At 36.5% G+C, this 141363-nt stretch overlaps 1 protein-coding gene and 2 pseudogenes across 15 annotated transcripts; 1 reads left to right on the top strand and 2 right to left on the bottom strand.

Annotated features, from left to right (window-relative positions):
• Positions 1-40270: 40270 nt before the first annotated feature.
• C2CD5 (C2 calcium dependent domain containing 5) lies at positions 40271-140949 on the bottom strand. Of its 15 annotated transcripts, XM_066354510.1 has the most exons (31): positions 140694-140949; positions 140605-140639; positions 140330-140448; positions 126134-126220; positions 121135-121306; positions 118862-118957; positions 115951-116106; positions 114479-114677; positions 108680-108831; positions 105221-105409; positions 103515-103600; positions 102870-102902; positions 98815-98923; positions 96057-96122; positions 86754-86868; positions 82284-82379; positions 77898-78089; positions 73718-73904; positions 68378-68542; positions 66598-66738; positions 63865-63928; positions 63376-63437; positions 63057-63155; positions 62110-62199; positions 61555-61642; positions 59936-60022; positions 45865-45915; positions 44877-44978; positions 43398-43588; positions 42296-42442; positions 40271-41565 (listed from the first exon to the last, which is right to left on the bottom strand). In XM_066354510.1, exons 3-31 carry the CDS (start codon positions 140417-140419, stop codon positions 41434-41436), a joined length of 3444 nt encoding a protein of 1147 aa, XP_066210607.1. In that variant the 5' UTR covers positions 140420-140448; positions 140605-140639; positions 140694-140949; the 3' UTR covers positions 40271-41433. The 15 variants fall into 15 exon arrangements, with proteins under 15 accessions (XP_066210607.1, XP_066210611.1, XP_066210608.1 ...); XM_066354514.1 differs by lacking the exons at positions 105221-105409; positions 108680-108831; positions 140605-140639 and adding an exon at positions 109823-109947 and having other exon boundaries at positions 140685-140949; XM_066354511.1 differs by lacking the exons at positions 96057-96122; positions 140605-140639 and having other exon boundaries at positions 140685-140949.
• On the bottom strand, positions 117296-118081 carry LOC136399079 (leucine-rich repeat-containing protein 34-like; annotated as a pseudogene).
• On the top strand, positions 135942-136074 carry LOC136390063 (U2 spliceosomal RNA; annotated as a pseudogene).
• Positions 140950-141363: the final 414 nt, after the last annotated feature.

Raw genomic sequence — 141363 nt, 5'->3', positions numbered from 1 at the left:
TCAGCTATTTTTTGCTGTGGTTTATTCAGGTAGAAATAAAGACTAACAAAGATAAAGCTGGTATCTTACCTTCTATTGTGATTTAAGTGAGTTTTTTTTTATTTGATCTTTAGAAGATACTCTGATAACCTCAAGGCATTCATACTCCTCTTTTCACTGATTGCATTTTCTTTATAGCTGCCCACCAGCCAGTGCAGCTCCATATTATACAGCCCCATAGCTTTCTCTACTCTACTCTTGATAATTTCACATCCCTACACCCCATCATGTTTTCATAGCCAACGGTGGATTATAAAATTTATACCTCAAGTTGATAACACAAAAACTAACACTAATGACACTAGAGAACCCAGGAACTATATCACACAGCCCAAATCACCCAGTCAATAAATAATAACCAATGGAGTTAATGCTAATAGGATTAGCTTGACCACAACCTCAAAATATAAAATAATATATCTTTTACATGTCTAAACTACATAAAGTGGTTCTATTTTGAGAACTATTTATATTTTCATGTAACTAAAAAGTAACTTCTATGTGAAATGTGATGATGACCAGTTAGGCAGCATTTGAGAAAACTGGCTGTTTAAAATTCCCAACATCTTTTATCTCTAGGTGAACCCACTCTTTCAACTTGGTCAGCGCTTTTTTATTGTTGCTGTTGTTGTCATTTTGTGGTTGTTCAAGGCTCCACATGTCTCTGGTTTTCCACAGGAATGCTGAGTTGCAACCACAGAAGTAACAGCAGCTGAAAAATGAGTCTCCCCATGGAGTGTTCTGAGTCTTCAGTTCCGTCTTTCCCTAGCACATGGACCACAGGACTGGCCTTTTTGGACACAGGAAACCTTAGTTCATACACATTTGATTGGAGGATAAGAAGAACATGCATGAAGTCTTGGTGAGCAAATGGTGACTGAGAAATGTCACTGGATATGAAAGGAGGTATGTGTTATAAGAAGACAGTGCCATGGAAGCCAAGAAAAAAGAGGGCCCAAGCAAAGCGCCATGGTCAGCATTGTCCAGAGCTGCTGAGATTTGAACAAGATCGCTCAAGATGCTCTTTAGTCATCTCTTGGGTCCATGCGTTAGCTCATCAACCTTGTAAGCATAGTTTCACTGGAGAGATTGAGGTAGAAGTCAGATTTCAATAAATGAAAGGAAATGGCAAATGAGCAAATAAAGAGAGCAAAATATACTATTTTCTGAAGATGTTTGTTTGACGAAAGAAGACTCAGTAGCTAAAGACTGACATAGGGAAGAATGAGAGCATGTTTTATATTGAGAATAGGATCAAGTGGACAGGAAAGTTTGAAAATAAAAGAGATAAACTGTAATTTTGAGGAGTTTTAGGAGGAAATTGCGTAGAGGTGACTTAAAACTCAGGTTTAAAAGACAGGAACTAGAGTGTGGAAAAAGGAGGGATTCCCCTTCTTGACAGAGTAGAGGGGAATAGGTAAGGTTTGAAATCACTACTGGGAGGAAGGGGAGAGGGAGCAGACCAGAGACAGGAGGAGGTTTCCTATGAATTGCTCACTGTTTAGCTAAAATTGCTCCAGCACCAATTTGCAAGAAAAGTGTAAACAGCTGGAATGGCCCAGGGTTGGAATCTTGTCAGCTGGTATGGCAAAAAAAAAAAAATGGATTTTAGGCTTGCCCAGCCAGACCACAAACTGAGGAAATTCCTTGAAATAAATCTCTGTGTGTGTGTGTGTGTATGTGTGTGTGTGTGTGTGTGTAGAGATAGAGATAGAGATAAACATAGACACAGAGATAGGCATAGACCATAGACATTGGTATGACAGATACAAATATTATGTAGCTTACTCATGGGGACACTGCTGGTAAATGATAGAGCCATTATCTTGACCTGGGTGGTCTGAGCCTTAAACCAATGCTCTTAACTCACCATCCCACACTGCCTCTTCTGTAAGTGAATTCCTGTCATACTGAGTATTCAAAACTTAGCCCTGTGGGAAAAAGAAAAGAGAAAGAAAAACAAAACACACATGAATTAAAAATACAGCATGAAGGAATTCATTGTGCATAGGGACATGCAGAGTAAAGAGAATAACAGTAGTCCATATAAGAAAGATTTTGAATTATGTTAGGGAATAAAAATGAAGAATGTGTGTTGCTTAGAAGAGGAGAAGAGCATTCCAAGTGGCGTGTATGACACACCCAGAAGCCCTAAGCAAATTTTGTAGAATTTGGAGATGGCAAGCTTCCAAAAGGAATGCTAATGAGCAAAAAGCATGAAATCTGTATTAGTTATCAATTGCTGCTATCGCGATAAACTATTTAGTTGGTTTTAATTAAGTTGTAGCCGGGTTCATTAGGTAATTCACAATGTAAAATGAAAGTAATTAAGAATCAATTGAATAGGCAAAGACACTCAGAGCAAGCTAAATAACATAGACTTTAATTCACTCGTGGTTGAGATGAGTGGCCGGCTAAGTCTAGGTCCTCGCTTCGGTGAGGCTTTGAACAAACTTGCTTGGAGAGGCAGGGTGCTTTGCAGCAGTTGCCAAGGAGTCTTGGAAGGAGGGCGACGTGGAGTCTGTGTTGGAGTCTCAGGCGACTGACTTGATCTTCACCCAGTTACTTATATCTGGTTTGGCCACTCGTCGTGTCATAGAGTTACATTATCACACTTCAAACATAAGTCACATATGGGCTTGATAAGGCTGACAGACGGAGTTATCAGATAAGGGAGTACACCCATTACACCTTGGTAATCAGGCCTTATAGAGTGGGCTTTTACATAAAATATAGTTCATCACATTTCTTCACACATGGTACTGGTACACAGTGAGTTATACAAAAGGGTGTAAACTGGTTACACCTAAATCATTCTTGATTTTCTTTTTACATTTTATATTAATTTGATTTTATGTTTACTGTGCAGCTGCATAGCAGACTGAGGTTGGAATAAACTCAGATGTTGGCTGTCTAGGGTTGATGGTTGTCTAGGTTTGAGCATCTTCAAAACATGGTGGCTTGATTCCAAAGCTGAGTATTGAGAGAAAGAGTGGGAGTGGAAACTGACTATATCAGCTTTTCATGATGTATTTTTAGAAGTTGGGAAATATCTCCTCTATTTATTTGCTTCCTAATTTCAAGTGGAATAGAAATACTCCACTTTTGGTGAGAAAAGGTAAGGTTTTGAATAACATGTGAAACTAGAAATAATATAGTGTCAATTTTAGAAAATACAATCTGCCACACAATAACTCACAGCAGATTAGTCCCATGAGCCAAGCAAATATCTTTTCTAAAACTTGGTAAGAGAGTGAGAAGGGTGTATCACCTTCCTGCTTACAGTCCCTTCATTGAACATTTTCAAACAGCGATCTAGCTTTTAAATCAAACCATTTAATTCCACACCTCAACTTCAGAGATATGTAAAATATACAGGAGTACTTGCTGATGATGTTCTGTCCTATCACCAGTGAGGAAGGGAAAAATCTCAGCTGAGCAAGTGAGCACGCTGATGTGGTCAATACCCAGCTCACACAGTAGGGGAACTGGAGCTAGGATGAAGCAGGTCAGGTTGTTCCCATTCGACCTAGATGATTTCTATTCATGGCAAAAGCAGAAATAAATCTGCACAAATGGGTTAATTATTCTTCCTGTTGAAAGCACACCAGCCTCGGTTTTTTCATCTCACTCAGTGGCGTGGTTTAGAACATGTTATCACCACCTTCATACTAGTGAGGCTTAAAAATACCACAGTTTTCCAATCTAAGGATCTGTGAATTTTTGCTCTGGATTGAGGATGATATCAGTGATTCACAAGGTTTCCCCTAAGCTGTCTTCTTTACCTTACACAAACTGAGTCTTGGCTAACTGAGTCACTCCATTCTGCATCTTGTTACCTTGCTTCTGGAAGGACTGTGCAAGAATTCTCACTTTCAGTCTAACTGGAGCCACTGAGTTTTTCAAATCTTTTCTCACAGCAATAAACACATTTTTTTCATCTATTTTTGTACTAATTTATTTTTTTCAATGTCCCCAGCAAGCCACATGGATTGACTCCTTTATTTTATCAATTACTTCTAGCAACTGATAATGTCCTAATAATCCAATATCAAGAATATGGGAGTTTTTGGATAAAACATCAACCTGGAACACTGAGGTTGCTGGTTCAAAACCCTGGGCTTGCCTGGTCAAGGCCCATATGGGAGTTGATGCTTCCTGCTCCCACCCCCCCCTTCTCTTTCTCTTTCTCTCCTCTCTTTAAAAATGAATAAATAAAATCTAAAAAATACAAATAGAGCCTGACCTGTGTTGGCACAGTGGATAAAGTGTTGACCTGGAATGCTGAGGTCAATGGTTTGAACCCTGGGCTTGACTTGTCAGGGCACATAGGAGAGTTGATGCTTCCTGCTCCTTCCCCTCTTCTCTCTCTCTCTTTCTCTATCTCTATCTCTCTTTCCTCTCTAAAATGAATAAATAAAGCCTTAAAATTAAAAGGAAAAGAATATGAGAGTTTTTAGAAAACTGATAGAAACTGACAGAAAGTTTCTGGAAAGAATATAGAAATCAAAGGAAAAAAGAAAAGGTACTTTGAAAACTACAAAACATTGTTATTTAAATAATAACAAATATATGTGAATACAAACATATATATATAAACATATATGTGAAACTTCCTTTTTTGTAGAGTTGTAGAAATATTTATTAAATACTTATTATGTGAGGGATCTTTGGTAGTTGAAGCAGAGGAAGCTGGGAATACTGGGGAAGAGCTGTAGGAGCTGATGTCACAGGATGTCAGGGGACCATTACAGAATTTTGCAGGATTTTAGCTGCCTTCTAAATATGAGACATCAATGCAGAGTGATGGGGTTAATGCAGACAACTTAGGTAGCTCTGTATTCTAGATGTCACTATTACAATTATACCCAATTATTTGGTATTTAATTTTTTCCATATTTGTTCTGTATATGATAATATTTTAGGACTCCCCAGAGTATTTGAACACTTACATTCAAGACTAGTTTTTCCCATCTTTCCCTAAAACCTGTAGCAAAGGATAAACTTATAATGGGCAGAAGACTGATCTGGGTGACCTAAAAGCTTCCTCCAGTTATGTAATTCCATATATGGGAAGCAAGGCACTTAGCAGAAGATTAGCATCTAATCCTAAATGGTGCCTTTCATGTCTGCAATCAGGAGACACAATTCCTATGATCTCCATTTCAGGCCTGGCTTCTATACGAAATTATAAACAAAAAGACTTATATTTTAACAGTTTATCCAGCACATAAATCTTATACCCATCTTCCATTTTACTTGTTTATTATGCATCTAAGAATGAATTGTGTCAATTTCTTTGCTAGTCAAATTTCCCTAATTTATTATTTTTCTTATTTTTTAAGCTTTACCAAAAAATGTTCAGTGCCTTTACTATAAAAACAAAACAAAACCGGTTGATCAGGAGTGAAAGGTTGTAATGCTTCTAATATAAACTAGCACACATATAGTTTAAAATGTGACAGGTAATTCGTTTTCCATAATGTAAAATTCTAGAAATGTGAGAGGTAATTAGTTGTCAATAGTGTAAGATTCTAGTTTACAATGAACAATATTGCTGAAAGAGCATGGTCATTAGTCTGAACCTCTGGGCTTTGCTGTTTTAAAGGAGAAAATACATTCTTTATACAATTGCATTTTCAGTGGCTGCAAAAATAACAGTAATTCAGTACCTTTGATTATCATATTAACAAAAGTATTGGCAGGGTATTTTGAAATTTTTAGTACATGAAATGCATTAATAATTGGCAGGATATGGTAATCTTTAAGTCTTGAAGTGAACTTCTTTCTTTCTTTCTTTCTTTCTTTCTTTCTTTCTTTCTTTCTTTCTTTTTTTTATTCAATGAGAGGAAAGGAGGCAGAGAGACTCCTGCATGTGCTCCAACCAAGATCCACCCAACAAACCCACTAGGGGGCAATACTCTGCCCATCTGGGGCATTGCCCTGTTGCTCAGCAACGGAGCTCTTCTTAGTGCCTAAGGCAGAGACCATGGAGCCATCCTCAGCACCTGGGTCCAACTCTCTCCAATCGAGCCATGGCTGTAGGAGGGGAAAAGAGAGAGAGAGAGAGAACTTCTCCTGTGTGCCCTGGCTGGGAATTGAACCCAGGACATTCACACACTGGACCAACTCTCTACTACTGAGCCAACTTGCCAGGGCTGTGAACTTCTTTCTGATTCTTCTTTGATTCTTACCTAGAAGTAGAAATTCAAGTTATGCTGGGGAGACATTCGCACACCAGTGTAAAATATCAACATCATCCTCACAGAAAGAGTCTGTAAGGGAAGTTTAAGACAGCTTCTCTCTATGTCATGTAACCAAATGGAATGTTTCTTGAGGCATCAAATTGTGATAACTTATCTGATCCAGGATGGTTTTTTTTAAAGAAAGGACTGGAGTGCTTTTAGTTAATAATGTAGTCCATTGTTCTTCCTCAGTTCTCTGGGGAAATATCTCATAACTGAAGGAAAACAACAGGTAGGAAGCAAATCATTATAATATAGTCAGATACTTTCAGTAATAAAAGAAACAAAGTAGAAACCAATCTTAATTTTTCTTATTCTAGTTTAGTCCTTTCACTGATATACAGGAGGTCACTGTATCCAAGATAGGACCTCATGAAACATAGTGAGATGTACAATATAAGCCAGGCCATAGAGATTAATTGGTGTAGGTAGCCATCTTGGGGAGGGTCTACGGTTATTTTTATTTTATTTTTTTTAATTTTTTTTATAAATTTTTATTAATGTTAATGGGGTGACATCAATAAATCAGGGTACATATATTCAAAGAAAACATGTCCAGATTATCTTGTCTTTCACTTACGTTGCATACCCATCACCCAAAGTCAGATTGTCCTCCGTCACCTTTTATCTAGTTTTCTTTGTTCCCCTCCCCCTCCCCCTCCCCCTCTCCTCCTTCCCTCCGCGCCCCCCCTCCCCCCCACCCCCGGTAACCACCACACTCTTGTCCATGTCTCTTAGTTTCGTTTTACAGTTATTTTTAGCTGGAGGTGGTGCATATATTCGGGTTCTCTGGTGGATCATGAGAGTGCTTCCCAAATTTATAACCATTGACTTCAGGCTCATAAAGAAGCAATTCTTAACTTACAAAGTGACAATTCAGCTACATCGGGAAATACAGGAGACCCTGAGAGCTGTGTATAGACAGATCTCACTGACAACCAAGAAGTTTTAACTTCTGCCCATAGCGTCACCTGCAGCCAGGCCAGATATTCCCATTTTGGCTAGAGAGGTTACTATGCCTGCTAAAAGGGGCCTGGTCTCTGATTGGTGCTTCCAAATACTTTCTAACTTAGTAAAGAGTCCAGAGTCATCCCTTCTCTTGGGAATTGAGCCATATAAAAGCTAAGCATACATTCCTTCCAGTTTATAAATCCTTTCATTGATTAGTTTTTCTCTTTCTTAATGGCAGTGCTGTGTGTGATGTATACCAATCAGCTACAACCAAGGTAGGAGAGAAAGGGGCAGTTCCATGTAGCAGAAATCCCCACACTTCACATAATTTATATCTCCTGAACTGAGCTCTTGAACCTCTTATCAGTTATCTAAAAAAACAGCTGGAGGGGGATTCTTACTGCTTGACTTAGAATCCTGAACTCTTTAAGATGGAACAGCCTGACTAGGCGGTTGCACAGTGGATAGAGCATTGGCCTGAGATGCTAAAGACCCAGGTTCAAAACCCTGAGGTTGCCAGTTTGAGTGCAGGCTCATCCAACTAGAGCAGTGTTTCCCAACCTTTTTTGTGCCATGCCCCACCTTAACCTTTCTAAAATTTTTATGTCCCCCCCATGTAACATACATAATTTTTAACATTAAAAAATTGATTTGTTCACTTAATAAACATAAATGATAGGTTCTAGGAAGAAATCACTATGAAATTGTTAACAAAACACAGTAAGTAAAATTTCAAAACATATAATGAAAAACAGAAATTTAAATTCCAAATAATTTTAATACAGATTTTTCTATATTAATTTATTATTTTAATTTAGTGTGATCCTTGCGCTTGATGCTTGCTGCACAGAGATTTTATATTAGGTTCCAATTTGGTTAGCTTTAGTCTCAAGTCTCCACGTTGTGTTATATCCAGCCGATTTCTTTTTTTTACCAGTAAATCATTTACAGCAGTAAATCCACATTCAGCTAAAAATGAAGATGGAAATGGTAGCAATAGTTTTCTTGCACATTTGGTTGAATTTGGGTATTTGATTTCTGTTTCCTCACAAAGCCATGCCATCGCTCCTTTGATATTAAATAAAGCTTTAACTGACTCATCATTTTGCAATTCTGTGAGTTCTTCTTGATACTGCATATTTGATATATCAGACAAATCCACTAACATTGGCTGCATCATCCATGTTGGGAAATCAATTTGTTTTAAATCAGAAAATCTTTCTTTTAAATCAGCCGATAGAATATTCAAATGATTGACAATAAGTAAAGCGGTATCAGTTACTTCACATTTTTGGAACCAATGAAACTGTTTAAAGTTTTTGTTGTTAATATGTTTCTGACATAACTCAATATTGGTAATGAAACCAAATATCTTTGCTTTTGCATCGACAAGAGTTTTATTAATTCCTTGAAGTTGCTTATTTAATATATTTAGTTTTTCAAAGATATTGGCTAAATAACTCACAAATGCTTTACCATCTATTGTTAACAGATACTTCATTTCAGGTTTGTCGCTTAAAAAATCACTAAGAGTATCAAACAGTTCCATAAATCTTTTCAAACAGTTTCCTTTAGATAGCCATCTTACTTCAGTATGAAGTAAAAGTCTCACATGGTCTTCATTTTGTTCTTCACAAAATAGCTTGAAAAGATGCTCACATTTGGCACTAGCTTTAATAGCATTAACACACTTTATTACTGTATGTAATACTTCATTCAGAACAGGCGAGATGTTTTTAGCTACCAAGTTTTCCCTATGAATAACACAATGCACAAGAATCATTTCTGGATTTGCATCTTTCATCAATTTTAAGCAGCCATTTTTCTTGCCCATCATATTGGGAGCACCATCTGCAGCACAAGATATTATATTTTTCATTGGTATATCATTGACATCTAAGTAGTTTTTTAGCTTATTATATATATCTTTGGAGGTAGTGGTGCTTTCTAATCTTTTACAGAACAACATTTCTTCAGCAAAATGTCCTTTATCAATATATCTTATGTAAGTTATCAATACTGCCTCACTGTCTCTCAAAGTTGATTCATCCATTTGCAAGGAGAATTTTCTTGTTTTCAGCTTTTCAATAAGTTGTTTTTCAATATCTTCACTCATTTTGTCTATTCTTCTGCTAACAGTATTGTCACTGAGTGGCATAGCTTTTACATCTTTGTCATCTTTTTCAAGAACCGTTTTAAGAAATGCTAATATTGACGGTTTTATTAAATTCTCTCCTATAGTATGATTTTCTCCAGTTTTAGCGATGAATAAAGAAATTTGATAACTAGCCTCAAGAACATGATTATTAGTTGAAGTATGAGCAGTAAAGAGAGACTTTAATGTTGTTCTTTTTTCAAAATTTTTCTTTAAAGTAACTCAAATCTGAATTAATATGAGCACTATGTTTTGCCTTCAAATGCGCCTCAAGACGACCTCGTTTCATTGATTCGTTGGTCAAGCATTGCTGGCATAAAAGACAAAAGGGAATCCGCTCATCGTGAACAACGGGTATGAACCCAAATTTTAAATATTCCTCTGAATATTGACGAGTTTTTTCTTGCTTGCACCACTCATTTTACTATGGGCTATAAGAAATAAAAATAAGATCAATTAAAAACTAATATTAAAATATGTGTTAAAATATATTCAATGTGACATAGAGTAAACGTATACTAAAAATTCATATTTATTTAAATGTATATAACACATTTACTACACTACCACCACAAATCAAAAGGTATCTATATTTTTTCCACTTGACAAAATTTTCTGGAAAGTTATGCTTCTAAAATTAAAATTGTCATACATGCACTATTATAGCCCCAATAATATTTATAAAATATTAGTGCTTTCTAGCCCCGATGCAAGAAGTACTTAATAAAGAGTTTAATATTGATAAAAAATAAAATCAGGCCGTGGCTGGTTGACTCAGCAGTAGAGCGTCGGCCTGGCGTGTGGGGGACCTGGGTTCGATTCCCGGCCAGGGCACATAGGAGAAGCGCCCATTTGCTTCTCCACCCCCACCCCCTCCTTCCTCTCTGTCTCTCTCTTCCCCTCCCGCAGCCAAGGCTCCATTGGAGCAAGGATGGCCCGGGTGCTGGGGATGGCTCCTCGGCCTCTACCCCAGGCGCTAGAGTGGCTCTGGTCGCAGCAGAGTGACGCCCCAGAGGGGCAGAGCATCGCCCCCTGGTGGGCAGAGCGTCGCCCCCGGTGGGCATGCCGGGTAGATCCCGGTCGGGCGCATGCGGGAGTCTGTCTGACTGTCTCTCCCCGTTTCCAGCTTCAGAAAAATACAATAAATAAATAAATAAATAAATAAATTACCAATTATATCTATACAATATATATATATGTATATTTATTAAATCAACAAGCTTTTACAACAGTTTTGACTGACACTTATTTCAAATTAACACCAACTGAATAATGTGAAACACTACAGAAGTTGCGATGGGCTAATTAGGTGAGAATAACTGCGTTGTTTAGCGAGTTTTTAAAACGTCCGGGGTTCCCCGCGGCAGACGGCACGCTCCGCGGTGAACCCAGGACGAAGTTTACTTGACAACGCCAATCACCCAGTTGATATTTTGGTCTTGTCAAACGAAATTATACTTAATAATTATTTACCGCAATTATTTAAGAATTGCATTTTTTGTTAAATTTGGCACCGATATCTAGCATTGCATTTAAATGGCCCGGGGCGAAAGAGTTAAAGTCGTGTCGAGTCCATTTTCAAATTGCCCCCCTTAACTATCGAATTGCCCCCCTGTGGGGCATGGGCCCCACGTTGAGAAACACAGAACTAGAGCATGGGGTCGCTGGATTGAGCCCAAGGTTGCTGGCTTGGCTGGGGGAAGAGAACACCCTGGTCAAGGCATATAAATGAACAACTAAGGTGCTGCAACCAAGAATTGATGCTTCTCATCTCTCTCCCTTCCTGTCTGTCTGTCTGTCTCTCTTGCTAAAAAAAAAAAAAAAAAAAAGATAGATTGAACAGAATTTTTTGTTAACAGTTCATTCACTATAAATTTATAGTGCCTTACATTTATAAAACTTCAGCCACTTACAAAGCACCTACAATTGTTTTCTTTTAGCAAAAAAAAAAAAAAAAAAAAAAAATTTAGAGGGCTTCTAGTCTAACATCTTAATTTTCAAAAGAAAAAAAATAAGGCTCAAGGAATTAACTGGTTTGCCCAAGGATACAGAGCATTGGCAAGTCATTTATCCAATATTGAAAAATTATTTATTTACTGAGTACCTACAACCATATTCTTGTGATTTGATGATGTATAATTTTTCACATTTGACATCTCTGAAATCAGGTTGAGTCTTAAAGTTGCTGTCCGCCAGGCATTGACTGCCCATGCACATCAAAACCTGGAGAGACAATGTCACCATTCAGGGGGAAAAAAATCTCAGCGACGATAATGAGCAATCTTTTTAGAAATATTGCTTCATCAACATTCTTGATAGTACAGACAGTGCTGTTGTGCAGGAAATAGTGTTTACTGGCAACTTTTCACTGAAAATTGATACTGAAAAGTTGGACTCGTAGTGAAAAGTTGTTTCAGGAATTGCCTAACCAATTTATTTTACTTATAGTCTCATTTTTAGAGTGCACAGTAAGATATGATAAATCTATGTTCTTTCTAAAAAAATCTAAAAGAGCTCTTCCATAGATTAAAATAAAAAGTCTAAAGTGTCAAGAAGGCATTGTCCCATAGCTTAAATGGTGGCATTTTATAAATCTATACATACATAAAATGATGGGTAAATCCTACATTCATGTCAGCTTAGATTTGAAACGATATGGCACATCCTGGCTCTCTTCTCAATGCTGGATATTCAGCAATGAAAAAGAGATGGATAAGGTCTCTAAAGCTTAAATTGTAGGCAAGTAATTAAGAAAAAGAAAATATCAAGTAGTGAGTGATAAATGCTGTGTAGACAATGAGAATTAGGTAATGTGAAAGTGAGTGGCTGTGTGGCTTCTTTAAAATATCACATTTCTCACCCCGCGGAGGTGACTGGAAGCTGAGGAAGTAATAAATCTAGATGGGTACAAGCGCCAGGACTAGAAGAGTCTCCTGAATACCAGCTCTGGCCCACATGCTGCAGCAGGCAGTGATGTCATTACTGTGCCAAAGCCCATATACAGTTATTTATTTCACTCTGGTGGCATAATTTTTATTTCAAAATGAATGTAGACTTTAGAGAAAATTACTCCTTTACCTGGTCATTTTAAGTAGAAACAACTATTTTAACTGGGTGATATTTTATGCAACAAAACATATCTAATTTTTGATGCAATAAATAATATTGGGAGTATAAATCTTGAAAATTCCTGTGAAATGCAAAAAAAATAAAGTACAAGAAGAAGAAGAAGAAGAAGAAGAAGAAGAAGAAGAAGAAGAAGAAGAAGAGGAGGAGGAGGGGGAGGGGGAGGAAGAGGAAGAGGAAGAAGAAGAAGAAGAAGAAGAAGAAGAAGAAGAAGAAGAAGAAGAAGAAGAAGAAGAAGAAGAAGAAAAAGAAGAAGAAAAGGAGGAGGAAGAGGGAAGGAAGGAAGGAAGGAAGGAAGGAAGGAAGGAAGGAAGGAAGGAAGGAAGGAAGGGAGGGAGGGAGGAAGGAAGGAAGGAAGGAAGGAAGGAAGGAAGGAAGGAAGGAAGGAAGGAAGGAAGGAAGGAAGACAACATCAACTTTCTTACTCATCAAAACTGTTGCCAAAATGAATGTCAGGACTGAAGGTATCAATTTTGAGTTTGAGTAAAGGGAAAAATGACCTAATTGGCTTTTTATTCTTTTCCTGATTGATTGCTATTTAGATAGCAGGTACATAACAGGATGTTTATAAAAGAATTAACTAAGAGGTTCTTGGCCACTGACCTGAGTTTTAAAATATCAGGTTGAGATTTCAAAAACAAGCGTACAAAAGAAGAGATGTAATTTTAAAACATCCTAAAACATTGGAATCAAAGAATAATAAAATGTCAGTTAAAAACACATACAAGGTAACTCCTAAGATAAGTGAAAAGTTATGACACTAAAATGGTAACAACCTATTAGAGACACATAAGCACTAAAATAATTAACTGGTTTTTTAGCTTAAACAGTTTTATGCTTAAAAGCTTATCTTGGACCCTAAACAATCTTATCTTGATTTTTTAAAAGAAGAAATAAAAGCTTTTATTCATTTTACAGATAAATATTTACTGTGCCCTTATTATGTACCAATCACTGTGCTGCATAATAAGGTCCTTCTTAACTTGCCCCAATCAGCTGAAGCAATATAAAAGCAATGTACACAGGCTATTCATACTTTAAGACCTAAAATTTGATGGGTAAAGTGATTCCTATGTCCATCCCATTGAGTATCAGACAAAATTTATCAGACTGGTCTCTAGTTGGGACCAGTAAGAGGTAGTCCCTAAGGTCTGTGCCTCTGGAGAATGATAAGAAGAAATGCAAATTGCCTTTCTGGAAAGTGCCCAAGAGAACAAAATTGCAATCACTGTGCTGAACCCAGCTGCTTCACACCTCCCCCCAGCCATTGAGTCAATGCTTCAGCTTTTATTTCCACCATTATAACCACTTTGGTAAATGAGGTATTTGTGCCAATGCATGGAGGAAAACCTTACAGCCCAATAAGTATATCTAATACATATACTGAGAACCAATGATGGCTGAATTGGGTGACTGATCAATTTAAAGTCTAAGGGGGCCCATAAAACATAACTGAGTGTGGCCAGGCAAAAATAGAATAATTTTTCCTCAATTTCAGACAGAGAGAGAAAGAGCTGGGAATGACCTCTATAAATAGACCAGCTTCTCTAAATAAGTTTAGCAAATACCACCCCAGGCAGACAAGAATTAATTTAATGGGGTGACTTTGCTATCCATGTGTGTGCTTGTATCTTACAGAGTATGAAAGAGTTACCTTCACTTTTATGCCACAAAGAAACTTGTCTTGTTCCCTCACCTGATATCTAGCAGTTTCTCTGAACATCTTACTGGTGAGAACAAAATGTGTGTGACTGACTACAAATGCAAAAAAACTGTCTTCACTATTATAGATTCTAGGTCATTATTCATTTTAAGCTCCATCTGTCATCTTCTCTACATATCTAATCAATTCCCTTAAACAATCTCAAATAAATAATTTCCTGTCGTGAAAACATTACTGCTAGGAATATGGGATTTTCCAATTAAGCATTTATTCTTAAAGGTACTCCAAAGACCACTACAAGAAAGCACTATATTGATATATTGAAGGAGAGTGTTCAAATATACACTACTTACTTTGACCATGGCAGTATACTTCTTATTAATCTGTATAATGAAATTCAATAGGTAAGAAACAGAATAAAATTATTCGATTGTTGAGCAATGAAAAGCAAACCTTCTCCAATATCTCAAGCCACTTGCGAGACACATGATCAAACTCAATAAGTGAATGCAGATGTAAATCAGTGTCGTGGAAATGTTTCTCAATTGATAATTTTTTTTACAATAGATGATTGGTAGCTCAGAAATTATATAATTTTATAATTAAAGTATTTTCAAATGTGTTATTTCTTTACATTTTTATTTTGAAACTCACAAGGATGTTGTGAATTATGATGCAGATTATTATTCCTATTTTCAAATAAGATTATCTTAAATGGCTTTGCCAAAGCCAACCTGTAATAAATAGATCTAGCATTTAAGCCCCGTTCTTTTGACCCTGAGTCCAGGATTATTTTCACTACTCTGTCCTTCTGATACCCGTGAATCTCATTCATCCATTCATCCCTAAGTGTCTGATGCAGGGCTTGGAACTGTGGCATAAATCTGAGAAAAAAAATACTGTGAGCCAAGAATTATACAATCACCTAAACTATATTGAGAGTGAAGGTGAAATAAAAACAATTTTAGATACATACAGAACCTGAGTAAATTAACTTCTAATAAACATATTTGAGATGCGAAAATAAAAATGGACCCAGAAAAAGAAATGGTTTGCAAAAAGTAGTAAGTAGACATCAGAAAAGCATGCTGGTAATCTAATAAGTATTTACAATATAAAAACAACCACAATTTGTATATGTTTACATTTGTTAGATTGGAAAATCATAAAGAGCAACATCAAGTCTTTGTTTATTTGAGAGAAGGCTAGAGATATTCTAAATTTAGACTTGTTAGAGATATAAGATATTAAGAATATCTGGTAGTCTGAACAATGGTAGAGGTAGCCATGTTGTCATCTCCAGAACCTGTTGTCTTTTATACGGCAAAGGGACTATGAAGATGGGGAGATTATCCTGGTTTATCCAAGTAGGTTCTAACTATAATCTCGTGTCTTTTTATTTTTATTTTTTATTCAGTGAGAGGAGGGAAGACAGAGAGATACTCCCACATGTGCCCAGACCGGGATCCACCTGGCAAGCCCACTAGGGGCGATGCTCTGCCCATCTGGACATTGCTCCATTGTTCAGCAACGGAGATTTTCTTAGTGCCTGAGGCAGAGGCCATGGAGCTATCCTCAGCGCCTAGGGCCAACTCACTTTAATTGAACTGTGGCTTCGGGAGGGGGGAAGAGAAAGAGAGAGAAAGAGAGAGAGAGAGAATCGAGAGGGGGAGGGATGGAGAAGCAGATGGGTGCTTCTTCTGTGTGCCCTGACCAAGAATTGAACCTGGAACATCCATACGCTAGGCCAGTGCTCTACCACTGAGCCAAACGGCAGGGGCTAATCTCAAGTATTATTATGAGAGACTCGATCACAGCAAAGACAGAAGGCAAAGCAATGAGTGAAGAAGATGCTAAACCTCTAGCTTTGAACATGGAGGAAGGGACCAGGATCCAAGGAATGCAATGAATGCAGCTCTAGAAACTGGAAAAGAAAAGGAAACGGTTTATCATGTTGGGAAGGGTCATCAAAAAGACATGAATTCTGATTTGATCCTCAAGCTGGACTCACAATCAGAGCACTCAGAGGCTCTTTACCCCTGCCCTGTGCTTTGGAATGCGCCCTCCTCTTGCCTTTTCCATTCCCAGAGGCGGTTCCAACCATGCAGCCTTGAGATAGAAATGAGTTGAGACTACCTGGGTTGGGTGTGTAGACTGACCAAGTTAAGGCCTCTAAAAAGCTTTCAAGATTTGCCAGGTGGATGCAGAGAGCCACTACTCATCTCGCGGCTGCCCAAAATGAGCCTCCTAAGTAAATCTCCTTGTTTATGATATCTGATGCCTACTCATGTAGGGACCTCTTTCTTCCGACTCTCCCCACTATCCACTTACATAGGCCCTTTTCAGATCATTCCTGGGAAGCTCGTAAGGAGGTTGAAACCCAACAACACCCTAGAGAACCTGGAAGAACAGTCCTGCTGTCACCTTGATCTCAGCCTGGTAATATTGCTGTCAACTTGGGACCCCCAAGAACCATAAAAGAATAAATGTGTATTGTTTTAAACCACCAAATTTGTTCTAATGTTACAAAAGCTGAAGAAAACAATATATTAAAATGATGGGCTTAATCACCAAAAGAATAGATGTGGGCTATATGACTAATTTTTGTGGCATACTTACGCCTCCACTCCTCATGTCTTTAAGGATGATTTTTTATTAACACTCCTGAGAAATCAGACCACTCCTCCTCATGCTTGCCTGGCTAACTCCAACTTATGGTGGTTCAGCTTATAAATTTGCAACTTTACAATGATGTGAAGTGATATGCATTCAACAGAGACTGTCTAGGCAAAGCTATGGTGTTTAGTAGGTTAGGTGTATTGAGTGCATTTTTTACTTCATATGTTCAATTTATGGTGGGTTTATCAGGACATAACCCCATTGTAAATCCAGGAGCATCTGTAGTTCTCTGAATGTTCACTTGGAAGAGGCAATCTGTTGGTTTGCAAACTGGCACCTGTACAGGAAGGAAAAAGACAGCCAAGGAAAGAGGCAGACCACTCCAGATTGGCAGATGGTAGGTTTGCACAGCCCACAAGGCAAGTAGATCTCTGCGCCATACCTGCCAGATTCTTAAAAGATTCTATAGAGGACTTAACTGGGTTTGGTCACATATACAGTTTAGATGGTCTCAACAACTTCTTACTCTCTCAGGCTATGGCATTGCAACAGCTCCCACTTTGGAAACAACGGGCAGAGCCTACATTCCAATGACAGGGGTTCCAAACACTTAGCTTGGTTCCTTCTAATTTCCTTTCTCTCTTGGGAGCTAACTCAGCATCAGAGAACATACTCTACTTTGTTCTACTCTGCTCCTCTTTGAGGATGAGTCCGGTGGTTACTCAGCACTGCTAGGAACTAGCGAAGTCTGTCGAATTCAGGAATAATAGACTTAAAGTCACAGTCTCCAAAAGCTTTATTAGTAATAAAGGTGGCATTCGATTTCCATCTGTCTTACTCTATTGTCTATCTCTCAATTGCTTCAAAACACACATGGGGAAGAGCAGTATATTACATATTAGCTTTATGTAATCTCAATTTCCAGACTGGTAATGGAAAAAAGAGAGATGGGAGGACTTGATCAATTCAACAGAAAACAGAGAAAGAGGAAACAAAAGAAGCAAAGGGATGTTGGACCACACATATGAGACACAATCAGAGCAAATATCCACAGAGAATTTAAAAGGGTACCAGGCAAAATATAACCCAAAGAAAATGAGTATGTCAGTGTTCACTGTTCCATAAAAATTCTCTGGCTTAAAATAATTCTTTATTAATTGTGAATGTACTCATCAGTTAACTAATTCAAGTGCAGGATGGACAGAGTTAAGATAAGTTATCCTTGCTCCACAAAGTCTCTCATCTTCTAGAAGACTGGCCAAGGCATAGTTAAGTCTAGAGAGAAAGCAGAAGCACACCATACTCCATAATCTAGGCTCAGAGTTGGCACATCATTGCTTCTGGTATTTTCTATTGGGCAATGCCAGGCAGAAAGACAGCCCGAACCCAAAACATTGGGAAACAGATTCCATCTCTTGAAGGGAGGAGTTGCAAAGTCACATCGCTAAATGCATGATTGCCTGTGTATTACCTGGCCATTATTTAGGACCATCAGTGTAATCAATATATCACATTCACCTCTTTGAGAACTGTTCAAAGGAATAAAAATATTGGTAGGGCTAGAGAAGATTTAATAATGTACTTAGTAAGCTTGATTTTATAGGTACACAATGATAGATGATAGATCATACAGAGACAGATAACCTTGCATGGAACAAACAATACATTTTTTATTTTTTTAAGTTTGAAAATGTTTAAGTATTTTTTTATTAATTTTAATGGGGTGTCATTGATAAATCAGGGTACATATGTTCAGAGAAAACATCTCTAGGTTATTTTGACATTTGATTATGCTGCACTTCCATCACCCAAAATCCAATTGTCTTCCGTCATCTTCTAACTGGTTTTCTTTGTGCCGCTCCACTCCCCCAACACCCTCCATCTCCCCCCCTCAACCCTGTAACCCCCACACTCTTGTGCATGTCTCTGAGTCTCATTTTTATGTCCCATCTATGTATGGAATCATATAGTTCTTAGTTTTTTCTGATTTACTTATTTTGCTCAGTATAATGTTATCAAGGTCCATCCATGTTGTTGTAAATGATCCGATGTCATCATTTCTTATTGCTGAGTAGTATTCCATAGTATATATGTACCAAAGCTTTTTAATCCACTCGTCCACTGACGGACACTTGGGCTGTTTCCAGATCTTCGCTATTGTGGACAATGTTGCCATAAACATGGGGGTGCATGTTTTCTTTTGAAACAGTGCTATGGTGTTCTTAAGGTATATTCCTAAAGTGGTATACCTGGGTCAAAAGGCAGTTCAATTTTTAATTTTTTGAGGAATCTGCATACTGTTTTCCACAGTGGCTGCACCAGTGTGCATTCCCACCAGCAGTGCAGGAGGGTTCCCTTTTCTCCACATCCTCATCAGCACTTATTATGTGCTGTTTTGTTGATGAGCACCATTCTGACTGGTGTGAGGTGATATCTCATTGTGGTTTTAATTTGCATTTCTCTAATGATTAGTAATGTTGAGCATTTTTTCATATGCCAATTGGCCATTTGTATGTACTCTTTGGAGAAGTGTCTATTCATTTCTTTTGCCCATTTTTTGATTGAATTGTTTGTCTTCCTGGTATTGAGTTTTACAAGTTCTTTATAAATTTTAGTTATTAACCCCTTATCAGACGTATTGTCAAATATATTCTCCCATTGTGCAGTTTGTCTTTTTATTCTGTTCTTATTGTCTTTAGCTGTACAGAAGCTTTTTAGTTTGACATAGTCCCATTTGTTTATCCTGTCTTTTATTTCACTTGCCCTGCCTTTTATTTCACTTGGAGATAAATCGGCAAATATATTGCTGCAAGAGATGTCAGAGAGCTTACTGCCTATGTATTCTTCTAAGATGCTTATGGTTTTACAGCTTACATTTAAGTCTTATCCATTTTGAGTTTATTTTTGTGAATGGTGTAAGTTGGTGGTCTAGTTTTATTTTATTTTATTTTTTGGCAGGTAGCTGTCCAATTTTACCAACATCATTTGCTGAAGAGGCTGTCTTTACTCCAATGTGTGCTCTTACCTCCTTTGTTAAATATGTTGTCCATAAAAATGTGGGTTGATTTCTGGGTTCTCAGTTCTGTTCCATTGATCTATATGCCTGTTCTTATCCCAGTACCAGGCTGTTTTGAGTACAATGGCCTAATAGTATAACTTGATATCCGTAAGTGTGATATCTCCCACTTTATTCTTCCTTTTCAAGATTGCTGAGGCTATTTGTGTTCTCTTTTGGTTCCAAAAAATTTTAAGAATATGTGTTCTATATCTTTGAAGTAAGTCATTGGTATTTTAATCAGTAATGCATTGAATTTATAAATTGCTTTGGGTAATATAGACAGTATAATGATGTTTATTCTTCCTAACCATGAGCACAGTATATGCTTTCACTTGTTTGTATCTTCCCTGATTTCTTTCATCAATGTTTTATAATTTTCTGAGTACAAGTCTTAAATCTCACTGGTTAAATTTATTCTTAGGCACTTTATTTTTTTGGTTGCAATGGTAAAGGAGATTGCTTCTTTAATTTCTCTTTCTGACAGTTCATTGTTGTGTATAAAAATGAGTACTAATTTTATATCTTGCCACCTTGCTGAATTCATTTATCAGGTATAGTAGTTTTTTGACTGAGACTTTAGGGTTTTCTATGTACAATATCATATCATCTGCAAATAATAATAGTTTTACTTCTTCTTTTACAATTTGGATGCCTTTTATTTCTTTTTCTTGTCTGATTGCCGTGGCTAAGACTTCCAGAACTATGTTGAATAAGAGTGGTGAAAGGGGGCACCCCTGCCTGGTTCCTGATATTAAGGGGATTGCTTTAAATTTTGCACATTGAGTATGATGTTAGCTGTGGGTTTGTCATAGATGGCCTTTATCATGTTGAGGTATGTTCCCTGTATTCCCACTTTGCTGAAAGTTTTGATCATGAATGGGTGCTGGATTTTATCAAATGCTTTTTCTGCATCTATTGAAATTATCATGTGGTTTTTCTCCTTTCTTTTGTTTATGTAATGAATCACATTGATTGATTTGCGAATATTGCACCAGCCTTGCCTCCCAAGAATAAATCCCACTTGATCATGATGTTTGACTTTTTTCATATATTACTGGATCCAGTTTGCGAATATTTTGTTGAGGATTTTAGCATCTAAATTCATTCAGGGATATTGGCCTATAATTTTCTTTATTTGGGTTATCTTTGCCTGGTATTAGACTCAGAATTATACTCGCCCTTTAAAAGGAGCTTGGAAGTCTTCCTTCCTCTTGAATTTTTTGAAATAGCTTGAGAAGGCTAGGAGTCAGTTCTTTGAATATTTGGTAGAATTCACTTATGAAGCCATCTGACACAGGACTTTTCTTTGTTAGGAGTTTTTTGATAACTGTTTCAATCTCATTTGTTGTAATCAGTCTGTTTATGTTTTCTGATTCTTCCAGCTTAATTTTTGGAAGATTGTATGTTTCAAGGAATTTGTCCATTTCATCTAGGTTGTCTAGTTTTTTGGCATATAGTTCTTCATAGTATTTTCTTACAATATTTTGTATTTCTGTTGTGTCAGTTGTTATTTCTCCACTCTCATTTCTAATTATATTTATTTGAGTCCTCTCTTTTTTTTCTTCATGAGTCTGGTTAAAGGTTCATTGATCTTGTTTACCTTTTCAAAGAACCATCTCCTGGTTTTGTTGATCCTCTGTATTGTTTCTTTATCCTCTATGTCATTTATTTCTGCTTTGATCTTTATTATTTTCTTCCTCCTACTAGCCCTGGGCTTTACTTGCTGTTCTTTTTCTAGTTCTTTTAGATGCAGGGTCAAGTTGTTTATTTGAGCATTTTCTAGCTTCTTGAAGTATGCCTGTAATGCTGTGAAGTTCCTTCTCAGGACTGCTTTCACTGTGTCCCATAAATTTTGAGTTGACGTATGCTCATTATCGTTCATTTCAAGGAATTTTTAAATTTCTTCTTTGATCTCATTGTTAACCCATTCGTTATTTAATAACATGCTATTTAGTTTCCAAGTATTTGAGTATTTTTCAGTTTTTCTGTTGTGGTTGATTTCTAGTTTCATGCCATTGTGATCAGAGAAAGTGCTCGATATGATTTCAATCTTCTTAAATTTGTTGAGACCGCTTTTGTGCCCTAACATGTGGTCTATCCTAGAGAATGTACCATGAGCACTTGAAAAGAATGTATTTCTGCTGCTTTAGGATGAAAGCTTCTGAAGATATCTATTAAATCGAGTTGATCTAGTATGTCCTTTAAGTCTGCTGTTTCTTTGTTAATTTTCTTTCTTGATGATCTATCTAGTGATGTTAGTGGGGTATTGAAATCCCCTACTATTATAATATTGCTGTTGACCACATCCTTTATATCCATCAAAGTCTGCTTTATATATTTAGGTGCTACTATATTAGGTGTGTAGATATTTATAACAGTTATATCTTACTGTTGGATTGCTCCCTTTATCCTTATGTAGTGATCTTATTTATCTCTCACTATAGTCTTTGTTTTAAATTCCTTTTTATCTGATATAAGTATTGGTACCCCAGCTGTTTTTTCTTTTACATTTGCATGAAATATTTTTTTCCATCCTTTTGCCTTCAGTCTATGTGCATCTTTTGTTTTAAGGAGTGTCTCTTGTAGACAGCATATGTATGGGTCCTGTTTTCTTATCCACACAGCTACTCTATGTCTTTTGATTGGATCATTTAATCCATTTATATTTAAAGTTATTATTTATATGTAGTTGTTTATTGCCATTTTAACTTTAAAACTGTATTTCTCTTTTGCTATATTCTTTTTCTCCTTTGTTCTGTTTACAACAGGCCCCTTAGCATTTTTTGCAGCCTTGGTTTGGTTCTAGTGAATTCCTTGAGGGTTTTTTTGTCTAGAAAGCTTTTTATTTCTTCTTCAATTTTAAACGATAGCTTTGCTGGATAAAGTAGTCTTGGTTGAAAGCTCTTGTTCTGCATTACTTTGAATATTTCTTGCCATTCCCTTCTGGCCTCAAGTGTTTCTGTTGAGAAGTCAGAAGTCATCCTTCTGGGGGCTCCTTTGTAGGTGATAGTCTTTTTTTCTCTAGCAACTTTTAAAATTTTCTCTTTATCACTTAGCTTTGGTATTTTAATTATGATGTGTCTTGGTGTAGATTTTTTTTGGCTTCTCTTTAATGGAGTTCTCTGTGCTTCTTGAACTTGAGAGATGTTTTCCTGCCTTAATTGAGGGAAGTTTTCAGCTATGATATGTTTGAACAAAGTCTCTATCCCTTGTTCTTTCTCTTCTTCTTCAAGAACCCCTATGATGCGGATGTTATTTCTCTTCATGTTGTCACAGAGCTCTCTTAGAGTTTCCTCAGACTTTTTGAATCTCTTTTCTTTTTTCTGCTCTGCTTCCATGCCTTTATTTATCTTGTCCTCTAACTCACTGATTTGATTCTCAGCATCATCCATCCTGCTTTTAAATCCTTCCATTGTGTTCTTCATTTATCACATTGTATTTGTCATTTCTGAGTGATTTTTTATTATTCCAATGTTCTTTTTTATATTTGTTATCTCTTTATTTAGGTTTTGTAATGACCATCTATTGTTGTTCTAATATCTTTGAGCATCGTAACAATCGTTATTTTAAACTCTGCATCTGGTAATTTGGTTATATCTGACTCATTCAGGTCCTTTTTGGTGATTTCTCTTGATTCATCTGTGTTGCATTTCTCTGCATTCTCATTTTGTCTGTGTAAAAGAAGGTTTTGCCCACTGGAGTCCACTGAGTGTGGCCTCTGTGTTCCCTAAGTGTGGTCTGTCTGCAGGCCCACCACCCCCTCTGCTGTTGCTGCCTAGGGCATTTGGCTATGGGCATTGCTGGTGCCTGCCCACTGGGGCTGTTCCTGTGGTTTCTGTCTCTCCTTCATGGTACTGGCTGTGATCATGTGCTTGGGTGTACAAGCCTTGGTGGCTTTGGCCTTCATCCCGCCCCCACGGGTATTGTTATGCTCAGCCCTGAGGGCAGGGGTGAGCACCTTTGCTCAGGTGTGTCTCTCCGCCTGACTTCAGGCTTTCGCCTCGCCTTTGCAGGAGGAGCCCACTTGTGGGACAGCTGCAAGACTTGGCTCCACAGGCCAGGCAGGACTGCGTGCCCATGCTCAGTAGTGGACTCCACCTGTTCTGGGCTTTTGGCTCCACCCCTGCAGGAGGAGCCAGCTCCCAAGACAGGCCACAAGCCTTGGTTCTGTAGGCTGTGCTCCTGCGCCCTTGCTCAAGGCCACATCTCCACTCCTTCTGGGGTTCCCACCCTTCCCCCACAGGTTGGATTGCAGGCGGCCAGCAGCTGGGCCTGACCACTTTTGCACATCCCCTCCTCCCAAACTGGGCAAGACTGAGCTCACAACTGAGCCTCAGTGGTGGCCAGGTGGCTTCCGCCCTTGATGACAGAACCCCCCGCCACCTACCCTCGGGTGAGCCCTCAGCCATGTGGGTGGGGGGTGCTGCAGCTCAGATCCTAACACTCACTACTGTAGTCCTGAAAGCTCCCTCCTTCTAAGCAACTCTGCTCTGAGTGCCGTGGGAGAGCTTGTTTAGCTGGTGTCCTACTTCCCTTTGCTGGTATTGCTGTTTCCAGGGGAAATATTCACTTCAGATTTGGGGAGTGACTCATCTCAGAGGTTAGGGTGGCTGTCTCTTAAAATGTTTCTCCCTGTGCCTCCTAGATTATACTCTCTTCCTGCTACTCTGGTCCTCTCCTCTCTCCCCATCCCCTGGAGCCCTGGGTGAGTGGCTGTAAGAGAAGTTCTCTGCATGGTCCCTTTAAGAAGAATCTTGGGTCTGAGAAATCAATCTCTCTCTCACAAACAGTATCCTGTCTTGTTTCCAGCTAAATACTGTCCATACGTTTCTTCTAGGCTCTGGGGATGCAGGCTGGGCTTTGTTCCTGGGACTCAGAACCCTCCCCTCTCTGCTAAACTTTCTTCCTGACACGCGAGTCTCTCCCAGCTGCCACTCACTCCGGGGAGCTGGGCACCCCTCTCTGCGTTTCCGCTTTTCCTACTAGTCTCAGTGTGCCTTCTTCAGTGTTCCTTGGTTGAGGAGTCCTCTTAGTTTAGTCCAAAGTTGGTTTTTCCAGATAATAGTTTTTCAAATTAGTTTGTAATCCACTTTGGTCTGGGAGGTGGGAGTTGGTATGTCTGCCTACTTCATCACCATCCAATACATTTTCTTTTAAAATGCATATGAAACAGTTACACAGATTGAATGGAAAAGCAATCAGGAAATTTTCAATAATTTCCAAAGAATTTGTCATTTTGGTCACATTTTATCATAGTGCAAGTTATTGAAAAATAAACATGTGAGAGAAAAAGTACATTTGGAGACAATAAATACATTCTATATAATTCATAGATGAAGAAACCACAATGGCAATTATAAATAGTCAGATTTAAAAGAAATAAAAAACACTGCACAAAACTTGTAGGATGAAAAACAGCAATTGCAGAGGAATTTACAACTTTAGATACACTTGTTAGAAACTCAGAAAACCCTATGAAGAACAAGATAAGCATTCACCCCAGGAAGTTGATAAAGCCAGAAGGAAGAAGAATGAAAAAATAATAATAATAATAATAACATTGACTGCAATCATTCAGAGAATATTCTCCAACCACAAAGTAATTATGCTAGTTTATTTGAAGTAAGAAATATTATAATATTATTTGAAGGTAGACTGTGATAAAAGTATATATTGAAAAGTCTAGAGCAAACACTAAAACTTTTTAAAGAAGAGGCATAATTTATTTGTCAACAGTGGAGATAAAATGCAATCAGAAAGGCCTGGAGGGCATTATGCTAAGTGAGCTAAGGCAGATGAGAAAGACAAACACTGTGTAACTTCACTTATATGTAGACTCTAAAACAATGAAACTTGCATTGAATAGTCATTATAAACAACAATATTTTATTATAAACATCAACCGTTCTAACATACTAGATCTTAATTGTTCCCACCACAAAAATGAAATGAGATTATGTGATATAATAGAGGTGTTAGATAAGGCTAAGGTGGTAATCATGATACATAAATGTATCAAACCAACATGTTGTACACTTCCAAGTTACACAGTTCTCATAAAACAGAGAATAGAATAGTGGCTACCAGAGTCTGGAAATTGGAGGAATCGTCAGATGTGGGAATTGAAGGAATCGTCATATGTTTCAGAGTACAAACTTGCAAACAGTAGTTGAGTTCTGGAGAGCTAATGCACAACATAGTGATTATAGTCAACAGTAATGTTTTATAAACTACAAAGCTGCTAGGAGATCACCACAAAAAAAAATATCTGGAAAATCCATAATATTTGAAAAGTATACAACATTCTTACTCTTTAATCAAAGAGGGAGTTAAAAAAAATTATAAAATATTTTGAATTTCATGAAAATGAAAACAATATATCAGAATTTTGGGTAGCCTATTAAAGGATCCTAGTACTGTATAGAGGAAATTGCATTACATTAAATGCCTTTATTAGAAACAAAGAAAGCCCTCAAGTCAATGATCTAAGCTTTCACCTTAAGAAAACAGAAAGCCTGACCAGGTGGTGGCGCAGTGGATAGAGAATTGGCCTGGGATGCAGAAGACCCAGATTCAAAACCTCAAGGTCGCTGGCTTGACCGCAGGCTCACCAGCTTGAGTGTGGGATCAGTGGCTTGAGTGTGGGATCATAGATATGACCCCATGGTTGCTGGCTTGAGCCCAAGGTCGCTGGCTTGAGCAAGGAGTCACTGGCTCAGCTGGAGCCCTCCAGTCCAGGCACTTAAGAGAAAGCAATCAATGAACTATTAAGGTGCTGCAATGAAGAATGGATGCTTCTCATCTCTCTCCCTTCCTGTCTGTCCCTATCTATCTCTTTCTCTGTCTCTTTCTCAAAAAAAAAAAAAAAAAACCTAGAAAAATAAGAGCAAATTAAACCAAAAGCAGTATAAGGAAGGAAATAACGAGATAAAAATAGAATTTGAGTAAAATTAAAAACAGAGGCCCTGGCCGGTTGGCTCAGTGGTAGAGCATCGGCCCGGTGTGTGGAAGTCCCGGGTTCGATTCCTAGCCAGGGCACACAGCAGAAGTGCCCATTTGCTTTTCTACCCTTCCCCTTATTCTTTCTATCTCTCTCTTCCTCTCCTGCAGCCAAGGCTCCATTGGCCTCCACCTCAGGCACTAGAATGGCTCTGTTTGCAAGAGAGCAATGCCCCAGATGGGCAGAGCATCACCCGCTAGTAGGCTTGCTAGGTGGATCCTTGTACCGCCCATGCAGGAGTCTGTCTCTTTGCCTACCCACTTCTCACTTCAGAAAAATACAAACAATAACAAAAAAAAACCCACAAAACTAAAAACAGAAGGGAAAACAATGAAAAAAATCAATGAAATCAAAAGCTGGTTCTTTGAAAGGATGAGTGAATGAGATGAACTTCCAGCTAAACTGCTTTAAAAAAATGAGACCCACAAATTACCAATACCAGGAATGAAAGCAGATACATCACTATAGATCCCACAAATATTAAAAAGTAATATGAAAATAGTATGAATAAATTTATACCAATAAATTTGACAATTTAGAAAAAATGGACAAATTCTTTAGACACAAACTACCAAAGCTTACACAAAGAGAAAGAGATAACCTAAAGAGCTCTTTATATAGTAATAATATCAATTTATAGTTAAAGACATTCCAAAAAAGAAAATGCAAGGCTTAGATGGCTTTACTGGTGAATTCTATCACATTTATGGAATAAATATCAATTACAAACAAACTCTTCTGGAAAATAGAGGAGAAGGGGATGTTTGGTTAAATTCATCATATCAACAAGTTAAAGAAAATCCATATGATCATCTCAGTAGATGGAGAATAAGCTTTTGACAAAATTCAAAGAGTTTCTTTGAAAATCCCACAGAAAACATCATTCTTAATAGTGAAAGACTGAATGCTTTTCCCCTGGAGAGCTGGAGCAAAGCTAGGATGTATACCCCCACTACTCTACAGTACACTTAATCATTTCATAAGGTAATTATTGATAATGCAAATTAGTAAGGAAAAACAAAAATAAAAGCCATTCAGATTGTAAAGAATGAGACAAAACTGTCCCTACACACAATCATGACAATGATTGAACAAAGTCCTTCCAAATCACTAAAGAAAACCTACTGGAATCAATATGCAGGTTCAGGACACAAGAAAAATTATATTTGTATACACTAAAAATTAATAACTACTGGAAATTAAAAATAAAACCTATTTGTAACAGGACCAAAAAACGTGAAGAACTTAGGTATAAAGCATTCCCCCCAAATGTGTTCAAGATTTGCATACTGAAGACTACAAAATGTTGATGAGATTAATCAAACAGGAAATAGAGAAACATATTTATGGATTGGAAAACTCAATATTAAGCTATGAATGCTTCTTAAACTGACCTATCGATTCAATACAACCTCAATTTTAATAATACCAGCAGGTTTTCATATAAAATATTAACAGGCTAGTATAAAATTTGTAAGAAAAAAAACTAGAATTTTTTTTTTTTGGGGGGCCACAACTCAATTGACAGTTGGGTTGAGCACTAGGACCTGAAACTTATCAGGCTTCCTTGGACCGAGTAGGCACGGCGAAAATAAGACTACTGTACCTGCTAAATAATTCTAGAAACCTGTGTAGGAGTCTCAGCCAGTTTCGCGTCATCACTGGTGAGAACCAGTCTTCAGTTCTTTAGTGCAGAACCCATTTCAACAGCGACACCATGTGGCACTGGGAAGCAAATGCAATGGTGTTCCAAAGAGGTTCCTGTATTGTCACAGCTTGGGTATGGAAGCTGAACTTTATCTTTTGGAGATTGCATTGATTGAGCCCCTAGAGTTCTTAGACAACGTTAAGTGAAGATGAACTTAAAGGCAGGAGATTCTGGATCTCTTCTAATTAGTCACATGGATATTTCAAAAATTAACTGGAACAATAAAACAGATAAGATTGTACTTGCACCCTGAGTTTGTGAAGCATTTCATATTAGTCGTTATAATCAATAGCATAACTATATGTTAACTTTAGAGTTACCATGTCTCTAGAGTTTAAATTTATAAGAATTCTATTCATTTTCTATTGATACCATAACAAATAACCACAAATTTAGTAGCTTAAACAAGTTTATTGTCTTACAGTTTTGTAGGTTAGAGATCAGATACGGGTCTCACGAGGCTAAAATCAAGCCGTTGGCAAGGATCTGTTCCTTTCTGGAGGCTATAGGGAAGGATTTATTTCTTTTTGCCTATTTGAGTTGTTGGAAAAATTCACTTTTTTTGTGGTTCTAGAACTGAGAACCTCGTTTCCTTGTTGGGTGTCCACTGGGGGATATACCTAGCATCTAGAGGCTACCCACATTCTCCTGCTTGGAGCTCCCATCTTTCTTTAAAGCCAGCAATGCAGCTTGAGTCTCCTCTTACAAAATTTCTCTGACCTACTCTTCTCCCTGCCACTTCCACTTGTTAAGGATTGGAGTGATTAACTTGAGTGATTAGCTTGTAGGGCCCTAGCAGATAACAATAGGTAATGTCCCCATCTCAAGGTCTTTAACTTCAGTCAAATCTGCAATGTTCCTTTTGCCATGAAAGATAATATATTCACAGGTTCTGGGGTTAGAATGTGGACATCCTGAGGGAGGAAGCATTATCCTGCCTACCACAACTATAATGCATTTTTTATTGATTTTATTTTGTTGTATTTATATAGTTACAAGTGTTCCTGTGAATATTTCTCCCTTCCTCCACCGCTCCGTGTTCTCCTTAATACCCTTTTTACCCCCTCCCCCCCACCGCCGCCCCCCCCTTCCCTCCATGATTTACTATCCTGACCTCCATCTCCCTGTGTTATGTGTATATATTTTCATTAATGTCTTTCCTTTCTTTGTTCCCCTCTTCTCATCCCCTTTCCCTCTGTCCACTTTCCTTCTGGACACTTTGACCCCTTCTCTGTCTCTAATTCGTTCCTCAGTTCACACTGTTCATTGGATTCCTCATATGAGTGAAGTCATATGATATTTTTCTTTCTCTGCCTGGCTTATTTTGCTTAGCATAATAGATCCTAGGTCCATCCATGTTGTCGCAAAAGGAAAGATTCCCTTCTTTCTCATGGCCCCATAGTATTCCATTGTGTATACGTAACACTGCTTTTTATTCTACTCGTCCATTGATGAACACTTGGGCTGTTTCCAAATCTTGGCTATTGTGTACAATGCTGCACTAAACATAGGGATGCATTTCTTCTTTTGAGTCAGTGATTTGTTATTCTTAGGATATATTCCTAGAAGTGGGATAGCTGGGTCAAAAGGCAGTTTTATTTTTAATTTTTTGAGAAATCTCCATATTGTTTTCCACAGTAGCTGCACCAGTCTTCATTCCCACCAGCAGAGCAGGAGGGTTCCCTTTTCTCCACACCCTCATCAGCACTTATTATGTGCTGTTTTGTTAATGAGCACCATTTTGAGAGATGTGAGTGAGGTGGTATCTCATTGTGGTTTTAATTTGCATTTCTCTAATGATTAGTGATGTTTAACATTTTTTCATGTGCCCATTGGCCATCTGTAAGTCCTCTTTGGATAAGTGTCTATTCAGTTCTTTTTCCCAATTATTGATTGGATTGTTTACTTTCCTGATGTTAAATTTTACAAGTTCTTTATAGATTTTAGTTATTAACCCCTTATAGGATGTGTTGGCAAACATGCTCTCCCAATTGTGTGGGTTGTCCTTTTATTTTGTTTATGTTGTCTTTAGCTGTGCAAAAGCATTTTAGTTTGATATAGTCCCATTTGTTCATCCTGTCCTTTATTTCACTTGCCCATGGAGTTAAATCAACAAAAATATTGCTGTAAGAGCTGTCTGAGAGCTTACTGCCTTTTTCCTTCCAAGATGATTATAGTTTCATGACTTACTGTGAAGTCTTTTATCCATTTTGAGTTTATTTTTGTGAATGGTGTAAGTTGGTGGTCTAGTTTCATTTTTTTGCAGGTAGCTGTCCAATTTTACCAACACCATTTGTTGAAGAAGCTGCCTTTACTCCAATGTATGCTCTTACCTCCTTTGTCAAATATCAGTTGTCCATAAAAGTGTGGGTTTATTTCTGGGTTCTCAGTTCTGTTTCATTGATCTATATGCCTGTTTTCTTATGCCAGTACCAGGCTGTTTTGAGTACAATGGCCTTGTAGTATAACTTGATATCTGGAAGTGTGATACCTCCCACTTTATTTTTCCTTTTCAAGATTGCTGAGGCTTATTCGTGTTCTCTTTTGGTTCCATATAAATTATAGGAATTTGTGTTCTATATCTTTGAAGTAAGTAATTGGTATTTTAATCGATATTGCATTGAATTTATAAATTGCTTTGGGTAATATAGACATTTCAGTGATGTTTATTCTTCCTAACCATGAGCACGGTATAAGCTTCCAATTGTTTGTATCTTCCCTGATTTCTTTTATCAATGTTTTATAATTTTCTGAGTACAAGTCTTTAATCTCCCTGGTTAAATTTATTCCTAGGTCCTTTATGTTTTTGGTTATAATAGTGAAGGGGATTGCTTCCTTAATTTCTCTTTCTGACAGTTCATTGTTAGTGTATAAAAATGCCTCTGATTTCTGAGTATTAATTTTATATTCTGCCACTTTGCTGAATTCATTTATCAGGTCCATTAGTTTCTTGACTGAGACTTTAGGGTTTTCTATATACAATATCATATCATCTGCAAATAATAATAGTTTTACTTCTTCTTTTCCAATTTGGAAGCCTTTTATTTCTTTTTCTTGTCTGATAGCTGTGGCTAGGACTTCTAGAACTATGTTGAATAAGAGTGGTGAAAGGGGGAACCCCTGCTTTGTTCCTGATCTTAAGGGGATTGTTTTTAATTTTTGCCCATTGAGTATGATGTTAGCTGTGGGTTTGTCATAGATGGCCTTTATCATGTTGAGGTATATTTCCTATATTTCCACTTTGCTGAGAGTATTGATCATAAATGAGTGCTGGATTTTATCAAATGCTTTTTCTGCATCTATTGAAATAATCATGTGATTTTTCTCCTTCCTTTTGTTTATGTGATGAATTACATTGATTGATTTGCAAATATTGTACCAGCCTTGCCTCCCAAGAACACATCCCACTTGATCATGGTGTATGATTTTTTTCATATATTGCTGGATCCAGTTTGCTAATATTTTGTTGAGGATTTTAGCATCTATATTCATAAGAATATTGGCCTATAATTTTCTTTCTTTGTGTTGTCTTTGCCTGGTTTTGGAATCAGAATTATACTTGCCTCATAAAAGGAGATTGGAAGTCTTTCTTCCTCTTGAATTTTTTGAAATAGCTTGAGAAGGATAAGAGTTAGTTCTTCTTTGAATATTTGGTAGAATTCACTTGTGAAGCCATCAGGCCCAGTACTTTTTTGGGGGGAGTTTTTTGATAACTGTTTCAATCTCATTTGTTGTAATCAGTCTGTTTATGTTTTCTGATTCTTCCAGCTTAATTTTTGGAAGATTATATGTTTCAAGGAATTTGTCCATTTCATCTAGGTTGTCTAGTTTTTTGGCATATAGTTCTTCATAGTATTTTCTTACAATATTTTGTATTTCTGTTGTGTCAGTTGTTATTTCTCCACTCTCATTTCTAATTATATTTATTTGAGTCCTCTCTTTTTTTTCTTCATGAGTCTGGTTAAAGGTTCATTGATCTTGTTTACCTTTTCAAAGAACCAGCTCCTGGTTTTGTTGATCAACTGTATTGATTCTTTAGCCTCTATGTCACTTATTTCTGCTCTGATCTTTATTTTTTCCTTCGTCCTACTAGCTCTGGGCTCTACTTGCTGTTCTTTTTCTAGTTCTTTTAGATGCAGGGTCAAATTGTTTATTTGAGCTTTTTCTAGCTTCTTGCGGTATGCCTGTAATGCTGTGAACTTCCTTCTCAGGACTGCTTTCGCTGTGTCCCATAAATTTTGAGTTGACGTATGCTCGTTATCGTTCATTTCAAGGAATTTTTAAATTTCTTCTTTGATCTCATTGTTAACCCATTCGTTATTTAATAACATGCTACTTAGTTTCCAAGTATTTGAGTATTTTTCAGTTTTTCTGTTGTGGTTGATTTCTAGTTTCATGCCATTGTGATCAGAGAAAGTGCTCGATATGATTTCAATCTTCTTAAATTTGTTGAGACCGCTTTTGTGCCCTAACATGTAGTCTATCCTAGAAAATATACCATGAGCACTTGAAAAAAATGTATATTCTGCTGCTTAGGGTGAAAGGTTCTGAAGATATCTATTAAATCGAGTTGATCTAGTATGTCCTTTAAGTCTGCTGTTTCTTTGTCAATTTTCTTTCTTGAGGATCTATCTAATGATGTTAGTGGGGCATTGAAATCCCCTACTATTATAGTATTGCTGTTGATCTCGCCCTTTAAATTCATAAAAGTCTGCTTTATATATTTAGGTGCTCCTATATTAGGTGCATAGATATTTATAACGGTTATATCTTCCTGTAAGATTGCTCCCTTTATCTTTATGTAGTGACCTTCTTTATCTCTTACTATAGCCTTGGTTTTAAAGTCCATTTTGTATGATATAAGTATTGCTACCCCTGCTTTTTCTTCATTTCCATTTGCGTGAAATACTCTTTTCCATCCTTTTACCTTCAGTCTATATGCATCTTTTGTTTTAAGGTGTGTCTCTTGTAGACAGCATATGTATGGGTCCTGTTTTCTTATGCACACAGCTACTCTATGTCTTTTGATCAGATCATTTAATCCATTTACATTTAAGGTTATTATTGATATTTAGTTGTTTATTGCCATTTTATTCTTTAAAACTGTATTCCTCTTTTGCTATATTCTTTTTCTCCTTTGATCTGTTTACAACAGGCCCCTTAGCATTTCTTGCAGCCTTGGTTTGGTTGTAGTGAATTCCTTGAGTTTTTGTTTTTGTGGGTTTTTTGTCTAGAAACTTTTTATTTCTTCTTCAATTTTAAACGATAGCCTTGCTGGGTAAAGTAGTCTTGGTTCTAGGCTCTTGTTCTGCATTACTTTGAGTATTTCTTGCCATTCCCTTCTGGCCTCAAGTGCTTCTGTTGAGAAGTCAGAAGTCATCCTTCTGGGGGCTCCTTTATTGATGATAGTCTTTTTTTCTCTAGCAGCTTTTAATATTTTCTCCTTATCACTTAGCTTTGGTATTTTAATTATGATGTGTCTTGGTGTAGATTTCTTTGGGTTTCTCTTTAATTGAGTTCTCTGGGCTTTTTGAAATTGTGAGATGTTTTCCTGCCTTAATTGAGGGAAGTTTTCACCTATGATATGTTTGAACAAAGTCTCTATCCCTTGTTCTTTCTCTTCTTCTTCAAGAACCCCTATGATGCAGATGTTATTTCTCTTCATGTTATCACAGAGCTCTCTTAGAGTTTCCTCAGACTTTTTGAGTCTCTTTTCTTTTTTCTGCTCTGCTTCCATGCCTTTATTTATCTTGTCCTCTAACTCACTGATTTGATTCTCAGCTTCATCCATCCTGCTTTTAATTCCTTCCACTGTGTTCTTCATATCTGATATTGTATTTGTCATTTCTGACTGATTCTTTTTTATTATTTCAATATCCTTTTTTATATTTGCTATCTCTTTATTTAGGTGTTCGTAATGACCATCTATTGTTGTTCTAATATCTTTGAACATCCTAACAATCATTACTTTAAACTCTGCATCTGGTAATTTGGTTATATCTGACTCATTAAGGTCTTTTTCTGGGGATTTCTCTTGATTCATTTGTGTTACATTTCTCTGCCTTCTCATTTTGTTTGTGTAAAAGAAGGTTTTGGCCACTGGAGTCCACAGGGTGTGGCCTCTGTGTTCCCTAGGTGTGGTCTTTCTCCAGGACTGCCACCCCCTCTGCTGTTGCTGCCTAGGGTGTTAGAGTATGGGCATTGCCGGTGCCTGCCCACTGGGGCTGTTCCTGTGGTTTCCGCCTCTCCTTCACAGGAGTGGCTGTGATCATGTGCTTGGGTGTACAAGCCTCGGTGGCCTTGGCCTTCACCCTGCCCCTGAGGGTGGCATTATGCTCAGCCCGGAGGGCAGGGGTGAGCACCTTTGCTCAGCTGCAGGTATCTGCCTGATTCCGGACTTTCACCTGCCCTTGCAGGAGGAGCCTTCTTGTGGGATGGCTGCAAACCTTGGCTACTCTGGCCGGGCGGGACTGCGTGGTCACACTCAGTGAAACTTCACCTGTCCTGGGCTTTTGGCTCCACCCCCACAGGAGGAGCCAGCTCTCAAGTCAGGCCACAGGGTGCTCCAACGCCCTTGCTCAAGGGTGGGTCTCCGCCCCTTCTGGGGGTCCTGCCCTTCCCCCACAGGCTGGATTGCAGGTGGTCTGCTGCTGGGCTTGACCACTTTTGCACGTCTCCTCCTCCCCAGCTGGGCAAGGCTGAGCTCACACCTGGTCCTCAGTGGTGGCCAGCTGGCTTCTGCCCTTGCCAACAGAACTGTGCTTCTGCGTCCCGCTGCCAGCCCTTGGGCGAGCCCTCAGCCGTGTGGGTAGGGGTGCTGCAGCTCAAACCCTAACACTCACTACTGTAGCCCTGAAAGCTCCCTCCTTCTAAGCGACTCTGCTCTGAGTGACACGAGAGAGCTTGTTTGGATGGTGCCCTGCTTCCCTTTGCTGGTATTGCTGTTTCCAGGGGAAATATTCACTTCAGATTTGGGGAGTGACTCATTCTAGAGGTTAGGGTGGCTGTCTCTCAAAATGTTTCTCCCTGTGCCTCCTAGATTACACTCTCTTCCTGCCACTCTGGCCCTCTCTTCTCTCCCCATCCCCCGGAGCCCCGGGTGAGTGGTTGTGAGAGAAGTTTTCTGCACGGTCCATTTAAGGAGAATCTTGGGTCTGAGAAATCAGTCTCTCTCTCACAAACAGTATCCTGTCTTGTTTCCAGCTAAATACTGTCCATATGTTTCTTCTAGGCTCTGGGGCTGTAGGCTGGGGCTTTGTTCCTGGTACTCAGGACCCTCCCCTCTCTGCTAAACTCACTTCCCACCATGCGAGTCTCCCCTGGCTGCCGTTCACTCCAGGGTGCTGGGCAGCCCTCTCCATGTTTCCGCTTTTCCTAGCAGTCTCAGTGTGCTTTCTTCAGTATTCCTTGATTGTAGATTCCTCTTAGTTTTGTCCAAAGTTGGTTTTTCCAGATGATGGTTCTTAAAGTTAGTTTGTAATCCACTTTGGTTCTCAGAGGTGGAAGTTGGTATGTCCACCTACTCCATCGCCATCTTGTCTTCTCCCATATAATAAAATTTTTAACATTTAAAAATCTAATCTGAAAAGTGTCTTGACTTTCCTTCTGAAGAAAGTCTCAATTTTTTAGGATAGCATTTATTCAATCTTTTTAAAACAATATTTATTGACTGTATTAGAGTGACATTGGTTAATAACATTATATGTTTCAAGAATACAATTCTATAATATACCATCTGTATATGGTATTATATGTTCACCACCCAAAGTCAAGTCTCCTTCCATCACCACTTATCTCTCCTTTACCCTCTTCTACCTCTCAACCCCACTTTCTCCCATGATACTGTTCTCTATGTTTATGAGTTTTTTTTCTTAATCTTTTCACCTTATTCAACCCAGCTCTCCAACTCCTCTCCCCAATAGCAGCTGTCAGTCTGTTCTCTGTATCAACGAGTTGTTTCAATTTTTCTGTATTGTTATATTTTTTCATTAGGGTCCTTAAATAAGTGAAATAATATGGTATTTGTCTTTCTCTGACTGGTTTATTTCACTTAGCATAATACTTTCCAGGTCCATTGATGCTGGCTCAAAAGATAAGATTTCCTTCTTTTTTATGGCCAAGTAGTATTCCATTGTGTAAATGTGCCACCACTTATTTATCCACTCATTTATTGATGGACATTTGGGCTGCTTCCAAGCCTTGGCTATTATAAATAATGCTGCAATAAACATAGGGGTGCATATATTCTTTTGAATCAGTGAGTTGGGTGTCTTAGGATCTAATCCCAGAAGTAGGGTTGCTGGACCATAAGGCAGTCCCATTTTTAATTTTTTGAAGTAACTTTATAGTGTTTTCCACAGTGGCTGCACCAATCTGCATTTCCATCTAACAGTGCATGAGGATTCTCTTTTCCCCACACGCTTGCCAACACTTGTTATTGATTTATTGATGATAGCTATTCTGACAGGTATGAGGTGATACTTCATTGTGGTTTTAATTTTTATTTCTCTGATGATTAGTGACATTGAGCACCTCTTCATATATCTATCAACCATCTGTATGTTCTCTTTAGAGAAATGTCTATTCAGGTCCTTTGCCCATTTTTTAATTGGATTGTTTGATTTTTTGGTGCTGAGTTGTGTAAGGTTTTTTTTGTTTTTTTTTTTTTTTGTTTTTTTTTTTTGGTGAGCCATCACCTTTAATCCTAGCTTGCACCTGGTGGGCAAGTAAAAACACACTGGGCTCCAAAACTCACTCATTCCGTGCTCACAAAGCTACTGACTTATCCAAGTTTCCTAGAATCAAAGGTATCTACGTCATCAGCCTTATTCACCTCTGTTTCCCATCTCCTTCTCTCTGCACAAACTGGCTTCCCCTTCAGCACTCCACCATCTTGGCTACCTCTCCTCTCATCACGTGGCCTTTCTCCACTCTCCTCTCTAATGCTAATCTCAGGAACCAAGGGCTGTGTAAGTTCTTTATAAATTTCAGATATTAATTCCTTATCAGATGTATTATTGGCAAATATGTTCTCACATTCAGTGAATTGTCTTTTCATTTTGCTAATGGTTTCCTTTGCTGTGCAAAAACGTTTTAATGTGATGTAGTTCCATTTGTTTATTGTTTCTTTTGTTTCCCTTGCCTGAAGAAATATATCAGAATATTGCTGTGAGAAATTTCTGAGATTTTACTATCATTTCTTCTAGGATTTTTATGGTTTTGTCTTACATTTAAGTCTAATTTATTTTGTTTATTTTGTGTATAGTGTAAGAAGGTGATTGATTTCATTTTTTTTTTTGCATGTATTTATTTAATTTTTGCAACACCATTCATTGAATAGACTGTCTTTATCCCATTGTATGATCTTGTTTCAAGTTTATTCCTGGGCTCTCTCTTGTGTTCCATTGATCTATATATTTGTTTTTATGTCAGTACCATGCTGTTTTGATTACTATGGGCTTGTAGATAGTTTGATATCAGGTAGTGATATCAGGTGATTCCTCTACTTTTGTTCTCCTTTCTCAAGATTGCTGTGGCTAGCTGAGGTCTTTTGTGATTGCATACAAATTTTTGGAATATCTGTTCTAATTTTGTGAAATACACTATTGGTATCTTGATGGAAATTGCATTGGATTGCTTTGGGTAGAATGGACATTTTAATAGTTAATTTTTCCTATCCATAAATTGAGATATGTTTCCACTTATTTTTGTACCTTCTTCAATTTCTTTCTTCAGTGTCTTATAATTTTCTTAGTACAGGTCTTTTATACCCTTGCTTAAATTTATTCCTAGGTAATTTTTTTTTTTTTTTGTATTTTTCTGAAGCTGGAAATGGGGAGAGACAGTCAGACAGACTCCCGCATGAGCCCGACCGGGATCCACCCAGCATGGCGACCAGGGGTGACGCTCTGCCCACCAAGGGGCGATGCTCTGCCCCTCTGGGGCGTCGCTCTGCTGCGACCAGAGCCACTCTAGCGCCTGGGGCAGAGGCCAAGGAGCCATCCCCAGTACCTGGGCCATCTTTGCTCCAATGGAGCCTTAGCTGTGGGAGGGGAAGAGAGAGACAGAGAGGAAGAGGGGGGTGGAGAAGCAAATGGGCGGTTCTCCTATGTGCCCTGGCCGGGAATCGAACCCAGGTCCCCCGCACGCCAGGCCGACGCTCTACCGTTGAGCCAACCGGCCAGGGCCGGTATTTTAATTTTTAATGCAATTATAAATGGGATTGTTTTCTTAATTTCCCTTTCTGAGAGTTCATTATGGGTGAATAAAAATGCAACTGATTTCTGGGTATTTATTTTGTATCCGGGTACTTTACTGAATTTGTTGGTCAGTTCCAGTAGGTTTTTCAATGGAATCTTTAGTTTTCTATATACAGTATCATGTCATACGCAAATAGTGACAGTTTTACTTTTTCCTTTTTTATTTGCATGCCTTTCATTTCTTTTCTGATTGCTGGTCTAGGACTTCCATCCAGCACTATGTTGAATAAGAGTGATAAAAGCGGAAATCCCTGTCTTGTTCCTGATCTTAAGGGGATTGCCTGTAGTTTCTGGCCATTGAGTTGATGTTGGCTGTGCATTTGTCAAATATGGCCTTTATTATGTTGACGTATGTTTCCATTCTTCCTTTTTTTAAAATCATAAATAGGTGCTGGATTTTATCATGCTTTTTCTGTATCTATTGATATGATCATGTGATTTTTATCTTAATTTTGTTTTTTTGGTGTATCACAATTATTGATTTGTGGATATTCTACCAACCTTCAATTCTAGGAAGTGGAATAAATCCCACTTGATTATGATGTATATAATCTTTTTAATGTATTGCTGGATCCAGTTTGCTAATACTTTGTTGAGGATTTTAGCATCTGTGTTCATCAGGGATATTGGCCTGTAATTTTCTTTGTAGTATCTATATTTGTTTTTGGCATTAGCATGATGCTGTCCTCCTAAAATGAGCCTGGAAGTTTGCCCTCCTTTTGAATTTTCTGGAATAATTAGAGAAGGAAAGGTGTTAATTCTTTGACTGTTCAGTAGAAATCACTTGTGAAGCCATGTGGTCCAGGACTTCTGTTAGTTGGGAGTTTTTGATTACTGCTTCAAATTCATTAATTATAATCAGCTTATTCAGATTTTCTGATGAATTCAATTCTGGTGCTAGAATTCTGGCTCCAGTACTTATTGTGTCTTTGGGAAAATCACATAAGCTCTCAGCAGCCCCAACTACAAAATGGGCCTTGCCAATAGTATCTACCTCATAGGGTTTCTGTAAAGGGTTAATACAAAAATATATTTATTAGACTTCCCTGGCACATAGAAAAGTATTTGATAAACATTAGCCATTGTTTCAGTGCTATATACCATATTTTACAAATTATTTTCTTATGTAGCTCATGAAAACAAGTGCCCTGAGAGCAGGAACTTAGGTGTGTTCTGTTCACTGTCTGAAACTGTGCTCTGGGCTCTAGTAGACATTTGATGAACTACTGTTGAATGAGTACCTACCTATCAAAGACACAGAGTGCCACAATTACATGTATATATTTTCCCTATAATTAAGACCAGGGCTTTGCATATTGTAGATGCACAATAGATGTTTGTTGACCGAAGGAATGAATGGAGATGATCAAATGTAAAGTGATTCCAGACGACTGACAGAATTGTATCAAGGAGGCAAAAAAGATGTTAAGGAATAGTTCAGTTTATCTTTATAAACTTTTTATTTAAAAAATAAAATTATAAACAAAATACAGAAAAATATTGACACCTGTGATAACAAGAAAATGACTCCTAATCTTTAGGGCAGTTTGTTATCCTGGAAGAGCAGAACCATGAGTTTTATAAAGAAATTTCATTGTGCAAAGGAGGAATGTACTTTGTAAGGTTCATTTATAACAGGTATTTGGCATTGACAAAGAAAGTATTCCTATGTGTACATTCAACATTTTGTAGCATATTTACATTCAAGTGACATTTCCAAATACAGTCTAACTCATCATCAAAAGTCCCTAAGACATTACTAAAATTCTGTTTGGTAGAAGTGTATTATAATTTTATTAGAAAATAATTTTATGTTCCTATTAGATCAATTATATTTTAACTATTTCAACAAAATTCACTGATCTTATCTTCCCTGTTGAAGCCAAGCCTCTTCTAGACAAATTAAGCACCAGCGGAAATTTGGCCTCTTATGAAGTTATATAGTAATTTTTTCCTCACTCCTTAGAGATATTAAAACTTTCCATTTAAAAAAAAAAAACCGGCAATAATAAATTTGTCTTTTTTTACAGTCTCAAAGACATATTATGGATACAAGCCACAGAATTTTAACTTCTTTTAAAAAGATGGCTGAAGTACTGCTCCTTTTCAGTTGTGACCAAATTCCTCATCAAAATAAAACACATTAAGAAACCCACGTAATTTTCCGAAAACTTTTCTCCATTTTCCTATACATCCCTCAAATCAGACTTTCTTCATTAACAATCTGTGAATTTATTACTTAGCTTTTCTAGGTAGCTGGTTTCCTGATGATCTTCTCATTTTATTTTTTAAATTATGATTTCATTAAAGTCAACATAAATTATATCTTCCACCTTTGCTACAGTTCTCTGAGAAATTTATCATAACTTACTGAAGGGTCAAGAGTCCATGGGGCCTGTCTACTAGACTTGGCAAACAAAATGTCAAGATTAGAAAATTCTCATGCCTCCAAGAGAGTCTAGACAAATCAAATCTACTTGTAATGTATTAATTATTTTTTACTGATCTCAAATGAAGTTCAATTTTTAAAAAGTCTAGGAAGATAATTAATGACAAAACAATGGAGACAGATAAACTTCATTTAGCTGAGCTCTTTCTTTCTAATTTACTTCAGGTAGTAACTTCTCCCCCAGGACACGACGACTGGCAGTTGGCAGTAGGTTGCTGAGTTGACACCACTTCTAATTCAGACTCACGGACAAAAACCACTGCGTCACCACTTACATTTATAAGACACTGTGCCTATAAGGACAACAGGACATGTTCAGTCACAAATTCAATAAGGTGCTCACATTATTCTGTTATGTTAGGGGCACCACTGTCATTAGAGAAAAGAGAGACAACCCAATAAAAAAAAATGAGCAAAGGATAAGAAGGCAATTCACAGGAAACTAAAAAAACCCCAAAACAAACAAAAACACATTATAGTCATTTAAGTTTTTAAAGGAATCCTTTACAATTTTGAGTGAGTTATCTTAACAAAAATGATAAAAGATATGTATTCTAAAATTTAACCTAAGCAATACTCCTTAGCCCCCATTAACTGAATTACACTACTTATTTAAAATAAAACAACAACAACAAGAAAAACAGAGTGGTCCCATTATGATGTACACTTCACTAGCATGGCAGTTAGAATCTGATGGCATCACGGTCCAAACCAGGGGGCATTTTCAACTCTTTTCAGCCAGCCATCACTGTATGTATTCCAAAGACCCAGCAAGACTATGATGGAAAGAGTAGTAAATTGAGAGCAAAAGTTCCAGAAGAATTTAGGAATAATAACTAGTCACCTGGATGTGAAAACGGCCTCTGACCTGTGTATGACTACGGTTGTTAATATATTCACTAGAACATATCTAAGCATCGAGAATCAAAGGACTCTATAAAGAGCTCATCTCTTTTGCAGGGGAGGGTGCAAGTGGGAAGGCTGTGAGACAGATTCGGAGGCTCCCGGGCAGCCACCTCTTACCTGGTTCTTATTTGGATTCTCCATGAAGACACACTGCTTCATGATGTAGGAGACAACCGCGTTCCCTCCTAGCGCAGCAACATGCGCTCTCACCATTGCGAACACTTCAGCAATGAAAGCATGGAGAAAACCACTGACTCCTCCTTCCTAATAACACGTACAGGAAATCAAACTATACACATGTAGACGAATGTATATGATATGTCAAAGAATAGATATGAAAGCATCTTAAATGATCTTAATAAAATGGGTAATTTTAATGTCTTTCCTAAGGCTCTGTTGTATGACTGAACAAATAAATCTTTACTGAACACGTGTCCATGATAGGGATTACTATCCCTATTTAACAGATGAAACTGAAGTTCAAAGAATTTATAAGATGCCCATGGCTAGCTATGATCATGACTAGTAAGTAAATAGCAGAACAAGAATTCAAATTGTTCCTCCATCTTCAACATATCTCTACCAAACTGTTTCCATCCTCATTCAAATAAATTGATAAATATAAACGAAACCTCCCTGCTATCCATGTGTCTGCTTCTGAACCATGTTCCAGTCACGCTTGCCTTTTGTCAGTTTCTAAATGTCAAACAATCTTCCTGACTCAGGGTCTTTGCAAATGTTGTTCCTAAAGGCTCCAAGGATTATCACCCAATTTTCTACCAGGATAGCTCTTATCCAGGTCTTTAGATCCGGCTTACATGAAGCTTCCTCAAAGATACCTTCCCTGCTGATCAAATCTAAAGTGAGTTCCCCATTATAGTTTTCTGATGGTCTCTGTTATGTTTCTTTATGTTACTTACTAGCACTAGAAGTTATATAATTATTTGTTTAATGTCTATTACACTCTAGTTCCACTAGACTGTAAATTCCATCAGGTCAAGGACTCCATTTGTTTTTGTTCAAAAGTTTTGTGGTAATACAAGCTACTATATAAAATTTCTTACATCTAGTCTGGAATCAATCCAGACAGCTTATGGGGGAGGAGATATGTACATGTGTTACTTTTGGCAAAAAACAAACAAAGCTTGTTTGGTTTTATCACTAATATTTCAATCAGAGAAAATTAGCAAAAATAATGAAATAACATTTATAAAATTACCTCACGTAGAGAAGTGGTTTCTCGAATAAAAAACATGTTAATTATCCCAAGATATTTAGTTATTTTTGCTCCAGGAATGAAAGAAAGAGGAGTCATCTTAACAACCCCAACTGTGGAATTTGCACAAGATGGAGCAGAACGATTCCGGAAATTTCCTTCACTCACTGGACTTGCTTTTTCAACTGTCACAGCTAAAATTGGAGAAAGGAGAGAAAGCACCAAGATCAGATGCTAGTAATGTAGTATTCCCCGAGGCTTCCGAATAAGTGGTGACAACATTCAGCTGTCTGTGAGGCTAAGCCATGTCACGAAAGAAAAGAAATTATCATGCACCACATGCAGTTAAAAGAGAGACAGAGAAAGAAAACATAAGAGAAAATGCTGGAATGGAATTCTTTTGGAAGAAAAATGGCATTCCTGCAAAAGAAAATGTTGATGCGGTGTAGCTGCACATACAATGATCATTACAGAGTGAAGAAGAACAAGCGGCAGAGCAATTAACAATTATCTGCTGTGGGAACAAATTATTACAGAGAGAGTGTGAAAGTTGTTACAGTTCCCAGTTTTTTCCATCTTTTTCACACAACTTCATCATTGTCAACTTGTAGATAAACCTTATGTTAACAAGTTGTAATAGGTTTCTTTTCCAAACCATTTTGATCAAACTCATAATTTTAAAAACTTAAAAATGACCTTGGCTGTCCAAAAGTTGATTGTTTATAAAATATATAAAAATAATTAGCTCTCACAAAATAGCTACTATAAGCTAGACACATATATATCTAATCCTTAAAACAACATAGCAACATAGGTATTATCCCCATTTCCACACGAGGAAACTGAGGCACAGAGAAGTTAAATAACTGACCAAGGTCACACAGCTATTAAAATGGCACTTCTAGGATTCAAAACCAGATATGATTGGTTCCATATCCTGTGATCTTTCCTTTAAAAAAATTTTCTTCCCTTCTAATGTACTGTAAACTCCAACCCTCAAATATATTTACCCCCAAATCTATCAAAACGCATGGAGTATAAAGAGCATATTAATGATTTTGACTATAAGAATGAGATGAGAATTAACTACTTTCTCTCCAGAAATACCTCATTCCTTTACCCCTCTGGATATCACACTGAACACAAGCCATATGCTAGATAGCACTTGGGTCCTGGAGGATTATCTCTTCAATAAGAGAGTTGACAATTTCCTTCCACTAGAAGGATCTAATATCTATTTATATACTTTTAAAAATACCGTCACAAAGACAGAAATTTTAAAAACACAATTCTACAGTTAAAATTAAAAAATCTAAAAGGCCCTTCAATAACTTTTGCTAAATGACCATTAGTCTGCAGCTTTCACACTCCAACACATGATTGATTGGCAATGTTATTACTGGGTCGAAAAGTCTAGCCTTCACCACTGGGAAACCAGGGATATGCTTCTCAGATCATAATGTGGTAGAAACATCCGCCTACTTGTCTTAATTGATCCGCGCCTTATGGTCTGAGCTTTCAGTTTAATGAGCTCTATCCAGCTGCTGCATCTGTCTGCAAAGGAACTGTACTCAACTGATGTTGCTGGAAACACAGACAGAGAACAAAAGAAAAAAATATGTATGACGTCTCTCACTCGTCATAACACTCCTTCCGATGACGTAATTTAACTGTAATATAAAAAAAGAATGGTCCTTTTCAAGTCAGATAAGAGAAACAGTCAAGAGTCAAGCTTTAGACACTGATTTGTCCGAAACCAATTTCTCAGTTAGCTGGCTGAGCATTTTGGCGATGTCATAGTTGTGTGGTCTTAGGAAAAACGGAAGTGGGTTTTACAGAAATAGCAACGAAAGAACCATATCCTGTGTTTTGGCTAACTTTTTATCCCCTTTCTTTTACTTTATGGTGTTTTAGCTATTTGTATTTTAGGACTTTAATTTGTAATCCAAACTTTCTGAATAATTGCCTTCCCCTTCTCTACCCTAAAATCAGAACTAAAAATATTGACAGTCAGCTGTTGAAGAATACATGAAAAAAAATCACTAGTTGCTTTGTCTCTTATTTAAATACCTTTTTTCTACCATAAGTAACAGGAAAGCCAAAGGGACATTTCTGTCCATATTTTCTTTCCATGTATGATTTTGGCAATAAAAATTTTGATAACATAGGGTAGGGCGGCAGGTGGGAGCTAACAAGTTCTTCTTTTAAAAAGAATAACTTATTACTACTGAGCTAAAAAAAATTATGAAAAAGTTAAAATTTTATTTTTAGAAATAGGGAAACTGTGAAAATACTAGAAATATTTAAATATTAGTTTTAATAATATTTTGAGACACATTCTAACTACCGTAAAGCCACATCTTGGTGTCTATTCCACTGTCCAGTGCATTTTCCAATGTTGTATGGTTATGCACCACCACACTAGAATTTCACACCTTTGGTGACTATTTGCTTAATGAGACAAACTCACCTCTCTGTGCAGCTGGTATACCTGAGTTAGAACTTGCACTCTCCACGTGTTCTAATAAGACAATATGAACAACATTAGCTTGGATGCTAAATACAAGCCAGTATCTCTTCTTGCTGTTTATAAATATTCTCTTTAAGCCAGATGAATAGGAGGAACTCTTTATGGCTTCATTGTAAAAGCAAACCAAGTAGAAATATTTAGGTTTAAAATGCCATTTCTATTGATATATGAAAACCAGCTCAGTTAATAAAAACATGCCAAGGAAGACTACTTGTTATTATAACACGAAATGAGTTTCAGAAACTTCATAGATTTGAGAAAATATAAACAGAGTAACAAATGTTAATGGGATGAAAGCAGAATGTGAGAAAACTGAGCAGAGAAAAGGGTCAACGGATTGGGAAGAAAATGTGAAATGAAGCATGGAAGGGAAATATTTGTAGGGGGAAGAGCCAGTAAGATTAAAAATTACAGACAAGGCAATGACTGACGTTTGACAGATAAACACGAGCTCCTTACTAGCCATAGCCCTTCCCCCTCTCCACCAACCCATTTGGTCAAGGACCTCACTATTAACAGCTTCCTCTGGCTGTATCAAGACTTTGCAGAATGAAAAAGGGACTGCTCTACATTGAAATAACCAAGAACTCCAATCACTTCCTTTCCAGTACCTGGTAAAAGCAGCATCCAGAATTTTCTCTGACATCTTATATTTTCATTATATTTAAGGTATTGTACAAATTTAAACAGAACTATTAAAAAATCATCTATTTCTAATGTTTAGGCTCTATCTACACTAGCATATTTGAGTTTTTGTTTTAAAGAATTTTGTAAGTGAAAAAATATGTGGTCAAGTTAGAAAAAACTCATAAGAAACACTTAGAATTATTTGGTCAGCCAGTTTTTAAAAAAATGTATAAACTAAGTAAATGCATTTTTTCTTTGCCTAATGTGTTGACATTTTAGTAATATTCTTAAACTAATAAAAGTTATACTTTTCAAGAGTAAGATTTGTATAGAATGCTTCTGATAATGGAATGCAATAGAAGTATCCCCCCTCCCATTTTTATAGGTCAGGTGGCTACTAACTTATACTGAGAGTGCGCGGTGGTTGACATCCTCTCACAATGCAGAGCTGATCAATGAACAGGATCACTAGGTGGGGTACTATGCGAGGACATGCCATAACCAAGCCCTTGGACGGCCGATCTAGAAAGGACAGCCCTCGGGATAGGACCTTGAGGGGCACTGGAAGGAAGAGATGGAGCTTACAGGAAGAAGGCCGGCACAGAACGGACATTCAGAGGCTTACCAGACCTCTGGGAACAGCTCAGCACAGAAACAGACCCAGTGCTGAGATGGCAAGAGGCTGGCCCCAGGCTTACCCATACCAGGAGGGCACCAGGGCTTTCATATGCCCTTGGTGAGGGTTGAAGTCTAAGAAATACAGTCAGCATTAGGAATTTGATGAAAGGTTTTTAAATGTCGGGGTAGGAGGGGAAGCTAAAAAAAATGTGTAAATTACTAAAATGAAATTATCTACTATACTTCAAAACTACCTAGGTAATACGGGATTCCCTAGTAGCAACTATATATAATGTAATGGCAAAAGCCCCCCAAAAGAACTTAAATGTAGAAAGTATCTGTTCTGCCCTGGCCAGTTGGCTCAGTGGTAGAGCATCGGCCTGGCGTGCAGGAGTCCCGGGTTTGATTCCCGGCCAGGGCAACAGGAGAGGCGCCCATCTGCTTCTCCATCCCTCCCCCTCTCCTTTCTCTCTATCTCTCTCTTCCTCTCCTGCAGCCGAGGCTCCATTGGAGCAAAAGATGGCCCGGGCGCTAGGAATGGCTCCTTGGCCTCTGCCCCAGGCGCTAGAGTGGCTCTGGTTGCGACAGAGCGACGCCCCGGATGGGCAGAGCATCGCCCCCTGGTGGGTGGGCCGGGTGGATCCCGGTCGGGCGCATGCGGGAGTCTGTCTGACTGCCTCCCTGTTTCCAGCTTCAGAAAAATACAAAAAAAAAAAAGTATCTGTTTCCATCTCTAAATATATCATGTGGGAGAAAAAAAGGTACATAATGATGTGTAAAGTATCTGTGTTTTTTTAAAAAGGAAAAATATCTTTGCAAAGATAGATAATAAGATATTAAGAGTAGTTGCCTCTTGGGAAGGGAAATGAAGTAAAAAGAATGCTTTATTGGATTATATGATTTTTGATAGGATTTGATTTTGTCACCATGTACATTTACTACTTATCCCATAAAATTTTACAAAAGATGGGAATAGAGAAAATAGAAGCAAGGAAATGTTTCTTCCTGGCCCTCAAGTATGAATGTGTTTGAATTAAAATCTGAAAAAACAAAAACAGAAAAAGCTCCCAAAGTTTTAAAACTAAAGACATTCTTAAGGGAAAGGGTGAATGAGAGGGTTTGCTGCACGCAAGGGGAGCAGGTTCATCTTTTAATATGCTTGCTATGACCTCCATTTTCCGCTCCAAGAAAAAACCCAAGATGGGCTGGTCCTGGCAGCAGGTGAACATGAGCACCTAGGGGTGATCTGAACACCTCCAATGTCTCACGGCCTCGGCTCTCAGCTGCACTGCTCCTTCTGATCACAAAGTGCCTTCTAGGTAACAGGCTTTTCAGAAGAGAAGGTACTACAGACATGAGCTGTCTGGCTCATTTATAAACTAATAATTCTAACTAAAAAGAAAAATTATATATGCCATCTCTATGCCAATACTTTAAAAAGAACACTTTATAGGGAACGAAATCTTATTAAAACTCTCTTGGGCTTTGTTGAGGGCTAACACTTAATTGTGGGCCATTTGTGGATCTATGTGAAGAGTCCGAGACAAATATTTCTGATGCTAGGTCCCCATTCTAGCTGCAAAGACAGTCTCAGGTAAGCCACACAGCAGCCTTCTTCTCTTATAATTTCATTTCCCACTGAACACAAAAAAGACATTATTTTGCCTTTTTAAAAAGCACAAATAAGTGATAACCCTTATTCGTATCACTTATAACTTTTTAGGGAAAGTTAACATGGCAAATAGAACATGTGGTTTTATTATTCTTTTAGTACATTCCAGCAATATTTAACAAGCCCTAGTGGCATGGAGAGGAGGACTAAGTTAAAAGCAGTTTTGTAAAAATGAGCAAATTGATGACAAAAAGGAAAAACTCGCAAGGATTCTTCCTCCCTCAATTATACATGTTTCAATGCTTCTAAAGTTTGAGACTTCTTTATTATCCTAAATAATTTGTTATACCAATGACAAAGGTATTGATTAGCTACAATGAGTTTACACATTGACCACTAATTCTTCTGACCACTTACTTATTTTATATCATTAGAATTTACATGCCATCTTTGCTCTGAGTAATTAAAAAATATTTGAGACATCCTAAGAAAATTACTAGAACTGAAAATTTCCTGCAAATTATAATAAGATTCTCTGGAAGATTAAAATGCATGTGCTCTGGAGTCTTTAAAAATCATGATGTATTTCTCTAATTCAACATTTTTCATTTTAAGTTACTATGATCAAAATTTTGGTTTATGTACCTTTTTGCATTTCCATCAATCTACAATGCATTTATTAGCTAAGTCTTATATCTATAAAATATGGCTTAATGACCAAGTTAGTATATGAACATTCAATATAAACTTTGTCCATAATGATATTAAAATATTGGTGGTTCAATAATGAAATTGCCATATTATACTTAAAAATTATTAAAGCACAGAGAAAGATATAAACAGCTTCAGTTTGGACAGTACTCAAAGGGAAACAATTCTACTACAAAGTAATACATGTGTTAGAGGACAAAGACCATTATTAGCTTCTCTGAGTTGTTAAAGCTTCCAACTAAAGGTGTACAACATCATACATCACTTGTCTCTTTCCTTCCACAGCCTTCTACTGTTTTCCTGTCTCTTTTACCAGGCATCTGCTCCTCCTCTCACTACCGTTCTTTATACTGTCTCTTCAAAATAATCCCTGTTTTCTCTCAGTAACTCAATTCAATTTTCCTTTGCTTTTTACTCCCTCTCCCCCTGATTCCGGGTTTCGCTGTCCTCACACTGCCTTGAAGAAGCTAAGATTCCATAACTCTACTTCTCCATCAATTCTCTTTTCTTTCCAGTTAGTGGGTAAGTTGTCACACATCTTCCTCTCTTTAGTTTCTGTTTTCTTCTCACTCTCCTTCCTCTCAGCATTTCTCCCCCTTCATTATTTCCCATAGATGTTGCGGTCATCAAGAACATGGAGAACTTTTTATTGTTGATATCATTTGGTTACTGTGACAAAACAGATTTTAAAAAGAGAGAGAAAACAGACATGCAATGAATTCTTAACATAAAAAGATATTTTAGCTAGTATAAAGAATTATGTATACTTGTAAGAATTCAGAATCATTAGTTGGCATGGAAAAAATAAAAGCTAACTGAAATTGTTATAGATTTACATTTCTAATTGCCAGTTTAAAATAATGTGAAGAAAGTCATTAAATTTAAAAAGTTAACCTATCTTTTAAAATCAAATTTGACTTAACAAAAAGAAAAAGTAACTTTTATTAAACCTACAATAAAAAAAGACTAAAAACACTTCTGATGTGGATACCTAATTACAGATTACAACATATTAAAGAAATAAACCAACTTGTTTTCTTTTATATAGAAGTTCAGATTTTGGCCAATGCTTATCATATTAGTCAACAGCTGCTTAACCAGAAGAATAATCTTGCCAGCCTATAGCTTATGCCACTGAACATAAGGAAATTGTCACAGCATAAAGCAGGAACAAGGTGGGTATAAAAAACTTTTCTTCTATACACTTTTATCCAATAATAGTATATAAAAACTAATATTGACTTAATTAAACCCATAAAGTCTTAAAACTCTCAGGATTTTAATGAAAATGTTTATCCTATTATAGATTAGATTTATAAAGTATTTAAGAAATATTTATAGTATATAATTCATACTTTTGTCATTAATTTAAATTCTTAAACCCTACAATAATGGTATCTAATATCTCAAGATTTACATCTTTATAAATGTATCTAAAGTAATATTCTAACCTTTTACAAAAATTACATGTATAAAAGTCTAGAGATTCTTGAGATTAACTACAGTCTATAAGAAATATCTTGGGAGATAATGTCAGAGTAATGGTGGCATGAGATACTCCTGATCTCTCCTCCTGAAATTTCAACAAATTGAACAACTATAACTCAGCAAAATAACTCCAGCTGGGCTTGCAGGCACACCTGAAAAATCTCGCACTGAATGGACTAAAGGTCTGTTGAGACATGGGAAAGAGCACCCGGAAGCCTGAGATTGCCATTGCTAAAGCCATAAAGCTGGAAAGCTGAAGCCACAAAGCCCTCACAACACACCCCACCCACCAACACAACTGCAGCCTCACCTACATCACTGTGACATGAACATGTCAGCAGAGGACAGCTCAGGAACTTAACAGAGCTAAAATGTGTAATACAGTGACACCTACTGGAAGAAACTTCTCAAAACTAAAATTTATTCTTCCTTTTTTCCCCCTTTTTCCTTTTTTATTCTTTTGAATTCCTTTTTAAAATTTTTTTATATATTTTATTCTTATTTTTGTGGGTTGTTTTGTTTTTGATATTTTTGTTTGCTTTTGATCTTTTTTCTGTGGTTTTTCTTCTTGTCATAATTTTTAAAATTTTTATTGTATTTTTTTATTTTAATTTTTTTTTTTTTTAGTGTTTTGTTTTTTTTTGGTTAGGGTTATTAACAATACTACTCTCAAATGTCATCAAGAAACAGGAAATCAAATACCATGGTTACACAAGACAAAGATGTAACTCAGAAAGAAAATAAAAATATCTCTAGAAAAACATCTCAATCACATGAAAATTATGGAGTTAGATGATAGAGATTTCAAAATGGAAGTTCTAAGAACACTCAATGAGATGCAAGAGGACACCAATAGACAACTTAATGAACTTAGAAAACAAATTAATGAACAAAACAAACACCTCACCAAGGAGATTGAAACGTTAAAAACACAAATGAAGAACTCAATACATGAACTGAAGACTGAGGTAGCAAGTTTAGCTAATAGAGCAAGCCAGATAAGGAAAGAATCAGTGACATCGAAGACAGACAACAAGAGATGCTACAAAGAGAAAGGAAAGAGGCTCCCCAATTAAAAAAAAACTGAGAGAGCTCTACAAGAATTGTCTGACTCCATCAGAAAAAGCAATATAAGAACAATGGGTATATCAGAAGAAGAGAGGGAGAAGGGAATGGAGAGCGTACTCAAACAAATAATTGATGAGAACTTCCCAAGCCTATGGAAAAAGAGCCTAAAATCCAAGTAGCAAACAGAACATTGAGTTATCACAACCCAGACAGACCTACTACAAGGCACACTGTAATAAAATTGTCAAAAATAAATGACAAAGAGAGAATCCTCAAGGCAGCTAGGGAAAATAACATAACATATAAAGGAAAGCCCATTAGGTTATCATCAGACTTCTCAGCTGAAACTCTACAAGCCAGAAGAGAGTGGACTCAAATATTCAAAGTATTAAAAGAGAGGGATTACCATCCAAAAATACTATATCCATCAAAGTTATCCTTCAAATATGTATGAAAGAGAAATAAAAACTTTTACAGACATACAGAAGCTGAGGGAATTTACCACCAGAAAACCCCTCTGTAGGAAATACTCAAGGGAGTTATTCAACCAGACACAAAGAACAAAACAAATCAAAATCACAAGTAAATCTCCAACAAGGTCACAATAAAAACAAGGATAATCTGTGACAACAATAACATAAAAGGGAAAAAATAATGAAATGCAGTAGCAAATGAGGATGGAATGCAGAAACACTCATAAGACAAAGGACTCTTGTACATATGAACATTTTTCTCTTAATAACCTAATGGTAACCACCTGCAAAAATGCCACTACTGAAATACTCAGCTTAAAAATAAAGAACAGGGGAAAAATAAATAAATAAAGAACAGGGGAAAGATGTATGCATTATCACCAAACAAAAACAACAAACAGAAACAAAAAAGAACCAAACAAGACAAAGAGCTACCAGAAAACAGCTATAAAAAAATCCTCAACTGTCAATAGTTACCCTAAATGTAAATTGTCTGAACTCACCAATAAAAAGGCACAGAGTAGCAGATTGGATCAAAAAGTAAAACCCAATCATATGCTGCCTTCAAGAGACAACTAAGTTGCAAGGACAAAGTAGATTCAAAGTGAAAGGTTGGAAAATAATTCTCTGAGCAAGTAATATCCAAAGTAAAGCAGGTCATACTCATATCTGACAATGCTAACTTCAAGACAACAAAGGTAACCAGAGACAAAGATAGACATTATTAATAACAAGGAGAACACTGTATCAAGAAGACATAACACTTCTTAATATATATACATCAAATCAGGGAACACCAAAATATACTGCTCACAAAAATCAGGGGATATATCAAAATTAATATGAAAAATAAAAAAAAACCTTTGATTTTTTTTTTTTATTAAAGAAGAACATCACAGAAAAGCAAACAACAAGTCAAAGAAAGTTGGTCAATTATGCAAATGAGTTACAAAACCCACTTTTCTTTCATTGGTGAAAATGCACTATTTACAAAAGGCTAAAAGTACTGGAGTATCTGCACATTCCCTAATCCCCTAATTTTTGTGAGCATTATATATAAGACACCACCAAAAATCTATTAGAAACAACACACCAATACAGTGAAGTCACAGGATATAAAATCAATATACAGACATCCAGTGCTTTCCTATACACCAACAATGAAACACTGGAAAACAAACTAAAAAAAACAATTATTTTTACAATTGCAACAAAAAATAAAATACTTAGGAATAAACAAAGGATATGAAGGCTCTATTTATTGAAAACTACAAAACACTATTGGAAAAAATTGAAAAAGACAAAATGAAATGGAAAAATATTCCATGTTCATGGATTGGATAGTTAAAATGGTCATATTACCCAAAGCAATATATAAATTTAATTCAATCCCTATCAAAATCCCAATGTAATTTTTTAAACAAATAGAACAAAAACTTACCAGGCTTGTATGGAACCATAAAAAATACCCAAATAGCCAAAGCAATCCTGAGGAAAAAGAATGAAGCTGGAGGTACCACACTACCTGACTTCATATTATACTACAGAGACAAGATTATCAAAACAGCATGGTATTGGCAGAAAAACAGACATACAGACCAATGGAACCAATGGAACAGAATCAAGAGCCCAGAAATAAAACCACATATATAGGGTCAAATCATCTTCAAGAAAGGAGCCAAAAACACACAAAAAACCTCTTCAATAATTGGTTCTGGGAAAATTAAAAGCCACATGCAAAAGAATAAACGACTACAGTTTGTCCCCCTGCACAAAAATTAATTCAAAATGGATCAAAGACCTAAATATAGGATCCAAAACAATAAATTACATAGAAGAAAACAAATACTAATCTCATGGACCTTGGCCATAGAGAACAATTTATAAATTTGACCCCAAAGGCAAGGGAAGTAAAGGCAAAGATAAATGAATAGAACTATATCAAACTAAAAAGCTTCTGCACAGCAAAAGAACAACAAAACAAATAGGCAGCCAACTAAATAGGAGATGATATTTGCTAACAACAGCTCTGATAAGGGGTTAATATCCAAAATAGATAAAGAACAGAGCTAAGCAACAAACAGGTACAAAATCCAGTTTAAAAATAAGGAGAGGACCTGAACAGATACTTCTCCCAAGAGGACATACAAATGGCAAACAGATATATGAAGAGATGCTCATCTTCACTAGCTATTTGAGAAATGCAAATCAAAATTACAATGAGATACCACCTCACACCTGTTAGACTGGCTATTATCAACAAGACAGGTAATAAGAAGTGTTGGAGAGATTGTGGAGAAAAAGAAACCCTTATTCACTGCTGGTGGGAATGCAAATTAGTACAACCATTATGCAAAAAAGTATAGTGGTTCCTCAAAAATTAACAGAATGACCATATGACCCAGCAATCCCTCTACAGGGTATCTAGCCAAAAAACTAAAAAACACTGGTACATAAAGACACATGCAGCCCCATGTTCATTGCAGCATTGTTCACGGTGGCCAAGACATGGAAACAACCAAAGTATCCTTCAATAGAAGACTGGATAAAGAAGATGTGGTACCTATAATGGAATGCTACTCAGCCATAAGAAATGATGACATAGGATCATTTACAACAACATGGATGGACCTTGAAATCATTACACTGAAGAAAATAAGTAATCAGGAAAAGTTAAGAACTGCATGATTTCACACAAAGGTGGGACATAAAACTGAGACTCATAGACACAGATAAAAAAAAGTAAAGTGGTTACCAGGGAAAGGGGACGTGAGAGAGGGGAATGGAGGAGAGGGTGGGGTGAAGGGTGTAAAGAGGGACAAATACAAGGTTACAGAAAATGATCTGATTTTGGGTGATGGGTATACAACATAATCAACAGTTCAAATGCTATAGAAACATTTACCTGAAACCTGTGTACTCTTACTAATCAATGTCACCCTGTTAAAGTCAATTTTCTAAATAAAATTTTAAAATGTTTTCTAAATAAATAAATATCTTACTGATTTTTTTTACTTTTCACTCATTTAATATTCACTCAGATTCCCCATTTTTACTATTTTTTATCTTTTTCTATATATATCATTTTAAAGCCTCAAACTATTTCAGAGAAACTGAAGTGTAGATATTAATAGTCAGAAAAAACATTAAGAAAGTGGTACAAAAATTTGCTCTACCTTTTTTCCTTCATAACACAGCCTCATGTGAAAATAAGTGACTTATGTAAATGCCACATCATCTATGATCCCCAGTGTTCATCAAAATATTTTTGATGACCTTCATATGATAATATCCTTTAAGAAATTATTTCAGCTCAGCACCTTTTAATATTTCAAATCAGAAAAATCAAGATAACTAGCAAGGTAACACCAAGTCAACCACAAATTTGAGACATGCCTCAAACTATTTTGTTACCTTGAGGAACAAAATCAAATATAACAAAAGATGGAAGGGAAAAATTGAAATGGATGGACAATTCAGGCCCAGGCTTACTCTACACACAGAATGAGGATACTTGTACTTGAAGCATTTTTTCTTTACATAATATTCATTCATTTTCAATAAACATGAAAAGATAAAAAAAGGTTTATCTACAAGTGAAAAGATGGAAGTACTAATAAACATACTGTGCTTAGCTCTTGGAACTACTCTGTCAACATAAAAGGAAACGAAAATGTTAACAAATCATCCTATTTGTGATAAGAACATTTAAAATAAATTAGAATCCAAAGTTTTCAGAATTAAAAAAAGAAAAAGTTCTATCAGCTCAGCTAACTGAACTAACAAAACTATAAAAACTATATATTCATTTACTTCTCGGTATTAGTGGCTGACTTTTAAGCCTCTTTGGTTGCATATAAGTAGAGACGTTTTGAGCATTTATTCCTAGCACTTCTTACCTTTCTCTCTCCTGCCTGCTTCCTGTAAATTATTATGCTTATTCCAGGTATTTCCATTCTGTAGTCAAAGCATTTCTTCATGCTATAATGCCCAGTTCCTACATTCATGTTATAACATTCTATTATAACATTCCTCAGACCTTCTCAAAACTCATCCTATCCTCAAATCTTTAAAAATACTTTCTTTATGATAACTTTTTCAAATATATTTGGTAGAGCCCACGTTCTCGTGAAAAGACTCTGAGAGAACAAAGACAATAAATGAACATGCAACATACACCATAATTTACACAACTATTCACAACAGGTACAGATAAACTTTTTAGTGTCTAATAATGATTCTGAAATGTAATATCCTAGGAAAAGCACATAGGTTTTTCAGTTTGGCACTTAGTATAAAATGTTTTATACACATTAGTATTAGTTGTGATGATATTGATCATTATGAAGATGATGATGGTGATGATGATAATAAAGGTGAAATGATTTAATTCAGCTGTTTTACAACTTTTAAACACTTTCTTCAAACAAAATCAGATATAGAAAACATTTACGTACGAAAAAGCACTGAATAGAAGCTGTTCTAGCTCAGAGGTCGGGTTGGGGAAACAGTGCCTATCTGCTCACTCTCCCACCCTCCTCAGTTCCCCCCCCACTCACTCTGCCTCCTGGGAAGTCATGAGGCTCCTCTGAATAAACTCCATGATTCAAAAATTATTGGTTTAACTGATTAGAAGCAATCTGGGAAACTTTAAGCTCAGTGTGACTTTAGACATAACTTAGCTATTGATTTGTTTTTAATGGGAGAGTATGTTAATAATCAAAGAACCATAAACTAACCCCAAGGAAGCTGAGAATTTTAAATGCTAGAGGGACTTCAATCCTGTCACATCTTGCGGATGAACTGAGGTTTCAGTTGGCCGGAGTTCTCACACTTATTAGTAGCAGAACTGAAAAGCGACCCTGGGTGGGTTGCTTTACTAATCCACCTCAAGGTCCCTTCTGAATTGCAAATATTTTAGGTATTGTTCAAGTATTACTTACTCCACTCAAATTCTTCTTTCCTTGTTCTTCAGTCCACACAGTATCATTTGTACAAATTATACTAATGGCAAGAAATACTAATTACAATTACCTTTGGAAACATTTTGAAAGTTACTGCAGAGACTAAAAATGATCAATACAGATAAGGCAAACTTACAGTTTAAATCTACCTATAGAATTCAGTAGCTATGGGCCCTGGCTGGTTGGTGCAGTGGTTGAACGTTGGCCCCAGTGTGTGGATGTCCCAGGTTCGATTCCAGTCAGGGCACACAGGAAAAGAGCCCATGTGCTTCTTCACTGTTTCCCCTCTTGCTTCTCTCCCCCTACCCCCTGCAGCCATGGCTTGATTGGACAAGTTGGCCCCGGCACTGAGGATGGCTCCATGGCCTCTGCCTCAGGCCTAAGAAGAGCTCCATTGCTGAGCAGATGAGCAGCAGAGCAACGCTCAAGATGGGCAGAGCATCGCCCTCTAGTGGGCTTGCAAGGTGGATACTGGTTCCAGGGCATGCAAGAGTCTGTCTCTGCCCCACCCCCTCCTCTCACAGAGTTAAAAAAAAAAAAGTCCATAGCTATGAACATGGTAAAATAGAGCTAACAGGGACCCCAAATACACATATATATTCCCACAGTTTAGCAATTAATCAAAATGTTTTTGTTGATTGCTTTCCCCCCACATTTTAGGGTAAGGATAAATAAAATGATACCTAAACCCTTGGAACTCTTTCTTAAAGACAAGTTTCTGTATAAATTAAGTATTTTCTTTTTAAATTCTATCTAGTCAGTTCAAGAGAGATTTTTGACAGATCTACATTTTATTCAGGAAGCTGTATTTAATTTATAAATTTGAACTCAGATTATCTTTGGATTTGACTTTTCCTCACTATTCTTTCAAGGAAGTTTAGGTATGCAAAAATTCTCCATGGACTTTTAAATCAGAATTTTAATTTAGACAGAAAGGAAAAAGGACCACAGTTACTCATGTTAGGAAGTTCAGAATCTGAAAGCAGCTCTTCCTTGCATCTTCAAAATAAGGGACAGGATCTAGTTATCTACTTGGCCAGGCTTTGCACTGATTCATACTCTACTGAGAAACATGCAGTGTGAATATAAAATTACTCTGCGTTACATCTAATTTGGTATCAGATAACATAACTGACAGTAGAAATCATAAAATTTCATTTGTATTATAAAATATAAAAATTAGAAAAGCCAATATGGTTTTAAATAATAAATTTATCATTTCTCAGAATAAAATATTTAGGAAAAAACACAAACTACATTAATTATACATGTAACATTATAACATCAGGTACAATACTATAAATTTTATAAGAAAAATTACACTGAAATCAGAAGAGAGATGGGGAAAAAACTACCTTTTTCTCCAAAAGTGTACAGCTCTAAGTAGATTTACTATTATTAAGTTAAGGAACAATCATTTTGTATTTGAAAAAATGGCAGCACCTTGTAAGTACCTAAAAATGTTCCTCAATTGTACACAAGGCACCTAAAAGGCAGAAAGCACATCCCTTTCTCACATTACTACTAAATTGAGAAAGCAATCAATGAACAACTAAGGTGCCGCAACAAAGAATTGATGCTTCTCATCTCTCTCCCTTCCTGTCTGTTCTTATCTGTCCTTCTCTCTGTCTCTCTCTCTGATTCTCTGTCACATACACACAAAAAATAATAAAATAAGTAGTTTGTTGTCATTTTCAAAATGAAAAATTTTATTTTATTTATTTATTTTTTTGTATTTTTCCGAAGCTGGAAACGGGGAGGCAGATAGACTCCCACATGTGCCCGACCGGGATCCACCCGGCATGCCCACCAGGGGGCGATGCTCTGCCCATCTGGGGTGTCGCTCTGTTGCAACCAGAGCCATTCTAGCGTCTGAGGCAGAGGTCATAGAGCCATCCTCAGCTCCCGGGCCAACTTTGCTCCAATGGAGCCTTGGCTGCGGGAGGGGAAGAGAGAGAGGAAGGAGAGGGGGGAGGGGGGAGAAGCAGATGGGCACTTCTCATGTGTGCCCTGGACGGGAATCAAACTCGGGACTCCCGCACGCCAGGCCGATGCTCTACCACTGAGCCAACCGGCCAGGGCCTAAAATGAAAAATTTTATAAAGGTTCCATTATTGCTAAAACAAAAATTCACCAAATATAACATAAATTTCAAATATATTGTGTAAATAATTACTTTGGAAAATCCAAACCTCTAAAAATAAACTTTAATGAATTTAATATATATTAATGGTGTGTCATATGAAAAATTATCTTAATAATATATGCTGAGATTACTTGAGAAGTGAAATAAAAGAACATTACTTTCTCCCCCTATGAACATGAAGATACAATGAGGGAATGAAGAATAAGGTCCATTTTAAGATTAAGTAGGACTACCTACAATAACAAAGCAAGTGAAAGACACTAGAAACCAGGATGTGTGTTTACATTTTCCTTATTTAACCAACCTTTAGCAGGTGGAAAAGGATGAGAAGGTAGTGAATCTGAACAGAGTTCCAGTGGAAACTGTAGGAGTTCTTCATTATCTGTAGAGGCTTAAGAAGTAATAAAAACACTAGTTATTTAGTAATAATCTATTATTAATTTTTAAAAATTAAGAATCTAAGATAATATATATATTCCCCCTCCCAATTTAGTTTGGTTCTTTTCATCTTGGTTGCTCCCATGGGGACCCTTCACCTCCCTGATGCTGAGAGTGGTGCTGCCTTCCCTGAGATAGGTTTATTGTGTGATTAGAAAAAGATAATGTTGCCTGACCAGGCCGTGGCACAGTAAATAGAGTGTCAGCCTGGGATGCTGAGGATCGAGGTTCAAAACCCCAAGGTTTCCGGCTTCAGGGCAGGCTCAGCACCTTGAGCACGAGCTCATCCGGCTTGAGCGTGGGATCATAGACATGACTCCAAGGTCACTGGCTTGAGCAAGGGGTCAATGGAGCCCCCAATCAAGGCACATATGAGAAAGCAATCAATGAACAACTAAGGTGCCACAACAAAGAAGTGATGCTTCTAATCTCTCTCCTTTCCTATCTGTTCTGTCTCTCTCGCCCTCTCTTTCTCTAAATAAGAAAAAAAAAAAAAAAAAAAAAAAAGATAATACTGGTAAATCTCTTAGCACAGAGCCTTGCAAATACACTGTTTACAAAAATTAGGGGACATTTCAAAATGAATATGAAGAGATAAAAAGAAGCATTTGATTTTTTTTAACTGAACAAGAACATCAGAAAAGCAAACAAGTCAAAGAAAGTTGTTCGATTATGCAAATGAGATGCAAAACCAACTTTTATTTCATTGGTGAAAATGCACTATACAAAAGGCTGCAAGTACTGGGGTATCTGCACATTCCCTGGTCCCCTAATTTTTATTAGTATCCTACTCTTTATACCTTTCTAGTCCTATGATTTAACTTATCTTCTTTGATAAATATCTGAACACATACTTGTTCATAATTAATGCAATACTATATATGTAGAATGCAAGCAACTTAAAAAAATTTTAGATGAATCATGAGTTTTCATTCAGCCAATGAGTCACTAAACTTTAGAAAGTATAGTACTTCCTTGCCCTTTTTTTCAGAACACATAAATGGTTTTTAATAACTTGAATTTCTTTGAAATATATCAAGAATGGTACTTGCTAAGTTTTACTGGATAAACAATTCTAAGCATCTGTTGAATACTATTAGACCTTTCCTGAGAAAAACACATGATGCTTAACTATATCAGTAGTTTCTCATGTCTTGAGGACCTCCTTTGAAATGCTACAACAGGAGCCTCTAAATTACTGCAGAATTAATACGCTACAATTTAAGTCTATAAAACAGCACTATCGCTATGTAAATGTAGTCAACCATCTACTCATGTGAGAAAAGCATCAACCCAGCCATGTGCTTATTATGCACACAGTTACCTTAATAAAGATAAACAAAATGGCAGATTCTCTTCAAGAAACAATTCATCTATTTAACCAACCTATCCTCTGAATTTTATCATTGAACTATAACGTTTATCACCGAACTATAAAGTAGACAAATATGAACTACAATCCCATTCATCACACTGTAGATTTACCTCTTTGTAGTGACTTTTCAACATGTGGTTTTGCGGTCTGTAAGGCCTGATTTTTGTCAAAAGTTATTGCAACTGCTGTGACTGTAACCTAGAATCACAGAAATAATTAAGTTAGCAAAATAATCACTGCCGAAACAAGTTTCTTACACGTTATTCAGTACCACAGAACAACTTCTACTAATTAGTTAATTTGCCTTTCCTAGTCAAGATTGTACATCAGCTCAGATATTCATACTATAACTAAGCCCAACATGTACACTGAAACTCTGATATTCCAGAAAGCGCTCAAGCACCTTGTGTAAAGGAAAGGGACTGCAGAAATCCCAGGTAAGTACAAATCCTACTATTTGTATGCAGGAACACAAACGTGAGTCCACCTTCAGATAACCAGAGTTCAGAAAAATGAAATATACACATTCTGACTCATACTAATATGTTTAAAATATTTTGAATTAAAGCAGTGTATACTGACTTAATTATGGCAAATTCATACTATTAAAACTGATCAGATAAGAGATAGAAATCTTCTTTAATAATAGACTGAATCTTAATTACCTGAATTAATTCATCTTCAGGCAGAGACACTGTAAAATTTACATGGCAAAGGCAGCAGGGAATCATAGACCGTAGTTTGAAATACAGGCTCTATATAATAGAAAATATTAGTAATATCACTTTTAATTTAACAGTTCACAAAAACTGACGTTTTAATGCACAGTATATTATGGCAAATGGAAAGTTTAAAGGATTAAACAAAGCTGGTCCACTTCTATTTTGTCTGTCCTTACATTAAGAATACATTTTTTTGCCTGACCAGGCAGTGGTGCAGTGGATAGAGCATTGGACTGGGATGCAGGGGTCCAGGTTCAAAACCTTGAGGTCGCCAGCTTGAACATGGGCTCATCTGGCTTGAGCGCAGGGCCGCTGGCTTGAAGCCCAAGGTCACTGGCTTGAACCCAAGGTTGCTGGCTTGAGCAAGGGTTCACTCGCTCTGCTGCAGCCCCCCCCCCATTAAGGCACATATGAAAAAGCAATCAATTAATAACTAAAGAGACTAAGGAGCTGCAATGAGGAACTGATGCTTCTCATCTCTCTCCTTCCTGTCTGTCTGTCCCTATCTGCCCCCTCTCTGTCTCTGTCACACACACACACAAAAAGAATACATTTTTAGTATTTAAGCAGATAATAAGGTTTAATCACATTTATTGGTCATAGAAACTAATATAAGAAAAAGGTATTTTAAATTTACACATACACAATTAATTTTTATAAAGTATAAAGCCATAAAATAACTTAAAATATATTTCTTTTAAAGGACAGGATATTAAGATAGGACAACTTTAACATTTTGCCTGATGGCAGAGTAATGATTGACATGTAAATAAAAATAACTTAGCCCATAACTGTGTAAGGTATTCCAGACAATCTATACACTTTTTCATTTTAAATTTCATGATTCTTAGGAGTTTTGACTAAAATATAGTTAGTCAGAAGGCTCCTACCTTGAGCAAATTTTCACAGAGATCATTAAAGTTCTTGTTCAGGGCTTGATTAGTTAGGTTAAGGCTGCTTAATCGAATTACTCTTACTGATGTGAACATCTAAATATAGAGAGATACGATTGCATGTCATTCTATTATTTTTACCAGTAAATTCAACAGTTAATAGAACTGCCAGATAATGAACAATAATAACTAATGTGCTATAAAAAAGGGGAACATTTTAATTGCAATAAGGATGTTAAAAAAAAACATACATTAAGAAGAATTTACTGAAATTACTTAAGCTGTATTTGCTTAAAATTAAAAATGAAAGGTTCACCTGTATCTCAGATGTCCAATTATTTATACCAGGCATAATTTCTGTATTGCAACTATAAAAGCCTGTCAAAATAAATTATAGTTAAAACATATGACAATATATCATTTATTTTTGTGTTAAAAATAACATTTTTTCAATTTTTATAAAAAGTTAATTGTAAGAACCATTCATTCCTTTTCTAAAACTATATAAATTCAGAAAACTTTATACTATCTAAACTTTATACCATCTTAATAAATTATTAGTTTTTTAAAAACGCATAATCAGAAAAGGATTAAAGTTCTAACACCTAAGTTCTGACTTATGTATACTTTAAAACTATGTTTTTAGCAGCAAAGCACATGACAGGATGTGATATCAATAAAGCCTTTAAAATAAAGTTAGTTCCAAAAAAAGAAAAAAAGTTAGTTCCATAATAATTATCAACCAAAATACTGATGGGCAAAAAAAAAAGACAGTCTCATCTCAAAGGTATTTTTTTCTGTTTACCAGAAGGAGGAGGAACATCAGTAAGCAGAGAATGTACATCTTCCATAGCGTCTGTGTCATCAACCTGAAAATAGAAAGATTGAAACTATTACATAAGTAGATATTTACTACTCATTTCACATTTTAGAAAATATTACTTACTAAATAGAAAACATGAGTCAAAAGAATAGAGAAATTTTCCTTAAATTAAAATATAAAACTTGAGCCTGACCAGGCGGTGGCGCAGTGGATAGAGCGTCAGATTGGGATGCGGAAGGACCCAGGTTCGAGACCCCAGGATAGCCAGCTTGAGCGTGGGCTCATCTGGTTTGAGCAAAAAAGCTCACTAGCATGGACCCAAGGTCACTGGTTCTGGAGCAGGGGCATTACTCAGTCTGCTGAAGGGCCACGGTCATGGCACATATGAGAAAGCAATCAATGAACAACTAAGGTGTCGCAACGAAAAACTGATGATTGATGCTTCTCATCTCTCTCTGTTCCTGTCTGTCTGTCCCTATCTATCCCTCTCTCTGACTCACTCTCTGTCCCTGTAAAAAAATTAAAAAATATATATATAAAACTTGAAAAACAATTTCAAATATCTGTAAATTTCTCCACACTAATAATTATAAATATTTGTAAATGAAATATTTTATAAGTATATTTAGTGGGGGGTTTTGTTTTTTGACAGAGGCAGAGAGAGAGGGATAGATAGGGACAGACAGACAGGAAGGAAGAGAGATGAGAAGCATCAATTCTTCATTGCATCACCTTAGTTGTTCATTGATTGCTTTCTCATATGTGCCTTGAAGGTGTGTGTGTGGGGGGGGGGGGGGGGCTACAGCAGAGCAAGTGGCCCCTTGCTTGAGCCAGCGACCTTGGGTCCAAGCTGGTGAGCTTTGCTCAAACCAGATGAGCCTGTGCTCAAGCTGGCGACCTCGGGGTCTCGAACCTGGGTCCTCTGCGTCCCAGTCCGACGCTCTATCAGTTGTGCCATAGCCTGGTCAGGTTAGTGCCTTTTTATTTCTTTTTTTTTTTTTTTAATGAGCCTGTTCTCAATCCTCGATGATGGCATGTTTCCAAAGAAGATATTAATTTTCTTTGATAAGCAATCATTATCTCTATTTGTGTAAATAAATATAATGCAATTAGAAAAACACAATCTTTTTTATTAAATATACAATGGCTTTAAAACAAAATTCTGTAGGGATAAATTTAAAGGCATGTCTAAAGAAATAAGTTCAAATCCTATTTTTCTTATATCACAGTATTCCATTATGACTACTAAAGAGAGAAAATACCCAACTGGACACATACTGACATTGACCTATATATCAAGGGTGTAAGTCCTGACTCACACACTCTGAGCTTCCACTCACATCACTGCTGGGACTTCCAGAACCATTTTCACGTTCCCTTTACCTTAGCTATCCACAGTCACGGCCACACCTCAGTGCTACGCTCCAAATCCTGCCACACCCAGCTCTCCAGCATTCTCCAACTACCATCCTGTCCTTCAGTCTTTTCTCTTACTGAATCTGCACTTTGCCTCCCCGTCTTCTACCCACATTTGAAGCACTTCTGTTCCCTACTTAGGATTCCAGGACCAGAAATGTCAATGGTGCTTTCGATCAAACTTCAGGTAATGCTAAGAATCACATGAAGAGTTTGTTACACAGATTCCTGGGCCCCATCTTGAACTTTTCAGTCAGTAGGTCTGAAGTAAGGGTCCCAGAATCTGTATTTCTTACAAGAACCCAGTCAGTGCCAACACTCCAGGCACTCACAGCCCACTCTGAGGGGCACTGCTCTAAACAGTACCCTGGGTTCTTTTACCTCCTTAACCTGGCATATTCTACACCAATTTTCATTATTTTTCCATTCTCAGCCCATAAAAAAAATGAGAAAAAGCACACATCCATACAGTTTAAGTTTTCTACAAATTAACACTCTTATCACAGTTAAGCCTTGTGCATCTCCCAGGACTGACAACCTGATCACATGCACAGGCACTGTTCTAGACTCTTCAGAACTCCAATCACATTCCAGTACAACTCCACCATCGGTTACTGCTTCACTGAGATCAAGGCAGCTGCTTTTTCTTTCAACTGGTACCTTACTGGAACATTTCTGAGCATCTTCATTTACTTCTTTTTCCTTCAATATCAAAGGAATCTAGCCCTTTGAAAGCTCTAGAACGGAGGTCAGGGGGAGCAAATTTGTTGAGGAAGAAGAAGCACCATGAACCTTTTGTGCCACTTTTATTTTCCAGAAAAGCTAGTTCTGAGTGTATTTTTATAATCAAAGTTCAACAACAGCCTCTGAATTCAGCAAGAAAACACTACAATCTGAATTCACAGTGCCTATATCATTAAATGTAAAAATATTATAATTAAAGTAAAATGTTGTAACAAATAAAGAAGGTAATTATAGTAAGTAAAAGAATAGCACTAAAATTTCTTAATTAAATTCATTCAAGTTTACAAAAAATAGGTCAAAAGTTTAATATTATTTTAATTTTCTTTCAACCCATATATTAATTTTTCCAGACCCACCTGCATTATTATAACAATCTTCTGGTGTTGAACAAAAAATATATTATCAAGTTCTGATATTCTCAAGTTTACTGTAATTTCTATAATAAAATATTTTTATACACATATAACTTGTAATGATACAAAAAATCACATCTATTTAAGATTGATTGTTAAAGTACACATCTAAAAAAATTCAGAAATTAGTCCATTACAATACCTCTAAAACAAAAGCATCTTTCTTCCCATGTGAAAGGTCCAATTCTGTAACTTCATCAGAGCTTTCTGATTGAGATCTTAACAGTCTCGAGCGTTGTCGAGGTTCTGGGATTGGTGATCCTATAATCTCTTCAGATATCTCCTAAAAGAAATATAATTGCTTTGTATTATATAAGACCGTATTTTTCAGAGTCTTTTTTTTAAACTGGTCTTTTTTAAAAAAAAAAATTGAGGTATAATTGACATGTTATAGTAGTTTCAGGTGTACAACACAATGATTTGATATTTGCATACTTAGGTTTGGTTTTAAATTTTTACATTAACAAACAACTACCTGTGAGCGGAAGCCTATAAAATATATTTAAAGTCTATATTTAATTAAAAGCTTTATGACAAATTAACCTTTTATAGAGTATGTATATATGTATATAGATGTTTCCTTTAACTGATAACAGCAGCCTTGACACACTAATTCAAAAACATATATATATATCATAGACATAGCAAGGCATTACTGACAAGTAAGGTACAGAGAGGAAACTACAATGAGTAGGGAACTAACTGGCAGTCCTTCCAGCTTAGAAGGCATTTTCTGCTCAGTATTTTAAAGTCCTAATAAGTCTATAAAGAATTAAAGATTTATGTCTACAAATATGATTCTACTCTTTTTTATCTTTTTTTTTTTTTTTTTTTTTTTTAGGTGAGAGGAGGGAAGATAATGAGGCGGACTCCTGCATGCCCTGACCAGGATCCACCCGACAACCCATTGGGGCCAATGCTCAGATACTGAGCTATTTTTAGCACCGAGGCTGATGTACCCTGATGGAACTATCCTCAGTGCCAGGGGCCAAGCTTGAACCAGATGAGCCACTGGCTGCAAGAGCAGAAGAGGGAGAATGGGGAGAGGGAGAAGGGAAGAAGCAGATGGTTACTTCTCCTGTATGCCCTGACTGGGAATCAAACCTGGATGTCCTTATGCAGGGCCAATGCTCTATTCACTGAACCACCGGCCGGGGTCTTATATCTTTTCTTATCCAGTGGTAATTTTTCAAATCTCCACATAGCAAAATGAGAAACACAATAGGTGTATGTGTGTGTGTATACATAACACATATATTACATATGTATTTGCTCTGCAACTTATTAAGCTAAATAAACTTTGGTAGTTACAATAGTTATCTTTTTGAGGTCAGTGTATGATGCACTCCTACATGGGTTCATCAGCTTTTTCGATTAGATAGCTAAAGATCAGTGCTAAGTAGAGGTTCTAATATCTGCTCACAACAAGAAATACTGGGAGAATGTGGACATGTAAGCACAAACGCAAAAGGCAAAGCTAATTGTCAGTGTAACAGATCTATCTTTTTTTAAAAAAAAAACAAAGTTATAAGAAAAAGCTTTTCAAAAATGTAGTTTTAAATGTTCATCACTAACGCATAACCTATGAAAGACTACTACCTTACGGTTTCATAACACACTAATCTATGGAGTACTTTCATACCCATTTATCTTGTTTGCACTCCAATTAACCTGTCCTGTATAAATCTGACAGGGTGCCTACAATAATGAATACAATTCTTAAATATAGCGGTCAGAGTGAGCCTTCCTAAAAAAGGAGACATTAAGCATAGATGTAAAGGGAAGTAAAAGAATAAGTAATGAGAAGAGCAAATGTAAACAGTGGGGAATAAATCTTTAATGTCCAAAATAATATAACCTAAAAATATACTAACACCTAAAAAATAACTTCTGTATTCACAATATAGATTTAGTTTACTTACTGGAGGATTGACTTCATATAACTCTTTGTTCTTGGCAATCGTGTCATTTATCTTCTTTTGCATATGAGAGATATGCTGTTCGTAGGAGCCATCATTGGGAGTCTTCCCAGCAATCTGAATTCCACTAGGCGTTGGTAACGCTGCTAAATATACTCCTGTGGCCGACTTGTAAAAACATCGGGGAGATTAAAAAAAAAAATTTAAAGAATAGTTCTCAAGGTTTCAGAGTTAGGAATATGGTCTTTGCCCTGCAGGAAAAAGATAATTAGCACGAATGGATGCACATGCCACATGTGGAAGGCTCCAGCAAAACGAAACTGGTCACAAGAGTTGGTGGCTTCTGGTGAGGACCGGGGTAGTGGAGGACAGCAGTGACAGGATTTACTTTTCACTGCATATCCAACTGTACTATAAAATTTTTATCTTGTGATTGTAAAAATTAAGTTGCACTGAAAAATGTCAGAAGAAAGATTAAAAGATGTTAAAAGTAAGTTTTCATGAGTAAATAGATAACTTACCTTTTCTGTAGCAAAAATAAAATGAAACTGCGCAGCTAGTGAAGAAACTGAAGTGCACACAGATAGAAACTTACTCAAGACCACATTGTCAAGAAATGTTTAGGAGAGATTGACTCTGTTCCTCACTCCAAAACCCAAGCACTTCTCACTATATACCATGCTAACTCCATCATTACCAGGAAAGAAAACTTTACTTGACACAGACCTATTTTAAATGTTTAATGAAATAAATATTAATTTCTCTGACCCTATAGCAATATTATATGCCATTAGTACTGGAAATTATGGGAAACACAAAATATACACACATTCCACACACCTATGTGCATTTATTTTAAAATATACTTATATAAAGAAAGCAAAAAAATACACAGAATTATAAACATCAAAATGTTAATATCAAAGGAGTAAAATGTGGAAATACTATTTTTTTAACTCTGTATATTTATGTATTTTGAATTGAGTTGATTATTATTTTGAAATTAATCAACTGTCAATTGTATAGAAATCCATCCTTAAAAATGTATGATGCTCTATCCAGTCATCTATTGATGGGCTTTTTGGTTGTTTCCATGTCCTGGCCACTGTGAACAATGCTGCAATGAACATGGGGCTGCATGTGTCTTTACGTATCAATGTTTCTGAGTTTTGGGGGTATATACCCAGTAGAGAGATTGCTGGGTCATAAGGTAGTTCTATTTTCAGTTTTGTTTTTGTTTGTTTTTTTTTGTATTTTTCTGAAGCTGGAAACGGGGAGAGACAGTCAGACAGACTCCCGCATGAGCCCGACTGGGATCCACCCGGCACACCCACCAGGGGCGACGCTCTGCCCACCAGGGGTCAATGCTCTGCCCCTCTGGGGCATCGCTCTGCCACGACCAGAGCCACTCTAGCGCCTGGGGCAGAGGCCAAGGAGCCATCCCCAGCGCCCGGGCCATCTTTGCTCCAATGGAGCCTGGGCTGCAGGAAGGGAAGAGAGAGACAGAGAGGAAAAGGGGGGGGGGGGTGGAGAAGCAAATGGGCGCTTCTCCTATGTGCCCTGGCCGGGAATCGAACCCGGGTCCCCCGCATGCCAGGCTGACACTCTACTGCTCAGCCAACCGGCCAGGGCCTATTTTCAGTTTTTTGAGGAACCATCATACTTTCTTCCAAAATGGTTGTACTACTTTACATTCCCACCAACAGTGTATGAGGGTTCCTTTTTCTCCACAGCCTCTCCAACATTTGCTATTACCTGTCTTGTTAATAATAGCTAATCTAACAGGTGTGAGGTGGTATCTCATTGCAGTTTTGATTTGCATTTCTCTAATAACTAAAGAAGATGAGCATCTTTTCATATAGAAGATGTGGCACATATACACTATGGAATACTACTCAGCCATAAGAAATGATGACATCGGATCATTTACAGCAAAATGGTGGGATCTTGATAACATTATACGAAGTGAAATAAGTAAATCAGAAAAAAACAGGAACTGCATTATTCCATACGTAGGTGGGACATAAAAGTGAGACTAAGAGACATTGATACGAGTGTGGTGGTTACGGGGGGAGGGGGGAGAGGGAGAGGGAAAGGGGAAGGGGGAGGGGCACAAAGAAAACTAGATAGAAGGTGACAGAGAACAATCTGACTTTGGGTGATGGGTATGCAACATAATTGAACAAGATAACCTGGACATGTTATCTTTGAATATATGTATCCTGATTTATTGATGTCGCCCCATTAAAAAAATAAAATTATTAAAAAAAATTTAAAAAAAAGTGTATGATGCTCTATGATGAAGTCTGTGCAGAAAATGAAATTGATCCTTGGAAGGTCTCCATCCTGGCTTGCTCATTAGTGTCCATGACTGCACCTAGGACCCAGTTTCTGATGCTCAGCCTCAGAATAAATACCCTCTGTGCCATATGAAGCTTTAGTGTACTCGCACACTTTTTCACTGCAATTGCTAATGAGGCAACAGTCCAGAACAGCTAACATAGACTCTAGTACTAGACAGTCATGGGTTTGAACTCCAGTTGTACTACATGTAATCTATCACTTTGTACAAGTTTCAACCTATCACAGCATCCATTTTCTCCTCTTGTAAAGATAATACTACATTTCTTCTGCAATAGCACAGTGCCAGACACCCAGTAGCTCTTATCAGAGATTAACTGTCATGAAAGCTACTCTTGGGACCTTAAGATTTAAGTGCACAAGCTTAAACACGAAGATCAAAATCACAAACAGCTATAACTAGTGTCAGTAGTGATCAGAAAAAAAAGATTAGTAAGAATCAGATAAGGCAGTATTTGAGGCAGGTACTAAAGAATTATACCAGGATCACAATATAGCTTTCTGGGCCTCAAGCATCAGAAATGTTTGATACAGTTGGCACAGAGTTCCTTTGTGTGTGTGTGTTTGTGTGTAACAGAGACAGAGAGACAGAATGAGGGTCAGATAGGAACAGACAGACAGAAAGGGAGGGAGAGAAGCATCAGTTCTTCTTTGCAGCACTTTAGTTGTTCATTGATTACTTTCTCATATGTGCCTTGACCGGAGGTCTATAGCAGAGAAACTGGCCCCGTGCTCAAGCCAGTGGCCTTGGGCTCAAGCCAGCGACCTTGGGGCTGAAGTCAGCAACCATGGAGTCATGTCTATGATCCTACACTCAAGCCAGTGACCCCGCACTCAAGCTAGTGAGCCCACACTCAAGCCAGGGACCTTGGGATTTTGAACCTGGGTCCTCTGTGTCACAGTCCGACCCTCTATCTGCTACGCCACCACCTGGTCAGGCGGCACAATGTTTCTTAAGCCTCTGAATATGAATCAAGCTCTTAGTTCCCATAGATACCCACCAGTAACTACAGTTTTGTATTTAGCCCAATATACACATTTCTGTTAAGTCCTCACTAAGCATGTGAGATTTTCTTTGAAAGATTTTTTTTTTCCATTGATTTGAGATAGAGAGAAAGGGGAAGGGGGAAGAGAAAGAAGCATCAGCTCATTGTTTCACTTAGTTGTTCCATTTAGTTGTGCGATCATTGATTGCTTCTTGTATGTGTCCTGACCACGGATTGAACCCATGACTTCATTGCTCTGGGACAAGGCTCTACCCACTGAGTCCCAGCTAGGGTAGCATGTGAGTTTTTAGATGAATAACTTATAATAAGTACTTTTCCCCCAAGTTAATATAAATATCAAATATTTGAATATAACTCAGATTACTTTCATTAATCATTACAAATTCCTCTTGTTAAAAAATTGTGATTCTAGCCTGACCAGGCAGTGGCGAAGTGGATAGAGCATCAGACTGGGATGCGGAGGACCCAGGTTCAAAACCCCAAGGTCACAGGCTTGAACGCAGGCTCATCTGGCTTGAGTGTGAGCTCACCGGCTTGAGTGTGGGATCAAAGACATGACCCCATGATCACTGGCTTGAACCCAAAGGTCACTGACTTGAAGTCCAAGGTCTCTGGCTTGAGCAAGGGGCTACTCACTCTGCTGTAGCCCCCCCGGCCAAGGCACATGAGAAAGCAATCACTGAACAACAAAGGTGCTGCAATAAAGAATTGATGCTCCTCATCTCTCTCCCTTCCTGTCTGTCTGTCCCTATCTGTCCCTCTCTCTGACTCACTCTCTGTCAAAAAAAAGTGATTATATAATTAGTTTATCATAATCTCATGCACTCATCCCCTACATACAGAAATGTCCATATTTTCTCTTATAGAAAACAAGGATAAAGCAAGAAACTTAGCATTTTATGTACAAATGCATACTGAGAAAAAGAATTCAAGCTCCATAAATTTCTTAAGTTAAATTTCTATGCATATCTTAGAAAGATGGCAGAGAATTCCAATGTAAAAAGTATCAGTGACAGTGACATAGATAGAAATTCTGGCTTGCAAAGTATCTAGAATATGAGAGGATTTCCATAGTATTGTTGCTCAGATTCCAGCTGATGCAGACATCCAGTTCTCTGGGTCTCATATTTACAAAGGCAGCTCTTGCTTTCACCATTAACAACTTGCTAGTCAAGAATCTGTTTCTAACCAGCGAAGGTAAACATGGAGCTGAAATAAAGACCTTTCCCCTGCCTCACAATTTACCAACACTTAAGAAACACATATTTTACTGCATATTCTAGTCTTCTGACAACAGGTGTACATTTATAATGAAATATTATTCTCTGCCCAATAGGCAATGTCTCACAGGTATGGCTTTCCTTTCTCCATCAATACTAAAGATTATTTTAGTCCTCCCCCTATGGAGTGACTCTGACCCCAAAGGATATCTGGTAATGTCTGAAGACACATTTTGTTGTCACACTTGAGGGAAGTTATTAGCATCTAGTGGGCAGAGGCCAGGAGTGCTGCTAAACACCCGACGAGGAATGAGACAACCCACTACAACAAGCGGTATCCAGCCCCAACCCTCAACAGCGCCAAGAATGAAAAGCCCTGCTTTAACAATGCGACCACTATAAAGTCCAGCACAATGCTGGCCAACTTACTAAACAAGTTGCATGTGATAATTTTTAGAAATCAAACTATTGAGGTTGTGATCAGAATATAAAAATATAATGATAACATAAATATCAATCAATAGACAGATATTTTATATGGTCATTTATTTATTTAAAATAATAATTTTATAAATCAAGATAAAACATTTGAAAGCCTATCGCCAGATTTGTTACTTCTTATGTCTCTGACCCTTAAAAGTCTTGATGCACATTTCTTTACACAAGTCTTTTTAAAAGACTCTTTGAACCACATAAAACAGAATCTTCTACAGCTACAGAAATTACAAAAACAAAAACAAAACATGTGAACTTACCGCCAAGCCTGTCAACATATTTTCACCCACTGTGATCTGAATTCTTAGTCCAAATAAAGCATTCATTCCCTTGAGTTTTAGTTTATTCATTAGCTGCGTATGCACTTCATATTCCATAAATGGCAACAGATTACTGATAGATGTGGCATTTGCTTCTGCTTGTGCTTTCTTTTTTAAGCGACATAACCTGTTAAAAAATAATTTAGTCAGTGGATGGCATTCTTGGTACTATCTTAAGACATGTCCAATTTTTAAAACTTTCTAAGAGTAAGCTTGAGAAAATATTTACTTGTTTCAAATGTGCTTAATTAAGTTATATCAATAATCTCTCTGCCATTTTTTATTGCTTGTTTTTGCTAAAAATCTATTTCAACAAAAAAAAGGAAAATATCTTAAAATCTCTAGAAATGAAATACTGATCAAAATCACAAGAGACAGTAATTTAAAATCCTAGTTTTCATAACTCAATGGGATTATATGATGAATAGATAGTAGAGGGAAATGTTAATTTGCTCATTAAAAGGATATAAACTTATAAAAATATAAAACGTGAATATCTACCATGTGCCAGGCACTGTTCTAGGTGGTGAGCACTAATCAATGAAAAAAAACACAAAGTCCTATTTCTCATGGTTAGAGTCCAGTGCGGGATGGGGAGATAACAAAAACAAGGCAACCTCAGGTTATGTGCAAGAATCAGGTATCTGAAGAAAACAAATAAGGTGAAATGAGCAGGAACAACCAGAGAGAAAGTCTCACAGGAGAGGTGACACTTGAGTTGAGATCTTAAAGACATGTGAGAACTGGTAGAGTTGGAGAAAAGACAGTTATAAATGGAGCATACCAGAAGAACCCAAAGGAGACTGCTGTAACTAAAGTGAAGTGAGCAAGGGTCAGAGTAATACAGATAAGGGGCAGATCAGCAAGGGCACGATCATGGTAGGGGTTTATGCACAATGGTAAGGAGTTTGATTTTATTCTGCCAGCAGTGGGAAACCACAAATAGGTTTTAAGTAGTAACATAAGCAAATTTATATTTTAGGCCATCATTTATAATGCTACACAGAAAATGGAGTAAAGATGACAGAATTGATGTAGTGATGGTAGATAGAGGCTATTTAGGTGACAGAAAATGAGAGCTAGAACAAAAAAGGTAGTAGTGAAAATGAAGGAAAGATCCCCCAACTGGCAAGCCAGGCTATTCATCCTAGTGATTCTCAAACTTTGCTTACATCAGAATCACCTGGGCCCTGGCCAGTTGGCTCAGTGGTAGAGCGTTGGCCTGGCGTGTGGATGTCCTAGGTTCGATTGCCTATCAGGGCACACAAGAGAAGCGCCCATCTGTCTTTCCACTTTTTCCCCTCCCTTTCTCTCTCTCTCTCTCTTCCCCTTCCACAGCCAAGGCTCCATTGAAACAAAGTTGGCCCAGGCACTGAGGATGGCTCCAATTGCAACTGAGTAATGCCCCAGATGGGCAGAGAATCGCCCCCTTGTGGGCTTGCCAGATGGATCCCAGTTGGGCACATGAGGGAGTCTGTCTCTCTGCCGCCCTGCTTCTCACTTCAGAAAAATTAAAAAAAAAAAAAAAAAAAAAAAAAAAAGGAACCACCTGGAAGGCTGGTTATGAAAGAAATACTGGGATCCTGGCTGGTTGGCTCAGTGGTAGAGCATCGGCCCAGCATGTGGAGGTCTAGGGTTCAATTCCAGGTCAAGGCACATAAGAGAAGTGACCATCTGCTTATCATTCCCACCTTCCTCCCCGCAGCCATGGCTCGAATGAGCAAGTTGGCCCTGGCTGCTAAGGATGGCTCTAGGGCCCCGTCTCAGGCACTAAAATGGCTTGGTTCCCAAGCAATGAAGCAGCAGCCTCAGATGGGCAGAACAGTGGCCCCAGATGGGGCTGCCAGGTGGGGTCAGGGTACACGGGGGAGTCTGTTTCTCCGCCTCCCTGCCTCTCACTTGATAAAAAACAAACAAAAATCTGCACCCCACCCCAGAGTTGCTGATTCAGTAAGTCTGGGGTGGAGCCTGAGAATTTACATTTCTCTAAGTTCCCCCTAGGATGATGACGCCATTTATTGGTCTGGGACCACACTCTGAGAACTGCTAATGGAGACCAACCTTCTCTTACCTAAAATAGTAAAAAAAAATGGTTAAGATACATACACACACATTAAAATCTTCTGAAAAGTACCACAGGACCAAGGTAAAGGGCAGTGTGGCGCATAAACATAAGAAAGTAGCACAAGAAAGTTCTTTTGTGAGCTGGAACAGTTCTGTGTCTTTCTTGACTGTGGTACCAGTTATAAAAATTGAGTACGGTCTGTAATATAGTTAACAGTATTATACCAATGTCAATTTCCTAGCTGAAACTCTATGACACTTGATGTCATCAATGAGGAAACATCGTGACTGAAGGGTACACGGGACTGTTTGTATCATTTTATAACTTACAGTGAGCTTATCATACTCAAAGGAAACAAAACATGATGAATAATAACCAGCAGAAACAATAGAAAACAAAATCATTTTATATATTAAAATTATTAATTACCGAGTCAGTCAGACTGTAACTACTAATAGATTTGGGAAAAAATAAAACTTCTAGAACTAAAAAATAGATTACCAAAAATTTAAACTTAAATTATTAGGCTTACTAGCATATTAGAGACTAGTGAAGAGAGAAAAAATTGAAAGACAGATAAGAAAGTATCTAAAATATAGCAGAGAGAAACAAAAAGACAGAAAATACAGAAGAGAAAGTAACAGACAATGTCTAACATTTTAACTGGAAAGTCTGACCTTTTAACTGGAGTATCAAGAAGACAGAAGAGATAGAAACACAGAAAAAATAATGTCTAAAATTTTCTAAAACACATCAAAGGCACAAATCTACAGATCTAAGATGCTCAATGTATAACAAGATAAAGATAACTCCATACCTAATACTTCATAGGGAAACTGCAGAAAACCAAAGACAAACTGAACAGCTCACACACAGTCTGAGAATAAAAACATATGATACCTTCAAAGAAACTATTAATTTAATAGATTACTGGTATTTCTGAACAGTAACAATGAAAGTGAGAGGGCCGTAGAAGGGTATCTTTAGTGTGCTGAAACAAAATAACTGCCTCCCCAAATATCTTTTAAATAAAATAAACACAGACAATCAAAAATAGTTCACCACCAGCAGACCCACTAAAAAAAATACTAAAGCATATACCTCAAGCAAAAGAAAAACAATCCAAAATGAAAGACTTAAGATGCAAAAGGAATGAAACAAAAGTAAATGGATTTTTCAATATGAGAGAAGTGGAGAAAATCAGCTGTTCGAATTGGAACCAGCATGAGATGTCTATAACACATCAGAACGGGATGTGAAGTAGCAGGTGAGTATATGGGTCTGAAGCTCAGAAGAAAAGTTCTGGACTTACTTATAAATCTCAGATCACAGACAGAGAGCATATGAGTTCACTATGGAGAGAGTTTTGAGAAGAGGGTCCAGACCCAGAACTCTCAAGGGTCAAGAAATGAGGAAGAATCAACAAGAAGACTAGACACTATCCATAAGGGTAGAAAATAGCAGAAGGTGTGGCACTGTGAACTCAAATAAGTTTTTAGAAGGAGAAAATGATCAACTGTGCGACTATTGCCGAGTTGTCAAAGAAAATGAGGACAGAAACGCTCAATGGATTTGGTAACCTGGCAGTTGTTAGTGACCTACACAGTGATAGCTGTTTCCTATATGCTTATTATAATTTAGCATTTCCTACTCTACTATATTTTAAAAGAAACTTAACAGCTAAGTGAAATAGTAAAAGCAACACTATATAGCACTGTTCTTAAAAGAAAAATGTCAGTTTCCAAAATGTAATATACTGTATATTTAATGTCATTAAAGCATATTGAGTAACATCCCTATGCCTTCAACAAGTTAATTAATAATCCTCAGAATAATATGAATTTATACAGAATTTAAATGTTTAAAAATAATATAAACTTACTTGAGTTTTATTATGAGGGCACTTTTCCTCCCAATTTTCCATATGATAAAAAAGTTTCAGATAGAACTGCCCAGCCTGTCTAGGGTCCCAGGCAGGAAACAGAGCAGATATCTGAAAAGAGGTCTATTTGGTATACTCTTTTAAGGTCCCCAAAATTGTTTTAAGAAACATACCTAGCTTGAATAAGACAACCTTTTCCAATAACTGCTGCATCTGTTGGGAGGTCTATAGTTGTAAAGAGAACATCAGGAACTTTTTGTTTCCTGCAGTTATAGCAGTATGTGAAATGAGCTGGAAATGGCATATTCAGTTCATCATATGGTAGATGGCAAAATCCACAGCCTGCAGGCAAATTCTCCTCTAACCTATATGAATACATTAAGGAGAAAAGTAAAGCACTCTTGAAAATTCTGGTTCTTTTCAAAAACATAATGCACCTAGTACTTGTGTACAAGCCACACTACAATTTCTACCACAGGAGATTATAAGAGTATCACTCTGACTGATAATTACAAATGACCATGAAATCAGAACCATATGAGAGAAAAAGGCTTATACAAATAGCAAATCATTTTTCATCAATTCATATGTGTGATGACTTACCACTTGACAAAAACCGCTATTATTTCAAAGTTTTTTTCTTTGGGATACAACATAAAAACAAATGGTTAGACAATAAGTGTGGCATTTTATTACTCTACAACAGATATAACATAAATTTAATTTTAAAATTTCTAATAAAAAGCATTTTAACCAGAAAACCTAACAATATGAAAAAATTATGGTTAAAACAGATTTATTTAGAAGGAATAAAAGGTTAGTCAAAAATAGGCCTACTTCAAGATTTCTAATTTCCAATGACTGTTTTTAACACTTCTGAGAAACCAAAACAACTGCTTCATAAACAACATACATATCATATGTAAACCACAAATGGACAACCCACACCCTTCCCGTTCATTGTAAAACATTTGTTGGAACACACTGCTTATGAATTCATTTTTGAATGATTAAGCATTTTTCACTCATTAAATCTAAGAAAATCAACAGAATAGAAACAGAAACAGAGAAAGCTCCAAAGTGAACCCCAGACTTTCTCCTACCCTAGCTTCTAGGGCTCTGGACAGATGGGTTCTCAATTCTCTATAATCTAAAGCTACACTTTAAAAGTGGGAACTTGGCAAGTAGACACGTTATAAAAAGGAGAGGAAACTCAGACTACAGTATTCCTACGAGGAGCCAGGCTTTCTACAAACTCTTTGTATACATTATTTCACTGAATTTTTACAATAACCCCCTCAGTAAAATTACTCCAAGATATTGTCCTTTTATTACTGATATAGCATTCTGGTTCATGAGAAGTAACAGGGAAATCAGATGTATGAGTGAAGCTGTGTGACCCTGAACAAGTACAGAGCCTCCTCTATAAAAAGGGAATAAAAATATTTACCTAGAATTTTTTTTTACTTTTTTGAAGATGAAGAAAACTACAGGTAAATAACATATGACTACCACCACCCCCACCATATAATGCCCAGCAGACAACAACAAACACTAGCTCCACCTGGCGTGAAGCCAACCTGAACACTGAGTAACTTGCTCAGTTATACTAAGTAGCAGACCTCACATTTTAATGCCAATTAATTTGAATCCTAAGCCCATGTGTTATTGGGGGGGGGGGGGATATTAAAAGAATGGAAACTGGGATGATTCTTAAATACCTCACAGAAGTTTCAACATAAATGGTGCAACAACATAAAGCAAAACAAAATAGAAGTATTAAAATTTATGAAATTATTTAAAATATGCAATGTACAAAAGGGACCCTCTGAATATTGGGATCATAGGAAATTCTTCCATCTACACTCCTATATTCTTCAAATTTTCTCAAGTAATCAGTCATTATTTTATAAAAAAAAAGGGGGGGTATTTTTTTTATCAATAGAAATATCTGTTGCATCGGAATGCCGTACAAGAAAATTCACTGTATTTATCCAAGCCACAGTACTGAAATAACAAACCTGCATAAGAAAGGTTATTTGTTAAATCAAGCTTCTACCTACTTAAGAATGAAATCTACTGATGTATAAGAACTTTAGTGTAGTGCTGTAAGAACTCACTAGCAAAATCTGTTTTTTCAATAGTACATTCCAATTGTTTAATATATTTCAAATGTCTCACCTTCACTTTCCTGTTTATGATGATATTTAATACTTCGAACACACTGTGGTCAAAATCCACTTTTAATACTGACAAAAAAAGATGCTAAGGTATTCTTTGTGTCTACCACAGCTAGAATAGCCTTGTTATATATATATACAGACTTGAAAATGTGTACTAAATTTGATCACATACGGGATTTTTTTTTGCTTTCTTAATATATATATATACTATATAATACAGGGTGGGGCAAAAGTAGATTTATAGTTGTATGAAAAATAATATAAAAATTAATAAATAATAAAAGAATAAACTTTCACATATTCACAACTATAAACCTACTTTGGTCCTACCCTGTGTATTAATACTGAAATAATTTTGAAAAGCAAATATGCATACTGTAGGGTAAGGGCTAATTAAAACTTCTATTATCCAAGTAGACTCTGCTATCAAACTAACAGTTTTCTTGCATATGTATATGATAACTTCATCTGTTGATGGAAAGCATTTTTGACACTTATGGAAGCTAAAAAGATTAAAGGAAACAATAAATAAACCAGAAAGTAATCTCATTTTACCTAATGCTTTCACTTGTACTTTATCTTTTACATATATGAAAGTTCTACTTCATTTTCCATGAAGCTTTTATATATAATTTTGGTATAATATAGTGTTTTGATTGTTTTATAAATAAAGAATATTCTTTATGGAAATTGTTTCATGGCCTTTCTCTGTTTTGAAGGTAAGACAAAAACAAAGGAAAGAGAGAAAAAAATCTAATAAAATTATTTCTATAATGCAACAAAGTAATGTCTCCTTGAAATTCTTTAATTGGTTATCATAAATGTTACTTATCAAGATAATAGATGTTATAATAGGCCAGGTATGACCAACATATGGCCCGTGGGCTGTAATAAGTTTATGCGGCCCGTGATTAAATTATTAATATTCTCTGCTACTTTAAAATCTCAGCTACTCAGAAGCTGGAGTCTTTTATTATTGGAAATCGAGATATTTAAGAAGATAGTGATATGCGGAAAAGAATTCCGCGTGTGACTAATCTAGGGTTAACTTCCAATAATTGGTCAAATGGATTCGTGATACTTCATTTTTTAAAAAAATTCCATTATAAAGATTTACAACTTTTGTACTTGTCTATACTCGATACTGTTTGACATTTAGCGGCAATGTGAAACCCACATTCTTTTAGGCGGGGTTTGCCAGTGCGCACCCAAGGTCAAACAATTCGTTATTTTTGTGGTCAAGTGTGCTGAATCAAGTGGCATTGTAGCATAGACAATAGCTGCAGTTGATAACTGAAAATGTGTTCAGGCTGTTTGTAAAATGAAATAATTGTTTTATTTGTGATATAACCCCTTCAAGCTCATTCTATTAATTAAATATTGTTTCGATTGTGATACAGTTTGGATATTTATATGGTATATAATTATATTTTTATTAAAATATATTTTTATTAAAATAATATTGTATATTAAAATTTTTCCACTCACATTCATAAAAAAATTACATAATACAATTTTGTTTACTTAAATGAATCGTTTTTGTATTTAACATTTTTTAATTTTAATATTTCATCCGGCCCATGAAAAAAGTTTTCTTTCTAATCTGGCCAAGGGGCAAAAACTGTTGGCCACGCCTATTTATAGGCCCTGGCTGGTTGGCTCAGCAGTAGCTGTCGGTCTGATGTGTGGGTGTCCCAGGTTTGATTCCTGGTCAGGGCACACAGGAGAAGTAACTATCTGCTTCTCCACCCCTTCTCATCCTCTTTTCCCCCTTTGCAGTCATGGCTCAAATAATTTGAGCAAAGTTGGCCCCAGGAGCTGAAGATGACTCCATGGTCTTGCCTCAGGTGCTAAAATAGCTCAGTTGCCGAGCAGCAAGCAGTATCACCCCAGTAGAGGGCTTGCAGGGTGGATTTCAGTTGGGATGCATGCGGAAATCTGTCTCTCTGCCTCCCCACCCCTCACTTAAAAAAAAAGATACTAAAAGTTACAGCCTTGGCTGGATAGCTCAGTTGGTTAGAGCATATTCCTGAAGCACAAAGGTTGCCAGCTTGATCCCTGGTCTGGGCACATACAGGAACAGATCGATGTTCCTGCCTCTCTCTCTTTTCCTCTCTCTCTAAAAGTCAATAAAATAAACATTAAAAAAAAGATACTAGAAGTTATAATGTGTCATATAATGCAGATGTCAATATTTCCCTGTTCCTGTTAGGTAGAAATCAGTAAAATGCGAGGTCCTAATCCGAGGTCCTGATTTCTACACTGCACCACTGTAACCCACCCTCACACAGAAGACCTGTCCCAGCCCTGAGAGAAAAGAAGTCCACCTCTCCCTTCTGTGCCCTTATGGGAAATAAGCCAGGCAGCCATGACAACCTCTGTTCCAAACAGCTCTCCACAGTGCCATCCTGGAGGAATCGAGGGTTCAGTACAGCTGCCGTGCCAGATGCAGATAAAATACAGACTTCTTCACTATAATAGAGAGAAAACAAACAAGGTAACATGTTCAGGCAATCTAAGTTTGGACAATGTTAACTATCAAAGTAATTAAAAGGGTGATAATTTAAATTCAGGTCAGACTCTACTAAATATTAATAATATCACAGGATTACCTCCTAAACCTAGGAGAAAAAATAGAAGTAATATAATGTTATGAAAATAGGGAGGGCAAGAATTCTTTATTACTTAAAAATTTTTAAAGATAAGCCCTGGCCGGTTGGCTCAGTGGTAGAGCGTCCGCCTGGCGTGCATAAGTCCCGAGTTTGATTCCCGGCTGGGGCACAAAGGGGAAGCGCCCATCTGCTTCTCCACCCCTCCCCCTCTCCTTCCTCTCTGTCTCTCTCTTCCCCTCCCGCAGCCGAGGCTCCATTGGAGCAAAGATGGCCCGGGCGCTGGGGATGGCTCCTTGGCCTCTGCCCCAGGCGCTAGAGTGGCTCTGGTCGCGGCAGAGCGATGCCCCGGAGGGGCAGAGCATTGCCCCCTGGTGGGCAGAGCGTTGCCCCTGGTGGGTGTGCCGGATGGATCCCGGTCGGGCGCATGCAGGAGTCTGTCTGACTGTCTCTCCCCGTTTCTAGCTTCAGAAAAATACAAAAAAAAAAAAAAAAAATTTTTTTTAAGATAAAGTACAATATTAATGACAATACATTCCTTTAAAATACGGTAAAGCTAATAAAGACTGGAATGTTTCAAAATAAAAGTAACAAACTATATTGTTGAATCAGATAACTCATTAAAATTTATTAAAATCCTCTTAAATGCACATTAAATTTTATTTAAATTATTCTAAAAGCAAACTATATAAATATCCATTATTGCAACAGGTTAATATAAACAATAATAAAAAGGTATCTGAAACAAATAATATCCAAATTATACTAAATGAAGCTTAAACTACATATATACTAAAAATGAACATTCAAAAGAACTCTTCAAAAGTCTTTACTACATATTACTCAGTTTGAAAGCCAAAAAAGTAAACAGTAAATGCAATTATTGAACAAGATCACAAAGCAAATGAGGAAAGTAGAAGCCTAGGGATATAAGTCTTGGAGACAAAGTGCAAAGGACCCAAAGCCTAGAAAGATATTAAAGAAATAGTCACTTGAGGAGAGAGAGGTCAGCCTTTAAATCAGTGGTTCTCAAACTTTTTGAAGCCGGAGAGCATTTAAAATCCTACAAATAATTGTAGACGCACTATATACAAATTTCCAAGAAATTATAACAATAATTATAATAATTAAGTTATAATAATTAAGTCAAATATTAAAGAAAAAATATAAAGCCCAAGTGTGCTTTTATGGTAATTAAATGAAATAAATACGACAAAATTAAATTTATTCTGACATTAAAAAACATTTTTATGTTACATATTTTGAGTTATGTTTTTTAGAATTCATAAAAAAGAGGGGTTAAAAAATTTACAAACGACAAAACATTATATTTTTATATATAATATATGGAGATAATATTTTTAGTAATTTAGTAAATTCGGCAGGTCCTGGCACGAATGTGTTAAGTTTTTTCATTCTTGTGTTTATGAGAAACATGAGCCTGATGTGTCCTAGAGATTTCTTCAATGTTTGGGCAGATATTTGAAAGGCAAACTCTCATTTCCTCGTCAATACATTGAAAAATTCCTCTTTTTACTCTTAATTGTGTTGAGTGCAGAAAACCCCCACCATACATATCATCTTAACTTTACACCAAACAAAGGATAGAAGAAACTTGCCTCCAGTCTTTCCAGGGAACATGGGGGTAGTGTAAACAATCCAGCACCACAGCTTAACAGCCTTTTGCAACCTAATCAGACAGGTGAGGTGGGGGTTGGGCAGACTGTCAACTTAAGCCAATTCCCCACATCTCTGTCCCCCAAAATCTAAACTCCAAAAACGCTGTTGGTTTTTTGGTCCCAAATAGGCACATATTTCTCTGGAATACAATAGGGTGCAGTTGGAAATCTTCTGGGCGCACACTTTGAGAACCACTGCTCTAAATGCTTAAGTGGGTCCTGAGAATGTTGGAAGGAAGAGCATGGAGTCACTAGAAAGCACCGAAATAGGAGCTACCAGAGCAGAAATGCATTTCAAGTTTAATCCAGTAATAGTAAGTTGGATGGGTTAGAACACAACAAATTAGTAAAGATGGGATTTAATACAGAGAACTTTTGAGGTCCAGAGGAAGAAAGGAATTTGTGTCAGATGAATTCAAACTTCTAACTGAATTAATTGGACTCGTGTCCATAGATCCTGCATCTGTGACCTATTTCCAGCCACAATGAATCTACACCTCTGGCCTTCTCCACATGCTATTCTTTTAGCTTTGAACACTCTCCTTGTGCCTCTTCTCCTCATTTATATAATTCATACTCATCCCCCCAAAATTCAGTTCAAGCTTCAATTACTTTATTAACACTTTCTTCCAATCCTACCTCTAACCACCAACCCTCTGGGATCCCCAAGTATCCTGGGATATCTCTATCATAAAATGTATACTCACCATAATTCTCCAGTAGAATGTGAATGTGATGACAAGAATTACATCTTGTAAAATCACATTCCTAGAATTTGAAAATGTGTGGCACTAAATCCGTGAATGAGACAAGATTATATATATATTGGGGAGAAAGGCAGAATAAGAATAACAAAGTCAGTAGTTTAACAAGAGTAGAACAGGCCCTGGCTGGTTAGTTTGGTGTGTTAGACTGTCCTCCCAAAATACCAAGGTTGCTGGTTCAATCCCTGGTCAGGGCATGTACAAGAAGTGACCAATGAATATACAACCTACAACCAAGTGGAATAACAAATGAATGCTTTTCTCTCTCTCTTTCTAAAATCAATCAATTAAAAGAAAGAGTAGAACAGCCACAATGGAAATAAAACAGTTCATCAAGAGGGTAATACTCAAGAGAGTAAAACATGGACTGCAAAGGAGAATAAGAAATAGGCATGGCTCTGTAATGTTCACATTTACTACAGTCTAATAATTTTTCTCTAACATAATGATCACCACAAGTGCAAGAGAATTATCCATGTAATAGATGGCAGAAAGGATTGTCTAAGAACAGAAGGTGGAAAATAAGACAACAGAAGGTCAAACAGTTTCTGGATGATATCTATTAAAAACTTCTGGAGCAGATGATAGTAGGGTTCAGGAATGGCAAGCAGTAAAGTCAGAAAACTCTTGGTTAAGATAGAGGCCAAACAAATCAGGTGTACATGAGCAAATGGAATGGGTAAAAAAATATTAAGCTGTGATCCAAGAATGAAATCTTATAATTTCAAATTTCTAAGAGGTAATAGTTTTGAGCAATAACGAGGTCCAAAGTATGGTTGAAAGCCAAGTGGGGAGAGAGGACTTAAGAATGAGAAAGTATGTACAATGCTAGGATAACAGAAAGGAGATAATCACATTTAACTGGAGGAAATGGCAGAGAACGCGTTGAGAAAGGCAGAAGGATGTTTTGGAAGTACAAAAGTCTGAACTGTGGAATGGCATGGATTTTAAAGATGTTGTTCAAGTGAAAATTAGGGAACAAAAGATTTTTTTTTTTACAGAGACAGAGAGTCAGAGAGAGGGATATAGATAGGGACAGACATGAATGGAGAGAGATGAGAAGCATCAATTATTAGTTTTTCGTTTTGACACCTTAGTTGTTCACTGATTGCTTTCTCATATGTGCCTTGACCGCGGGTCTTCAGTAGACCAAGTAACCCCTTGCTCAAGCCAGCGAACTTGGGTCCAAGCTGGTGAGCTTTGCTCAAACCAGATGAGCCCACACTCAAGCTGGCAACCTCGTGGTCTTGAACCTAGGTCCTCCGCCTCCCAGTTCGATGCACAATCCACTGCGTCACCACCTGGTCAGGCGGGAACAAAAGATTTTTGAGAACTAAAAGTATGGAAGTCACTTTGTTACTTGGCAGAATTAGGAACGATGGTTTGTTAGCAGGAAAAAGTTAACAGCAAAAGGTAGAAAGAGTTTAGAAATGAGCTTAAAGACACAAGGCAATTCATTTACAATAGATCAAGGGTTCCAGAGATCCCAGAGGAAGAAGTTAGCCGAGTCACAAACTGAAATAAAGTCAGCCAGCCTAGAGTTAATACTTGCTATGTGCTAGTATTCTTACTTAATGTTTAAACTCAGGCTCAGAGTAGTAGAGCAACTTTCTCAAAGTTTCATAGCAATTCAGTGGCAAAAATGGCATCTGAACCTTGGTCTGACATACTTTAAAGCCCATGCTCCTGGATCACTCCACTAATCTTCTCCCTGTTTTCATGAAACTTTTCCCATTTCAGATGACAGTCTGTAAATTACAGCATCTATAAAAGCAAGTTGTTATTATCATTTACCAGATGCTAGTTGATTCACTGTAGCCCACTACAGCATGACAGCCTAATGCTTTAGCATGTGATTTTATTTCTTGTCTGATTTCTGCCCACCAAGCATCTCGAGTTTCTGGTTCATCTGAAAAATAAATTTTAAAGCAGTTTACTACTCAATAGCACATTGTATGAACAAGAAATGTTTAAAATAAACATACTCTGGAGGGCAAAAAGGTACTGGTCTACAACAGATTCTAAAATTTCACATCTTTAAAATACTACTTCTCAAAAGCTTAATGTTTTAATTTAATGCTGCTTCTCAAAAAGTTTAGCATTTTACATTTAATTGCTAAAAAATGAACCTCTTAGTTCTAGTTGCTTTATTACTTTAAGGGACATCTATAGGGATGAATTTTATTAGATGCAACCTAAAATGTAGACCCAGACTTTCCAGATTCTAATCTTAAACTGTAAGAATATCCCAGATCTCACTTCTCTGAGAGAACACATTGAGTCATATACATAAGTTTAATTTAAATTCAGATTTCATTTCCTGGTACCTATATTTTATAACCCACTATACTCTGTGTTCTTTCCAAGGCAAAGATTTGTTGATATTAAAAAAAAGAGTAAGCCATCTGTCATTACCCTTTGAAAGAGATGTGAGTCTTAAAGCAAAGTGACAAGAAATGAACTAATTCCAAATAAAGAAAACAAGTAGATTTTAAAAGCTAATAGAAATAATTTGGTTAGTGCATAAAGGGACAGACTTCACATGGAATACTATAATTCCGTGCATAGTTCTGTAGTTAAGGGAATGCCTTAGAATCACAGAACTGTATTTTACTACCGGAGAGGAGTCCAATCACACTTAGGAATGTTTATAAATGGGGCATCTGTCACACACACTTACTTGTACTTAGCTGCAAACTACTGCTCAACAGCTGCAAATTACAGCAACGTTTTATACATAAAGATGTTAAAAACAGAAGTGGTTTATAATCAGCACATTCTAACTGGTTTCTTTTTATGGCTGATTCCAATTGGGAATGATCTGATATAGAAAAACTTAACCAATTCTAAATAGGTATTAAGTTCTTATTGTAAATATTCTACATATGAGACACTATTAAATTGAAAATAAAACAATTCCAAACTTCCTCTTTTTGAATTTCAGTATATATCTATTTCCAATATATGATTTGAGAAGTAAGAAGAATAAGTAGAATTATACTCACTAGTGAAATACTGAAGACAGCAAAGTAAAGAAAGGTTAAAAGGCTTATTATGGCTCACATTCCCATGGTGCAGTTTTGCCTCCTCCACAGGGAGGAAGGAGATCGGCAAAAGGGAGAAATGAGGAGAACAGGCCAGAACTACAAATGATGCCAGCCAGCTCTTGAATTAAAGTTTTGGATCCAAGACAGATCTACCCTAAAACTTTCTTTTGGAAGAAAAGAAAAAAAATGCAGACTCCAGGACACTGAGGGAAAGATCAAAGTATAGATAAAATAAAGAAGGAAGAGAAATAGAAAAGACTAAAATATGGTATTAGCAATCAATATTACAAATTAAGAAATGTGTGAGAAAATTAGGTGGCCCTATTTTGCATGTACACACTATTCTGTTAAAGAATTTCTTCACATTTCTAACTGAAATGCAGACATAAAAAGCACAGATGCACTTTTCTTTTAAGACATACATGTTTCCAGACCAATCTATTTAACATCATCCTTTCCTAACAGAAAATTTTTATATCATAAGACAAACTTTCAATCTATCAGATTTATTCTTTGAAAACAGATATCATAAGTAACTTGTTTTGAAAGTAATTATTTTTCTGAAAAACTGTATAAAATTAAGCCTAACTTTTCTTAAATGCGCTAGTAGGGTCTGCTGATTTGCTTTTTAAATCTTTCTGCAAGTTTAAGCTATTATTTGCTAAGATAAACAATTATGTAATATGATTTTATAAAAACAGATTTTTTTCACATTAGGTGTGCCTACAGCTGTGCCATGAGTAATACATGGCAGTTTTTCTGTTTTAAAAATGAATTTTATAAGAAGTAATCCATAACGTTGTTTTTTAATTAATGTAAAATGAAGGAAGTCACTTAGTTTAAGCTCAAGATATATTTATTTAGAAATGGCCAACATGTCTAAATGGAAACGTATGTAATAGTAATTACTATGAGATACATGTAATCACATAGAATACAAGTTTATTTACATCCAACTTACCTTGTTATAACACATAAAATAATCAGGTAATTAAACCAAACACTATGAAAGAATAGGTGGCTGATTAAAAAAAAAAAAAAAAGCTGAATGCAGCACATGTGGAGTATTCATATTGTTCTGTCAAATCACAAGCAGCCTTTTTTTGACACAAGAGCCACACAGTTGCACATGGGGATGCTGTTGCTGTAATTATTTACAATTTGAATAAAAGCTAACAAGTTACATAACATGGGAGCGAAGGAAGCAAATGGCGTATGTCCACACTCCACAGAATTTCTTAAATTTGGTTTTTGGCTAAAGCAAAAGCTCAAAGAACAAAGGGTTTTGCAAAGCAGATTCAGCAGACAGGAGCCAGAAACAGTGGATATTTTGGCGCATGCTTGGATCAGGTGACAGTACAGACTGAGAACTATGGCAGCTCACTGAAATGGTTACAGAAAGTCATGGCCCTGGCTTCTAGGTGAAAGCAAGGCAAGCACACAGTAGGGCGCACTTCGTCACAAACTAGTCATTGGGCTACCAGTCATTAAAACTGGCAGCAAAAGCCAAAGGATGAATTTTTCGGCTATCAATTTAGGAGGTTGTTTAATTAAAATAAAACTAAGGTTATTCAATTTACTTAATATGAAGGAAAAATTAAATTTATCTTCAACACCTGTATCATACTTATCCCAGAGATGAGCCAGAGAATAGTAATTATGATTCAGCCTAACTTATTACAACTGCAAATTCAGAACCATCATAGTATTTAACTCCTACAATAAAATTTTGAAAACTTAAAAACTGTTAACTACATTCTTATAGCAAACATACTAGTAAATTTGAATTGTTTTATACATCCTACATAAGTCAAAATTGAGAATTTAGCACAATTTATAAAAGGCAAAACAGAGAGTTTGGCATAAAATTTTATGGCAACTATATATGCCAAACATAAAACTGAATACAATTTAGTCATTTGGAAGGTATACAGCTGAGATGTGATCAGTAACATTTCAAAGATGTTAAGAAAAACACACCTTCTTTTTAAATACCGTGCTCCTCCCAATAATCTATATAGTAGAATTATTTATAATTATAAAGGTATCATTTTAGAAGATAAAATTTATTTATTAGACAAATTTTATATCATAATATTTTATGTTTTTCTTCTGAGTCAAAACTTGATAGATAATATCACAAGTCTTTTAATAAATCCTTTTAATTGTAGGCATGAACTAAGCTCTAGATTAGTACCTCACTGATACTTCTTTTAAAAGTAACGTCTGCACACTTTGGTTGATGTCATAATTAATTCATTTTGCTGCTGTTGCTTTTCTAGAGCATAGCCATAGCTTGATATTTTGCCATCTTTTTAGCATTTTATCTTGTTTCTGAAGTGCAGGTGAAACTGGTAAAGACTCTAAAATATGAGCAATAGTTTAGATCTCAAAAAGTAAAAAAGTAAAGATTTCAACACAAGATACCTTTGTAAAACTGCATCCTGTTGAGACTTCAGGCAATCACACACATGCAGTTAAGAATCACTGATTACCTGAAGTGTTCAATTAAGTTCTATTTTTACATAGCTTCGGAAAAGAATAACTCTGCCTTAAGAATCTCATGGGGTGAAAGAATAAAGAAAATGGACATTCAATCTAATTTTTAAATGAACAAGAGGAGGTCAACTGTTGGGTAGATCAAATAAAGATTTGCAATCCAATTATATTCTATCTTGCTAATGGACAGCAAAAAAACACTACATTTTCTGATTCCTGAAAGTAATATAACCTAAAAATATAATTGAAGAAGATAAATTTTCCCTAATGAAATAGAAAGTAGAGTTCACATTCAGGGAGTACATGACATCAAATTGGGTGGGGATTCAGTACCAGACCAAGAAAAAGAGCCCTATAATAGAAGGAGTGATGTGCAAATTTAGTACAAACATCAAGATGTAGTAATCTGGGACGTTAGGAGGCAGCTGGGATATAACCCATGTAAGACCAAACTGGAGTTCTTTACTATTTGTAAAAAAACAAAAACAAAAACAAAACAGGTCAGATATGTAATCTTCTTAATTGTGAAATTAAACTCTCCATATATAAAGACCAGTTACATTATATATAGAAAAATTATATACCATTATGTTTACCTTATAATCCTGTCATTACAGGATTATAATACATTATTCAGTTGTATTATATACATATAAAGCGTGGAATTTCACAATTAAAGAAATTATATATCTAATTTTTTATAAACAGTGAAAAGTGGGTGGCTATGAACATCAAGTTACATTTTACTTCCTAAAAGCCTTATTAAAATGCTAAGAACTACCCTGACCAGGCAGTGGCACAGTGGATACAGCGTCGGACTGGGATGTGGAGGACCCAGGTTCGAGACTCCAAGGTCGCCAGCTTGAGCGCAGGCTCATCTGGTTTGAGCAAGGCTCACCAGCTTAAGCCCAAGGTCACTGGCTCGAGCAAGGGGGTCACTTGGTCTGCTATAACCCCCCACCCCCGGGTCAAGGCACATATAAGAAATCAATCAATGAACAACTAAGGGGACACAATGAAGAACTGGTGTTTCTTATTTCTCTCCCTTCCTGTCTGTCTGTCCCTATCTGTCCCTTCTCTCTGACTATGTCTCTGCCACAAAAAAAAAAAAAAAAAAAAAAGCTAAGAACTAAAAGCTGCTTAATTGTTTTAGGCTTAGTTTGCACACCTGCTCATGTGTACCTCTCAGATGTAGTAAAAAGAATAACAGCTAACTAAGATCATCAGTAGAATTCAAGTTCCAAAAAAGCTCATCTGCATTTAACACACACACACACACACACAGCAAAACAGTATAAAAAGTAGCCTAGACTAGGTGTATAACAGGATGTCTGCCTGGTTGAAGAATGGTGTCCCCAATCTTCAACACTGTGTGTAAGACATGGCAGGCACTCTATGAATATCCATCGAAGAAAAGGCTTTTTTATCAACTGTAAAACAAAAGTTTTGAATGATTAGACTGATATGTATATTCTAGAAATATTTCATTAAACCTCACCTAACCCACAGTATTTTTCAAACAATATTACATACCACTTTATATTTTCTGTCCTGAAAATAAAATACCTAAGCTGACATTCATCCTATACAATGAAAGAATAACAAATTTTTCTCTACTATTAGTAATTAGAATTATTTGTGTGTGCTATTCAGAAATACTGTTAGTGTTAAACTCAGAAGAAAACAGAAAAAAGAAGATAGCCTTCTGACCAACAACACTAAGACTATTAAAATTTACTCAAAGTGCTTTTTACCACTCAACTTCCAAATAGACTTGAATGTAGGATTATCATGATCTCTCTTCCTCTCTCCGCTAAAAGTTGCCAAGAGCCTGTTCCACTCACCACACTCTATTAATTACCAAGTCCTGCTGACTTCACAGCCTAACTATTTTGGAAATTTACAGTTGAGTGTATAAGCCCTGACACCAGAAAAGTTAAGGTTCAACTGTGGATCAGCCACTTTGTATTTTATCTGGGAAAAATTACTGTTTCGTTTTGCTCATCTACAAAATGGGAATAGTGCCAAACTCAGGGTTGTGTCTTGAGGATTAAATGAGGAAGTGTACCCAGCACAGTGTAAAGTGTTCTATAAACTTTAGCTCTCCTATCATCACCAAATCCTAAGTCACTTATCTGGCCAGAACTATTGCAGTCTGCTAACTGGATTCTCTGTCTCTAGTTTTGATGCCTTTAAATCCTTTTCCATCCTATAGTCAATGATCTAACACAAATGTGTCTTTCTCCTATGGAACTCCTGTTCCTGGCAAGTCACACGCAAGAGTCACAAATGCTGTATCTTCCTCCCTAGCAGTGAGATTCATCTTATCTGCCTCAAAATCTGTTACCAGGCCAGAAACATAGAAAGTAAGATGAGAAAAGGTAATAATTTTTAAATAAATCCTCAGTTATTGAGTTTTTCTGCTTTATAAAAATATTTTCTATCACTGTAATTAACACAAGCTAGCAAAGCAGGAGAAAAGAGAACAGAAAAATAAAGCTAAACTAACAAAGACAATTTGTGCTCAAAGGCAAAAATCTTAAGGAAATAAGTAACATCATCAAATGAGTACTGGCTAGGATATTATTTTGCAAATTCTGGAAGTTTCAGAACTACATTCAAAGGATGTACATTAACATGACTCCAAATACATGGTCTATAATATAAATATACGTGAATCATTCTACATATCCTTCAAAAACTGAGCTCAAGAATGACCACCTCTCTAAGCGTCCTTGCCACGTGAGAGTTAATCGTGTGTTCCTCTTTTATCATTGTATCTTGTATCACGAGACCACACAGTAAAACATTTACATATTTTTTAAGGCCTGGCATCTTTTCATACAACTATTATCTAAAAACTGCATGGCCTAATGCTTGCATGATACATCAGATTTCATGAAATATTGTTGTGTAATATAAAATATTTTCCTATATCTTTTCACATTTTAATGTTTGTGAAATAAGAATGTCTAGTAATTAATAAGTATAGTTAAGATGGTAGTGTTTCTCTTGTCTCTTGAAAGGCTATTATTAAATTGGTGATAAATCATATAACATATTTCCCCAGGTATAAGATGCCCCCATGTATAAGACGCACCTTAATTTTGGGGTCCGAGATTTGAAAAAAAATGTATTACATAAAGTTATTGAACTCAAGTTTTATTCATCATAAAATTCATACAACTCCTCATCACTGTCAAAACTCCCATCCATTAGCTTGTCCTCATCTGTGTCTGATGACAAATCACTGTCTTCATATGTTGCCTTGTCCTTAGTTTCATCTATGGCATTTGAAATGCCACAACCACTGTATAAGACACACCCAGTTTTTAGACCCCAAATTTTTTGAAAAGGAGTGTGTCTTATACATGGGGAAATATGGTAATATATGGTATCAGAGAATTCAGAAAATACAGTATGGATGAACAATTTTTAGCATTAATAGAAACTATATCAACAAATAGTTTTCTCATTGACATGGTCCATTCTTGATTCTCTGTGGTAATACAGGACAATAGTACTCCCTAATTACAGAGAAGAACATAGAAATAATTTTATTATAGACCAAATAGATCACATTTTTTTCAAAATTACCAAATTTCATTTCCTAAACTAATATCAAAATCAGCTTAATGTCTGAATAGGTACCAACTTTCACCATAACTATGCTAATACCACAATCAAAAGCATACTTTTATTCTTTTAATATTCTATAAAACTTATATTCTTTTTCCTTTTTTCATACACTTATGACCTGTTTTTATTTTAAATGATGGTAAGATATACTGCTTCCTAAACCATGTTTCTTCTTGCCAAATTCTGTAATTCTGCTTATACAAACCAAGTCTTTATTATATCTATAAAATTTATCTTTTGCCTTTTCTACTTTCAAGGACTACTCTATTATCAAACACACGCATCTCACCCTAAATATCTTTGTCCTGACAATGTGTCAGCACTTTAAATTAGTCCTGATTAATCTGCTTTCAACGTTCTTTTCTTATACAATAAGCCTTTTCTCTTCCCATTATACTAATCTGCCTAATATTCTAAAATATATTCTTGCCTGGTCTGTAGTGGTGCAGTGGATCATGCATCCATCTGGAACACTGAGGTTGCCAGTTCAAAGCCGAGGGCTTGCCCGGTCAAGGCACATACGACAAGCAATGAGCAACTAGGGTGAAGCAACTATGAGTTGAAACCTCTCATTCCCTGTCCCTCCCTCTTTCTCCTCTCCCTGTAAAGTCAATAAATAAAGTATTTAAAATACATACATATATATATATATATACACACACACACACATATATATATGTATTCTTATTCATTAAATGAATCCAACAGGGTATTTTTAATTCCTTAATAAAAATTAAGTATAGCATATCATATTAAAGATGATAACTTTAATTCTAATAAATGGAAGAACAGCTGGCAAAAGAGAGGATAACTAACAGAGGTAATTTCCCTAAAGATTTACTAATAGATGTCAGTATAAGCTGCAGAGGTTGGATCTGATTAGATTGTTTCCTAAACTGAATTTAAGTAAATCTGCATAACGAATATCAGCTACTTCATAGTCAAACATGCACTAATTACATCAGAACTTGCAACTGGACTCCTAAGAACAAAAAAGTTTACAATACTGAAAAGATTATGGGATGTTATCTAAAATGCTGAGCCTTTGGGTGTTTGTTTTTGTTTTTCTATAAATAGATATATTTTCTGACAGAGAACTAAAAAGATTTTTTTAGGCAAAATAACAGCTTCTGATACGGCATTTATTGATGCTATTGTTTAATTTGATTCTAACATAAAGGACATCAAAATTAAGATATCTGTATTAATAACTGAATATGCTTTTAACAAAAAGAAGAATTTAACTGGCTTTGACTCTAAACCACATCATCAGCTGTAAAGTTATCTTAGTTTTTTTAAAAGCTACTAACAATATCCATATGTAAAAATACTTAAAAAGAAAAATTATATTCTCATGTAAAAGGGAAATGAGAAAATGCTTATGAAAGCTATTAATCTCCCCAAAATCTGTTCTTACCAAATTTTGGAACACTTTAAGAGTTATAAATAAAAATTTTAATAGTCATATTTTTATAATATTTATAGAACACTAATATATTATATTCAAATCTAAATCAAAGTTTAAATATACTTTAAGGTTATCAAACTAGTTATTTAATACTTACAATACAGTTAACATTTCCTTAATCATAAAATTAAAGCTTATTTCATTTACCTGATATGAAAAACTGTTTGAAAGATAACATAATTTAAAATTATCATTCAGAAAGTTAATCACCGAACAAAAGTCATTCATAATTTATGGTATTTCTATAATTTAGATTAATTTATTTTAGTTAACACATTTTTATATTTGCATTTCCATAGAAATTATGAGTTACAACATATGTATTAAAAATGTATGTATATAAATTAATTGACATTAAGCCTATTTAATCTACATTTCTAAAAACTTCACTGAGCTGCCATAATTTTTGTCAGCATATGTAGTACTGAATAACCATTAAAATACCTGAATTGAAACTATTCCAGTCTAGCAGTTTGTAAGATCTTGTGTTACCCATAATTCCGACAAAGGCTGAGTTCAAAACAGCAAATTAGTAGATCAGTTTTAGGTGCAGAATAGTAGAAAACAAAACAAAACACACTACAAACAAGAACACAATTGACAACACCACTTGACAGGAACTGGAAAGACACAGACAGCAGAGTTAATAAGAGGTAGAAATAGAAAGTGAAGAAGGAGCATGCTATCATAATCTAACATTAACTAATGTTTAATTATTTAAGATAATTACCTTAATTTTTAAAACCACCCCATTCTTTCCTTTGTTATGTGATCCTGTTTGCTAAATACTTAACAAAGAAGAAAGTTCTAAAAGAAATAACTCCGAAATATATAATAATCCATTGTATTAGCAGGTGGCTGTGGTTTTAAAATAAGATTATTTTCCTTCTACACTCAGAGTGAAATGCAAATTTCTCATACTCACTAGTCAAATAGCTGAAAGATTCATTTGGGAGTGCAAATGCAGCACTTTTAACATCAGCACATGTAAACAATCCACCCCGTTTCTTTCAGCAGAGTAACTCAGTGTCATAAAATCAATACAACATCATTATGGTAGGTGCTAAGCAAGAATTTTATCTTAACATTCAGCCTTTTCAACAAATTGAAACGTTTTCATAAATAATTATTTAAGGGGCTTGAAAACTAATAAAATATTCTTAAGAAAACGTTCTTTTTCAAAGCATAATATATTTATATATATATATTAAGCAATCCAAAGAATGTGATATTTATATCAAACTAATATTGGAACCATGAGATTATACAATTGATTTATATTTGACTGGATATAAAACAAAATTAAAATATAACATATACCATTAAAAGCATTTATATGTATATGCCTATAATAGTTTGGGAAATAGTCCATTTTAACTAAGAATTTCTATACATGAATTGAAAAAAAAAATCTGAAGGGGAAGGAAAGGAAGAGAATGGAAGAGCTGGTCATTACAATACACAAAATGTATTCTTAATAAGGGTTACTATTTTCTTCTCTGGGCCTGGATTCTTACATTTCTTACACAGCTAGAATAAACTGGCAAGTACGAGAAACAGCACAAAGCAGGTTTTTCACAAGGTAACGCTTTTGTAAATACAGCTCCCTCCCTAAACTGATTAAAGTAACCTTCATTTGTTTTCCCAGACTCTATACCTTACTCAGAGTACATGGAAGCAACAATAAAAATGTTTTCATAAATAAAAGACATTACCAATATTGAATATATTCCTAAAACCTTGTTTTGAAGTTGTTATATCAGGGGGTACTACTATCAAACTATTATCAGTGGTCCGTAGAAACACAGGTGACTAGCCTGGGCCACTTAGTTAATGTCAGTATCTTAACCCAGCATTTCCTTGCACTTTCCAAATAATTCAAGTTCCTAAACACAAAGATATAAAACTTGCATTGTCTTCAAGGTCTCAATACAATAAGCTAGCATCAGTCTAAATTTGCCTTTAATTACTGCAGAATATATAAATACTACATAAAAGAAAATCTTATCTTGACCAGAAAAGTAAGAAACAGGAAAAAAATAATAAGTTACAGAAGAAAAAGAAAACTGATGCTTAAAAGATATATTTGTTCACCTTTAGAGTTTTTATAAATAATCCTAGCTAGCATTGCTTTTCTGAAATCTTGTTCAGAGTCTAAAAATTTTCATTGTTTCTCTGTAATTATTAACTCAAAACAAATGACATCAAACCACAGGGCACAGATTTATTTTTTAATTAAAAAATATAGCAATGTTATGTATCCTCAAAATCATTATCTACAATGTTTGGCATATAATAATTTCCAAGCATTTCACTCTTTTCATAGCTGTCAGTACAAGCCTCAGAAAGAGGTTATTGGTTGTAACAATTGAAAACTTTCAAAAATACATATATATATATGCCAAATAAGAATATTAATATAACTTCAGGTTTAAGGTATGTCATTAAAATAACAAATGACTTGGGCAAGTAATTGGGCATCTTGTCAGAAAGATGCAAGAACACACTGACATTAAAAGTTCCTACCAGATTTAGCATGCTTATTTTAGATTTTAAAAAATCACCAAACCATTTCTAACCTAAGGGCCTGAAATTACTGGAACGTTAATGCTTTTCTTCTTTTATAATCATGGCCCCATGTTTTAAAGAAGTGAGCTACCATTTTTACTTGTTTAGTTATATAAAACAAATAGCTACACAAAAGAATCCAAAGAACCAGTTTTTTGTTTTTTTTCATTTTTAGGTACTCTACACAATGCTTACAATTACAGTTTAAAAGAATACTTCTTTTAGGAATAAGGACATAACTCAAATAATCTATAAAGAGTTAATTGCTAGTAAAAAGAATTAACACTTTAAGTTAATAGTCACAAAGGTCAAACTGTATCTGCCTGGGTCACAGAAAATAGCAGACTCAAAAGTTACTTAATGACGCCTTCAAAATGATAACTTGGCCAAAAGTGAATCAAGATTTGTATTTTTATTTTGTATTAAAAAGTAATTAAATTATACTTCTACTTAGTTTGATTATTTTTAATTAAGATTACTGCAAGTATTTTAATGCTACATGTTTCAGTTTATAGTCTCTTTTTCATTTCTCTTTCAGATAGATTTGGCTTTAAAAACAACATTATAAAAATCAATTCTAATAATCGTAATCTAAATAAATGAAACACTGAAAACCAACTTTTAAAGAACATACCAGGATTGTGGATACGATCCAAAAGCTTCACGGAACGGGCACTGACAACACCCCCAACATGCACAAGAAATCCAGGAGGAAATGCCGTCAAGGTAAAAAATGGAAATTCCTAGTAGAAAGAATGAGGGGAAAATATAACTGACTGTGTGTAAAGTACAAGACATTTGCTTGTTAAAAAGCTTGTCATAAGGAAACAAATTCCACCCCTTAACAAAGGTTATCAATTATACATTGCACAAGCTTTATAATTAAATTTCCTTGGTTATTTCGAGTTCTGAATCCATTTCCCCCCACATATCATGTCCAAGCAGTGTTTTTATCAATTCTCAGTGAGAAAAATGTTCTCAGAGTTCCTAGTCTCAATCTCCTACTTGGATGTGACTTTGAAATGAAATGAAGGGATTCCTCTGTCCCTCTAACTTCTTAGTGGGACAGACTCCCCCTCCCAGACATACCCAGTTCCAGGCAATTGGTAAAGACTCCGTGGGTCTGGAGCTAGAGGTCTGAAAGAATGTGGGTCTGAGGGCAGGGAAGAGAGGGTGAACCTCGTAGATTAAGGAATACATAGAAAGGCAAAGATAGGGCAAAATCAAGCTGAGGTGCACAGAGAATCGCTATGTGAGATTATTAACTCTGTCAACACCAGGGCAGCAGGAGAAAATATAAATTCATAAATGTATATTGAGGGAAGGGGAGAGGTAAGTAGATGACAGCAAGGGACACAATACAATTCCACATATTCTTCGAAGTGTTATTCTTCCTTTTTCTCTCAAGGACATCAATTTCGAGACAAAGAGAAGCATACAAGAAAAAAGCACAGCAAAAGGAAATTCACTGATGTAGTTCCCAGAAAGGATGGGGAGCTCCTGTAGCTGCCAACTATAGAGGTCTGTCACATTACACAAACTGCATGCGGGGCGGGGAAACTAACTGTCTGGCTTGTCTGGCATGGAGATTAATGTAGCTCACTTAACTGGAAATTACTTAACAGTAGCCTCAGCTATTCAGAATCTCACTGAGAACTGGAAAATAAGCAAAACCAGGCTCTCAACAGTAAAAAAAAATGTTAGAGTTCCAAGTACATAAGTTTATGTACTTTACTCATAAGAGAACCCCATAGATGATATTCATAGTGTGCCATATATACATAGCAATTATAAATATATAACTTTAGGGATATATTCTAAAATATATCAGTATTCTTTTTTCTAGACCATAGCTAATTAAATGTAGCAAATAAAAGCAGTAAGATAAAAAGACACAGAATATCACTTGCAGCAGGTACATTTAAAGCAGCAAGGTTACTGACTGGAGAATATGAACTTTAGGCATGGAGAATACAAATTCACCAAAGCATAATTCACAAAGCATAACAACTTAGAGTCATTCAGCACAAAGGCAAACAGTCTGATACACCTCAGTAACCCATGAAGATGAAATATAAAATATATATGCATACAAATGTGTGTATATATATATAATTAGAAATTAATTCAGTTACAGTACAATTTAAAACTAATCTTTAAATTAATAAGGGCAAGCCTTGACTGGATAGCTTGGTTGGTTAGACTGAGCATCGTCCTGATGTGCAAAGGTTGCAGGTTTGATCCCTGGTCAGAGCACATACAGAATAGATTGATGTTCTATCTCTCTCTCTAAAATCAATAAATAAATTAAAAAAATTAATAAGGGCAAGAAAACCTAAGCTACGTAAAAAGTAAAAACAGTCTATAGAAGTGGGTAGGTTTGGCCCAGATGATAGGCAGAGGGAAAGAAAGACAAAGGAGAAAACACAAGAGGATTTTTACATAAATGTTTTATAAAATAGTCAAAACGCCTCCTTATTGCCACATGAACTTTTTTTCCCTTTAAAGATCTAGTCAACTTATTTTTTAATGCTGTTGTGAAAGAAAAAAGAACACTTTTATTTTTGAGAACCGTTATTTGAATAACCCATTAAATAAAGGATGTTCAACAAATAGTTTCTCTTTTCCTCAAGAAAAAAAATCCATATGACTTATTAAGGATGGCAAAAGGTAGAAATAAATATTTTTAAATGAATATAAAAAATGATACAAGTAGCCTAGGTTCATTTTGATCCAGTGTTCAACTTGCCAGTCTTAAGGCATATCTGAACACGTATGAGGAAAAGTCTACATACTTCTGTATATATATTTCCTAAAACAAAGCCACACTAATGGCAGCTGCAGATGAATGGGAAAGCCAAAGAAGATAATGCTTTTTCCATTTATTTTGTATACAGGGTAGAGAGGCAGTCTCATAAACTCAAGTAACAGATATTGCAAGATTATGGCACAGTATATAAATATATTCCTAACACAGGTTTTACGTAGTTGTAAATAAAAACTATGGTTCTCTATATCTTTGCTGCTAATTCTCAATATGTACTGTCTCCAAAATTTTAATTCCAGACCAGTGGTGGTGCAGTGGATAGAGCGTCAACCTGGATGCTGAGGTCCTAGGTTCAAAATTCTGAGGTTGCCAGCCTGAGTACAGGGTCGCCAGTATGAGTGTGGGATCACTGACATAATCTCTTGGCTGCTGGCTTGAAGCCCAAGGTCATTGGCTTGGCTGGAGCCCCCTGGGTCAAGGTACATACAAGAAGCAATTAATGCCTGGCCAGTTGGCTCCGTGGTAGAGCATCGGCCTGGCGTGCAGAAGTCCTGGGTTCGATTCCCAGCCAGGGCACAAAGGAGAGGCGCCCATCTGCTTCTCCACCCCTCCCCCTCTCCTTCCTCTCTCTCTCTCTTCCCCTACTGCAGCGAGGCTCCATTGGAGCAAAGATGGCCCTGGTGCTGGGGATGGCTCCTTGGCCTCTGCCCCAGGCGCTAGAGTGGCTCTAGCCACAACAGAGCAACGCCCGGAGGGGCAGAGCATCGCCCCCTGGTTGATGCTACTCATCTCACTCCTTGCCTGTCTCCCTCTCTTTTTCTGCTCTCTCTCACAAAAAAATAAATTTAATCTCATGAAGGTTATCTAGTAATGTATGCCTGATGTGTTAATGTGTCCAAAATTATAAGAATGTTTGGAGCATATCTGAAAATATAAATTTCATCAAAACCAAATCCAAAACAATTTTCATTGATTTGATTTTTATTTTCTTTAAATTAGATGCTTTTTAAAAATTCTTCATACAAAGAAAGGTCACGGGCACAACAGACAAAATCTCACTATATCAAACATCAAGGCAACCTAAGTTTTTCTGTTCATGTGAATTCAAGAATGATATTTACATCACAGGAAATACTCCTAGGGTAAGGGACCTTGTAGAGAATGCAAAACTGGGAAGGGGAGGAGGGAAGAGCGTTCTGGACTAAAAAATGGTAAGTGGACACACACACCTTCACACTGGCCTTCTTCTCCTTGTTAGTCATTCTCTAGATTTGGTTTCAATGGATGGTTGGAATGTTTAGGTGGGCTTTTATGCCTGCAGGCTGTGAGAGTAGCTAAAAGGCAAGTGCAGCTTGATAGGGTATAAAGCCAAGAACCTGGGACAGCTCAAGTCTCAGCTCACCTCTGCTCTCTCTAGCCTGTCTAAAAGGCAAACAGTGCATACACACAGATACTCTCAGCACAAAAACAATAAACTGTTGTACTGTTTGTGATAATAGGATCTGGAAAGCACCAGTATTCTCAAAAGCCAACCTCTAGAAAACAAATACCTTTGTTTTATAAAATGCATCCTTTTATAGCTATTTGCTATGTTGTATCTTTTTCTTTTAATGCTAGTATAAAACAGAGCTTGTAAAAGAAAATTGTGTAGATGCTTACAACTTCCAAATCAGACATGAAGAAAGCTATGGAACTATGCCTTAAAATAACTGACATGACATACAATCATGCACTATATTAGTTAATAGAAAAAAAAGAAAACAATAGCCTCATACTGCTATTAAATAAAAAAACAAACTTTGCATTGCGAAAAGAAAAAAAGCTGCAACACTTGTTAAAAGCTTAAATAAAACGTAAATGATCAAGATTAAATCTAGAAAAGCTACCGACACGAGAAATGGTCTCTGACACATTGAACATACCCGCCTTCTACAGAACCTATGAGGCGATCCTCCCTTAGCATTGAAGTTTATAAAAAATAAAAATAAAGAGAGAAACATCATCCAAAAACTTTTACTAATCATTTTTCCATTTAATATACTCAATACACATTAAACTTATAATACTTAAAAGAGATGTACTCAAATATATGGAACCACATTATTTATGTTAACATGTAGAAATATGGAATCTGTGTATTTCATACCTTTGGAGACTGGCCAGTGATAAGAATAATCTCAGCAAGTAAAAACATTAATATACTAAAAAATTATTTTTAGTATTAAAGAACTAAAAAATATTTTTCTGAAAAAATATCTATTATTTCCTTCTATATATTATAACTTTAATGTAAAATTAGAAATAATTAAACCATTAAATGGATATTTGTAAATAGACCATTTCTAACAAAAGACTGGAGAACAAAACAAAAACAAAAACAGTTATAGAATTATTCCAAATTAAAAGTAATTATTTATAAACAAATTACTTTGATAACTTAAATACTGTTCGAACTATAAAACTGCAATATTATAGATACATGACCAAACTCAGTTGTAAGTAAACGGAAGACTGATAATACGATCACACTGACAGTGGAAGGACAAAGAATGTTGAGCGACTCTTACCCTCTGTTCCAATGCTGACTGGGTCTGTTGTCTTAAAAGAGCTTTAAATGGCCCACCTTCTTTTCCAGCGCTACCACTTCCCATCCCTACAGAACATCAGTACATAAATAACCAAAAGAACAACTAGAGAAACAGAAAGATTAATTGCATTCACCATCATAAATATCATGAGTCAAAATCTGTTAAAATGGGTCCGAACATGGAAAGTATTTGGGATGGCAGCCAGGCATATATTTGACTCACAAAGTTCATTTTAGAAGCAATATGTCAGAGTTTTACTGATTACAGCTAGTTTTAGACTTAATTTGTTTTTAGAAGCAATATGTCAGAGTTTTACTGATTACAGCTAGTTTTAGACTTAATTTGTTCACAAATTATTGTCTTCTAATAAAAAATAATCATGATACTAATTACTTATGCTAACAATTTAAGAATACTAAAAGAAATAAAAGGATTAAATGTTTGTCTAAAAGTAAGTATAGAAAGGAAAAGCACTAATTGTGCTTACTTAAATATTCTAAAATACTCTCAAGAGCATGAATTTTAGGCAATTTTTAAAGTCAAATCTACTTCTTATAAATTCCCATCCCTAAACATAACATTCATATCAAAATAGTATTATTATCCAGTTTTCCAAACTCATTTGCAAAAATCAACATAAATATTTTAAAAACTAAAAAGCACAAATATATAATAGACATATCACAAATATACATAGTTATGAATGAAAGAATTATATTTCCCAAATTCTTAGATTAATTTTTAAAGGGTTAATTTTAAATTTCTTTTCCTATCTTATTTTATTTTATCTTGATAATACCAAAAAACCAACTATGATCTTAAAATTATAGAAAGCAAAGGACAGGTGAGAAGCCAGTTTTCTATAAACTAGAGTTACTATATAGTTCAATCTCATCTTTTCAAATTGAAGAAACGTAAAGTCATATTTACTATAATGACTTTAGAAAGGAACTAATTTACTTTTACATTTTTAGCTGTTCTTGGATAAGGAAACAAAGATTAGCATGTGTATAGTCCCATTTTGTTATCCTGGTTTTTGGTTTGTTTGTTTTTTAAAGGAAATTTTCTCTTGCTTGCAGTAACCTAGACATGATTTTTAGAGACTATACAATACTAAACATAGAAATAAAACTAAGATCTTTATGTGAAGCATATTGAAAGCCATAAATTAAAATGTAATTTTTGTAGCGATAAATGAAATATCAGAAAATACAGCAGAATTTGAAAATTAAAGCAATGGACAGAAAAAATGGGTAATGAAAGAATATTATTAATTTGAGACTTAAACCCATTCAAACAGAATAATTTACTAATGTCCCCATATGGTTTATAGCAACATGATGGTACAGGTCCAGTATGAACAGAATTGGTATGAAGGGAAAGGAAGTAAAGCACCTAAAACAGAAACTCTAGTAATAAGAACCTAATAATAATTAGAATTATGCAATATATCTATGTCCCTAGACATGTAACTCTTTAATATAGAAAATAATTTTAGCAGAATATTCATAATTATCTATTAGGTTTATCCTCAATCATGTCCTCATGATAATTTGAATCACTTAAATCTGTCTGCCAGTAAGAAAAGTTAGAAGCACATCCCACATAAAACACCCACTACTTTTCTGTAGTATCAAAAATGATTCAAATAAAGGGATTAAAAAGCTGACATAATGTGATCCTACCAGAAGCAGCCAGGAACAACTCTTCACTGAAAGAAACACTTTTCCTCAGAACAGGGCTGACAAGGCTAGAATGATGAGGGGGAAGGCTAGATTCCGAGAGGAGACAGGACTTTTTAAGATGAAGGGAACCATAGGGGAGAGAGGGGGAGCTGGGACACAGGTAAATCCTAGGACCCTGTGGGTAAGGTGCTGTGGAGGAAAGCAGCAGAGAAAAGATGTAGATTCAGAAGATGATCAGAAAATGCAGGATAAGGAAAGCAATGATGAACTAAAACATAACAGTAAAAATGAATTTTAAAATGCATACACAAATTACATTTGAAGTCATTAGCAAGAAATCTATCCAACATAATATAAATAGAAGGCATAGCCTAAAATTAACAAAACCTTTACAAACTTTGCGTTCATGAAAATTGTTAAATCACTAACATAAGACTTTAAGCCATTCTAATAACTTTTAATTAACTTTTAAAAACACTTAAATTACCTGCCTTCTTTTGCTTAAGAATGTGTAAGATTAAAATGTACCTCATGTTATAAATTTTAAAGCCAGAAACTTGTTGACTCAAATATAAACACTTATATAAAGTATAGCTCTTCAAATCATATCCCTCATGATTATTTAAATTGAATATCCATAATCAAACAGTACTCTTTTAAGCAGCTGCTATTATTAATTTTAAATAAATAGAATATTAAGTTCTTTCTGTCCAGCCTCAAGATGTATGTTAATACTTTTTTTTCCCTCTAAAACTTTATACACTCAAATTTGACCACAATACTACTGCATTTATAAAGATTTGAGTATTTAAAGGCCAAATACCCTCCTAGTCACAAAAACTAAGTAGCTAAAAGCCTAAGAAAGGTAAGAATTCATTTGAGGGAGGTGGCAAATCAATACCCTAACATTAACACTTTAAAATGCCATTGTGGCTAGTTACATTCTTAGAGAAAAAATATGAGAATAAAATCTTAGAAAATATCAAAAATTAGAATCAACAGAAGTCAATATGAATTTTTTAAAAACAAAAACCTATCTGAAAAACAGGTGATAGCTTTAATTACAAATAGAAAAAACAACTTTTCAGTCTAAGGTTTATTACTTTATTTTATTTTTGGCTCCACAGGTTATATATAACAAATCAATAAAAGTCAGCTTATCTATTCTATTTCTCAAAGACTGATTTTTAGATAGAAATTAGAAGATAGAGAATTATGAAATTACAAACTGAATTACAATTTAAAACAATTTTAGAACAATCATATTTTGCCATTTTAAATCTCCACAAGAAATAAGAATGTTCCTCAAAGTATTCGAAGACATTCAGGGATTCGTGATAAAGCCAAAGGACTAGAAATGGCTAATAACCTATAAATACGCTACTGAGATCATGAATAATTATAGGCAAAACAAAATTATTATTTAGAGGTAGCTTAAAAATATAGAAATATGAGACTACTATCTCTAGGATGGACAAATATTTAAAAACTAAGAAGTTAGAGCTAGGAAACAAAATGCAAAAAGGTTTTCATTTGGTAATACAACTGATTGCAAACTATAAAACTAAGAGAATAGTAGACTGGTTCAGTTAATTTATTACTTGACAATCTTCTTTAGTCTTGGCCTCTATTAAAGAAAGAAAAACAGAAAGAAAAAGAAATACTTTCAAAAATTTACCTGTGGTATTAGAAATAAGAATATTGAAAAGTAGCCTGGAATACACAAATAATTAGCCAGCGAACAATGTTTTAAAAATCTTTTTAAGAAAACTTTTATTCTTCATATACTATACTAAGTCTTTCTTGTTTTGATGGTCATGAATTCAAGGCCAGAATCTCAATCTTTACTAAAAAACAGAAACAAAGAAAACCCCTCTTATTTGAATGGTCCCAATTTATGTCATAAATATAATTAAGATGCTACACACCAATGCATCAATTACTATAATATCAATTACTTTTAGATGTTACTCATAATTATGTATATGTAAAAATAAAGCTATTCTTTTCAAAAATTAGGTACTCATACAAATGACATTTATAAAAATATTAAATATACAGGCTTATTCTTTTATTACCTTTACTTTGGAAGTAGCACTGATTCTAGAATTAGATTTCTTAATACTGCCTTCAGAAAATCAGGAGTCATTTTATAAATATCTTGTCTAACACAAAAATAAGGTTATTAAAATTAATTAAAAACATCAAAAAAAAGAACTACGCAAAATATTTTCATCAATCTGGCAAGGAAACTGCCAGACAAAAATAATATTTATAAAAATTAAAAAACATTCACAGCCCGGGCCAGTTGGCTCAGTGATAGAGCGTTGGCCCGGCATGTGAAAGTTCCGGGTTCAATTCCCGGCCAGGGTACACAGGAGAGGTGCCCATCTGCTTCTCTACCTCTCCCCTTCTCCTTCCTCTCTCTCTCTCTTCCCTTCCTGCAGCCAAGGCTCCATTGGAGCAAAGCTGGCCCAGGTGCTGAGGATGGATCCATGGCCTCCGCCTCAGGCGCTAGAATGGCTCCGGTTGCAACACAGTGGTGCCCCAGATAGGCAGAGCATTGCCCCCGGTAGGCATGCCAGGTGGATTCCAGTAGGGTGCATGCAGGAGTTGTCTGACTGCCTCCCAGCTTCTAATTTTGGAAAAATACCCCCCCACACACACACACACAAAAACATTCACTTTTAAATGTTTTATTTACTTTATATGTCTCAAGAATAATTTAAGGATTAAATAAGTTAATTCTATTTTATGGAGTAAGGAACTAATTTAATTTTTTAATCAATTTTTTGTCATAAAACATTCATAAACACTCATAAGAATGTCAAAACACACATAGGAAAGGGAAAATTATAAATGTCAGACACTGAGATATATACAAGAATAAGTAAAGCAAAACTGCTATTTTCTAATCTAGAAACTAAGACAAGAAAAACCAAACATTTTAAATAACAAAAAGTTAATAGATGTATGTACTACAAAATAAGCATTTTAGTTAAGATTTTTTAAATAATAAAACCTTACAGATAATTCAGAAATAGACACGATGAATTCAAAATTCTTCTACTGAATGAGTAACTGGATTGCAAGCTATTAGTGTTACTTTCTCTTCAAATACTTTAAGATGTTATTCCTCTTAATTTGCCCATGAAATGTAAAATATCCATTCACAAAATAAACCCTGGACTTTGTATCTACACTATGATTAAATCAATAAAATGCAGATCTTTGAACAAAGGAATTTCTGAACTCCACCAAATTTTCATACTTTAACTGTAGTAACTAAAAATGATTACTGTTCACATTATCTTTTAACTTAAATGCCAGAAAACAAAACAAAACAAAACAAAACAAAAAAACCCAGGAGAAAAGGCTTGGATGGAAAGCTAACAAAGAATAGAAACAAATTTGGAAAAAAAAATAGGAAAAAATAAAAGGTGGGTGGAAGCGCCTTACCAGTTTTGGGTGTCAAACTCAAATCTGTGTCAGAAGAAGAGGACTGTCGACTGTAGGACTTGGAAGGTGAAAAGGAGTAAGTTTGGTTTTTCAGAGGGGTTGAGGGTCCTGATGAGTAAGTATTGGGGTTGGGATCTTCACTGAAGGGAATCCTGCCAGAAGAAGGTGGAGAAGTATTAAGTAATCATGTGCCAAAGGACTTGACGGAAGGCAGCATGATCCAAACACCAGGAAAGTATGGGGGCAGGGCCAGCAGTCATTTCTTAAGTGTGGAGCTGGGTGTGAGGCCAAAGTCAACCAATTACTATTTAAACATTCATCATTCTTCAGATAAATAAGTATCTGCATTGAAACAGTTAATAAACTAAGTAAAAAAGCAAAATAAAAAAATAGCATGAAATGACAGACTAAGTAAGAAGTATAAAAATATTAAAGAATAAACAAAAGGAATAAATACATGACTGAAAATACTTTCAAATCAACAATGCTTTTTTTAAGCTACAAAAGAAAAAAGATGACTGCAAATGGTGTGTGTAAATATTCACAACTGCTTTAATATTTGCACACAGAAATTGTCAAAAGAAAAATGTTTCCTTATCCTATAGCATCAAGAGTGCCACAGCTAAAAACACAGCAGAGAGGAAAATGAAGAGAGCTACACAGAAACATTGCATTTTATGCAGAATTGCTTACCTGTTTTCCAATAGCTCTCTTCCACAGAATGAAAACAGACCCTGCTATAACAAGTTTTGTACATAAAGAAAATAAGCAAATCAGAAGCTTTGGTAGCTATTTTGTTTAGAATCCAATCATCAATTTTTATTCTAACCAAATGTAGTTGTAATGGCACATATACATACTGGAGGCTTCTCCTAAAACCTCACATTATACACACATAAGACAGGGTTCTTAGGGGATCTGTGGAAGAGACTCTGGAAACTGGAAGAACACTTTCACTTGCATGTAGTTAGAGCCTCTATTTTGGCTAAATACAGGATATCTTCACTGCAGCTGGACTTGGAGTGAGAAAAGGAAGAAGCCAGGACTTGTGGTACCTGCCTACACTACCTGCCTGCCTGCCCTCTGCAGCCACTGTGCCCGTGGCCTGCCTTCCCCAGCTCTGGAGTCTGAGCAGTCTCGTACCAGTGTAGATGAGAGTGGGAACAGACACAGAGAAGTTCTGAGTAAGTCGTGAGCCAGAAGCAGTGTGAATTGGGCTGTTGTGAGTCGAGCGGCATCCATGGCTTGGAGGATGAACCAGCGGAGACCTGAGGGAATTTGTGGTCAAAGTGGAAGAAAAGAAAATACATACAACAAATAGCAAAGTTATGTTAAAATAATTTCAAAGGAGCTTCAGTTAGGGGAGAGGAATTATTATATTTTAATCCCTAGCATGCAAAAAACAAGTGGAAAAATTTTAAAATAGCTAAATATTCATTCAATTAGGATATAGTTATAGTTTTAAAGGATCAGATTAATTGATTAGGACTGTGAATATGAAAAATAGCAAGCAGAATTGTCAATGGAAATAAATTTTTTAAAAAGCCTAAGATTTGGATTTAAGTTGCTTTAAAGTTTGATCACCATAGAGGTCACTACACAGTATCTAAGGAAGAAAACAGCCCTAAAACTGAAAAGTCAAATACAAAGTTCTTATACTATCTTTGAAACTAAGATATGTATAATTGCTGATATCATTAATCATATTTTCCATAAAAAAAGTTTAACTAACAAAATTATTTGTCTAGAATCTCAAGACAAGGATACCTAAGAAAAATGACAGTGAAAGAGAAATGACTGAACTGAATGGATACACGCAGATATAAACATTGCATAGTCTCTAGCACAAGCATATAGCTCACACCCATGTTATACTGGGAACAAAACAAAGCAAGGAAACTGCTTTTAAAAACACATTAATAAAGCAATGTATACAATTTTTGTCTAGTTCTCTCTCAAATACATAATATATTTAAACTTAAACAGATAAACTATATTCTGAATTAAAATTTTGCAAGATGTCAACTTATATCCTGCAACAGACCATATCATATGCATATATGGATATATTTAGATCATATACACAGATGTATATTCATATATAACATTTCAAATTTTCATCAGGAAATTTGGCTATAAAAACATAGTTACATTGGTGCGAGGAGAAGGTATATTATGTAACTTAAGAATCCTGGACTTTATATTAGCAATTATTTCACTATGTAATGCCTTTGCTCATGCACAGTAAGGAAAAAGAATCCTTGTACACACTCTGAAAAACTGTCATATCCTCATATATTTAGAATTCAAAATAAAAGCAGGCCAAGAGCCCAACCTTTCCTGGCATTTTTTTTTTCTTTTCCATTCCTCAGTACATTCCCAACAATCACAATTTGTCAAGGTTCAAACATAAGCTATCATTAATCGGCAATAATAGTAACTACTTTCTAAAAACATCACTGATTTTATGATAAAATGAATGTTTCTGGTTTTGTTGCTAGTTTCAATTTAAAACATGTTTAATAAAACTGATAAAAATCAAACATTTCATTGATGACCTAGTTGTATACAAATTGAGTGAAGTTTTAATTTTGTTTTTTCTTTCTCAAAGTGACTAATGAAGTTAAAATGTCTAACAATCAGTGCTATACAGAAGAGAAATTATGGCTAAAGTCTCTTAGAATGTACTTTATTTTCTAAAGTAGAAAAGCAATGAATTATATTTAAATGCACTTTCTACCTCAAGATAATTCAGTTAGGAAACACCAAAAAGATTTATATTGCACACAACATTAAACATCTAAAAGGAAAAATAACTGATGGAGTAAAACATTAATAACAGTAAAATACCATTTTACCATTAATAAAGGTAAAATAAATAAAATAAAATAAAATGAACATTGTAAAATGTTCAAATTATGACATCACATTAAAATCCAAATATACTGGAGCATCATCGTAATGTATTCTTGGAGATTAATCTCCTTGCATGAAAGGCTGCCTTACAATAATACCCTACAATAAAGCACTTGCAATATCAAGTCCATCCAGATAGGAACATAGTCCAAACTACCTTTTATCAAATTCCTGTCTAAACTCAGCAATGTTATAATTAAATGCAATAATTATAAATAACTGAATCATAAAACAATTGTAAGCTAGTTCTCTAGTCGATTCATTATCAAAAATACAAAGAAGCCAGTTGAAAATAGCCTGAATATTGAGGGTTTGTTTTTTGTTTTTGTTTTTTAAATAACATGACTTAGGTAGTAACATGTCTTTCAGAAAACCTTAATGAAACAGCTTAAATTCTTCGTGGTGAGAATATTTGACAATTTAAGGCAAATGGCCATAACAAAATTAGAAAAGGAGAAAACTTACACATTCCCAAGAAATTTAAATTATTGAAACACTTCCTGAATGCAGACAAAATGTATTCCCTTACTACCCATATATCATTCTAAGACACTAACACGTAATATAGCTTTCCCTTTCCACCAAGTAATTTAGTAAAAAGAGAAAAACTTCAACATTACAGCTACAAAAGCCAGACTTCTTCAGGCAATGTAGATAAAGAGGGACGGTAACAGGAGAAGGAACCCAAGCCCTTACTTAAATTTGCTATGGAAAGAGCAAAACAATCTGAATTCCCTCTGAAATCGACACCTGCAATCTGACTTTAACTGTAGCACCGAGCAGTTAATATATTTTTAAGACACATTTTAAATGGAGTATAAAGCTAATTCGCTCTTCCAATTTATTTAAAAGTTATTTTACTTGCAACGTATTTTCAAGTAAGACTAGGCAATAAATAAAGCTAGTAAAACTAGCTCTCTACAGGCTCACCAGCTTGAGTGCGGGGTCGCCTACATGAACATGGGATCATACACGTGACCCCATGGTTGCTGGTTTGAGCCCAAAGACTGCTGGCTTGAAGCCCAAGGTCAACTGGCTTGAGCCTAAGGTTGATGGCTTGAGCAAGGGGTCACTGGCTCAGCTGGAGCCTCCCTACCCCACCCTGCCACCCTCAAGGCATGTATGAGAAGCAATCAATGAACAACTAAGGTGCTGCAATTATGAGTTGATGTTTCTCATCTCTCCCTTCCTGTCTGTCTGTCTGTCTCTTTCTCTCTCACTAAAATATATAAATGCTCCCTCTTTTGACTAAAATTTAATCCAAATATTTAAAAGCTAGCAGAAATAAAATAATTAAACAAAAAGAAAAAATTTAAGCTAAAGGAAAAAATCTCATTTCTTAAAAAATAGTTTTAAAAAAAAGATTGTGATTACTTTCTAGTCAACCTCTCTTGATTACTGCTGCACTAGGAAACACTCCAGGTTTTCTGACTCCCTAATGATATAGGAAAGGGGTCAGCACACTACACTCTATAAGCCAAATCAATCCTGCTATCTGTTTTGTGAGGAGGTAGGCTTTATTGGGACACAATCACACTTATTAATTTGCATACTACTGATGGCTTTTTTCACATAACAGCAGCAGAGTTGAGAAGCTGCTGTTGGCAAAACTAAATTATTTGCCTGTACCTTCTAGTAGTTACAGAAAAAGTTTGTTGACCCTTGATCTAAAAGAATCTCTAGATCAGTACTTCTCAATGGAAGTACTATTGGCATTGAGGATGGTACAAGTTTTTGTTGTAGAATTGTCCCTTGCTGTGTAGGATAGTCAGCATTTCTAGTCTCCAAAAGGATTGTCTTCCTCATCCCAATCATTATGACAGAAAGTTTTTGTTCCAAACATTTCCTTCAGACAGCACCAGCACCACCATGTTGGATGATGGCACAAAGATTGAGTCCAGCCAACAAAAGTGTTTTATTGGATCACATAAGGTTATTTTAAAAATGTGTGAGCCTACCTTGACCAGGCAGTGGTGCAGTGGATAGAGCATTGGACTGGGACACGGAGGACCCAGGTTCAAAAACCCAAGGTTGCTGGCTTGAGCATGGGTTCATCTGGTTTGAACAAGGTTAATCAGCTTGAGCCCAAGGTCACTGGCTTGAGCAAGGGGTCACTCAGTCTGCTTTCTCACTTATGAGAAAGCAATCAATGAACGACTAAGGTGCCACAATGAAGAATTGACGCTTCTCATCTCTCTCCCTTCCTGTCTGTCTGTCCCTATCTGTCTCTCTCTGTCTGTCACATGCACACAAAATAAAATGTGTGAGCCTAAATTTCTTTAGACTAGGGTCAGCAAACTCCTTTTTTTTGGCAAACAAAATTAGAAACTATATAGCTAGTGCCTGAAATATTTACTACATGGCTTCTTACAGAAAAAGTTTCACAACATCTGCTTTATACAATCCCTAGTATTACCTATTTAATTATACTCAATTATTTATATAAACTGCTTGGTCTCCATAGATGTTCAACTTTGTGACCTCTGCACAAATCAATCTTTCTTGCCTTCTCTAATATGTTGCTAATAATAAGTGAAATTGAATGATCAGATATAGCGGTTTAACCACTCCCCACAGAATAAGTAGAATAACATACAATGCACAAATATTCATTTTATGTTCTACATATATGGTAGATAAAGAGATAGATAAGTTTTATATTATTTTATCTTAATTTTGTATTATATAATAATAAAATATTAGGAATATCTAAATAGTTTTAAGCTTCAAATGTTGATAGTCAGCTCTGATAAAAAACAATCACCAGAGGGAAGAAAATGTGTGTTGAACAACACTGCAGTACTAAAATGTTTCAAATCAAATGAAAATGTATAGGTAAAATATAAAAAGTTCCTTAAGAACAATTCACTGATTTATACTTACTCCTTCATTTCTTTCGATGGGGAGTTACATGCCGGCAGGAGTGCTGCCGGGCTACTCAGCTTATCCAGCGTGCACGCTGTTCCAATGGCTCGCACCACTAAACCAGACTCGCCTTCCAGATCAAAACACTGCAAGTACCCCACAACTGCATTTCCTCTCATTTCAAGAACCTTCAAGCCAATTTTCCTTTGCAGTTCACCTACAAAACAGGAAGAAAACTCTATTTTGTATTTCTGTACTATATGAAATAAAACTGGATAAGTAGTAAGGAAAGAGTAAAAAATCATAGATTTTTAGAGTTTGAAGGGAACCTAAAATATTATCTGGTTCAGCATCCTACCTTCAGGGAGGTCAGATATTATTAGCTACATTTTATAGCTGTGACAGAAAAGGTTCACTCATTCATGCATTCATTTTCCAAACAGTTTTTGGTTGTGTATTATGTGCCTGGCATTCCTCCTTTCTTCTAAATACTAGGTATACAGAGGTAAACCAGAAAGATAAAGCCCCTAATCTAGGGAGTTTATATAATGGTGGTAGAAACAGATAAAACACAAGAAAGCAAATATAAATATTACATAGAATGTAACACATAGAATATATAGCATATAATAGTCTCTTAATTATATAATTATGCATTCGATATGATTACATATCATATAATATAAATATGTAGACTAAAGATACAAATATAACAGTGAAATGAATTCTATAATTTATTAAATATAATACATATTAAATATGAATAGAGCATATGCTTATTCATAAGTACTCATTAAATAGAATTAATTTAATAGTAATATAAGTATAAACATTTATAAGTACAAATTGTAAGTATAACTTATAGGTAATATATAAGTATAAATAAGTAATTTAAGTATAATTAACTTAATAGTACTATAAGTATAAATATATATTTAAAATACATAAATTTATTAAATATGAATATTTATACTGTCTAGTATAAATATGAATGGATGAATGAATGTGTGTGTATATAGATGCAACCATATATACATATAAACAAATTTTAGATGGTAAATAAATTCTTCAAAGAAAAATAAAAAAAGTAATTGGGTAAGTGTGACAGGGAGAGGTAGGAGCTATAAGTTGTCAGAGAAGGACTATGAAAAGGCAACATCTGAAGAGAAAGCATTAGAGAGTTACCTAAATCTGACTACAAATAAATGCTAAAGAGAGAAAACTAGAACCCATTTTACTACCTCCAAGCTCAGGGTAATTTCCACTGTGCTACTTCACGAGCACAAGTTTTTTTACTGCCTAGATAAGAAGGAATTATAAACTTCTGATTAGATTTCTGCTTGTATCATGTGTTCAGAAAGATGGGGCTAATGGTAGGGAATTAGTCACTTACAATTCAGTCTTCACTGTACAATTTAAGGTAGCATGTCAAAAGGAAGTGAAAAATTTGGCAGTATTAAATCAACCTTTAAGGAGTGTTTTTTAAATACCTGACATTAAAGAAATGAGTCTCTGTCTGGCTTCATTTGATGCCCTTGGAGTGCGAATTCGATCAATCCATTGATATTCTGGGTCTTCATTGACCACAAGTTCTTCTACAAATCCATGAATAATTACAGCTCTATAGCACTTTGGAATAGATGTTGCTGTTAAAAGAAAATGTCTATTATGCTTCTATTTATCCCAAGGTTAAATTCAATTTTTTAAAAATGTATAACTAAGTTCTTATCTTTTGGATATATAGTCCAAGAATATCTTTTACTGTGATAACCTAAATGTAATTATAATAATACTTCCAATCAAACAGTCTTCTAAGTTCTATTTTATTCTTAGAAATATTCATTTTCTTTCATGAGACTTGTCATCTTTCCCATGTAAGCATAACGACTATAAATTGTACTTTTATCATTTAGAAAACAGCTAAGACTTCTTAAATAGTATTCAATACAAAGCACAAAAAAATGAAAATTAAAGTCAGCTGGCTGATTATTATATAAATAGGTGAAAAACAGATAATACAAAAAATCTAATTATTTAAAGTCCTATGAAAAAGTTCTGCCTACCAGCCTCAAAAATCAAACCTTTCTCCCTGACCTGTGGTGGCACAGTGGATAAGCATCAACCTGGAATGCTGAGGTCACCAGTTCAAAAACCCAGGCTTGCCTGGTCAAGGCGCACACAAGTAACTGCTTCTCGCTCCTACCCCCCTTCTCTCTCTCTTCTCCTCTCTAAAATCAATAAACAAAATCAATAAACAAAAAAATCAAATCTTTCTGACAGTCTGAGGAATACTACAGCTCTGCAGTTTCTAATAATCCATGGTCATATGACTAATGGTTCAGTAGTCACTGTACTACTTAACAAACTCATTTACTATGCAAAATACCAAATGTCACTGGATTTAACTAAGATCTGGTCAGTATCAAAAAAAGGGAGAACCTAAGAACATTAACACCAAACTAGCTTCTTAAGACAGACATTTGTGCCTTGAAACTAACTCAACTACTTAGATTTTCAACCCTATTAATTCAAACTGGCTATGAATTGCCCAGATCTGCCCAATTCTGACCCATATTGCATGGTGTTCATGGGACCTCATACCTGGAGAAGCCTATGTAATTTTAAATAGCACCCTAGTGCTTGGCTACAGAGCTCTACTCTAGCTTTCAGTGGCCTGTACTAGAGTAAAATACCACTGGATGTTTTTTCTTTTTCACAGTTATACAAAGTTTAATTATGAAAAAAATAAATAGGCAAAAAATTTAATAGGCAACAAAATATTAATCTGTGAATGTAATAAGACAAATACATGAGAGTTGTTTTTAACCTTGTCTTTCATAAATGTTGACCTACTGATACAACAGTGAAACCTACATTAGATGAGCGGTCACAAGCTTCGTCATAAGTTGGTGTCCAACAATTACGGTTTTTAAGGCCACTGAAGTCTTCTGTGAGATAAATATGTCCACCCACCACAAAAGGCTCCACACCTGTATTGTCTAGTTTTAGATGGCCCATTTAATGAAGTCTGAATATGCCACATGTGCAGCCTCATCAAATTTTACTCCCCAAACTCAGATATTAGCATGTGTGGGATTTGTTTTCATTGATTGAGAAAGCGCAAGTCCTTCTCCCTCAATGTTGTTGCTAACTAACGACAACCAGCGGACATCAAGGTAGCACAGGCTACCTTCAGAGAGAGTGCATCACCTAACTGTTTTGTACTACAATTTTTTTATATCATGCTTATACATAAGGAACTCAATAGGCAGTGATTTTCTTTTAGCATGTGGTCCAGGTGAGCTGCGGAGTCTTCCTGTTTGTCCTACAGCATAGGTCAGTTTAGGTTTATTCCCTTAGTTGTTTGGTTTTGAATTAGGGCTGTAGCAAATATCACACTTCTCAAATGAAAAGCACCCAGATCCAATTTCTCTAAGGATAAATTAATTTGTAGCATTGCAGCAAAAAAACATTTCACCTCTGTTTTCAATCTTGTTTCCAGTCATTCTTAGGTATCTCAGAGTTTTAGTCTTATGTGTGCTTTAATAATCAATTCTCTACCTTCAGGCCCAATACCATAAAACATAAGATTTAAAAGTAAATGAGGTTAACTTGTTTCATTAATATATAGATTAAAATTCCAGTAAAAGTCCAAAAATCTTTACCTGGTACTCTTTATACTGGCATTAAGTGGCTGGTAACAAGCAGTGCTTAATGTTATTCCTTCTAACCATGCTCACAGGCTGGGGTGGAGCTGGAGAAGGGACTGGAGTTGCAGCAGGCCATGTACAACCTCCCTATGGGTCATGGGAATTGTTATGATGACCACATGCACATATGTGGCCCACTGAATTTTTCTAATAAAAATTTTTATGAGGCCCTGGCCGGTTGGGTCAGTGGACAGAGCATCAGCCCGGCCTTTAGATGCCCTGGATTCAATCCCCGGTCAGGGCACACATGAGAAGCAACTATCTGCTTCTCTTCCTCTCCCACTCCCCCTTCTTTCTCTCTTTCGTTCCTACAGCCAGTGGCTTGGTGGTCCAAGCAAGCTTTGGCCTCAGGCACTAAAAACAGCTCGACTGATTCAAGCATCAGCCCCAGACAGGGCTTGCTCAGTGGATCCTGGCCGGAGCACACGTAGAAGTGTCTCTCTATCACCCACTGCACTCAAAAAAAATTTTTTTATGAACTTGTAAAAATTAGATATCATTTACTTTAAAATCAGCTAAGCAGTCCCCAGAACTATGGCAACTGTTTCTGAAAAATTAACAATTTTCTCTTTGGCATTAAAACCAAAGTATAACAGATTTTCCATTAGCCTTCTAAAATATTAATTTGATTTACCATATTTATCAATTATTAAATTTCCTATTAAATGAGACATAAAGTGTATTTACTTACTGCAAAAGAACTTGACTCCACATGATGACTGCCTAAATCGATTTAAATCATTGAAGAGGTCTACTTTGACAACTACATTGATTTCCCCACGAATACCTATAATTCCAAAAGGAAAATCAAGTTTCTACCTTAAAAAGATAAAGTATGATTAGATAATCAAGCAAATATGTGCCAATTAATGATTTCAAAATAATGTATCAATCATAACAGCAATACTAATTTTGCTTCCTAATTATTTTCATTCTAAGCAGTTTATTACATTTTCTGAAGAATATGTATGCATTAAAGAATGAATAATGTTCATTTTTACCACAAGTCTCCACTTATTTGAACCAATCTAACTGGAAAGGAGTACTGTTTAAATTGATAACATTTTTTGAGCACTGATAATACTGTAAATGCTTTCCAAGTAATACCACATAGTGCTCAAACCAAACCAGTACAGTAACTTCTGTAGTATTAGTGTCTTCGTTTTACAGTGGAAAAAAACCCCTAAAGTTTAATAAAAGTTTAAAATAATTTGCGTAGCGTTGACGGCTAGTAAGTGGTAAAGCTAGAGTTAAAAGTCAGATCCTTTATTATCCCAGGGTAAATGCTCTTAACAACTAACGCAAGAAGAATCTGATTTAACATAAAAGTAATTTTATTCTTTTCAATGAATATACAGTTAGAAGTTAAAATAAACTAAGAAATTCCAAGATAAACAGTTTTAAGAAGACACCCTAACAAATAAAAGTGACCCAGCACCTATCTCTAAACATTTATTAAATATTTTTATTTGAGTGCTCTGACTTCCTGTCAAATTCATACTTATGGAGGAACCCATCTAAGAAGAATGACTTGCTCATTTGCCCACTGAAATGACAGATTATGTTCCTAAGAGTTCATATAACACAAACCAACTATAAGCAATATTTAATGTCAAAAAATTCATCCATTCATATAGCTATTGCCTTTAATTCAAGCCCAGATTATTTCTCTAATGGCTCTTTTTTTATTGGTAATATATTTGACTATATTTTATTTTCTGATTACAATATATATACAAGGTGGGGCTAAAGTAGGTTTACAGTTGTGAATATGCAAAACAGAGTTCATTCTTATATTATTATTTATTATTGTATTAATTTCCATATGAACAATGTAAATTTACTTTTGCCCCACCCTGTCTACATTGTAAAAAGTATGGAAAAAAGCAAGAGGACAAAAAGAAAAAATAGGATTATAATCGAGAACTAAAACTATGCAAGGTTAAACATTTTATCACGTATTCTGCCAATTTAGCCAATAACATTACATATATGCAACTCTTGTTTCTAAACAAATGTGGGATCATCCTATAATGTTTTATAATCTGGATTTTGCAATTCATAATACATCATACACATTTCCTTATGCCTTTGTATCATAAAAGCATGCTTTTAGTTCTGGCTAACTTATGGTCTATACATGCTCAAAATTATTTAAGTATACCAGATTTTCCAACTTATTTTTACCAATTTAAACATTAGTAAATAGTAAAAGAAGTAACATCACAATAAATATACATACATCTGAGCAAATATCTTATTTTCTTATAATAAATGACTATCAATGGAATTGCCACATCAAAATGTAAAACAGGCAGAAAGATTCAAGACTGTATGTAGTAGATAGAAACATCTGCTAGTTCCTTTTGGGTCCATTGACCATTCTAAAAAGATGGTATCACTTTAGGCTAGCAGTTCTCTACCTTTGATCACAGGACCCTTTCAATCTTAAAAATTAGGACCTCAAAGAGTTCTTGTATATGTGAGTCACATCTATCAGTATTCATATATTATAAATTAAGATTGAAAGTTAAAAAAAGAATTTGCTTATTACTCCATTTAAAGTAATAATAAATCTATGTTAACATAAACAATGTTTTTTATAAAAATAACCATAATTGGAAAACCAAAAAATAAGAGTGACACTATGTTACATTTTTCAAATCTCTATAATGTCTAGCTTAATAGAATACAGTTTGAAAATATGTTTTAGCAACATACAGTACAATTATGAGATGCTTTTTAAAGAATGCATTTATTTACTATAGTGTATAAATTTGGCTCAGAAAATTGTTTCAAATTATGTTCAGAAAAGAAACAATTCTACCACTCATACTTTACTACTACATCTAAAAAGAATACATATTTTAAAGACATATGTTTTAAAAGCACCAAGTGTAGACAAAAGTCTTTAACGATAAATTTAAAAGATTGTGATTTATTTTCTTCAAATATACTCCTTACCATGTATGGTATCATAAATTGGAAACCATCCTGAGATGACTGTTGCAGCTTCACTGTAGAGTAAAGGGTCAATGTCAATGTACACTTTACCAATGGCATCATTCGCACTATAAGTGTCGTGGTCAAGAACTGTGATCTGTAGAGGCTCATCTTGCAAATCTTCATCATCCACCTAAAAGGATGCCTTCAAATTAAATCTTATCATTTAAAAATCTTCATTACCTTAAATGTGCACATATAGCAAATGGAAAAGAAAAAAATTCAATATACAAAAAGTTGTAACTCCTTTTTCTACACAAGATGTCAGGTTTCTGGGGAAAAAAATGTACAGCTTACCTCAAGCACAAGGTTAGAATAATTAACATACAAAAAAATGTTGTAATTCTTTTTTCTACAATATATATTATCCTGTGTTTTATTACTCTATCAATGATGTCCAGCAAAATATACTTTAGAAATGTCATAATAGAGTCCATATATTAGGTATACAGTGCTAATGAGCAGTGACATCATAATTTCTAAGGACAATTTCAGAGAATAAAACAGCAAAACTGACATTATTTGTAAGAAAAAAAAACAATTTTTAAGTCCATGAAATAAATGTCTGCCCTCTCTCTCTCCGTTTCCTTACTCATTATCAAGTACCTATCATATGCCAAGAGAGGGATGACAGTCTGACCTGTGGTGACGTCATGGAGCAAGTGTTGACCTGGAACCCTGAATTTGAAACCTGGGCTTGCCCGGTCAAGGCACATATGGGAGTTGATGCTTCCTACTCCTCCCTCCTTGTCCCTCTCTCTTTTTCTCTCTCATTCTCTCCATAAAAATAAATAAAATCTAAAAGAAAAAGTTTAAAAAGAGAGAAAAGAGGACTATTATGGAGAACGCAATGGACTGAATGTTTGTGACCCTCCATAATACAGTGTTGATGCTCTGATACCTAGTGTGATGGTATTGCGAAATGGGGGCCTTTAGGAAGTAAATAGGTCAGGAGGGTGAAGCCCTTATGAATGAGATTAGGATCCTTATTATTAAAGATGGGGAGAGATGATCTCTTGGCCCACCATATAAGAACAAAACCAGAAAATGGCTATCTGCAAATGAGAAAGAGGGTCCTCACCAGAACCCAACCATGATGGTACCCTGATCTCAGACTTTTCAGCATCCAGAACTGTGAGAAAAAAATGCTATTGTTTAAGCCACCCAGTCTATGGTATTCTGTTACAGCAGCCCAAACTAAAACAGAGAATAGGCAAAAAAAAATAAAAATTTCCTTCATGGATGACACATTCACTATTTTGACAGCCATCTTCTTAATTTGCCAGTACTCCTCATCAAAAATAGTGGCTAGATGGAACACTAGGACAGAATACAAAAGGATTATTTCCTGTAACTAAAATACTATACTTTTTAAATGCAGTTTATGACCGTTTGTTGTTACAGCAGATATACCACAGTGTTAATGAGTCTAAGATTGAATTTGTAGTTAACTAAAATCTCAATATCTTCCTTATATATGCTTTAATCAAGTGATATCTCTTCAATCCTAATACTTTGGTTAAATTTTTTAAACTTAACTATGAAATATTATGCCTTTTTCCAGCCTCTGTTTAATTCTTATTGATTTAAGGCTATGAACCCAGCTTCTGAAGATTATTGTAAGAATTAAAGTACATAACTTTATGATTTGTCTTTAAAAAGGGGTGTTTCTAAGACAGACATGATTTTAAATTTATGGATAAAAATGCCTAATATTTTAACTTCACCTTAATATATACCTGCAATCCCCCCCAAAAAAGTGAGCGTTGGTAACAGATAAAGCAGCAATACCAGAATGTAAACAACTTTGGTAAGTAAAGGTAAAGGTAAAGGTAGGTGACAAATAAGCAGCTCAATATACTAGTCCATCTACTTGTGCATATTTGAAAGTTTCCACTAATAAAATATTAAAATAAAATAATAGCTTTATATTCCAATCCATTCTGCATTTTTTAAGATTTTATTTATTCATTTTAGGGAGAGGAGAAGGGTAAGGTTAGAGAGAGAGAAGGGAGGGAAGAGCAGGAAGCATCAACTCCCATATGTGCCTTGACCAGGCAAGTCCAGGGTTCTGAACCAGTGACCTCAGTGTTCCAGGTCGATGTTTTATCCACTGCACCACCACAGGTCAAGCATTCCAATCCATTCTGAATCATCTGTCATCAATGGCATTCTCTCTACCACTACTGCATTATTTATCCACTTCATGAAAGGAAAAGAATCATAAACTAACCATTCCTCCAAAGATATCTTTCCAATTTCTAATTACATTAATAACATTTTTTGTGTACATTTTGTGTAAACTGATTCACCTATGAGTACTAACATCTTATGTCATAGTTCCCTGGCATTATAGGATCAGCTAACTAAGTGACTAGAAATAATTCATGATCCATACATAGTAGAATAATTTAAATAGAGAAGTCCAGGAATTAATTTTACTTTTTGAGAGAAAAGAAAGGAGAAAAGGGGAAAGAGAAGGAGAAAGGGGGGAGAGAGAGAAGCATCAACTCGTGTTCCATTAGCAGTGCACCCATTGATTTTTTTCTCATATGTGCCCTGACCTGGGCTCTAACTGGTGCCCTCAGAATCGAGCCCTGATGGGGGCTCCAACTGGCAACCTCAGTTTTGAGCTGGCACCCTCAGGATTGAACCAGTGCCCTCGGATCAAGCCAGGGACACCAGGATCCAGCAAGAGACTCCAGGATCAAGCCAGTGACCCGGGGATAAAAAGAACAGCCTCAGCGCTCCTTGACGACACTCTATCCACTGTACAACTGGCCAGAGCATTGAGAAATTAATTTTAATGAATTAAAAGTTTCTCAAAAATGTTTTAGTTTTAAAAAATATTAGCTGCACAGAAAGAAACTGAGCCAAAAGACTACCTCTCCTAGCCTCCGCTGCAACCAATGAGATATAAGCCTAAGTCATTAGGTGGAGCTAGATATGGTGGGCGCAATATTGTGATTTATAAGATATTTGGTCTTCATACACAGTTTCTGGTTCATGGCTTCCAAAACCTCTGAAATTTCCTAAGTGTTGAAAGTGATGAAGTTACTATGTTAATGCGATGACTTTTGGACCCTACTCAAGAGTGGGGGCTGGCTGCCAGGAGAACCAACCAAGTGATTAGATGTTCGGAACTTTCAGTCCCAAACCCCGTCCCCCCAATTCTTCAGTGGGTAATGGGACTGAAGATTGAGTACAATTGCCAATGGCCAATGACAAAATCAATCATGACTATGTAACAAAGTCTCCATAAAACCCCAGAGAACAGCTCATTGTGTTTTCTACGAAGAGCTTCCGCGTTGGAGAACCAGACAGCTTCTACATGCCACAGTGCTGGGCCCCGCGCTCCACAAGGACAGAAGCTCCTTTGATCTGAACCTCACATTACGTACTTCTTCATTTGGGTATTAATTCATATCCTTTAATATTATTTATAATAAATTGATAACCTAGTGACATGTTTCTCTGAGTTCTGTAAGCAGATCTAGCTGGTTGGTCAGAAGCACAGGTAAAGAGCATGAGCATATGGCTGGTGTCTGATCTGGAGGGCAGTCTGGTGGAACTGGGCCCTTTCCCTGTGGAATCGGATGCTATCCCCAGCTAGACAGTGTCAGAATGAAATACTGTCAGTATCTAAGAATTGTTTGTTGGTATAGAGGGATCCCTCCACACACTGGAATTTAGTGTGGGAACCCTATTTAGTAGGAAAAATTTAAACAAGGCTTGCTGAGCTGAAATCATAAGTTAGTCATAATAAAAATGTACGTTAAAATTATACTATGAGTATCACTTCAGACTTACTAGGATGGCTCATGTTAAAAAAATAATAATAACAAGTGCTTAAAAGGATATGGAAAAATTAGAACTCTTATACATGTTGGTGGGAATGTAAAATGGCATAGCCACTGTGCAAAATAGCTTGGCAGTTCCTCAGAAAGCTAAACGTGGAATTCACCAGATGACCCAGATATTCCATTTCTAGGTGTTTACCCAAAAGAACTTTAAAGAAGGATTCAGATACTTTCACACTAATGCTTCACTGAGTATTATTCACATAGCCAAAAGGCAGAACAACTCAAGTGTCCACCAACAGATAAATGGTATTATTCAAACACAGAAAGGAATAAAATTCTAATAGATGCTACAACATAGATGATCCCTGAAAAATTCTGCTAAGTAAAAGAAGCCAGATGCAAAAGGATAAATACTTATGATTCCACTTACATAAAATGTCTAACATAGGGAAATTTTAAAAAAAGAGAATTAGAACATACCAGGGGCTGGGGAGAGGAGTGTTGGGAGTTACTGCTAAATGAGTAATTTTTCTGTAGAGTGAGGAAAAGTTTTGCAAACAGTGGTGATGGTTGTACAACACTGTGAATATAATTGATATTGACTTGTACACTTAAAAATGGTTAAAATGGCAATATTTGTGATATATATTTTTACCACAATTTAACAAATTTTAAAAAATTTGTACATTGTTCTTAAGTGATTTCTGATATATGCTAAAATTCAGAGAGAATTACTATATAAAATAATACTTTTTTAATCTGGGTTTTCCTATTCATATATATAAATATATATGTTAAGATTTTATTTATTGATTTTACAGAGAGAGAAGTGGGTGTGGAACGAGAAGTAGTTGCTTCACTCTAGCTCTTCACTGGTTGCTTGTTGTATGTGCCTTAACCAGGGAAGTCCAGGGTTTTGAACTAGGGACCTCAGCATTTCAGGCCAGCGCTCAATCCACTGCACCACCACAGGTCAGGCTCCTATTCATATATTTATAACTGTAACATAATTTTTAAAATGTCAATATTAATAAAATATATATTTTTATGATATAGGAAAACTAGTATACCTGAAATCAAAGGATTTCATATCATTCCTGTGGAAAGGATCACCTCAAAAAAAACCACACTAAAAATGCTGAGATTTAAATACTTACCTCAAATTTAAACCATTCCGAGTTCCACTGGGGGTTGAGGGACTTGAGATACACATCTGTTTTAAAGGTGGTATTACCAAATTTTACCTAAAACAAATAAGAAATAATTAAATATGTGAATACAAATAAAGTTTACTATCAGCCAAGCAATGGAAAAATTAACTTTGGAGGGAGAAAAAAGACAACTTTACCCTGAGCCAAAAAGAAGAAAGTATGGAGGGTTCCAGGTAAATTTATAAGACTACACCTGGTACACGGGATAACCTACTCTTGTGCATGACTAGCTCCACAAGAAAATTAAAACATACACCACTATGTCAGTATGAAGAAAGCAAAACAGCTCAGAGAAAAAGAAAGTTTTAAGGGTAGAGGATAAGCAAAACTAAAATGAGGAGGTGAAAGGCTAGCTTTCTCTTACCATCTTGCAAGGGAATCCAAAAGTACAGCCCATTATTACAAGAATTCAGTAATATATCCTGGTTGTATTTTCTAACTTCCCCATATATAGTTTTAAATTTCTTATCAGTGTGCACACCTCTCATGATCAGCAATAAACTATGGTTATTAAGGATTTTATGTTCTCATCTTTAGGGACAATGAAAGGGTTTGGATAGGGAGACTATCTTATTTCATAACAGTCTTGGCAAACACGAAATCACAAAGATCCAAAAATAAGTAAATAAGAAGGAAATGAAGGTGGTGGAAAGCAGGATGAATATCTGGGACTTGTTTCCAGCCAAAAATCGAGATTGTGAAGCCTCAGATGACTTAAGAAGTGGTCAGGAAGTTTAGAAGCAAAACAGCTAAGGCAACTATAGTGTGTCCATAAAGTCATGGTGCACTCCGGTCATGGGAAAGCAACAAAAGATGATAGAAATGTGAAATCTGCACCAAATAAAAGGAAAACTCTCCCAGTTTCATACCTATTCAGTGCAGTTCGATGTGGGCTCCACTTGTTGCCCTACACATCCAAACAATAGTGAAGTTCTTGCCACACACGGGTAAGGACGTCTGGTGTAACAGTGAATAACGTCTGTGACTCTCTGTTTTAAGTGATTAATGTCGTTGATACATTCAATGTACACATGTTGCTTCACATAACCCCAAAAGTAAAAGTCTAAGGGCGTCAGATCCAGGGATCGTGGTGGCCATGGCTTGACAGAACCCCTCCCTATCCACTGCCGGAGGAATGTTCTATCCAGAAACTCACGAACAACGGTGGCGTAGTGTGGAGGAGTGTTGTCCTGTTGAAAGATGACACCTTCTGTAAATTGTGGCACTGCATACAATTCCAACATGTCAAGATAGGACTTTGCCGTCACAGACTGCGCCGTGAAAAAAAAAGGGCCTATCACTGTATCTTGCATCAGGCCACACCACACATTCACTTTAGGGGTATTACGTTCGTACTCAAAGTAGACATGAGGATGTTCAGCAGCCCATATTCGGACATTATGGCAATGAACATGTCCACAGATATGGAAGGTTGCCTCATCGCTAAACACAATCTTCTGCAAAAATCTTGCATCATTGTCGATCTCATGAAGCATATCTATAGCAAACGTGCATCGTGTGGGTCTATCCGCTGGTTTGATAGCATGCAACAGCCGCAATTTGTACCCCGTAAAACAGAGATGTTTCTTTAACACCTTATGAACTGTAGTCTTGCTTAGGTGCAATTGTCAAGCACACGCATGCACAGATTTTTTAAGGCTCCTTAGGTAGCTATCCCGTATAGCCTCTACAGACTCGTCACTGACTGATGGCCTACTAGAACGGGGTTTCTCCACCAAACTGCCGGTTTCCTTCAACTGCGTATCCCACTGAGTAATGTTATTCCTATGTGGTGGCGCTTCGTTATAAACTCGCCGATATTCACGTTGCACTTTGGTCACGGATTCAAATTTAGCGAGCCACAGAACACACTGAACTTTCCTCTGTACCATCCATATCTCGACTGGCATGGCCGTGGGCTGCTCTGCTGTATACACTGTGTTACGTCATCATCTGCGCATGCGCACATGCTGCCACATCATCCTACAGAAACTGGGAGGGTTTTCCTTTTATTTGGTACAGATTTCAAATTTCTATTGTCTTTTGTTGCTTCCCTGTGACCGGTCAATAGTGCACCATGACTTTACGAACACACTGTATTTCCTAGATTGCCTCACCTTTCCTAAATTTAATCTAATTCTTCCTTAATTCTACCAGTTATCACCATAGTACCTTTCCTAAACTCAGAATTCACTACAGGTTATATCCCTTTTATCACAGTAACCAGCAGAGCTTGTGCACACTGAAGGTAATTAGGAAATATAGGTTTAATCAGATAATCTAGAAAACATCCTTTCCTTTTTGACCTACAATCCTACCTTTGGTATTACAATATTTATAGATATTAATGTTTAATCAGTCCAGAAATTTTTCTAAAAGCAAGATATCCAAAACTATCTTTTATCTTCTGCATATTTTTCTGGTTATTATACCAATCAATTGAAATTATCAGGAAGAGCAACTATGTGGTACCTAGGCAGTTTGGTTAGAGAATAAAAAAGTTTTGGGGGTTCTTTTTTTTGCTTTTTGTTTTGAGAAAGGAAGGGAGAGAGACAGGAACATCAAGCTGCTCCTACATGCGCCTTGACCAGGGAATCGAGCCTGCAACCTCTGTACTCTGGGAAAATGCTCCAACCAACTGAGCCACCTGGCCAGGGCTAAAAAAGGTTTTAAGAAATTACATAAAGCACTAGTTTGGTTGGTTGGACCATTGTCCCAATGCACAAAGGCTGTGGGTTCAATCCCAGGTCAGGGCACATACAGGAACAGATCAATGTCTTTCTCTCTTGCTCTCTACCTTCCTCTCTCTCTAAAATCAATAAATAAAATTTTAAAACAAAATAAACTTTAAAATTACATAAAAATAATAACTTCTTGCATGATAAGAAATTTTATAAAATCAAAGATAAATAAGAAGGCCCTGGCCAGTTGGCTCAGCGGTAGAGCATTGGCCCAGAGTGTGGATGCCCTGGGTTTGATTCCCAGTCAGGGCACACAGGAGAAGCACTCATCTGCTTCTCCAGCCTTCTGCCTCTCCTTTCTCACTGTCTTTCTTTTCCCCTCCGCAGCCAAGGCTCCATTGGAACAAAGTTGGCCCAGGAGCTGAGGATGGTACCATGGCCTCTGCCTTAGGTGCTAGAATGGCTCCGGGTGCAGCGGAGCAATAGCCCAGATGGGCAGAGTATCACCCCCTGGTGGGCATGCTGGGTGGATCCAGGTCAGGCACATGCGGACGGCTGTCTCTCTGCCTCTCCACTTCTCACTTCAGAAAAATAAAAAAAATAAAAAAGATAAATAAGAAACTGAGTAAAAGTATTTACCAAATACATTGCAAAAAGCTAATTTACTCAATTTTCATTTATTTTTTCATTTTTTAAATTTACTGATTGGTTCTAAAGATAGACAGAGTGAGGGTGGGAGGGAGGAAGAGAGAGAGAAATATCAATTTGTTGTTTCATGTAGTGGTGCATTTATTGAATGGTGGCTTCTTGTATGTGCCCTGACTGGGAATTAAACCCACAATCTTGGCCTATCGGGACAATGCTATAACCAACTGAGTTTCCCAGCCAGGGCCAATAACATATTCAATTTTTAATGAGTTCCTTCAAACCAGTAAGAAAAAGATCAACAAACCAACATGAATAGACAATTCAAAGAAATGGAAAAATACATAGATGTCTTACATATGTCAAGAGATGATCAACCTTATTCACACTAAAAAAAATGCAAACTAAACCAACATTTTTAATTATCAGGTTGGTGCAGATCAAAAAGTGTGAAAACAGTGTGAGGTTCAAACTCTGCTGCTGTGAGTGTAAATTATAACAATATCTACAGACTATAGTTTGAGAACATAAATCAAAAATTTAAATGTCTATATCCTTTAAATTCAGGTGAACAATGGATATACAGCGTATATATAAGCAGCATTATAGTAGAAAAAGATTGGAAACAACCTATATATCCATTAGTTTGGAACTGGGTAAATTAAGTATGTAAAGCCACATAATACATACTAAATAGATGAATGAAGCAGTTCTCCAAGCACTGGTATGGAACAATGTCCAAGATACAGCTGTCTACTGCAGAACAGTGTGTATGGCATAATTTAAATAGTGATTGTTTCTAGTAAGATACACAAGAAATGTTAACAGTGGCCACTACAAAGAATAGAACAGACTGCTATGTTAAAAGAAAGGCAATAAGCCCTGGCAGGTTGGCTCAGTGGTAGAGCGTTGGCCTGGCGTGCGGGAGTCCCAGGTTCGATTCCCGGCCAGGGCACACAGGAGAAGCGCCCATCTGCTTCTCCACCCCTCCCCTCTCCTTCCTCTCTGTCTCTCTCTTCCCCTCCCGCAGCCAAGGCTCCACTGGAGCAAAGTTTGCCCGGGTGCTGAGGTTGGCTCTGTGGCCTCTGCCTTGGGCGCTAGAATGGCTCTGATTGCGGCAGAGCAACACCCCAGATGGGCAGAGCATCGCCCCCTGGTGGGCATGCTGGGTGGATCCCGGTCGGGCGCATGCGGGAGTCTGTCTGACAGCCTCCCCATTTCTAGCTTCGGAAAAATAAAAAAATAAAAAAAGAAAGGCAGTAAGAGGCTGACTCATTTTGTAGATTTTGGATTTTGAACCATGCACATATATTACCTATTTTTAAGTGTATTATTTTTAAAATAAAATAAAATAAAATCCAAATGACAAAAACTTTGATTTGAATTACAGAATTCTGATCTACTTCCAGGATTTTATTCTAAAGAAATACTTTCATATAAGGCCTCCTCCCTCAAAAATGTACAAAAAACTAAACAGTCATTCAATAGAAAAGTGACTAAATAAATAACTAAAGAACCCTACCAAAAAATGGAATCAATTATATGTACTGTCATGGGAAACTGTCAGTGAAATAAGTGAAAAGAACAAGCAGTAGAATACGTGACAGCAATTATCTCTGAAAAAGGGACTGACAAGGAGTAGGCAATACCGTATAGGGTACCAAGAAAGAAGTAAGAAACTTCCAAGTTTTACTTCTGAATATTCAAATCTTTTGTAATGGGAGCTGTTCAGGTATTTCTTGTGTAATTTTCTAAAATATTTTTAAATCACAAATATTAAAGAAATGAAACTTAATGGGAGAACAAACAACCTAATTAAGAAAGAAATCAGCAAAGGACATGAATAGACACTTCTCCAAAGGGAACATATGGATGGCCAATAGACATATTAAAAAATGCTCAATCATCAGGGAGATGCAAATTAAAACCACAATGAGATATCACCTCACACCTGTCAGAATGGCTCTAATTCATAAGTCAACAAGTAACAAGTGCTGGTGAGGATGTGGAGAAAAGGAAACACATTCATGCACTGCTGGTGGGAATGCAGAATGCTGTGGTCACTCCAGAAAACAGTGTGAAGTTCCCTCAAAAAATTAAAAATGAAACTGCCTTTTGACCCAGTGATTTCACTTCTGGGAATATACACAGAGAAACCTGAAATATTAATTCAAAAGAATATATGCACCCCTATGTTCACTGCAGCATTATTTACACTAGCTAAGATCTGGAAACAGCCTAAGTGCCCATCAGTAGATGACTGGACAAAAAGAACTGTGGTACATTTACACAGTGGAATCCTACTTGGCCTTAAAAAAAAGGAGGAAATCTTACCTTCTGCAACAGCATGGATGGATCTGGAGATTATTATTGTCAGTGAAATAAGCCAGGCAGAGAAAGACAAGTGCTCTATGATCTCACTTATATGTGAAATCTAATGTACACAATAATATAATGAATAAAATAGAAAACAGATACATGGTACAGATAAACAGCTGTCAAAGGGAAGAGGGGTTGACAGGCTGGATGAAAGAAGGTAAAGGGATTAAGCAAAAAATATAGATAGATAGATAATCACATACACAAAAATGACAGTGTGGTCATAGCTAGAGATGAAGAGGGGGTAGGTGGAAGCCAAGAGGGAGCAATGGGGATGCAAAGAGACTGCTTTGGGCAACAGGCAAATGATGTGGTATGCAGGTGATGTTCTACTGAGTTGTATGATTTTGTGAACCAGTGTCACCCCAATAAATTCAATTTAAAAAAAGAAACCTAAGGGGTAAAAAGAAACTTAGGAAGAGTAGAGGTTACTGCTCATTTACTAATTCAATTTTTATTACATTTCAATATTCAAAGTATCAAAGAAATATTTAATGTCTTATTTAACTAAACACTGCTTTATTTGAAGTAAAATGTAGTTAGGATTTATAAAACCATTCAAAAGCCAAATGTATTTAAGGGTTATAATTTAAAACCCCTTTCAGTTTTATGCCACTATATTATACTCCCCCTTCCCCCTTTTTTTTGGTCAACTGTTCATTCTAGATATACTAAAGATATGATCATCCCTACACTGCATTAAACAAACAAAACCCAAGATTTTAGAAAAAGAAAAAGGCTAGAGTGTGTATTTAGCCAACATTGTGAAGATTCCCCTTCTACTCAAGAATCACACAGTCCATTCATTCTTATTTAATTCAAAGGAGAGTTTATTACTCAGCAGTTAAGTGAATGCATTACAACTTAATTAAAGAACATCAGGGATTTTAATGAGATTTCCTAGTAAAGTACAAGCATTCTCTTTACCCTCTCATTAACTAAATTACCTTGAGAAAGTTATTTAACCTGTTATTTTAAGGCTGCTTCTTCCTCTGAAAAAGAGGGTTGCTGTGAGCATTACATGAGATAACACAAGGAAACACATGGCAAAATGCCTGATACATAGAAAATACTCATTTAATATTAATTTCTTTTCCTCTCCCTGTTCCCTCAAAGGCTCCTGGATACACACAAACTGATGATGTACTTTAGCAGAACAGTTTGGAATATGCACATCAAACTGGCATATATTCCCATTAATACTTCCCTTGTACGGAAACCCAGCCCATTCACCCTTGAGATTCCTGCAAGAATAATTAGCATCTTTAAATATTACTTGGTCTTCACTGGCTTCCTAGACTCCTCACATCATATACTGTAGAAATTCCCTCAACTGATTGATTAATCAAATAACTTGGTTAAATCAGAGAATCATTAAAAATGAGACAAAGAGTAAACATTAAGATAAAACATAAATATTCATTCCTCTACCTTTTAATATAAGAGTAAGGGCCCATTCTTTTTTTTTTTTTTTTTTTTTTTTTTTTTTTGTATTTTTTCTAAGTGAGAAGTGGAGAGGCAGTCAGACTCCCACATGCGCCAGACCAGGATCCACCTGGCATGCCTACCAGGGGGTGATGCTCTGCCCCTCTGGGCTGTTGCACCATTAGGCCAGAACCATTCTAGCGCTTGGGGAGGAGGCATGGAGCTGTCCTCAGCACCCAGGGCCACCTTTGCTCCAGGGGAGCCTTGGCTGAGGGAAGGGAAGAGAGAGAGAGAAGAAAGAGAGGGAGAAGGGTGGAGAAGCAGATGGGCACTTCTCCTGTGTGCCCCGACTGGCAATTAAACCTCGGACTTCCACAGGCCGACACTCTACCACTAAGCCAACTGGCCAGGGTGGGCCCATTCTTTTAATATAAGACTAAGGGACCATTCTTTAGAGTTGTACATCATCATTTTTTGCATAAATCACACCCATAATGTATCATTTGTAATTGACAATTTGGATTTCTTTAAAATGTGGTGGTAGAATTTAAAATTGCCTGTAAAAAACCATGAACATAAAATCCTAGATTTTTACCCTGGTGGAATACCTGTTGGTTAGAGCGTTATCACAACATGCAGAGGTTGCAGGTTCAATCCCCAATCAGGGCACATACAGGAACAGATTCATGTTTCTTTCTCTTTCTCTCTCTCTCTATCCCCCTTCTCTAAAATCAGTAAATAAAAATTTAAAAAAAGAATCCTAAATTTTTAACAATCTTCATCTAATTCAAGAGTAGTTTTTAGAGACTGTATCCATAAGTCCTTCTGTAGCATCATCAGCTTATTTTACACATACTTCCCTGATTTATATAAGGTTTAAAATAATAGAGTTGGCATAAACAACTGCCTCTTGGTAAAGTACACCAGCCAACTGGTGAGAGAAGCAGGCACACTGGAGAATAACCTTACTGTACGGGCTATGAAGAATGTGCTTACAGAAGGAATACAGCATTCTGGGGACTGTACCCTGGGACTGTAATTAGAAAATGAGTGGAAACTGGTTAAGAGAACTACTACTGCACAGACTTCTTCTCCTAGCCTTCAGACTACTCAGTAGTCTGTGTCCCTGCCTACCTACAAATTTTATTTTCCACTTATATTTAACAAGGGAAGACAAGATGGCGCTGGAGTAGGCGGACGTACCAACATCTACCTCCCAGAACCAAAGTGGATTACAAACTAATTTTAAGAACTATCATCTGGAAAAACCAACTTTGGACTAAACTAAGAGGACTCTTCAACCAAGGAACACTGAAGAAGCCACACCGAGACTGGTAGGAAAAACAGAAACGCGGAGAGGGCTGCCCAGCTCCCCGGAGTGAACGGCAGCCAAGAGAGGCTCGCGTGGTGGGAAGTGAATTTAGCAGAGAGGGGAGGGTCCTGAGCCCCAGGAACAAAGCCCCAGCCTGCAGCCCCAGAGCCCAGAAGAAGCATAAGGACAGTATTTAGCTGGAAACAAGTCAGGATACTATTTGTGAGAAAGAGTCTGATTTCTCAGACCCAGGATTCTTCTTACATTTAACAAGAACCCTGCCTTCAATTACATATGTTCTACCTTGCCTTTGCTTTTACCAAGTTTTTCATATTCATCTAAAAAATGCCCATTTTTCCTTCTACCTGTGGAAATTTTACCACTCTTCAAACTCAGCACAAAGACTTCTCATCACCAGCTCAGGCTTCATTATGTCCCTCTCCTATGAGCATAATGAACACAATTTCCCTTTATTAAATTATAATCCTTCATTATCCCTTTTTTCCTGCATTAATCTTTCCCTTTCTGCTGGATTATTCCTATTAGTACACTAATATGTTCTATTATCTGCTAACATTTTTTTTAAGTACTAAGTGCGAGGTCTCTGGCTTGAGTATGAATCATAGATATGACCCCATGGTCACTGGCTTGAAGCCCAAGGTCGCTGGCTAGAGCCCAAGGTTGCTAGCTTGAATAAGGGGTCACTTGCTCTGCTATAGCTCCCCCCCAACCCCCCGCCCAGTCTAGCCACATATGAGAAAGCAATCAATGAACAACTAAGGTGCCACAGTGAAGAATTGATGCTTCTCATCTCTCTCCCTTCCTGTCTGTCTTTCCCTATTGGTCCCTCTCTCGGTCTCTCTCACTGCCTCTGTCAAAAAACAAAAGTACTAAGAGCTTTGTACTCACCCAAATATTTCTCCTCTCCCCTTCATAGCCATATTTCCTGAAACAGTTGCCTACTCATACGACTCCTACTTCCTCACTTTCCACGTACTTTAACCCTCTTTTTAGCTCACTAGAGCAGTGGTCCCCAACCCCCTGGCCACAGACCGGTACCGGTCTGTGGGCCATTTGGTACCGGTCCGCAGAGAAAGAATAAATAACTTACAATATTTCCATTTTATTTATATTTAAGTCTGAATGATATTTTTTTTTTAAATGACCAGATTCCCTTTGTTACATCCGTTTAAGACTCACTCTTGATGCTTGTCTTGGTCACGATACATTTATCCATCCCACCCTAAAGGCCGGTCCGTGAAAATATTTTCTGACATTAAATCGTTCCGTGGCCCAAAAAAGTTTGGGGACCATCGCTTCTCGGCCTTTTGGCTAAGATCAAGTGTAGTATCTGTTCTTATCAGTTTAAAAGGTTGGGGACCACTACACTAGAGGATGGGCTTCTGTCATTATTACTACTCTAGTCAGGATCATTAACAATCTCCGTGTTGCCCAACTCAGTCTGATCTCTCGATGCTGAACAACTGAACAACTGAGAGATTTCTCTTCCCAGAAACTTCCTCTCGTCTTCTGAGACATTACTTTCCTGATTTATCACCTGCTCACTGGCTGACAATCTCAGTTTCCTTTCCCTAGTCCTCCATCTCTATTAAAATACTTAGGTCAAGTTTTTCAAGGATCTATCCCTCTTCTTTCTCCCCTCCTCCCAAGTTAAGAGATTTGCAAAATGCACAGAACCAATTTCTAAGGAAACTTGAGAAATGTCTGGGAATCTTTGGGGGACAAATAGTAGTATTATTTAATGAGGAAGGCCAAGGATGGTAGCATCCTGCAATGCAAGATAGTCCCCAACAAGGAACACTTGTATCATACCACGACATTCAAATGTTCCACCAGATAGTCACATAGATGAAAAAATTATTCAGAACCTAACTCGGTTTTACAAATAAAAGTAGTGTAATGGGGTTTTAATATACATAATTACCAAGAAATACAACCATTATGTACATTAAGGGACAAATCTCTTTTTTCCTGTAAATTGACTACTTTGGAAAAACATAAAGTCAATGGCAAGAAAGACCTGAGATGCCAAAACTACATATCTGTCCCACTGTCCAAAGAGCGATGATGTGATCTTATACATCAGGCACTCCCCTATCCTGCAGCCCTGCTGTATTTTTTCTCCACATGGGGCACTTCTCACCATCAGACATACTTTATCTTTTATTTAATTATCTTTATTGAACTCCTTTCTCCCACTAAAATGTAGGTTCCACGACTAAAATATCTTGTTTGCTGTCTCCCCAGAACACTGTACGATATCCAGTACACTATTTGATACATGCAAAGGATCAATAAATATTCATGGACTCAATCTGATTACTTCCTATCTTCTACTGTGGTCACAAACAAGTACTTCCTTATTGCAATATATAGGAAAATATAATTTTATTTCTCCGTATTATTACAGTTAAGAGTATTATATTGAATTTTTAAACTGTAAGCATACATAGATTATATTAGCTATAGATACCATGCCAAGATAGTAAAAGGTGGATTTCAAAATACCTGCTATATCCAAGGGACACTGGGTCTCACAAAGCTGAGAAGCACTGGCCTGTGTGAGCTCCTTTCTAATTCATACCTCTGTTTTAACACTGTTCTAACAAACCCAAATTTCTCCTTGACAACTCCAACTGAAGGTCCAAAGACATCTCAAATCTAAATGCCCAGATGGAAAGTGAGTCTCCAATCACTCAATCTCTGGCAAACCCATGGAGTCTCGGAAATTACCCCATGGCTCCAGAAATCTAGGTATCATCTTTTAGTCTCCCTTTCCCTGGTTCCCTACTCAAATCTACCAACAAATCCTCAAGAGTCTATCTTCAAAGCATGTCTGGAATCTACCCACTTTTCTTCATTATCACCTCTTTTTTGAACTACATATTATAGAATCACCTAACTAGTTGCCTACTTAGCTTTCACCTCTTCAGTCCATTCCCCAGACAACAAAAGTGCTCATCTTTCCAACTGCTTTCCATTGAATTTAGAATAAAATCCAGTCTCCTAACCATGGCCTCTAAGATCCTGCAAGATTGGCTAACTCTCCAACTTTATCTTATACACACTCCTCTTCACTTACAACATATCAACCACACACACCTTCTTCACTTCCTACAATAAAGCAAGTGTCCTCAGGATCTTCCTTCTGCTAAGCCTCTCTTGTTCTAAACTCCCCTATATATTCACATATCCACCCCCTGAGCTGCTAGCACCTCCTTCGCATCCAGCAAGTCTTTGCCTAGTTCACACTTCCCCAGAGGCCTGCCCTGATTACTCAACCTAAAGTACAGTAGATGTACTGTTGTTATTCTCTTCCTATTGTTTTCTTTCATGGCACTCATCACAACTTGTAATTATGTATTTATTAATTTTGTAATTTTTTAATGTCTGTTTGTTCCACCAAAATATAAGGTTCATAAAAATAGGAACCACATCTGTTTTGTTCACCACTGTGAATGCATTGGCTAGACCAGTAACTAACAAGGGTCCTGGCATATAGGGGGCGCTCAGAAACTACATATTTGATGAAAGAAGGAATTATTGAGTCACCCTTGAATCCAACCCCTCCCTCACCAACAAAAGCCATTTGTTACCAAAGCCTGAAGTTTTTACCTAAGAAATGCCCCTCAAATCTTTCTCTTTTAATCCATTCCATTGCCACCAGAGCACATAAATTGCCTAATTTTACTGTCTTCGCCGCTGTCCTTGCCTCATCTCTCATGTGTCCAGTCCATCATTCAAGTCATCCTAGACAGAAGCAACCTAATACAGAAATGATCTTATTTCATTTCTTCTTAAAAGCCCCCCCCCACTTACAGAATAAAGAAAATTTTCTTTAGTATAGAAAATGAGGGTTGGCTCCACCTACCTTTTAAGCCTTATCACTCATGACCTCAACCACCCACACATCCTCTTTTAGGTTAGACACATCTCAAACTTCCTACACATACCATGTATCCCATTCTGTGCCTTTGAGGTTCCCTCTGCGTGGTAAAAATCCTGCGTGGCCCTCAAGACCCAGCTCAAATGTCACTAATCTTAGGAAGTTTCCCTAAACTTTTGGACAGAATTAAGTTTCCACATTCTGTAACAACACTCATCATCTTGCTTGGAGAGGCAGTATTAGCACAGTCATTAAGATAACAGACAAGCCTGACCGGGCGGTGGTGCAGTGGATAGAGCATTGGACTGGGATGCGGAGGACCCAGGTTCGAGACCCCGAGGTCACCAGCTTGAGCGCGGGCTCATCTGGTTTGAGCAAAAAGCTCACCAGCTTGGACCCAAGGTCGCTGGCTCAAGCAGGGGGTTACTCGGTCTGCTATAGCACATATGAGAAAGCAATCAATGGACAACTGTGTCGCAACAAAAAACTAATGATTGATGCTTCTCATCTCTCTCTGTTCCTGTCTGTTTCTGTCTATCCCTCTCTCTGACTCTCTGTCTCTGTAAAAAAAAAAAAAAAAAAAAAAGATGACAACAAGGTTACTGAGATTTACAAGATTAAGTAACCTTACCCAAATTATTTACTGTCCCTAGGCCTCAGTTAGTTTAATTGTAATATGGAATAACAATACAACAGCAGGACTCTTTTGAGGACTAGGAATTAAAAAGTACTTAGCACAGACCTAGTAATAAAAAGACTCAATACATGATATTAGTCATTAACCTAAACTGTGAGACAGTCTCTGTGCTACCTGAAAGCAAAAACTATATATCTGTGTCCCTATTATTTAACATCTGGCCCAAGATCACACTCAGTAACTATTTCTCAAATTAAGTTGAGGTTTAAAATCACCAAGGCAAAACTGCGGTTACTGGGTTACAGAACCTTCGTGGAACATCAAGAATATTTTATATTGTAATAAAATCAAGCTATATATCGTCATGTATCTATCAATTATATACATTAATATGCCAAAGATTATTGTTCTAATCCTCTGGCTCATCTTGTCAAGTTTTATTACAATTTTTACTTGGCTTCTTTTATACCCTGGGTTATTACTCTCCAAGCCCTAAGCCTCCGATAATTTGCATGGGTTGTAAACTAATTGTTAAATTTAAAAGGTAATTTTGCAATTCTATGGCACTTAATTGACTTCCTATCCCAAGGCACTAAAATTACCCTGAAACAGCTCATCAGACCTACCAGTCCAGACAAGAGCAGAAAGTGTCACAACCGTGTACACGGTTATAGAATTTACACTGATGATTCAGAAAAGACTACGGTAAAGAGTGGATCTCCTAGCTTCGTAGGTCTCCAGGCGCCCAAACGCATGGTAAATATATACATTCCTAAACAGCATTTCCATCACTCTAGCTTGAAGAGCCACCCCTCCCCACCCGAAGGGCGTGTGCACGCGTGTGTGTGCGTGCGTGTTTCGGCGGCCCCGCGGCCACGCCTTGGGATAGCCTTACTGGCAGGTAGCCTGTTATGAGCCCTGAAATCAGGGTCACCCCAGCACGCAGAGCAGTAACAGCCTCCGGCGCGGCACAGCGTGCAAGCCGCGCACCCGTCACAGGGGCTGCAGTCCCGGCAGACAGCCCCCCAGGGAGGGCTGGACAAGCACACGGGGCGGTCGCGAGGGGAGTCGGCTGAGGGGCTGGGGCCGAGATGGGTAGGACCCTTCACAGGGCTTGGCGCCCCGTGTGTTTTGAGCAGCAGGACCTTGCACCAACCTCCACAAAGGCATCTGTCAGATCACTAGCTCGGTCCATCACTGGCAAATGGCGCCCGGCCACGATTTTCACCTTCAGCTTCCCAGGCATGGTCTTGGCTTGGGCCTCTCCTTAAGCTCCTGCAGAAACAAACAAGAGAGTCTGCGCCGAGCGCCCAGCCTGGCGGGGAGGGGCGGGAACGCGCGGAGAGCGGCGCGCCGCGGAGGCGCGCGGGGCAACTGACGGCAGAGGGCGCGCGGGGCAACTGACGGCAGAGGGCGCGCGGGGCAACTGACGGCAGAGGGCGCGCGGGGCAACTGACGGCAGAGGGCGCGCGGGGGCGTGCCGCGCCGCCAGCACCCACCCACTCACTCACTCACTCTCGGATGCAAGGAGCAGTCTGGCGCAAAAGCTGAGGCCTCATTCCGGAGAGGCAGCCGGGGGAGTCGCCATGGTGGGTTCCTCTGTCCCGATCCCTCAGGGCTGGCTAGAGAAGCCAAAGCCTGTCAACATCCCGCAGAGCTTCTGTCGCCGTTCCTAACGATCCTCCTCACCCAACATGGCGGCTCTCTCGGTGTGGAGGCAGCATCGATTACTCGGCGCTCGGCCCCCTCGGCAGGGAAGAAGAAAAATCCGCGCTGTGAAGGTAAGAGGGAGGAGGGGGGCGGACTTGGAAGCTGGAGGGCAGGGAAAATGGAGTGAGCCCTGCATCATCCATCAAGTCTAGGCTGTGAGTCAGGGCGCTGCTGCGTCCCCGGAGGAAACCAGCTCTCAGCCTGGGCGAGGTAGGTGCCGCTCCGGGCCGGGCCGGGCCGCTGCCTTCCCGGCTAAGACAGCAGACTGCTGGAGGAGCGGTTTCAGTCTGCCTTGAACGACCCGTTGGTGCTTTGTATCAGCAGCTTAGCTACTGTCTACCTAGAAAGGTGACGGTTTTATAAGAAATAGGGTAAGAAATTTCGGGGAATATCAGGCAGTTGACTCACATTTTTTACTCAGTCGCATACACCTGTACTGTGTCTCGGGTAACAGGTGTTACAGTAGATCTTGGGCAGAAA

The sequence above is a fragment of the Saccopteryx leptura genome, chromosome 1 (genome assembly GCF_036850995.1).
Source record: "Saccopteryx leptura isolate mSacLep1 chromosome 1, mSacLep1_pri_phased_curated, whole genome shotgun sequence".
Classification (NCBI taxonomy): Eukaryota; Metazoa; Chordata; class Mammalia; order Chiroptera; family Emballonuridae; genus Saccopteryx; species Saccopteryx leptura.
The sequence above is the reverse complement of the archived record's forward strand: the minus strand, read 5'-3'. Positions and strand labels throughout refer to the sequence as shown.

Bases quoted from the DNA above. Each gene is read 5' to 3' on its own strand.
- C2CD5 (XM_066354510.1), bottom strand. From the start codon at position 140,419: ATGCCTGGGAAGCTGAAGGTGAAAATCGTGGCCGGGCGCCATTTGCCA. The intron at 116,107-118,861 runs GTAAGTAAATAC...TTCTTTTAACAG, and splicing joins TGGAGTCAAGTTCTTTTGCA to CAACATCTATTCCAAAGTGC. The intron at 45,916-59,935 runs GTTGGTTAAATA...TTGTCTTATTAG, and splicing joins TCCTTTTCCACCTGCTAAAG to AACACGTGGAGAGTGCAAGT.